Genomic DNA, 120,158 nt, shown 5'->3' on the forward strand with positions numbered 1-120,158 from the left:
ACAAAAACCTAAATTCCACCTCACTTCCCTCTCCACCACTCATCTCTCTCCACGTCACCTCTCTCTCCAACTCACCTCTCTCTCCAACTCACCTCTCTCTCTCTCTCCAAGTCAGCACTCTCATGAAGGTCGCCGACCGGAAAAAATTTCGGCCGCCGACCTTCAAACTTAAAAAAAAAAAAAAAAAAAAGTTTTTTTTTTCACTCATCTCTCTCTCTCTCTAAAAATTCCGGCGAAGGGGGTTTCCCTTCGCCGGAATCTGGTCTGTTCTTCAACAGACCGATTTGGTCTGTTCTTCAACAGACCAGATTCCGACGAAGGGAAACCCCCTTCGCCGGAATTTTTAGAGAGAGAGAGAGATGAGTGAAAAAAAAAATTTTAAAGTTTGAATTTTCTGGCAGGCGACCTTCATGAGAGTGCTGACTTGGAGAGAGAGAGAGAGAGAGAGATGAGTGAAAAAAAAAATTAAGTTTGAAGGTCGCCGGCGGGAAAATTTTCCAGTCGGCGACCTTCATGAGAGTGCTAACTTGGGGAGAAAGAGAGAGGTGACGTGGAGAGAGATGAGTGGTGGAGAGGGAAGTGAGGTGGAATTTAGGTTTTTGTTTTTAATTTTATTTTGAAAATATATTAATTGGAAGGGTAGTTATGACATTTTCATGAAAATAGGGGGCCATATTTGAATTTACAAAAATTTGAAGGCCATAAAGGAAGCTGGTCACAAAGTAGGGGGCCATATAGGAATTAACTCTAAAAGGTTTCCATGGAAAATTTCCCATGAAATCTATTTCCTAGAAATATATTTTGTTTGATTGTCATTTATAATTCCTTGGAAACACAAACTCTATTATTTGTTGGGTTATTTTCCTAATGGCCCCCAACTTTGTGACCAGCTTCCCGCCTGGCCCCCTACTTTACGAAAAATACCCATATGGGCCCCTTCCGTTATAACACCGTCACTCTCTCTCCTCCATCATGTTTTCTCTCTCTGCCAAGTCACGCCACATCATCTGTTACGCCACCTCATCATCTTCTCCGGCATGGGTCGCCGGCCGGCCAAATTTTCGGCCGGCGACCTTCAAATTTTTTTCTCTCTCTCTAAACTCCGGCGAAGGGGTTTCCCTTCGCCGGAGTTGAGAGAGAGAGATGAGAGAATAAAAAAAAAAAATTTTAGAGAGAGAAAAAAAAATTTGAAGGTCGCCGGCCGGAAATTTGGCCGGTCGGCGACCCATGCCGGAGAAGATGATGAGGTGGTGTAACAGATGATGTGGCGTGACTTGGCAGAGAGAGAAAACATGATGGAGGAGAGAGAGTGACGGTGTTATAACGGAAGGGGGCCATATGGTATTTTTCGTAAAGTAGGGGGCCAGGCGGGAAGCTGGTCACAAAGTTGGGGGCCGTTAGGGAAATAACCCTTATTTGTTTGACAACTAACTTCTACGAATATAATATTAAGTTAATTCCTATTTGGCCCCCTACTTTGTGACCATCTTCCTTTATTACCCCCTATTTTCCGTAAATTCAAACATGGCCCCCTTTTTTAATGTAAATGGCAGAACTACCCTTCTTATAAATATTTTTCAAAATAAAGTTAACTAAAAACCATGAATTTCCATCTCACTTCCACCTCACCTCTCTCTCCACCTCACCTCTCTCTCTCCACCTCACCTCTCTCTCTCTCTCTCTCCAAGTCACCTATCTCTTCTCCGATGAAAGTCGCCGACCGGAAAATCTTCCGGCCGGCGACCTTCAAACATTAAAAAAAAAATCTCTCATCTCTCTCTCTCTCTCTAAACACTCCGGCGAAGGGAAACCCCTTCGCCGTAAGTATGGTCTGTTGAGGAACAGACGATACTAAACAGATCTTTATGGAACTAAACAATTTAACACATAAAAGAGATAAAACCAGTGTTTTGAGTTTATATTATAAAATAGAAAGTTTAAGACTTGCCAGTTGAATTTTCGTCTTCTTCTTCAATATCCCAACTCAGATCTTCATCATCGTCGGCAGTGACATTTAATCGCTTGACTAAACCAGCTCTGTCATTTAATGAAGCTCTCTGCTTCAGCTCCATTTCGAATTTTTTGCTTCTCATGTTCCTCCTCTTCACTCAACCTCATCATCCCTCAAGTAAGAAAACCCTAATCCCCTATTCCATATCTTTTCCTAAATTTCTGACCTTTATCTTGTTTTGTTTTTGTGTTCTCTAGCAATCTTGCCATACCTAATTACGCCATCGAAGGAAGAAATTTGAGTTACTCAGTTACAATGAAACATGGAAAATTCATCCCAATTCTTCAAGATTGTTCGATTACTATACCTTCTGGGCAATTGTGGATGCTCCTTGGACCAAATGGTTGTGGAAAATTCATCCCAATTCTTCAAGATTGTTTGATTACTCAGTTACAACGACCCAGAGCTCTCGCTCTTCCCTTCCAATTTCAACACCCCTTTAACCTCATTAGATTGATCATCACTTAGGGTTTGGTCTGAAGTTACACCCTTGTTGTCAATTTCTCCATCCACACTATTCTCTTCGATCTCAGCAACATTTTCCGTCGCCTCCAAATTAGTCTCTTTATCTTTCGCTTCCTCGTCCTCTTTCTTTTCGTCTTCCTCATCATCGATATCCCAACTCAGATCTTCATCATCTTCGCCCGAAATTACTCTCTTTACAAGATTCAGAAGGTGGGTTATGATCTATTTGAAGATGAGATGATTCATGTTGATCATCATCATCATCATCTTTGTCAACAAAAAGAACAGATTTGAAGAAGTTCATATCGAGAATCAAATGAAAAAAATTAGGGTTAGATTATTAGAGAAATGGTTTAATCTTAATGATTCAGAAGAGATCGGCTAGAGAGAGAGAGAGAGTGAAGAATGGTGGGGTGAGAGAGTGAAGTGTTCACGGACAGACCTTGCTGGAGTTTCTAGAGAGAGATAAGAGTTACATTTTTTATTTTAAGGTCGCCGACCGGATAATTTTCCGGCCGGCGACTTCGTCGGAGAAGAGAAGAGCGACTTGGAGAGAGAGAGAAGTGAGTTGGAGAGAGAGAGAGGTGAGTTGGAAAGAGAAGTGAGATGGAGAGAGAAAGAGGTGACGTGGAGAGATATGTGTGGTGGAGAGAGAAGTGAGGTGGAATTCAAGTGTTTTTTTTTATGTTGAGAAAATATTTATAAGAAGGGTAGTTAGGACATTTACATAAAAAAAAAAGGGTCATATTTGAATTTACAGAAAATAGGGGGCCATATAGGAAGCTGGTCACAAAGTAGGGGGCCAAATAGGAATTAACTCTATAATATTCAATTAAGAGGTTTTATTTACTCTTTATGTAGTCAAAATGACATTTTTACCCTTATATTGCTAAAACTACATTTTAGCTCCTATGCTGCCCAAATTACACACTTGTGTCACTTTGTTAACTTTTACAAAACAATATAAGAATGTAACTTTGACAACGTATGGATCAAAAAGAGATTTTATTAATATAAAAGGGTAAAAATGTCATTTTAATATAAAAGTGTAGACAAATTACTTTTACAAGATGAACGTAAGGATGTATTTTAGACCACATAAGGGTAAAACTATCATTTTGGTATTATACAAAGGTACGAATGTCATTTTGACAACATAAATGTCAATTGGATATTATAAAAAGGTAAAAATGTAATTTTGACTACACGAAACCAAAATGTCATTTTGATAACTCTGTAAACATGTCATTTAGTAAGAAGGTCAAAAATAGCATTTGTCTAATGTATAAATAAAAGTGTGTTTTGCTAAATGTTTGAGTAAAAATGTCATTTTGAACATATATGGAGATAAATATTAGGTTTTCACTACCCCGAATATATTAAATATTTTTATTTTAATTTTTGACTTTCCACGAAAGCTAATTCAGAGGGGGAGCTAAGAATTAAAAGTAGACTATTTCACGGAAATAGATTCTCTAGGGAATTAAAGTCATGGATTAATACTTCGTATCAAACGTGGAAATACCTATTTCTACGGAAATTCTTTTTTTTTCATGGAAATAGGTGATATCAAACACACCATCAGAGATTCTACATCTCACCTCCCCGTTACATCAGATTCAACACTAGTTTCAATTTCTTTAAACCCCTTAATCTGGTTCTCTCTTAAAATTTTGTTTTTGTCTCTTCTACAGACCAAAAGGCACAACCCATCTCTCTCCATCATCTTCTTCATGTTGCTTCATCTTTAACCTTTACTTTATTTAGATCTCAGTTCCACCATTACCATTTCTTTATCTTCAAGCCGCCATTATTGATTGGTTCGTCTACAAAACGTCATGAACGATTGTTTTATCATCTACATTTTCAAGCTTCTTCATCTTCAAGTTCCATTAATGATTGGTAATGCCTATGAGGAGTTTTGGAAAATCTTGAAGCTTCATTTTCTTGCTTTCTTTGTGTTTTCATCTGTGTCGTTCCATTCTTCAACGTTATATTTCATCGTCTTCATTTTTTTTTTAGTTTCATCTTTGAACTTATGTTTCAGAATCTATACCATTTCACAAACTATGTTTTATTTCCTGATTTACGCAAGTTTTCATCACAAAACTTATTTCAGAATGAAAACAAAATGGGACCTAAATTGAAGCATCAAAATATCCAGGGCTGGAACCCAAAAGTTAGATTGGTGGCAACCAAAGGTCTGGCCAGCTGGGCCAGATTGCTGACCTGGCTACGTCATGTCAGCAGTCTGCTTAGGGTCTGCCCAGACCTTCGGTTTCCCTATCATTTTTTATTATTAATTGTGGTGGGTGAACCTAAACAACTACCTTTTTTTTTTTTTTGTTGAAAGTCCTAAATAAGTACCTGGTTGCAAAACCCCAATTCAGGTACATTCTTAGGCGGCCAATAAAATCAATTGTCAACATCCAAAGAAGACGTCCAAGACTAAAGATTTGGTGTTCAAGAAGAAATATACATTCTGTATAGGGAATTTATTGTTATGGCTCAACATAAATTATTTTGGTTCGCTGCAAAACATGTTTTATTTTTAAGCGGGCTTGTTCTATCATAGCAAATCATAATGTTTTGAAGCGGACGTGTTCTGTTTTGTTCGTGATAATATATCTTTTGCTTGGAATATATATAATTTTATAAGCACATACAAATTACAACTAAGGGTTATTTCTCTAATGGCCCCCTACTTTGTGACCAGCTTCCCGCCTGACCCCCTACTTTACGAGAAATACCCATATGGCCCCCTTCCGTTATAACACCGTTACTCTCTCTCCTCTATCTCATTTTCTCTCTCTGCCACATCATCTCACCTCGCCACGTCATCATCTTCCCCGGCAGAGTCTCCGGCCGGCATTTTTTCCGGCCGGCGACCTTCAAATAAAAAAAAATTTTCTCTCTCCTATCTCTCTCTCTCTAGAAATTTTTTTTTTTTTTTTAATTTCCTCACCTCTCTCTCTCTCAAACTCCGGCGAAGGGGGTTCCCTTCGCCGGAGCTAGGTCTGTTCGTTGAACAGACCTTGCAAGGTCTGTTCAACGAACAGACCTAGATCTGCTCACGAGCAGACCTTGAAGGTCTGTTCGTGAGCAGATCCGGTCTGTTCGTGAGCAGATCCGGTCTGCTCGTGTCCGGTCTGCTCACGAACAGACCTAGCTCCGGCGAAGGGAACTCCCTTCGCCGGAGTTTTAGAGAGAGAGAGGTGAGGAAATTTTTTTTTTTTTAAAAAATTTCTAGAGAGAGAGAGGAGAGAGAAATTTTTTTTGAAGGTCGCCGGCCGGAAAATTTTCCGACCGGCGACCCTGCCGGGAAGATGATGACGGGGCGAGGTGAGATGATGTGGCAGAGAGAGAAAATGAGATAGAGGAGAGAGAGTAACGGTGTTATAACGGAAGGGGGCCATATGGGTATTTCTCGTAAAGTAGGGGGCCAGGCGGGAAGCTGGTCACAAAGTACGGGGCCATTAGGGAAATAACCCTACAACTAATATGAAATGATGTTTGTTCTTGGCAATAGGTACTTTGCAGTTGTTGAATATGGTGGACAACCAAAATTTTTATATGGACAACTAAATTGGGTGTAGAAATAATTTTCCTCTTCATCATCTATACGGCTATATTTTTGTCTTTGTCCCCTTCATTGTTGTTTATCTCTCTACCTTCCCTCAATCTTCGAGCAACTAGAATGAGCTTTGATATCTCTAAATCATTAGGGTTTTTCTTAGATCTTCCATCAATCTAATGTTTTTCTCTCTACCTTCATCATCTATACGGCTTAACAGATTCAACATAAAATTGATTAGGATTTGTTTCTCAGATCTTTTAAATCGTTTATTCTAGTTTTGTAGGCTTCACGATTCGGAAATGGCGTACGAACAAGAGTTCCTGCAACAACAACAATACATAAAACTGCATTTATTTCTTCCTCTTTTGGCATTGAATCCATTAGGTTTCCATGAAATTGAGTATATGCTCGACTAATTTCTTTTGTTAAACCCTTAATCCTCTCATTCCTTTCAGTTTCAATTAATGATAATTCCCCATTATGAGATGGATTATACATCAATTGCTTTGTTTTTGGAGTATATTTCCATCAATGATGATGGATTATACATCAATTGCTTTGTTTTTGGAGTATATTTCCATCAATCTAATGTACTAGGAGTTAATTAGAAGTTCCATACCCATCAGTAATCCTATCAAGTTTCTCACTTTCTAGGGTTTCATTTCCCCCTTCTGTTAAATACTCAAATCTTTCTTTCCTTTTCATAATGTTGTCCACATAAGAATTTCGATTGTCCTTTGATCGATATTTTGTACACCCAATATCAGTTGTCCACATAAAAATTTTGGTTGTCTACGTATTGCTCACCTTTATTTTTGTCATTTCGTGTTTTGTCTAAGTAGCCAAATTAAATGTCGAAAATATAAATACAAATGTTATAGTGTTAGTGAATTTTGTAGCTACATTTCCAAATATGCATTATGATGATGGCATTATGTTCTTAACTTTTGTAACTGACTAAGCAACCAGATATTGTAAAGGCACCACGTTTGTATATAGGCACCACCATCATCTTCATTATTGAACCAACTGCCACATTATTCTTTTCTTTAATGATTCAGACCATGTTGATTCTGATTTAGCTGACTATTCTCTAATAGTAGTCAAGGCTGGCCCTTTTTATAGAAATGCCTCTCCACCCGATGACAATCCCGTTCCGGGTAGGTGGCCGAACACGATCTAGAAAGTGGAAGTGTTTTACTTTCTCTTTCTAGATCCTAACCAGCCACGTACCCTGGCAGGAATTCAACCGGGATTGTGGCAGGGGAGAGCATCACCTGTGAATTATTTCATTTGTACAAAAGCAGTATCAATGAGGACAAGGGTCACCCATAGCTCTTACAAGTTTCTCTGGTTCACAAATGAAGGATTGAATGGGACCCAATAAAACATGATACCCCAGCCATGTACTGATCTCTCTCTCTCTCTCACACACACAAACACGTCTTTAACCTATTTATTCTAGCTTTCCCAACTCCACTCTAGGAGGAAACCATTCATTTTGGAGATATAAAAATGAAAAACTTTTGCTTCATTTCCTTCTGTTTCGTTTTAATAGCTTCCTTCTTCTATCTGTCTTCTCTAACCATCACAGCAGATGCTTCTTCTTTCTCTTCTCAATCAACTTTTCTGAGCAAAGACAGCAAAAACATGAAGTCATTAACCTCAAATCACCATCCACATGAAGACCAAAAAATGAAGGTGAGTTGCTTTATAGAATTATAGCTCTTACCTTAATGCAATTTTCCCTAATTGATGATTCTTTTTTGTCTAGGTTATCAACAAACTTTCAAGAGCTTCGGCGGATAAAAGTAAGGGAGGTAATCATAATGAAGACGAACTAATCTACTATATCGATTATCATGGAGTATCCACACATCCAGCTCCTAATCCAAAACATCCTAAGCCATAGAAAAGCTATTGAACTTGTCTGTAATTTGTTAATGGTGTGGTTATATAGGACAGAGATTCATTCTTCCATCATGAATGTACCATATACAGTTTCTTTCTATTTGATGGAATAGTGTAGTGTTCCATATTGTCATGTAAGAGACTTTTTTTGTCGTATTGGTATCTATCGAGTAAGCTCGAACCATAAACACATTTGCACGCAAGTTGTGTTTCAATCATATTAATAAGTAACTTTCTACTCAAGTTTGTTTGCTAAAATGTGTTCATCTATAAGCAGAAATGGAGTTTCAATTAGATATTTTACCTGAAAAGGGCACTATTTAACGGAAGAAACTTTTACTTGCTCTGACATCTTTTCTGTTGGATCCTTCTGCTAGAAACAACAAGCTTCTACTTCTATATCCGAATCATCGGGAAAAAAGAAATTTCCAATCTACAAGAGGAAGAATAGTTCGCGAATTTAAGGAAAAAAAACGAAGGAAACAACAGTAGTTATAAAATCCATAACCGAGTTTGTAACACAACATAGGTACTGAAAACATTTAACACTTACACAGTAGTTTCACTTTCAGCTACAATGCAGTGAAAGCATCCCATTCATGTATTGCTTTCTGGTGTTTTTGTATTTTTGAAGTAATTCTTCGAAGTTCTGGCACACATTTTGAAAGTGGATTTCCTGACAGAAATTCAACTTAATGGTCATAAATGAAGCTTCAACATCAGTTTTTTCTTTTTTACCATTATATAACTGGAGAATGTTTTCGAACCCTTCTAACGGGTTATTCCAGTCAAATAATTTTTCTGTTTCTATTTCGTTGTAAAGGTGTCGGAGCCATCTCATTCGTTGAAACAGATCTTCATTCTTCTCTAGAATTGCATCTTCGACGAGCTTCATAGTTTCTAAGAAGCTCGCTTCTTTGTTAATACAATTCATTATATATGTGAAAGTGTTCCTCTGGCTGAGATCCAGAAATTCACTTCGCTTGGTTTTGTCATCATCTAATGGCGGTGAAAATGAGTTAACCAAGCATGCCTTCCGAAAAACAGGATCTAGGTAACCAATTAGCTGGATCGAAATGTGTAAGAGATTTACAGACATGACATTCAGAATTCCAAAGAGAGGATCAGTCAATATCTCGGGTTTTTCTTTCTGATTCCGGTACCACGAATAGAGAGCAACATGAGCAAACCCCTCCCATCTGTGATCAAATCCTATGAGTATGGGAAAGCAATATGAACTGACATTATAAAATACTTTATGAAGAATTGGAGTACATGTAATAAGGTAAGAGGTTATACGTAGCAGCTTTAGTATACTGCAAGATGTACCAACTTTTCTAACTACATATTAGCTGCCCACGCGAAGTGAATTTGAGTGGGATACTGGGATATACCACATCAGTCAACAATTGACACGTAAGTTTTAGCGACCGTGAATGTTATTCCGTTGAACTACTTGTTATGTCCATCTGAAAGGAGGTAGCTATATTAATATACTCCTATACTATTACTTATATGGTCAAATGCAGTTTCACCAGGAAAACAGGAAAAGGAAATAAAAAATATCTGACAATAGGTTAATGGAGGTACTTCTGATTCCATACTTGAGAGTTGTGAAATGAAAAACATGATTGGAACGTCTACGAAATTATATCACGTATATGTCAGCTGAAGTAACTAGGCTCGGAATGCGATTGAGCCTCGAGCTAGCTGAGTGACTCGAGAGTAATAACAGCAGAGCAATTATTAAAATTATTTTTGTGTATACATATATTGGCTCGGTCTTGGCCGCCGAAGCCGACTCACGAATCCAACCACTTAAATCTAGCATTCCTTGAAGCAAACTGGTCCTTCCACCGTGTTCGATAAACTAAATTCCATCCTTATCCTTTCAAGGATAACAATATACTAGTATCCACTGTGTTCTTATTATCCTTAAACTACAAAAATATTTTCACGATCTCAAATATTTAAGAAGCATTATCGACACAACACACAACTATCGAATATATGTTCCGCTATTATTATCCTTTACCAGACATGTCTTTAAGCTGATCTTCTCAGGGACATCGGGTCCCATCAATTCATGTCATATTCAACCACAGAGCACATGCCTTAAGGACATAAGTTGCAACAGAAATGCCAGTCCACATGCATTATGGGTCACAATTTGCAAAAGAAGAATTGCGACAATCAATTGAAAGATATTTTTAGGACCCAAATTATGTCACTGACTTATACATTGGGATTTGGGAAGGAAAATTGTTAAAGGGGTTTTTTTTCCTAACACGTTAAACGGATATTCTATTAGTAGAAATGGTTAAGAAACCCCATAAAACGCCACTATAAGAACATATATAACAGAAAATAATCTTGGTGATTATGAAGAACTAGTGAAAAACTTGGGAATTGAAAGAAGAAATGCTAATAAATAGTAGTTATTTCTCCCAGAGAGTAATCATAATGCATTTGCATATTACTTGTATAAAAAACATTAATGACACTACAAATAACATTTTATTTATAAACTGCAATAATGGAAACCTTAGTCTTACCATATGTCTTTTCAAACTCAGAATCTATTGGATCATTAATCTAATCTATGTACTGATTGTGCATATCATTCATAGGAAAGTAAACCACACCCACACTCTTACCTTGTTACGAACTTACGATAATAATATGAAATAAATCTAACAAACAGAAAACCGAGAAGTCCAAATTTCTCATGCAAGGTTCAACAAAAAGGTATCTTGTAAATTCTGATTGAGCACACAAACATATGTATGCAAGCAGTGGCAGATAGAAGGTGGAGCGGGCCCTCCACCCAATTTTTTTGCTATTAGTATTATATATAATATATATACTCCAAGTATGACTTAATAAAGGTCTACACATAATACACTATACTGTATATATATATATATATATATATATATTTGTTGGGTTAAATGATAGTTTACAAGATACCTTTTTGTTGGGTTAAATGTATATATATATATATATATATATATATATATATATATATATATATATATTTGTTGGGTTAAATGATAGTTTAGTTGCTTTATTCAAAAAAGATTTTTTTTTTTTTTTAAATTGACAAGGAGGCGGTTATGCATACATTTTAAAATATGAACAGTCGTAAAGGCCAATTGAGCTCATAATGATTAATACATCAATATAATGAATGAACATTTTTAGTATTTTGTATAATCGTGTTTGCATTTTTTCGTCATTTGGGTAATTTGATTTGGTACCACCTGACTCCAAATCCTGGATCCGCCACTGTATGCAAGCATCACATTTCACGTTGAGATGTGTATCAAGGGTTACGCGTAGCCTTTTTAAGACATTTCACGTACTCACTGATATACATACTCTAACCTAAGCAATACTCGAAGCAACATCCATTTCTTTTCAATGCCTAGACGGCTAGACGAACTAATGATTCTAGTAACTCAAACTAAGAAGGTTTGTGCCACTGCATCAAACAGACTGTTATAACTAGTGGGACTAAACTGAATCCAATATCCGTATACTTCAAAATAATGTTAATCTATTAAACTGGAGACAGAATAGGTTTCTCTTTTTCTACTTTTAAAACAAGTGTCGTGCCTTGTGAAGGACATGAACCCAAAGACCACTAAAATAATAAAACAGTCAGGTGGCTTATCAAATTGTTTCTCGTACTATAAGAAGCTTGCAGACTAACTCCTTGGGAATGTGACTCACAAATAATAAAGGGAACAAGTTTTTCACTATCGATGCATAAGAAATGCAAATAACACAAATGACAAACTAAACTAACCAAAAGGATCACTTAATAGTATCAAACTAAACAATAATGTCATGAGGCACTTACTCGAAGGGAGGCTCGACCTCAATTCCAAGTGTCAAGTGTAACGAAAAACCAGTAGATGCATCGTCCATCTCTAGCCCACCATCTCCCTTTGTAGTATATGCCTCATGAGGACAGCCTCTAGGAATATATAAAATATCACCTTCTCCGAGCACGAACTGTTGACACTCAGATGCACTAGTCCCATCCTCTGAACTCTGCAAATTCTGAAGAGGTTCATATAGTCGAGGTAGGAGTACAGTTGCTTTTGGTAGAACTGTCCATTTCTTTTTTCCAAGAAGCTGGCAAACAAACACACAATGGTCATCATAGTGCCGAGCCAAACCCTGAGACCTGGCTGGGGTCAAATATGCATTGGCACCTACTGATGGTTGACCAAATAGAACTGCTAACCCGTCTGCAATAGAAGCAACACTCTCTGAGCGGAACTCCATCCCTCGCAGAGCAAGTGTATAGCCCTTAAGAAATGCTTCTTCGCATTTTTGTACATTGACAAAATCAATAGCATTGGGATTATTAATACTCCTTGAATCGGTACGATCCTTGATAAAATGAACTTCGTTTTTTTTGTGCTGCTTACTTGCTTCCACTGTTTTCAGAATCCGGATGTCCTGCTCATAGATTATAGGGCAACCAAATCCATCTTTAGCCTCTTTCAGAAAACTAAGGATGTCTAGGTCGTCGGAAGGGAAAGGTGGACAAGAAACTACTCCCTCCAACAAGGAAGAAAGGGTGCGATCAAGTTTTCTTTTATGGTTAAAGGATTTAAAGTACAAACTGAAACTATCTTCGTTATCATTTGGAGGTTTCGAGAGCCTTCTAAAAAGAAAAGGTGAAATCTCCCAGTAGTTTAACATAAAGTGTTCAAATTCGGAATGATTGGGACCAAATATGTTTCTTTTGACTACCTCAGGGGAGCAAGTAATTGTACGATTACCATGGTGTATAGAAAGCCTAAAAATGCTTTCTGCCAAATGATGCTTCCTCACATTGTTAAGAGTATAGTATCTCTTTTTGCTGCATTCTGCAACATTCTTGGGCAGAGCTTCATCCCGGATATGTGTCCACCCTTCCTTCAGGTACTTCAAGAAGGTGAAGGACAGCTCCTTCGGGATCTCCTTTAGTTGTTTTAAATTGCAGTCATTGATGAGGGTGACTACGGCTTCAAGAGCTAATACTGGAAAGTCGTCAACTCTACAGCTTCCCTTTCCCCTAACAAATGGAGAAATAGATTTTGCGGGAGAAGTAGCATCCTGAAGAAACACAGCACTATTGGATGTCAGGTTAGATCATATAAAAACTCGATTCGAAAAGGAATAATGTATTGCCTCCATGAAAAATATAGCATTCATTGATCCAACAATCAATCAGAAAAACATGCTAGATGTTCCAGTGAATAAAACGAAACCCATATTAGTTACAGAAGTAGGAAACATGTAAAACAATCACTAGCTTCAGGTCCTATAAGTTCAGTTCCAATCTTCTGGACTTCCAGTCCCGTCGATTACCCATATTTTCCTTAGAAAACAAAGATAGTAATATATATTAACCACAGGAAGTTGCCCATATTTCAAAGCATCCAACTTTAAGATACATTGGTTTGTTCCCCAGTATTTCGATTAAATTATGTTCCATACTTTTAATCATAAAACCAAGGACAATTTAAATTAGTAACACAAAAAGTATGGAGCCTAGTTACTTGAACTATTTCTCCACTCTATGAATTCATGGTTTCAAATTTTAATGCTTCCATACTAGAATCAACTAAAGGATATTAATTTGAATCATTTCTAATATAATTAGGACATCAAATGGTATTAGTTTCGAAATTATATTATCAATTAACATTTAACCACATCAATCAAACAAAGCGAGAGGTCAAAATGTTTCAAAACATACAAATTATCCACATTAGCAATGAAACTAATTGAATTAGCAAACTTAAACTCCAAGTATATATCAAAACAAAATAAGAACTCACATAAGTTTCTCCACAGCAAATAATTCACAGAGCCTTTTCCTTCCTATCGAAGTTGTAGAAATATCCAGAATAGCATTAATAGCAGCAACCCTAACTTTCTTAGACTGATTTCTCAAGGTATTGATTAAAGCATTTAAGATTTCACCATCGGAAGCTATTCTCTCATTCGCGTCAAAAGACGAGAGAGAGAAAGAACCAATAATCTCAGCAGTGAGACGAGTAAGTGAAGGAAAATCTGTGGTTTTGATGAGTAGAGAAGGAAGTAGAGAGAGAAACAAGTTGTTGTTGTTGATTATTAGGGTTTTGTGTTTTAGAGAGAGAAAGTGAAGAAGTTTGCGTAAATGTTGTTTTAAGAGTAATTGAGCAGCAGAAGAGTGTAGATTAAGTAGCGATGCCAGAATTTCTGTGTATAGAGTGTGAAGGTTAGCTGTTAGTGGTGAGAAAGAAGAAGAAACTGAGTGGGAATCGTCGTTTTCTCTGATTCTTTTGTTATTTTTCTTCTTGCTCTCTGGTTCCATTTTTTTTCTTTTTTTTTCTCTTTGCAGACGAAATAGCCCAATTCCATGCGTAATTGGAAATGTAGGGGTTAATACTTTCAGAGCCGATACCAGGGGTGGCCCGGTGGGGATCGGGCGGGTATGGGCGCCCACGGGTAAAAACACTTCGGCCTCGGATTGGTCGGGTAGATCATCTCTTTGACTATTAGGGTAGTCGGGTAGATCGGGCGGGTAATTTTTTATTTTCTTCTGCCCAAAGCCCGCCCACACCTGCTAGAGGAGTCGGGTTGTCGGGCAACGGGCGGCTCGGGTATCGGACATAGTTCTTCATCCAAGTCTAAATCATTTTTTTATTTGTTTGTTTAGGGAATCAATTCATTTCTTCTTGCATATTTCAGTAGATTATTAATGTTATATATATATATATATATATATATATATATATATATATATATATATATATGCTTGTATTTGGTCTTAGTAATAGATCTTGTTTATAGATTTGTATTGGTCTTAGTTATAGATCTTGTATAGATAATCGGAAACGCATAAATGAATAAGATAGAGAGAGAGAAAGAAATAGAAGAAAGAGAAACACTAGCAGAGTACCAGAACGACAGAAAGAGAAGTGGAAAAGGCAGAAGTTTAGGAAGTATGTGGGGTATATATAACAGGGTAGTGGTGGAGTTATTAACCCTAGATCTAACAGATGAGCGGTATCTTAGAGACCCCTCATCTAACGGCATACGTTATCTCCACCTTGTTGAAGATTTGAAGTGGATTTCTTCTTGTAGGCTTCCTAATGGACCACAAATGGGCGGGTATATATAAGCACCAATCGGGCTTGCCCTATCGGACTCGGGTGTGGGCGGGAGGTCGGGCAAGAGGTTTTACCCGCGCCCGCCCACCAAATTTCATCGGGCCGGGCGGGATCTACCCGCAACGGGTAGCGGGTGCCCGTGGTCAGTCATGGGCTCAGTTACCCATAGGCGGTTTCGGGCTCGCGGGCAACATTCCCAACCCTAGCTGATACCGTGCTGGGGCTGAATCCCCGAGGGCGTACATGGCCGGCACAAATTTAGGTTAAGATTGTGTTTGAGATGTGGGAAATAATTTGAGAGAAATAAAAGAGTTTCATGAAAAGTTTATTATTTCGTGAAATTACGAACTCTTTTATTTGGTTGGCAGCTAACTTCTATTGAAATTTACGATTCTGAGTTCGGCTGTACCACTATCTAAAACCAACCTATTGAAAATTACGATTTTGATTCCGAATTATTCATGTTTTGATTATGTAATGTAAGAATCCAAAAGCAAAATGTGTAAAAACTATCTTGTCAAAACAGTTCTCTTTAATACTTATTATTTACCTTAATCATATTTACTACTAACTACGAAGTTGCCGTTCATCCAAAAAGTCGATTATTTTATTAAAAGCAAGGTGGTGGTTGTAGTGGCCATGGTCGACTTTTCGACTAAGGTTTTCGGATGAAATGATTTCCAAACAACCATTTCTCGATGAAAGTTTTGTGACTGATTTCTTTTGTATGCTTTGATTTCATTTTGATTTATGTACGATCTGTTTTGTGTTCAATATGCATTGGATGTTCGATTTGGTTATCATCTTTGCCTGTATCCATTTGGTTGGATCTAGTTTTTGGTGAAAAATCGTCATTGTTCAACTAGTTTTCGATCTTCATCATTAGATTCAACACTTGATTGTTGGATGCAATTGAGAGATAAGAATGAAATAAACTCAGTATCTAAAAGATTTTCTGTCGTGACACCTATAACACCAATAATACCAATGTTAATGAAGAAGATTTCCATTCTTTTTTTCTTTTTTCCCACTATTGGTTGTTGGTGGTTAAATTTGTGGTCACCCAACTCAAAATCAATTGGTAATTAGTGCAGATTACCTAGACATTGTATTCTTGGTTGCTAGATAGCCTCCCATGTGGGATTATTCTCACACGCCTCCTCACGTGTGTGTGGTTAGATTAATACGTGTGTTTTTTCGAGTGACGTGGAACACGTGTGATTTTTAAGTCTATCACGTGTGGCCTAGCTCTGATACCATGTTAAATTTGTGGTCATCCAACTCAAAACCAATTGGTAATGAGTGGAGAGGACCTAAATCTTATATTCTTGGTTGCTAGATAGTCCTTCTCTCATGTAGAACTATTCTCACACTGGTTATAGTAGTAGACGCATTGTTAGTCTAGCTAAATAGAATAGCTCTAGCATGCTAAACGACCTGGAAAAGAACTTGAATAGGTTTGTAAATATTATTTTTAGAGATATGCAAGAGTAAATGAAATTAAGTAGTTATCTTAATGATTCTCGGTCATCACACATACACCTAACACCAACACGGGTGCTAACATACATGATTTCCTTCTCTTTTTTTCTTCTTCCATTTGCGCTATACCCATTAAAATAGATATTACTTTGAATCTCTGATAATACGTTTTTTTTTTTTGCCGCAGCTTTGGGGAATAAAGAATAATATCCAGGAATAAATTCTTTAGTGAATTCATATTTTTTTGTACATTCTCGGGGAAATATTTATTTTGAACTCAAAAATTCGCTTGATCAAACATTGCCCCCTCATCTTCATCTTCTCTATCACCTTCACCACCACAACTTCCCGCCACAGTCATTTGACTACCATTGCCACCTCTTCACTCAGGTTTTTTTTTCTCTCTCTCTCTCTCACTATATAGTTGGGAATTTGAGATGATTCTGGTTATGCTTGTTACTTGGATGGTAAAACCAGCACAACATGAAGATAGAGAATAGTATAATGAGAGCATTGAGAGGAATAAGATGAACCCATTTTGTTTAGAAAAGTCGGATGATCTTGAGCGAGGAGAACCTTTCTTACTGTTTTCGCCACTAGAAGAGGATGAATCATAGAGGAGCAGTTCATCCGGTGTTACTGGTTTCTAGTTGTTTGGAGGGAAGCGTTTGACATAAATCTGTAGGATGTTAATGTATTCATTGGAGGTTCAAATCGAACTTGCTGATCTTTGCATCTTCAATAACAGATGAATCTAAAGAGAGTCGGTTATAAGTTTGAAAGAGATTTTGGGAAGGAGAGTGAGGTAGTTACAAGTTGCAGATCTAGATAGGAAGAGTATCACAACTCTAAAATTGAAAACCAATCTTAACCTGTTCTTTAACTTCACTTTAAATGCAAAAAAGCAAGATCTGCAGACTTGTACAAATTTGAGGAAAAAACTTCCATGAGTGATTGACAAAACTGAAAAAAAAAAGATAGAGAGATGTGTATAATCTTACTAAAGTTTGGTTTTGGAGTTTGTTACAATAAAAAGAAAAATAGTTCAATAATATTGACTTTGTGATTGAAAGAATATGAATTGTTTTATATATATAGTTGAGTTTTTTTCTCATAAGTATATGAGGATGAATCATTAGAACCTGGTTCAGAGACTTGTTTTGGAGTTTCGAATACAATCTACACTAACACTTACGAAAACTAGATAGAGTTAAAGTACCTCTCTTGTCTCTCTAGTTTCGAATACAATGTAAACTGGTTTTGAAGGCCTCACATTCGTAAGAGAGTGGGATATAGAAGATGAAGATTAGGCGGCAATCTTTGATCCATCTAATTTTTGGACTAAAATGAAAACATGTTCCTTAAATCGATATTTATTTCCTAAATCTTTATTCCCGGAGATTCTTTTTTATTCCCCAAAGCCACAACCATGAGTATGTGTCATAAATTTAATATATTGAACTTTGCATGCTTTAACCGATCTCGAAGACAAGCTGAGTTCACACATTATGATAAGTTGAACTTTAGTCAAACTGAGAGAACTCAGTAAGTCGAGTTTGTCGTTTATGCACGTAAATAATGAATCAAATAACAACTATTGGATGTAATCTAAAGATAGCAATGCGATAAAACTCACTATCTAGAAAGATATTATGTCTTGACATTAGTATTGTCTTGTTCCAATTGTGCACGAACAAGTTTTTTTTTTTTACTCTTTCCTGTTTTACTACATAACTAACTAGATATACATATACTACTTGCGAGACTCCGTAGTTTATGTATGCTCATTCATAACAAGTAAATATAATGACTAATTAATGAGAATAATGTAAGAGAATAAGAAAATCTAGTCAGACTTTGGGCACGGTAATAAAATCAAAATTAATTTCTTTCTTAGGGTGTGTCCAGCGTGATGGGGTTGGGGCTCCTAAATTCAAATTTGGGAGTCCTAGGCCCAACCATCCAACTCGGGAACCCTGGGGCTCGGCTCCCAGTGGGTTGGGACCCCACCGTCAATGCGGCGGGCTCCCAACTTCGATTTGACTGTTGTAATTGGGTGGATCTTTTAGACAGGAGATCTGTCCAATAGTTTTCAATTCTTTATTTTTTAATTTGTTTTAATTAATTTTTTTTTAAATTGTTAATTGTTTGAAATCATTTTTTTTCAATTCTTTCTCCAATTTTTTTTTTCTTATATATTTTCATAATTCTCTCTCTCTCTAGAATAATATTAAATTTTTATTTTATATTTGAAACTAATAATTCATAGTCGAAAATTGAAATTAAAATTTCGCACACGTACAACTCGCACGTACACAATTTGGATTTGGGAGTCTCTGTTGAGAGGTCGACATTGGAGTTGAAAAAATTCGAGGGGTCACAAAATTCAGGGGCTCCCACAATTATCATGTTCCTATGATTGTTTGCCCTATTTTTCTTTTTTCATAAAAAAAAGTTACCCAGTTGGTCCTCATTAAAGGTTTAGGGCTACAATATTAAGGCTTAAGCCCGTCAACCCTATCTGATTATACCGTTGTAAGCCAGGGTGGCGTAAAGAAGACGCGTTTGGTTTGGCGCGTGAAATGGGGCATCAGGCAGTGGGGAAACCGTCTTCTAGGGTTTCAGACCAGAAGCTATGCGATCGATCTGCCTGGCGTGGGTGTCATTCTAGGGTTTCAGAACTCACAATCTGCAATGTCATCGTCTAGGGTTACTACGTACTCATCGACATCAATCAGTTCATCTGCTTTTACTTCATCTTCTCCTCTTCTTTGTTTTCGTCCGATGAAAGTTCGGTTCACGTTTTCGAGGGTTTGATCGTACACATACTTCTACTAGGAAGTTATCATTAGGTTGTTTTCCCTCCTATTCTTCAATTTCCGAACCAATAAGAGGATCATGTAGGCAATAGAACTTCTGATGGAGATTATCGGACAGGTACGATTCTTGAAACGTTCTTTATTTGTATATTCATATAAATTTGGATGTTCATACATAAATCTTGGTTTTGCTCGTCTATAATTATTCATATATAGATCTTGGTTGTTCTTGAGGATGACTAAATTTTTCTAAGTTTTGATCATGTCCTATTGTCTTCATCATGTTCTTGTTGCTTTTTCACAGTTTAGATCTCTGACCTTCTTCATGGGTTTATGCCTTTGTTGCCAGTGGTTTGTTATTATCTCAATTAGTGTGCCCTAATGGGAAAGATCCCCAATCTATAATTTTACTGAAACTCACAATGGAAGGCATTGATTAATACATAGTAGTCGATATGACATTGAAATTGTTTTTGCTTATCTATATTCGAGATGGGATTATGTAATGCAATTTCCTGACACTCATAATGAGGGCATGAATGCATTTTAGAGTGTTCGAAAGCAATAATTTGCTCAAGTACCAGACTCTGACAAGGAAGTGATGGGAATACACTCAATCCTGAGTTTGTTATATAAATTTACTTGATAGCATAAGCAAAAGTCAATGGATGCTTTTCAACTCTAATTATAACCCGAAAGCAATCTCTCAAAACTGACCCCAAGTCGCCAAGTCGGCGATACATACATATGTTTGCTAGCATGAACAAAGTATTCGAAGTTTGCATTTTGCAACTGCTACTCTTATCAATCTGTTATGGTAAATAATGATGTCATTTGTGTTTTCCTACTGTTGCTTTTATAGATGTTTTTTTTTAGCTCTAATTAGAACCATAACACAAGGCTGAACCCCAAATGGCTGTATATACATACATATGTTTGCCAGTATGATACATAATAGAGTGTGGAGAGCAAAAAAATAAATAAATAGAAAACACAAGATGAAACAAATCGAGAAGGATAGTGGTCCTTTCATATTCCCTTACATGGTATATCATAATGTTCTCAAGTACCAGACTGTAACGGTCTTGAAAGGGAAGTGATGGGACTGGATTTATTGCGATATTTAGTTGGTAATACACGACTGAACCCAAGTCGGTGATATGTACATACATATGCTTGCTAGTACGAATACATAATAAAGTGGGAAAAAGAAGAAAAGAAAACACGAGATGGAACAATTCGAGAAGGATACTGGTCCTTTCAAATTCCCTTACATGGTACATTATAATTTTCTCAAGTACCAGACTGTAACAGTCTTGAAAGGGAAGTGATGGGACTGGATTTATTGCGATATCTAGTTGGTAATACACGACTGAACCCAAGTCGGCAATATATACATACATATGCTTGCTAGTACGAATACATAATAAAGTGGGAAAAAGAAGAAAAGAAAACACGAGATGGAACAATTCGAGAAGGATACTGGTCCTTTCATATTCCCTTACATGGTACATTATAATTTTCTCAAGTACCAGACTATCACAGTCTTGAAAGGGAAGTGATGGGACTGGATTTATTGCGATATCTAGTTGGTAATACATGACTGAACCCAAGTCGGAGATATATACATACACATATGCTCGCTAGTATAATACATAATAAAGTGGGAAAAACAAGAAAAAAAAACACGAGATGGAACGAATCGAGAAGGATTCTGGTCCTTTCATATTCCCTTACATGGTACATTATAATTTTCTCAAGTACCAGACTGTAAAAGTCTTGAAAGGGAAGTGATGGGACTGGATTTATTGCGATATCTAGTTGGTAATACACGACTGAACCCAAGTCGGAGATATATACATACACATATGCTTGCTAGTATGAATACATAATAAAGTGGGAAAAACAAGAAAAAAAAACACGAGATGGAACGAATCGAGAAGGATTCTGGTCCTTTCATATTCCCTTACATGGTACATTATAATTTTCTCAAGTACCAGACTGAAACAGTCTTGAAAGGGAAGTGATGGGACTGGATTTATTGCGATATCTAGTTGGTAATACACGACTAAACCCAAGTCGGCGATATATACATACATATGTTTGCTAGTACGAATACATAATACAGTGGGAAAAATAAGAAAAGAAAACTCGAGATGGAACAATTCGAGAAGGATACTGGTCCTTTCATATTCCCTTACATGGTACATTATAATTTTCTCAAGTACCAGACTGTAACAGTCTTGAAAGGGAAGTGATGGGACTGGATTTATTGCGATATCTAGTTGGTAATACACGACTGAACCCAAGTCGGAGATATATACATACACATATGCTTGCTAGTATGAATACATAATAAAGTGGGAAAAACAAGAAAAGAAAACACGAGATGGAACGAATCTAGAAGAATACTGGTCCTTTCACATTCCCTTACATGGTACATTATAATTTTCTCAAGTACCAGACTGTAACGGTCTTGAAGGGGAAGTGATGGGACTGAATTTATTGCGATATCTAGTTGGTAATACACGACTGAACCCAAGTCGGAGATATATACATACATATGCTTGCTAGTATGAATACATAATAAAGTGGGAAAAGCAAGAAAAGAAAACACGAGATGGAACGAATCAAGAAGGATTCTGGTCCTTTCATATTCCCTTACATTGGTACATCATAATTTTCTCAAGTACCAGACTGTGGCGATCTTGAAAGGGAAGTGATGGGACTGGATTTATTGCAATCTCTAGTTAGTAATACAAATTTATGCGAGCATGAACAAAAGTCAACATGAAAACACGACTGAACCGAAGTCGGTGATATAGACATACATATGCTTGCTAGTATGGATACATGATATAGTCGGAAAAGCAAAAAAAAAAAAGAACAAAAGATGGAACAAATCGAGAAGGATAGTGGTCTTTTCGTATTCCCTTAGGTACATCATAATTTTCTCAAGTACCAGACTGTAACGGTCTTAAAAGGGAAGTGATGGGACTGTAATCATAATGAGGGGATGAATCCATAATAGTGTGGAAATCAAACAAAAACACAAGATGGAACAAATCGAGAAGGATAGTATTCTGGCTTATTTCCTATCATGGTGGTACATCATAATTTGCTCAAGTACCAACATGTAACAAGGAAGTGACGGGATTACTCGCAATCCTGAGTTGGTTTTATAAATTTACTTGATGGCTTAAACAAAAGTTATTAGAGTATTCAAAGTTTGCATTTTGTAGTTATTACTCTCATCAACCTGATATAGTAATTAATGATGCCATTTTGCATTTGGAACTGTTGTTATAGATGCTCTTTAGCCTAATTAGAACCTTAAGGCACGACTGAACCGAAGTCAGCGATATATATGCTTGCTAATATGAATACATAATAGAGTAAGGAACGCAAAAAAGAAAACACAAGATGCAACAAGTCGTGAAAGATAGTGGTCCTTTCTTCCTTTACATGGTACATCATAATTTGCCCAAGTACCAAATTGTAATTGTCTCAAAAGTCAGTAAATGTTTCTTAGCTCTAACTAGTACCCGAAAGCACTGCCTCAAAACTGAAACCAAGTCGGGGATAAATACGTAATTAGATATACATACTTGCAAGAATTAACCAAGTATTCGAGTTCCATCCGGTTTGCATTTTGCAACGATTGTTCTTATTGATCTGATATCGTAAAAAATGATGCCCACTTACTTGAAACTCGAAATGAAGGTATTAATACATAATAGCCGATAGGGTGTTCAAATTTGCATAACACAGTGACACCGTAACTGTTCCTGCTTGTCTATACTCAAGATGTGATTCTATAATGTTATGTTCATACATAAATGTTGGTTTGCATATATAAAACTTGCTTGTTCATATATACATCTTGGTTGTTCTTGAGGATGCCTTGTGCCTGTTCATTTGGATAGAGTACTAAGTACCATTTTCACAGTTTTTGAATGATGAAATTTTTCCAAGTTTTCATATCTTCTTGCCTCCCATCATATTCTTGTTACGTTTTCAAAGTTTGGTCCTCTGACCTTCTTCATGGATATATTCCTTCGTTGTCATTGGTTTGTTATTATCCTATTATAATTTTACTGAAACTTACAATGGAAGGGGCATTATCTAATAAATAGTAGTCAATATGACACTGAAATTGTTCTTGCTTGTCTATACTCGAGATGGGATTATATAGTTCAATTTCCTGACGGATTGAGAAGGATAGTTGTCCTGTCGTACTTCCTTACATGGTACAACATAATTTGCTCAAGTACCAGACTGTAACGGTCTTGATTGGGAAGTGATGTGACTATAACTCATAACGAGACATAAATACATAATAGAGTAATGGAAAGGAAACAAAAACTCATATTTCCTTACATGGCGGTTCATCATAATTGGCTCAAGTACTGGACTGTAACAAGGAAATGATGGGGCTCGATAATTTGCAATTTCAAGTTGCTTATATAAATTTTTTTGCGAGCATGAACACAAGTTATTAGATGTTTTTCAGCTCTAATTAGAACCTGAGAGCATTATCTCGGAACTGAACCCAGGTCGGCGATATGTACGTACATATACTTGCTAGTATGAACAAACTATACGAGTTCAATCCAGTTTGCAGTTTGCAGCTATTGTTCTTATCGTTCTAATATATGCATATGTATACTAGCTAGCACGAACAAACTATACGAGTTTAATCTTGTTTACGTTTTGAAGCTATTGCTCTTATCATTCTGATATAGTAAACAATTAAGCCAGTTTGCATGTTGCAATTGTTGCTTTCGTAGATGTGTTTCAGTTCTAATTAGAATCTGAAAGCTCTACCTCGAAATTGAACCCTAAGTCGGTGATATAATGTATACATGTTTGTATTTATATACATGTGTTTGTCAGCATGAAGAAAGTATTGGAGCTCAATCCTGTTGGCATTTTCCGACTGTTGCTTTTATAGATGTTTTCCAGCTCTAATTAGCACCCGACTAAGTCATGATACATACATACACACATACATGATGTCTGCCAGCATTAACCAAGTATTTATGTTAATTCCTGTTTTGCATTTTGCAGCTGTTTTTCTTATGGATTTTTTTTTATCTTAATGATGCCCACTTTTCTAGTTTTGCCCTGAATGTATAACAAGATTCTAGTTTTTCAAAAGTTTTTCACTCTATAACAGTCTCGATTTGTCGGTCTTTGATTAATATATGGAAGGTGAGATTCCGCCAAAGAGACAAAGACAACATAATCCTGTATTTCTGTATTCCGAGGAGTACCTGTGAAGGTATCAACATGATTTGCTTCTCTGGTGCCACACAGGCTAGAAATCAAACATGGTAATCTTTTCAGTACAAACTTCAATAGGTGCATTTCGATGGGGAGTTCTCTTTTCAGAATTGTGAATGTATAAGATCAGCAACGCAACTGGTGTACTTGTGTTGACCTCAAAATGGGACTGTCACTTTGTGGGACTGTCATTAATTTCTAGAAGGTGGATATTACTAAGATAACTTCTCTTTGGTAGAGAAATAGAGGTTGAAAGTTTTGATTTACATAGTCCTGAAATTTTCGCCTTGTCAAAAGTCGAAACAAATTTCGAAATGAATGAATTTCGCTTTCTCTGGAGGAGTTAAATGGAGTGTTTTATACCCTCCAAGTTAGGATGAATGTGCATGAAGTTTGTTCAGAAGAGGGCAGAATCGCTAGTCTATCTTTATTGGCTCAACATGCATAAAGAGCTCAAGTCACTGTGCATAAATATTTGGACATTACTTACTGTATAAGTTTCTACTCAAATAGGAAAACATCAATGAATTATGGAGGTTGGGTAATCTGATAGTTGTCAAATCGTGAAGTTGACCGGCTTCTGAGGACAAACAAGGGTAATGGGTTATTGGAACAATCGACAGAAAAAATCTGTCTTTCTCACTTGTTGTCTTTTTTCACTTGCCGTCTATTTTCTTGTGCCTTTACTTAATGAGGCAGATGGAACATAGTTTGTCTGTGGATAGTACGGATGATTATATGCTTCTATAGTTCTATTTAGATTATCTAATTACTTGCTTATTCTATTTTAGATGATGATTCCATGGAACTGAGAGACTTGATGCCTTCCTTGGAGCTAAAATTAGAGATGAGATTTTTTTCAATTCTGCCTCCCTTATTGTTGTGGATATATTAACAGAAAGACTTAGGCCTGAAAATTTTTCAGGAAGGGATTACTTATGCTCACGATTTAATTATTAAGATCGGAATGACTGTTCTCTACTGAATTCATGTCAAGATCTTGAAGCTGACTATTGAGGACAAACAAACGTAGCAGGTTATAGAACCAAAACTTACTGAAATATAAATTCTTGTCAAAAACTATTTTAACTGTAGAAGGTGCATTTTTCCCTTCGGAGGGTGCATATATTTGACAAGTTTTTATTTGCTAGGAGTTGAGTTGGCGTTAAAATCTCCCCACTAGTGATCGCCTGGTAGATTGGACAATGGTGTTACATCTGAACATGCGATTGTGGAAGATAGCTGCTTATAATTAGATGATACAAACTTTTCTTCATCTGTTTACCGGTTTAGTGATGGAAAAGAGGGTGGAAAATTAAAATAGGTCATTCTGTCATTGAAAATGAGGTTTTGTTATAGTTTTTGCTAGAAGGACAAAGATAATACGAGAAAGATTACTAGGATGGCTGAAAATAACATACCGAACAACATGCGAGAAAAGTTAATTCATTGTCGAAAATCTTGTGTATGGCCTCAACTTTCAGTGATCCTGACATTTCCTTGCCTAAATGTGTTTATGTTATTTTACACATCACTATGCTTGAGTACCTAGAGTTCAATTCTTACGTTTAGGATCACAAAAATGATTATATGTCACAATATCTTAAATCTTATTGCTTTGTTTTATATTTTTATGTGTCTGCAATCAACACCTGATTTTATTGTCATGTTTAGGATGATAATGATAACTTCATGTAATTATGCAAGTTTTGCAGTATCATATTTCGTTTGTAAAAATGAGTTGTTGGTTTCTCGTCCTCAACCTGTGTGTTGCAAATTTCTGTGAAGGGGTTTGGTATTTGTGTTGTTCTATCGCTATTGGTCAGTCTTGAACATGAGATCGACCGTATATATAAATAAACTCCGCTCGCCGTCCAGACATATGATGTAATTCATATTCCACTCTTTATAAACCTATCTGAATGGCTCATTATAACAAGTATGTATATAATGTTATTGTTAGAGATATACTTTCATTTATAGTGTTTCCTTCACAAAAAAAGCTAACCTTTTATCAAAATTATTGTATGATTATGAAAAGCTTGAAAAAAAACCTAGCCTTCTATCATTTCGAGTTCCACTTTGAACTTCTGCAACTCACAACTCACAAAACATGTTAAGAAAGTGAAAGAAGATATTGTAACATTATATGGAGACGTGTAGTTATTCAGGATGGAGTAGAAAAAATATAGGAAATCGTTGAAGAGAATAATGTGAAAAGAAATTGTTGGATACATGAGTTAACAGCTTAACGCATTAATTTTTTAGGAACATGTCGGTTCAACTGTGCAGTGTAGAATTTAATAAAATTAGTTTTGGAAGGGTAAGTAGGATTCAACTACCAACATCACGAGTGAGCCTGGTTCTACATCATGTTAAATTTGTAGGAATCGAATTCAGAAACAATTGGCAACAAGTGGCATATAATATTATTCGTTACATGACTCCCTTGGTTCACGTGGAACAATTTTCACACTATTTTCTCAAGTACCAGTCTGTAACGGTCTTAATAGGGAAGTGATGGGACTGTAACTCATAATGAGGGATCAATACATAATAGTGTGGAAATCAAACAAAAACACAAAATGGAACAAATCGAGAACGATAGTATTCTTGCTTATTTCCTTACATGGTGGTACATCATAATTTGCTCAAGTACCAGCATGTGACAAGGAAGTGAAGGGATTACTCGCAATCCTGAGTTGGTTTTATAAATTTACTTGATAGCTAAAACAACAGTTATTAGAGTATTCGAAGTATGCATTTTGCAGTTATAATTGTCATCGACCTGATATAGTAATTAATGATGTCATTTTGCATTTTGCAATTGTTGCTTTTATAGATGCTTTTTAGCTCTAATTAGAACCCAAGTCAGCGATATATATGCTTGCTGATATGAATACATAGTAGAGTGAGGAAAGCAAAAAAGAAAACACAAGATGCAACAAATCGTGAAGGATAATGGTCCTTTATTCCCTTACATGGTATGTCATAATTTGCCCAAGTACCAAACTGTAAATGTCTTAAAAGTCAGTAGATGTTCTTAGCTCTAACTAGTACCGGAAAGCACTGTCTCAAAACTAAAACCAAGTCGGGAATACATACATAATTAGATATAAATACTTGCCAAAGTTAACCAAGTATTCGAGTTCAATTCAGTTTGCATTTTTCAACGGTTGTTCTTATTGTTCTGATATTGTAAATAATGGCGTCCACTTTCTTGAAACTCGAAATGAAGGTATTAATACATTAATACATAATATTTGATAGGGTGTTCAAATTTGCATAGCACAGTGACACCGTAACTGTTTCCTAGTTCTCTAGACTCAAGATGCAATTGCATAATGTTGTGTTCCTATATAACTGTTGGTTTGCATATATAAAACTTGCTTGTTCATATATAAATCTTAGTTGTTCTTGAGGATGCCTTATTCATGTTCATTTGCATAGAGTAAGTACCATTTTCACAGTTTATGAATGATGAAATTTTTCCAAGTTTTCATGTCTTCCATCATATTCTTGTTACGATTTCAAAGTTTGGTCCTCTGACCTTCTTCATGCATATATTCCTTCGTTGCCATTTGTTTGTTATTATCATATTATTATACCCTGTTGGGAAAGATCCAAAATTTATAATTTTACTGAAACTCACAATGGAAGGCATTATTTAATACATAGTAGTCAATATGACACTGAAATTGTTCTTGCTTGTCTATACTCGAGATGGGATTCGATCGTTTAATTTCCTGACAATTGAAAAGGATAGTTGTCCTTTCGTATTCCCGGGTACAACAACATAATTTGCTCAAGTACCAGACTGTAACGATCTTAAATGGGAAGTGGTGTGACTGTAACTCATAACAAGGGAATAAATACATAATAGAGTATGGAAAGCAAACAAAACTCATATTTCCTTACATTGTACATCATAATTGGCTCAAGTACTGGACTGTAACAAGGAAATGATGGGGCTCAATTACTTGCAATTCCGAGTTGCTTATATAAATTTTCTTGCGAGCATGAACACAAGTTATTAGATGATTTTCAGCTCTAATTAGAACCTGAGAGCATTATCTTGGAACTTAACCATGGTCGGCGATATATATATACATATACTTGCTACTTGCTAGTTGCTAGTATGAACAAACTATACGAGTTCAATTCAGTTTGCATTTTGCAGCTATTGCTCTTATCGTTCTGATATATGCATACGTATACTAGTGCGCTAGCACGAACAAACTATACGAGTTCAATCTTGTTTGCGTTTTGCAGTTATTGCTCTTATCATTCTGATATAGCAAACAATTATGCCATTTTGTTTGTAGGTGCGTTTCAGTTCTAATTAGAATCTGAAAGCTCTATCTCGAAATTGAACCCAAGTCGGGGACATAATGTATACATATTTGTATTTATACATGTGTTTTTCGGCATGAAGAAAGTATTGGAGTTCAATCTTGTTTGCATTTTGCAACTGTTCCTTTTATAGATGCTTTCCAGCCCTAATTAGAACCCGACTAAGTCGCGATACGTACAGACACACATACATGATGTCTGCTAGCATTAACCGAGTATTTATGTTAATTCCTGTTTTGCATTTTTGTAGCTGTTTTTCTTACTGATTCTTTTTTATCTTAATGATGCCCACTTTCTTGGTTTTGCTCTGAATGTATAACAAGATGCTAGTTTTTCATAAGTTTTTCACTCTATAACAGACTTGTTTTGTCGGTCTTTGATTAATATATGGAAGGTGAGATTCTGCCAAAGACGCAAAGACAACATAATCCTGTATTTCTGTATTCTGAGGAGTACTCGTGAAGGTATGAACATGACTTGCTTCGTGGTGCCACACAAGTTGGAAATCAAACATGGTAATCTTTTCAGTACAAACTTCGATGGGTGAATTTTGATGGGGGTGTTCTCTTTTTAGAATTGTGAATGTATAAGATGAGCAATGCAACTGGGGTACTTGTGATGACCTCAAAATGGGATTGTCACTTTGTGGGGTTGTCATTAATTTCTAGAAGGTGGATACCACTAAGATAACTTCTCTTGGTAGAGAAATAGAGGTTGAAAATTTTGATTTACATGTCCTGAAATTTTCGCCTTGTCAAAAGACGAAACAAATTTTGAAATGAATGAATTTCGCTTTCTCTGGATGAGTTAAATGGAGTGTTTTATGCCCCCCAAGTTGGGATGAATGTGTATGAAGTTTGTTTAGAAGAGGTCAGAATCACTAGTCTATCTTTATTGGCTCAACATGCATAGAGAGCTCAAGTCACAGTGCATAAATATTTGGACATTACTTACTGTATAAGTTTCTACTCAAATAGGAAAACATCAATGAATTATGGAGGTTGGGTAATCTTTTTAAGAAGATTGATTGCTAAAGACTTGCCTTTTCTAGCCCAGTCTTGAGTAACTTCGGAATTCCCCCTCCGGCCCTCCCCCCTTTAGTTGGAATGAAGATAGCCTCTATTGCTTGATTCAAGTTTCTTTCCTAATTCTGTCATCATGCAGACATTCTTGCAACTGTATATCATTCCATGAATCGTAACTCGTAAGCGATCTTTTCTGATAGTTGTCAAAATTTTGAAGTTGACTAGCTTTTGAGGACGAACAAGAGTAACGGGCTATTGGAACAATCAGCAGAAAAAAACCTGTTTTTCTCACTTGGTGTCTTTTCTCACTTGTGGTCTTTGTTCACTTTATGTCTTTTTGCCTGTGCATGTTTTTTTATCATCTTCATCTGGAATACCTTTATGCTTAAACCTCTCATGGAGCCGAGACTTGAAGTTCGAAAAAAGCTAGAAAAAGTCCAGATTTACTTGATGAGGCAGATGCAACATAGTTTGTCTGTCGATAGTACTGATGATTATATGCTTCTATAGTTCTATTTAGATTATCTAATTACTTGCTTATTCTATTTTAGATGACGATTCCATGGAACTGGGAGACTTGATGCCTTTCTCGGAGCTCAAATTAGAGATGAGATTTTCTTCAATTCTGCCTCCCTTATTGTTGTGGATATATTAACATAAACAGCTAGCCTGAAAATTTCCCAGGAAGGGATTACTTATGCTCACGATTTAATTGTTAAGACCGGAATGACTGTTCTCTACTGAGTTTTTGTCAAGATCTTGAAGTTGGCTATTGAGGACAAACAAAAGTAGCAGGTTATTGAACCAAACTTACTGGAAATATAAATTCTTGTCGAAAACTATTTTAACTGCAGGAGGTGCATTTGCCCGTCGGAGGGTGCATATATTTGACAAGTTTTTATTTGCTAGGTTAAAGAGTTGAGTCGGCGTTAAAATCTTCCCACTGGTGACCGTCTGGTAGATCTTCCATTTGAGAATGGTGTTATATCTTAACGCACAACTTTGAAGATAGCTGCTTATAATTAGATTCTACAAACTTTTCTTCATCTGTTTACCGGTTTAGTGATGGAAAAAAGGGTGGAAAGTTAAAATAGGTCATTCTGTCCTTGAAAATGAGGTTTTGTTATTTTCTTTTGCTAGAAGGACCAAAATGGTATGGGAAAGATTACTAGGATGGCTGAAAATAACATACCGAACAACATACAAGTATTGCCACATGCGAGAAAAGTTATTTCATTGTCGAAAATTTTGTGTATGGCCTCAACTCTCAGTGATCACCTGTCATTTCCTTGCCTAAATGTGCTTTTGTTATTTTACATATCATTATGCTTGAGCACCTAAAGTTTAATTCTTAGGTTTAGAATCACAAAAGTGATTATATATCACAATATCTTAAATCTTGTTGCTCTGTTTTACATTTTCATGTGTATATGCAATCAACACCTGATTTTATTGTCATGTTTTGGATGATAATGATAACTTCATTTAATCATGCAAGTTTTGCGGTACCATATTTCGTTTGTAAAAATGAGTTGTTGGTTTCTCGTCTTCAATCTGGGCGTTGCAAATTTTTGTGCTCTGTCCAGAAATATGATGGTATTTGTATTGTTCTAACTCTATTGGGCCAGTCTTGAACATGAGATCGACCACATATATAAATAATCTCTGCTTACTGTCCAGAAATATGATGTATTTCATATTCCACTCCTTATAAACCTATCTGAATGGCTCATTATAAGAAGTATGTATGTATATAATATTATTGTTAGAGATATACTTTCATTTATAGTGTTTCCTTTACAAGAAAACTAACCCTTTTATCACTAGCAATTTCCTAGAGCTACTTGAATACCCTTCACTAGGACGGTAATCTCTCTCTATATCTATATATACTAGGGTTACATAACCCTTGCCCTTGGTGCAGTGAAAGTCTCATTTCAGAATTATTGTATGATTATGTAAAGCTTGAAAAAAAAACCTAACCTTCTATCTTTTCGATTTTCACTTTGAAAAACTGCAAGTTACAAAACACGTTAAGACAATGAAAGAAGATATTGTAATATCATACGAAGACGTATAGTTATTGAGGATGGAGTAGAAAAAATATAGGAAAGAGAACAATGTGAAGAGGAATTGGTGGATATGTGAGTTAACGCATTAATTTTTTAGGAACACATCGGTTTAACTGTGAAGTGCAGAATTTTAATAAATTTAGTTTTGAATAGGTAGACATAAGATTCAGCTACCAACATCACGTGTGAGCTTAGTTCTACATCATATTAAGTTTGTAGGAATCAAATTGAGAAACAATTGGCAACGAGTGGCATATTATATTATTTGTTACATGACTCCCTTGGTTCATGTGGCACCATTTTCACACTAACAACTTATCCTCGCATCAGTTCTAATAAACAATCTTAACTTCTTTTCCTAATTAAACTACGGTATAGATAGAGAAGCAAAAATTAGAATACCCTTTTTCCAATAGAAAGACTGACTAACCTTGAGAAACAAAAACGGCATTTTCAACAAAAAAAAAAAGAAACAGTTTTGGTTCTATAAGGAGGTATAAAAAAACCTATTTATACCCGTATAGCATAAAAAAAGAAAACCTATTACATTCACCATGGTCATATTCCATTACTAGTAAATTGTAACTATGTCACTTTATATTTGTAATAATAATTACTCTCGTTTCTCACCTTAGATTGGATAAACCAGCTTCCAAACAAATTATGAAATCCAATACAAGATTAATATATATTTTTTCGTATAGAATGTTAGTATACTTCTCAAAGGTAAATCATATTAGAAGTAGAAGGGGACATAATTTTACCTACCATTAATATAAAATTAACTTAAAACAATGACAACCTTAATTAAAACCTATCATAATCGAATGTTTACGAACAATCACATAATTACTGCAAAAATGACCTTTTGTAAATAAGGTTTTGTATTCAAGTAAGAAATGAAATTTTGAATTCCTTCTCACAATTAAGGGGTCTGATCCAGTGTAAATGAAGAACTTGCTTCTCCTTCTCCTTTATAAAGAAACAGATATTAATAATATTTTGTCCCACTTCATAAAACTAAAGGTAGATGAAGTGAAAGAGGGATGAAAGATGAAGAAAAGGGGTTGCATAATACGAGTATTTGTCATTGTCATCGTTTTTTATGTGGTGCATTAATTTTAGGGTTTTTTGAGCTTACCCCCTCGTTACTAATTAGTAATTGTGTTTACCCCCCTCAATGATGTGTAATAAAGCTTACCCCCATCGAATTACTATTATTGACAAAAACAAAAAAGTTGTGTTTGGCGTACGTGAAATAATTGTGACTACCAAGAGTAATTGTACTTTAATGTGATTTCTAGAAGAGATTCTACCTTACTTTATTGTATGATTTTGTCACGAATATGAATAGTAAAAATTGTTTTTGTTTATATGTTATTTAAGTTATGATTTTATTATCATATGACAAACATGTCCTTAGTAGTTTTAACAAAAACTCTAAATTCAAGGGAGTAAGCTCAATTATCAAGTACTGAAGGGGGTAAACTCAATTACCAATTAGTTTTGAGGGGGTAAGCTCAAAAAACCCTTAATTTTATCTCAGTCAGTACAGAGCCGTTTTACTTCTGCTTTGTTATATAGATGTCATGCTTTCTATAACATAAAATAATATATATTTTTTAGTTTGAATTCATATTGAAAGAAAGAGGGGGTATACACTGGGGAAAAAAGAATAAACTAGAAAAATAGAGTAAAGAAGGACTATACAAAGTTACATTTAACTAATGATAGCCCCTCAACTCGAAACAAAGTATAAATAAGAACACGTCCTAGCCCATCCTAAGCTTCTAGTCCAAGAGTAGAGGACGTCGAGTACATCTTCTACCTCCACCCTAACCAACGAGCTTGAGTCCTTAAAAATACTGTCATTTCTCGCTTTCCAAATAGACCAGCAAATGGCGAAAGGAACCAGGTTCCATAAAACACGCTTCACTTTCTTAACTGGGACCTTTCGGGACCTTTCCCCACTGCTCCAGAATATGGGTAAAAGAATAAGGGAGGCAACCAGAGAAGTCACGAGAGCGAAGGAAGAAATACCAGAGCTTCGATGCCTCCTCACAATGCAAGAACAAATGATTGATAGTTTCCCCACTTTTCTTGTATCCGATACACCTGTTTGGGATCAGCATCCCTCGCTTACGAAGATTATCGACTGTGAGCAGCTTACCCAAGACCGTTGTCCAAAAAATAAAACTGGTTCTAGGAGGGATATAACTCGACCAAATAGACTTAAAGTCAAAATGCGATTCCATTCCAGCGTTTCCCTTGCTCAACCTAGAGTAACACTGTTTGACTGAAAGCACATCCTTGTCTTCTTTTCTCCACACCTTCGAGTCTTCCATCCCAGCCAGAGGCTTGAGGGGTCGAGAACACCAAGCAAGATGGAAAGGACAGGGATCTCTCAGTCATTCAACCCTCTCCGAACTCTGATATCTCACGACCCCAAAGCACAGCTGAAGTGGTTGTAAACAGACCCCTCTTTAGAAGTAGAAATGTGATAGATAGCTGGGAATCTGTCCTTTAGGGGGATCGAAAGGCACCAAGCATCCTCCCAAAAACTAATATGCTTCCCATCCCTTAGTTTCCACTGCATGATTCTCTCCAGCCCCTTAGCTCTAGTTGTTATCCCCTTCCACACTCCACATCCAAAAGAAGACTTGCTACAACTATGAGCCCAACCTCCTTTGTGACTCCCAAATTTTTCAGCTATAATGTTCCTCCAAAGAGAGGATTTTTCTTAGCAAATCTCCAATCCACTTTGAAAGAAGGGCGTCATTCATACATTTCAAATTCTTTATCCCCAAACCCTCTTCTTTTAGCTCCTTACAAATAGCCTCCCACGCAACCCAATGGATTCTTCTAGTCGACTCATTGTCATGCCACAAAAATTCGCACATCTTCTTATCAATCGCTTTTAAGACCGAAGAAGGAATGCTAAATAAAGAGAGATAATTCAATGAGATGGCTGAAAGGACTGATCTAATAAGGGTTAGCTTCCCGCCTTTGGATAATACTTTAGCTTTCCATGAAGAGAGCTTTCTATTCACCTTTTCCACCACATGATCCCATATAGCTTTGCTCTTATACAAGTACCCCAAAGGAAGACCAAGATAAATAGAAGGAAGAGATCCAATGACACACCCCAAACTTCCAATCCTAGCCCCAATAGGAATCTCCTGAATAGCCGGCAGTACCACTGATTTATTATAGTTAACCTTCAAGCCCGACACCAATTCAAACCAAATCAGTATATTTTTCAATTTGGTAATTTGAAATGTAGAATCCTCCAGAAAAAAAGCGTATCATCAGCAAACTGCAAGTGATTAACTGCCGTCCCATTAGCTCCAACCTTAAAACCTTTCACCCACTTATTCCTCTCTGTCATCCCCAACCAATGGCTGAGAGATTCTGCAACCAACAGGAACAACAAAGGGGACTAAGGATCCCCCTGCCTCAACCCTCTAGAACTCTGAAACGGACTCGAATGGACTCTGTTGAGAAGAATAGAAACCGAGGCAGAACTAACACAACAAAAAATCCACGATCTCCATTTATATCCAAAACCCATCTTTTCCATAATCTGAGATAAGAAATCCAATGCCACTCTACCGTATGCCTTCTCAAGATCCACTTTCACAACCAGACCTTGACAACCTTGCTTTCTTCTAGAGTCTATTAGCTTGTTAGCTATCAAAACACCATCCAAAATCTGCCTCCCTACCACAAAAGACCCTTGGAAGGGGGAGATCAGATCATTCAAACCACTTTGAGACGAGAAACCGAAACTTTGGAAATAGTCTTGTACGTCCCAGCGACAAGACTGATGGGTCCGAAATCCGATAGAGAAGAAGCATTTTCCTTTGTAGGAATAAGCACTATGAATGTGTGATTAAGTCTCCAATCCATACTAGCTGTAACCAAAAACTCCCTAACCATAAGCATGAAGTCCTCTTCTATAATTTCCCAAGCTTTAATGAAGAAGCTGATAGGGAATCCGTCTGGATCAGGAGCCTTGTCACTTGCTAGCTCCTTCAAAGCTCTCCTGCCCTCTTCTGCACTAACCTCTTCTTCCAACACCCTGTTCAAATCTGGCCTGATCTTAGGTAGATTCATGTTGTCAATAGAAGGCCTCCAGAACCTATTCTCTGAGTATAGGGCACTGAAGTGTTCTATAGCAGCCTCTTCCGAGTCCTCCTTCTCAATTCTAATCCCCTTATGCTCGAGAGAGCTGATCCTATTGCCTCTTGCTCTACAACTGATAATCTTAAGAAAGTAAGAAGAATTCCTGTCACCTGGCTTAAGCCACTGAACCCTAGATTTATGTCTAAGGCTTATCTCTTCCAAACTCAAAAGCTTACTAAGCTCCATCCTAGCCATCAATCTGTCTTCCATCTCCTAACTAGATAGATTGTGACCTTCTTCCATCTTGTCCCACCCTTCAATGTTATATCTTAGACTCTTCATCCTCTCATTCATCTTGCGGAATTTGTCTTTAGTCCACACTTTGAGCTTGTTCTTGATGAATTAAAGTTTGTTCCAAAGCACTATACTGGAAAGCCCACCTTCTTGAACCTCTGACCACCACTCTTTAATATTATTTAGGAAGTTTTCCTCCAATAGCCAGATGTCCTCAAGACGAAAAGGAGGAGGTCTGCTTTTGGAAACGTCTGTCCTCAACAGAATGGGGGAGTGATCTGAAACCATTCTCGAAAGAATGACCAACTCAACCAACGGAAAATAAGTCTCCCAATCCTGGTTCAAAAGAAATCTGTCTAAAAGGCTCATCGAAGGACTCTCTTGATTACTCGACCAAGTATACTCAGCCTATTGTTTGGGTAAATCTAGCAGACCATGATAAGAAATCCAATCCTCAAACCCTCTCATACTACTAGTGATCTTAACCCCATTTCTCTTCTCGTGAATGAACCTAACAACATTGAAGTCACCCCCCCCCCCAAACACCACAGCATACTCCATTTCGAAGCAACCATATCGAGTTCCTCCCAGAAACTCTGCCTCAGTTCTTTTTTACAAGGGCCATACACATCAGAAAATAACCATACAAAGCCATCCTTAACATTTTTAAGCACCAAATTAACAGAAAACACTTCAACAAACTGATCTAATAGAACGATATCATCAGAATTCCAAATACAGACTATACCCCCAGACGCACCACAAGAAGGCAAGGCAACCCAACTATGATTACCCCTACTCCACAAAGATCTAACCAAAAAAGGATTCATACAAGAGGTTTTAGTCTCCTGAATACACACAAAAGAAGCAAGAGACTCTGACAATTTTACGAACTGCTAAATGTTTCGCTGGGTTGCCAAGCCCTCTGAATAATATATATATTTTTACATACAAACATGTGATCGGAACAAACTTTCTATGGTAAAACAAGCAGATGTTTTTTTAGAAATGTAGATATATATTTGGAAAATAAATAAATAAATTATACAATAGAGAAAAATATGTGTGGGTGAAATATGTTCCCAAAAGAAAAAACTAAATAAATGTTCTCTGAAAGCACTTTCAAAAAACAAATGGTATAGTAAAAGCAAACCACTTAAGTAGCTAGACTTGTGTTTGTTTTACTAAACTAGAGTGCTCTGGTGGAATTTGAATGGATGTTCTCTGAAATGCAAGGTGTGCCACTACGGCAATTTAAACGCCAACAAGTGGTTCACGCGAATAGTAAATGATTGTTTAGGTCAAAAAATTATGTATAATGACTAAAAAAACAAGTATCCTTTTGTAATAGCTAAAAGTTGTGAAAATATTTTGCATTATAACACATAAAGTCTTAAATAATATTAGTAATTATTATTAAGGTCATTTCTTATTTTTTTTGTTTCCGGAAGTACCCTCACCTACTTAATTATTAGGGCTTTTGCTTGTTCTTCTGGGTTCATCTTCTTCTTCTTCGATTACATCCAAAGTTTAATATAGACGAAACCTACACCTTCGAAATCAGTGATACAAGTTATAAACTTCTTCTCTTCTCGGTTTGTATACTTCTCCATTTGATTCTCAATTTTTGTTAACCCTAGAATCTCATAAAAATAAATATGAAATCTGGGGAGAAGCTTTCCTATGGAAGATAACAATGCAAATTGAGCTCTCTCTCTCTCTAGACCCGAACCACTAGAAATAGAAAAGAGAAATTTTTAGGGGAAATTTTTAGGGGAAATTTATTTTCCTGAGTTTTGAGTTTTCACTGACTTTATGATCCCTTTGAGATATTCCTTTGTGTTAGAAGTGTGAAACTTTAATGATGTTCATGAAGAAGCTTTGATTAGATGATTAGAAATAATGGTGGTACTTGGTATATGCAGGTCAGATTTTCTTTTGTTTTTTTAGGTAACTCAAAACCATTCTAATTCTTCTTCATATTATTGTAACTTTCATAAGTTATCAAATAAGATTGATTGATTCTTAAAGATTTCAAATTGTAGAGGATGAGATTACTAAATGAAGACTCTCTCTTTATTTTGGTTCCCTTTCTAATGTCTCTCTATATATACGATTAGACTATAATGAAGAAAGGAGCATCTTTCTGTTTGTTGTTCACTGCTTGGGATGTACAAGGAAGACAATATGGAAGCAATTCGCGGTATTCTTTATCCAAGTTCTTCATTGTTATTGATCGTTTTCGGTGTTGTTTATCAAAATGGTTTTGTAGTTACACACTTCTTCTTCCTGTAGTTGCAGAATCAGATGAGGACTGACTGGTTGATCATTCCATCGTTAAAGCATTTGCATAAGGCGGCCGAACGTGCATAGCTTCGAGGGTTTATCCGAGAAAAGCTATATACGGAGCAACAAGAGTGTTCTTACTCAATAATGTTAGTGAAGGAACAGTAACCGCATCTCTTAAGATATATGAAATGAATTCTGCATTAGTTCGACCATATCATTTGCACGAGCAGCCCAAGAAATTCTGAGTAGGTTATATGGTCTTTTTGTCATGCTACCTATCATTCTCATTCCTTTAGTCATCTTTAGTTTTGTGTTCATTAAATCTAGCCATTCTTTGTTGAATTGATGCATTTTTTCTTGTAATTTTGCCTCGATTGCCATTCCAAAAACATTTACGTTTTATATGATGAATGATGAAATCAATTCCAAACTCAAGGTTTCATAGACACATACTCTATATATTCTCGATTTGCAAATTGAGTTTGCAAGATATGCAACTCAAGATGATATTCTGCAAAACTTGCAAATCATGTTTGCAATCTATATTTTGCAAACATAATTTGCAGTTTATATTATGCAAACACACGTATGCAGTTTACATTATGCAAACATATGTTTACAGATCAGATTGTTGCAAATACGTTTGCATACCAGATTGTTGCAAACACGTTTGCATAACAGATTGTTGCAAACACGTTTGCAGAAAAACGCAAAGAAAAAAAACGTCATTTTTTCTGAGTTTTTTTTTTTTTGAAAAAATGTATTAAAAGTGGATCTTGTTAGAAAGCTAATGAAAAATTATTTCTAAATATATAATTTTTATAGAAATCCGACATCTCAAACAAAAGTTATATCGATTTAAAGTTTAAAGAAAAATAAAAGAATTTAGTTACACAAAATGACAAAAAAGGGTATTTTAGTATTTGCACACTTTTTGACCTGAATAATAATTTTCAAATGTTGTATGCTTTTCTACTCATTTTCAATATTATTTTGACCTTTATACAAATTACCTCTCACGCGAAACCCCTCATCACTTCCTTGGTCACTACCCTAACAATGGGTAAGTGGTTCAATAAAAAGGGAAGTCTTATTCTTTTCATAACATGTCAGACTATTTTAAAGCCCCCTTGCTTGAGCTAGTACTACTAGTAATATTTTACACCAAACTTCGAAACAAATAATAGAAAGTAGAGGAAAGAAACAAAAAAAAAAAGTAACCTGGAGAAAATGAAAAAGCAAACCAGATTATTACAACTATCTAAAATTCTGAACTGATGTAATAATTATTGAAACAGTAACTTGAAGTACTTGCAGTAGTAATGCCCTAAAACAGAACCATCATCCACGATAAGGAACTTAGTTTTAGTTTTTACAGGTCCAAGTAAAGAAAAGGTTAATTATAAACGTAAATACAAGTTCCATACTATAGAGGCCGTTTTCCTGCCAGCACTTTAGTATAAGTGGGAACTAAAAAGATATTGTTTAACCAGAGCTGCTGTCATGAGCTTTGGAGGGTCGAGTTAGCGGCACACCACCTTGATTGCTGCTGGTGGGAGCTGCTGCTGAGAGCCGAGCTGATGACCCAACACCTTGACTACTGGTGTTGGCAGCTGCTGATGGATGAGTTAACTCCGTTCTACTTTGGCCTTGGTTGGCTGAACTACTTTGACCTTGGTTGGCTGAACTACCTTGACCTTGGCTGGTTGGACTACCTTGACCTTGGTTGGTCATGTCCAAGAAACGTACGACAACACAAGTAATGTTGTCAGCACTTCCCCTCTGATATGCTTCCTGCATTAGCTTCCTAGCAGCCTGCTCCGGATCCTCAATGAGTTTGATCATGGAAACCGCCTCCTATTATATATTTCAAACAAATGAAAATATATTTTGGAGTCTTGGATTCGGAAAAATCATTAACAAATATTTTTGCTCAGTTGGAACTCGACATTGATTTCATGGTCATTACAGGTTTTGGATAATGGGTTGGTTTAAGTTCAGTTATTGAACTATCTTACTAAACCAACTCTGCAACTCGATGGTTTTCTGGGGAACGAAAATAATCAGTTCACGAAATGAAGAAATAGAAAACTAGTTTTTTTTTGAAACTTTGAATGAATATATTGAAAAAAAGAAAGATGTACAAGGGGAAGGCTAGGATATCGGAGACCTCACGATATACACGCCTCCCAATTGTTTACTACATCAGAATAAGCAACATGTCGAAATGCTAGAAAACTAGTTTTTAACACCCTTATATGACCTGGTTATATCCCGAAATGCTACTTGGTTCTATCAATTCCTACCTCTGTCGTGGTTATATAACTAAAATACTTCGGTGTTTAAACCACTCATGATGAGTACGATACTATGATGTTCCATGATAAGTTATAATATATAGAATTTTAGAGGCAGCATGAAAAACAAATAAGAACATGATAAATTATCGGGAGAGCAGCACGAACCTCATTAGTAACAACATCCCAGAGTCCATCACTAGCCAAAATAAGGAACTCAAGAGAGCTATCGACTACTTCTTCCTACATTTTGCATCATGGTTTAAATCAGGATAAAGAAGCATCTTGAAGCTGCATAAACCTAAATAAAATATCCTTATTTTCCATAATAAGTGATTCATCTTCAGTAGAATTGGAGAAGGGTATCATTCAGGCTGATTACCTACTACAGCTACTATACACAAAACCTGCATTGGGTTGGGAGTTGCTAATATATAGATGTCGTTGACAGTTAGATGCTGACATCATAACCATCAAGATTGTCAACCAATTAAAAAATGCTTGTGTAATCTAATTACTATTGAAATAATACGTGTTGGATTGGCAATTCATGAACATATCCCACTCTGACTGAAGAAATACGTACATCGTAAGGTAAATGTTTTTAGTGGGTCGATTACTAACTACTAAACTGTTTTCAACCATTAACTACTAAGTTTCATGGCCTACTTTCAGTGGAACTACAATTATATAAGTTATATAAATGAGTGAAATAATTAGAGTTGAAACCTGGATCTCAGGATCTGCAACTACATATTGCTTCAAAAGTCTATCACCAAATGCACGGGATACAGCAAGCACACCACCCACTCTCCATGTGCCTGAGAAACAAATATCTAGGTTATATATGAGAGCGGTAAAATGAAGTGCAAACTACACATTGCAATTCTTAAGAGATGGTGTTCATACCAGCCCACATAACAAAACCTCCAGCATCCTCAATACGTTGTCGCTCGTCACTTTGGTCTGGCTTGTGATCTCGAGAAACAGCAAAAGCTGCATACGTAGCACAACGATTAATTAACTAGAGAAGCAGGTAAGCAATTAATTTTCACCAGAACACCACTAATATCCTCACAGAAACAGCAACTCAGATCTGCCATATATTAGCAACACAAATCCAGATATATTTTCTAGAAACTATTCTAGAATATTCTTAACCAACCCCTAAGATGCCGAACGAAGCTTCATTATCCAAAAGTGATATGAGAACTAGTAAATGTTTCATAAAAGAGATTACAGGAGACAGTCTGCAGCTGTATCAGCATGCCATTGAGATACTCATAGAGCATTCTTCTACCATATCCTGGAAGTGTTACAACTACTGTTATCTTGACACCAAAATAGTGCTGAACTCTTACTTGCGCCGAATTCTTTTTGTGGAGATATTTACATAAAGATCTCCTAATATCCGTGTATGAATTACTAACCACTCGCAAATCAAATCTATCACGCTTGCTTAGTTAAAGTTGACTTTGATCTCTTCGCGCGGCCTCTTCTAGTTGAGATTCAATTTCTTTCCATTGTTTAATGGATTTTGTTGAAGAACTAGAAGAATTTTACAAGTTTAAAAATCTTTCCGTCTACCTACGAGTTTACATCAAATTAGGATCGGACCAGGTAAATCCAGTGTAGGATTTACTAATATTTTATCGTATTTAAGCATAGTATCTGTCCTACATTTTCGAATATTTTATCGTATTTTATGAGATTATAAGCTGTTCTTGTGCATAGTACCTGTCCTACATTTTCTAATATTTATCGTATTTAAGCACTTACCCTAGTTTGAAATTGTTAGTTAGCTACTCCTAGACTTAGAAACGATATTTATAAGATACACTTACAATCTAAAATTAGCCTAATGTACGAGAGCATATAGGATTCAAGCATAAATCAAGAAACACAAAACTAAAACTATGGTCTATGCAATACCCAGAGAAACTACTGAAATGTTAAACCACGATTCACTCAGGATCGTGCGGAGTACATGGGAAATACCATCATAGCAGAATCAATAATCAAACACCAGTAAGGGCTTTGGAGACTAGAACCTAAATTTCTATTCATGAGATTAGAAGCATCTTCTTATGTCAATGTCGTAAATAAAAAAGGACGTGTGCATAAGCTTACCGCTTCCACCCCTGCAGATTACAGCTCTGGAATCTCCCACATTTGCAACGAGCAAGCGATCACCGACAAGGATGGCCGTAGAAGCTGTTGAGCCAGCATCTCTGTTCTGATTTTTCTCAGATTTCAGAAATTCCGAGTCTGTATGGTTGTAGGCATCAGCTGCGAAGACAACAACATATCAATAACCAGCACGGAAAGGAAGAACCAAACACTTCCAGATATGAGCAGAAGGACGAGAACCTATAGCTGATTTGGTATCAGAGATGAACTTTGGGTGACTGATCAAATTACTGAAGAGGTTTTGTTTGACATACTCTGCAGCTCGGGCACCACCATGACCTGATATAACCGCAAAATGGGAAAATTATATCAGATTACCAATTTCTGTTGTCCAAAGGGCACTGCCTAAGTTAAATAATGTGTTAGTCACTTGATGGATTTCAACAATATGGGATGGTCTTCAAGCGACTCACGAGTGTTAAAAGCTGAAAGACAAGAAAATATGATCATCCACCCAGCTCTGAGGTTATCAATACATTTAGCAGAATAACTTACCATCAAAGACTCCAAACAAACCGACTATCTCTCCCTCAACTCCATCGATTCTGGTCTCATAGAAATCTTCCATCGATGCCCTTTTCCCAGGGGAGCTTGCATATCCATAACTAAACTTCCCATTCTGACTGTGACAGGAAAAGATTCCTAATTAGGATTTTAAACATTGATGCAAACGAAGTCATGGATTCTTGATCAAGGAATGAAATTTCGGTAGGCATGGAAATTGAAATATTTCGAATTACAATTCCTTGGGCAGGCATTTTTTAAAGAAAGTTAAATTTCGGTTTCGGTGGAAATTTCGGTATGCATTAAAAAGGAAATATTTCGAAATTTGATTCCTTGTTCTTGATCCTTAACACGAAAATCAAAGGTTAGATTAAAAATAGGTAACATGAACATATCAATTACGAATGCCCGCAAGTAGTTCAAAAAAGAATTATAAAGAAATAGTGTGAATTATAAAGAAATATGAGAACATATAGAACTCAATCAAGCCATATTCCACCTTCTAATTGATTTCTTTACCACGCAACCTGCTGAAACTGAGCAGTACGTTTCCGTGAATCTATTAGTATTAAGCATCTTTAAGTCTCTAGATAGAAATATCCAAACAATTTTGTAGTTGCAAAAGGAAATATTTAAATTGAACATAGAGAGAAAGGTCCTCCAAAATAACTGAGAACCGAGTCAAGTAGATAATGATACATGGCCAGGACTTATTAGGTAAGTTAGACAGAATACACAAAGGTGCACATCTAACAGATTATCTCACTATAGTTGATAAGATGAAACTACTTCAAATTAAGGTCTAAATAATTTTTTGAAGAACTTGAGTTCTAAATAAAAGCTGAGGACCCTAAATTTATCTCTCTCTCAGAATCTCAGAAGTCTCTATTTTTTTTTTACCCTACTTGGTAAATGTGATAATTTCCATAGTGATAACGATCATCTCTCTTCTCCATCATTTTCTCTCTGTTTTCCACAGTCCATAATTGTCTTTCTATAATTCCCATGGTTAACACTTCAAATTTCCAGCACGCAGTCCCTCTACTATTTTCACTCTCAAAGGATTTATAACCGCATTATGAAGCACTGCAAACAAACAATGTAAGTGAAACGAACAACACACGTACGGCGAACGACACACTTGGTTTTATTTGGAACGATTGAACGTGTTAAGTTTGCAATTTTGAACTACTTTTGTAAGTCAACCAATATAATTGAATTGCTGATGGAAACATTAGACGTGATTAGTAAATGATATATGTTTTGTGACGAGCTCTATTTCATTATTTTTACTTCGTTTGGGGTTCACATGTGTCAAAAAACCTCGTTTGTGCGCAGAATGTTCGGATAAAGCGAGATGATAACTAAACGACGTGTTTTACGATAACTTTTGGGTATGGGATCAAATTATAAAGTTTCTTTTTTTTCGTTTGTTTAAGATCATGTGAAGAGCTTATCAATTCATATATTACAATTAGATGTGATCGAGTTCGATTATTATTACAAAACATACAAGGAAAGTTTATTGGAGACATGCAAGGCAACAATTCCTATTATGTAACTAATATAGATTAGTGCAAAAAGGTCAACGATCATGGTTAATTAATAACACATAAAACACCTAAACAGCAATAGAAAAGAATGATTATTCACCTGAGACCCCCACCGCTAACAGGGGCATCATCAACCTGAGTAGACAATGCGGAATTTAGAAAACCCATGATCTTGACTTGGATCTAATTTTTCACCCTAAAAACGAGATTAGTTTCTTATTCAACAGAAACTTCAAAACCAAAGAAGAAGAAGAAGAAAATAAAGGAAAAGAAAAGATCCGATTATTGCTCAATCATTTCCTTCATTACGAGATTTTAAGCTTATGAACCTGTCAAAATGAAAAACTAATTAGACGAAAATAACCGAATCTCAAATTTCAATAACAAAAAATAAAAACTTATCCAGTTGAATCAAAATAATTAGCATGTAAGACCTAAACTATGCCTCTAAATACCACAAAATTAACAAATCGAAACAGAAGCGTGAAGTAAGATCTAGAAATTCAAATTTCCTAAAACATGCATCAATTTAGAACATCAAAACTGAAATATCAGATGCAAATTTCAGATCAAAAGAGAATAAATACATACAAATAAATAAAGAGAGAGAGAGAGAGAGAGAGAGAAAGGAAAGAGAGTCAAACCAGGAAGAGAGAGATGCGCTTTAGAAATGCCATCAAAACTCAAAAGTGAGAAGTTATAGGGCGTACAGATGAAACAACACAATTTTAGAGAGGGAGTTTTAGAGAGAGAGAAGGAAGAAAAACAACGAGAGCGGTGTTTGGTTAGGTTTGGTGAAGAATGCAGGAGAAGGGTTAGAATTCTTTTTTTCTAGAGAGAGAAAGAGTTGCTTTAGACAGGGAAAGAGAGTTTTCTTTCTTGAGAGAGAGAGAGAGAGAGAGAGAGATTTTCTGTTTTCTTCGTACCAAAAAATGAGAGGTCGGTCATACACCCGATGCTTGCGTGAAAGAGGTTTCAATTTTCTCTTTTTTTTTTTTGAGATTGAAGAATCGGTCAAGTCAATTGTTTGACCGTAAAGTCAGTCTCTCTCGTGGGTCCCACGTTTTAACCACACTTTTTTACTTGTCCACAAACCGTAGGATCTTCCATCTTCGCACGCTTGGTCATCGTATCCAACAGTTCCTATCAACTCTGGTACTTTAAATAATAGACTTTGACCTTTGCCGCTAAAGACGATGAGGTGGCGATAAGATGAAGTGACAGAGAGAGGTGATGAGATGGAGGAGAGAAGGTGATGACTAGTTAACGGAGTTATAACGGTAACTGATAAGTGGGGTCATCTGAGTATCTTTGATAAAGTAAGGAGCTAGGCAGGAAGCTGGTCACAAAGTTGTGGGTCGGACTATTAAATTTATCCCGGAGTGAAGTAAGAAGAGATACGTCCGGTGAGAAAGAAATGTGAGTCGGACTATTGGATTTATCCCAGACAGTTAGCATACATCTCCTGTTTTATTATATAAATTAGGTCACTACATCATATTTCACTAGAAGGATTTATATTTGTCAGCACTTATTAAACTATCATAAACTTTAAAGACTACGTGTCTAAATTTTTTATTTTATTTTATTGAAACTTAAAAAGTGACTACATTTTCTCTTTTTTTTTTTTTTTTTTTTTTTTTTTTTTGAGAGAGAAAAAAAGTGACTACATGTTTTTTTTTTTTTTTGTCGAGAGAAAAAAAGTGACTACATCTATTTTGCTCAGGCTCAGCCTTGGTTCTCAAAATTTAAAAACACCAACCTATGCTTAAGCTAGATACATTTAACCAAGTTTCTTTGTTTTATCATTCAGACTTTACCTTCCCCCATTTAATGTTTGATGTTGGGATTATACTAGGCACCAAATGTTTTTTTTTCTTTTTTTCGTTGAAAACTAGGCACGAAATGTTGGTGTTTCTAGCCGTGATCGTCAACTACTCATAATGTAATTTCTTATGTATTCTTGAGTTGTTGGTGTCTTTCTGTATTGTGTAACAGATTACATGTTTTTATGTTTATGTCTACGATTGACTGTACAATCTAAAATGCAAAGACTACAAGCTCGACTCTATAAGCTACTTGTTTGAAATGGATGTTATAAAAGACATCACCACTATTCTGGGCACCATCTTCTTTTGTTAATGGTTGGTATTTCGAAGTTCTCCATAGCTTTTTTTTTATTAGGGTTATTAACACCAACTTGCCCGTCTCTTTTACTGCGATGATTAATAGTTATAACATTTATAATTTATTAAGACAGAAAACCATATAAATGTATAATATTTGACTATTTTATTTTTATTTTTTATTTTTGATCATCTATATAATAAGGGAGTAGAATATTTTTTTTCGCACCATCTATTCGATGACTATAAATACACTTCTCAATTTTATTTCTAAAGATTGAGATTGTATCTCTCAAACTTATCTCTCACTGTTGAGATTATACTTCTCAAACTTATCTTCAATGACTAAGATTACACTTCTCGAACTACCTTTACAATTGAGATTATAGAATTGTAATATGACTCGTAATATTCTATCTTCTGGGGCATAGGATGATTCTTTCGTCATCTGATGTATGTTCAGTAGACATGGGTTATAAGTTCGTTTTTATATAATCCATGAGAAAAGCTATAATAATACCACTTTGGATAAGACTCGAAGCATAAAACCCTAGAAGTCTCTCAAATGAACTCAGTAGCTAATGTCAAGGATAATATTCTCCCCTCCAATTTAATGCCTCAATCATGGCCAGAGACACTTATCCATAATTTATGACATAAATTAGAAATCAAAACTGAAATAGTTTTAGGTTCCAGAACAAACACGTACGAAGACTCCAGAAGATGACTGTCAAAATTGGAAACGAATAAGTTCTATGTTTGTTTATCTAATTGACTTAGATTTTAAATTGAGCCTCCTTGAATAATTTCAGATAACAAAAAGAACAGAGAGACCGTGACAGAAAGAAAAGGAGAAAATTTATTCGGTATAATAAGTTGATCGTTTCATTCATCACAAAAAATTAACAAATAGTTATTTTTTTTTTTATGAAGGAACAAATAGTTATTTGCTCGTACAGGGAGGAGTTTGTTGGGTTAAACATTTGTCTTTAAATATTTATTTTATACGGTCTTAGTAAAAGAGAATTTGGAATGAAAAGAATAACGATAATGTTATAAATATTAGATTTATGGTGGATGACCACCACCAATTGTAACTCCCACCACCATAGGTTTTCCACCATTACTTTGTATTCAAGCTCCATTATTGTGTGTCTATTGGATGTGTAACTCATCTAGCTAAATGCCTATATAAAGAGGTTACTTGCTAATGAAGAAGATGTAACAAACTAGTGTACCAATGTACCTAATATACCAATATATCAAAGTAGAGAAATCATCTACAAACATATGAATACAATTCTAGTTATACTTGTCTCTATATCTCTTGGTCTATATTTACATTATCTTTCTTCTTCCCTCCTTTATTTTTCACAACACGTTATCAGCACGATTTGCTCTATGCCAAAGGGACGAAGAAATTATGAACTCCTTGATCAAGGTACAAACAAATAAAATATGGGTAAGTTCGGTCAATTGTAATTGGTAAGTTAAAAGGTGTGTGGGTTCTCTTTGTTAAAGTTTCAAACTTATTATTTTTACTTATCTCTAACCATTGATTTTGTGATTGTTGAGGCATAGTGAATCATATCAAAAAAATATTAGAATTAAGTAGATGATAATGATGAAAGGGTTACAAACATGAATATCAACGCAATCTATTCAATGGTAAGGTCAAGGTAAGTTATTCCTCCAAATTAAATTGATATTACTCTCATAACTAATGAAAGGGTTACAAACATGAATATCATCTTAAGGATGATGGATTATCTCATATTTACCCATCAGATTTGGGCGTCAATCAAATTGAATCATCTTTATGTATAGGAGATTACCAAACCTGAAGTTTGGTGTATATACTTCTCCAAATCTAGACAATTCTAAAATAATTATTAGAGTGAAAAATCTCAAAGGATGAAAAGATACATCCCTTATAAGTTGGTAAATTGTCACAAAAAAGGATAAACCCTTGAGAAAACAAATTTATATGTGCATTCCTGAAGAATGACAAATGCTAATTTTTCAGTAGTGAAATTATTTTCCATTGATTATGCAAGGATTATAATTAGACGGTGATAAGAAAAATCCTACACCGACTTCAGATTGGAAATAGAGTGACAAAATTGAGAATCTCATTTTACTATACCAACATATAGTTTGATTAAATTTGACAAAGCTCTTCATCGTGGAATGTAACCAATTTTTGTGAAACTCATCATATATTAAGTCGAAACCCAAAATATCTATTCAGGTGATGATGATATTTTCTTACGTGTATGTAGACAGTGATGAGTTGTAAATTCCTGAGAATAAAATTGTTTGATTATCATATTTCATATTACACCTGAAGTTGTAATAACCAAAGAGAAAGTGATGATGGATTTAATCAATAAAATAAAATAAAATCACATGAAGATGATATATCTCACATGTAATTAATCACACCCGAAGTTGTGATATTATAACAAATTGCTCACACCTGAAGCTGTGATCAGATAGTAATTTTTGTCTAAAGGAAAATATGATATGAAAATAAAAATCAAATTTGCCTAAAGCAATTGATTTTTTCTTCGTCTTTGTCACATCCTTGAAGTATGTGCTCATAAATAAGACGGAAATCTATCGACATTAGGGGGAGGAAGTCATATATTCAATGTCGTAAAATACTTGAAAATGATCGAGTTTCTCTCATTTGGAATCAATATACGGAAAACTTGCTACCTCGAGATATTAATATTTTTCAGAGCTTAATATGCTTATATCCAGATAAAGGTAATGGAAAATTATCAGAGTTGATCAAACTGACATATACTCTTTGACACTGAAGGAATAATTTTTCCTCCTGAAGTGGCTATCAAATTAGAAATGAATGTGATTCATATTCCTAATAAAATCCCCTGAAGAGGATATGTGTAAAAAGAGACACCGACCTTTTACAAAGGTACATACATATATGAGATCACTGAACTATGGATGCTGTTAAAATTTGAAAAATCAAATAAATCATCTCAGACGATCGATGTATTTCTGAATATAGTAGCTACTGGGAGCATATTGATCCGGAATTACTCTAAGTAATATTGGTCAACTTTTGACGAGATACTTCATTACTTGTGGATTTTCTTACAAAATAATTAAGTCTTCTGACATGAAGTCGAAGCATCAATTAAGAATTACCCCGAAGGTAATAAAGTAGACATGTGTAAGAAATGTCCTTTAGTCTATAAAGGATTTGACGTCCACTTATAAAATTTCAATATGAATTACAAATCTTCGAATTATATTATGAAGTATTTATAAATCCTATTGTGACTCCTGAAGAGTTTATCAAAGTTTGACAGTAGAGTATTGAAAAAGATTATTCGAGTAAAGAAAATTTTGAAAATGAACATATTCTGAATTACTAAAAGGCTATAAGCTTCAAAGCAACTCATATTGTCTTAACTTATCATTGTCATGGAAATTCATGTCCCGAAGTACCTAATATAGTACAGACAATACATTATGTGTGTTGTAATGTGGTTTTAGAAAACAACCATCATTCATATATAAAATGTCAATCACGTTGTACTCTTTTTCCTTCGTTAAGGTTTTGTCCCATTGGGTTTTCCTTATCAAGGTTTTAACGAGGCAACTATGCGTATTGAAAATTATTTTAATTTGTTTAAAAGTTGTAGTCTTTTTTCCTTCGTTCAGGTTTTGTCCCGTTGGATTTTCCTGACAAGGTTTTGGCGAGACAACTCTATTTTAAGACAATAGTCATCGAATGATGAATTTAACACCTCTTATGCGTGTCAAGTGGATTGTACAACGAAATGTGATAAGTACATCAATTTCAAAAGATGTTATAGTTATCTTACTGATATACATGATACACAAATACGAATCACTGAATAGTGACTTCAATTGATATCCCGGTAGGATTTAACAAGCTTCAATTTAAAGTATACATGAACTTTGAGACATTATATAAATGCAACTTGAAATGTCAAATGCTACTCATTATATTTTGTCTATATATATACCAAAAGGAAGCTGACGATAAAAAGTTGAACAATGCCCTCAACCTTCGTGAGGGGGAGCAAGTTATTGAAAACACTGCATATTATATTTTCACACTGTACTCTTTTTCCTTCGTTAAGATTTTTTTTTCCACGGGGTTTTTCTTAACAAGGTTTTAATGAGGCAGATTATGTACATAAAAGATGTACATGAATAAAGAATTTGTACTCTTTTTCCTTCACTATGGTTTTGTCCCATTGGGTTTTCCTAGTAAGGTTTTAATGAGACAATTTCTGATGTGGTGGACATCCAGGGGGAGTGTTATAAATATTAGATTTATGGTGGATGACCACCACCAATTGTAACTCCCACCACCATAGGTTTTCCACCATTACTTTGTATTCAAGCTCCATTATTGTGTGCCTATTGGATGTGTAACTCATCTAGCTAAATGCCTATATAAAGAGGTTACTTGCTAATGAAGAAGATGTACCAAACTAGTGTACCAATGTACCTAATATACCAATATATCAAAGTAGAGAAATCATCTACAAACATATGAATACAAATCAAGTTCTTCTTATCTACTATCTCTTGGTTAATATGTTTCTATTATCTTTCTTCTCCCCTCTTTTATTTTTCACAACAGATAAAAACTTCTCAGACAAGAAAAGAAAGCAAAAATAACAGTAAAGAAAAACAATGAAACTAACAATAAAAAATTGGGTTATTTCTCATAGCCCCCAACTTTGTGACCGGTTTCCTGCCTAGCCCCCTCCTTTGTCAAAAACACCCAGATGGCCCCCTTTTAGAGTTACCATTATGACACCGTTAACCAGTCATCAGTTCTCTCTCCTCCATCTCATCATCTCTCTCTGCCACCTCATATTCTCGCCACCTCATCGTCTTCACAGGCGGAAGTCGTCGGTCGGAAAATTTTCCGGCCGACGATCTTCGAACATTAAAAAAAAGAGTTTTTTTTAATTTTCTCTCTCCTCTCTCTCTCTAAAAAAACATTTAAATTTCTCTCCTTTCTCTCTCTAAACAAAAAAATTCGACGAACAGACCTAGCTCCGGCGAAGGGAAATCCCTTCACCGGAACATTTAGTTTTTTTTAGAGAGAGAGAGGAGAGAGAAAATTTAAAAAAAACTTTCTTTTTTAAAGTTTGAAGGTCGCCGGCCAAAAAATTTTCCAGCCGGAGACATTCGCCGGTGAAGACGATGAGGTGGCGAGAATATGAGGTGGAAGAGAGAGATGATGATATGGAGGAGAGAGAATTGATGACTGGTTAACGGTGTCATAACAGTAACCAAAAAGGGGGTCGTCTGGGTATTTTAGACAAAATAGCGGGCTAGGCAGGAAACCTATCATAAAGTTGGGGACTATTTGCGAAATAACCCTAAAAAATTTTAAAAAGTAAAAAACCAGTGCAAAGTTTCAAAAAAATAAAATGATAATATAAATATAATATTTTTGATGGGGAACTTACCCTTAACATTAAAGGTCAATTTCGTTTTAGTTCCTAATTTGTGACCAACTCACCGTTTTAACTTCATGAATGTGCAGAGTTCGTTTTAGTTAGTTTTTGAGAACCAAAAAATTTCAACTCTTTCTAAAGGTAATGTTAGAGACGAAAAATAAATTAATTCTTACAAAACTTAAAAATAAATTAAAGTCACCTCATCTCTCCCTCTTTCCTTCATTTCATCACCGTTCTCCTCCACTTCGTCTCTCTCGCCACCTCACTTTGTCTCTCTCGCCTCATCATCATCTTTCTCTGATTTATTTTCCAACTAGCCAAATTCACCGACGACCTTCAAACATTAAAAACAAATTATCTTTTAAACATGTGTTTTGTGGAAATGGTCACAAATTGGGTACCAAAACAGAATTAGCCCTAAATCTATGTTCTTCAAGCTTTGAAGTTGAGCCATTTGGTCACAATAGTTAGGTTTTTAAAAAACCTGTTTTACCCAATTATTCATATCCTATGTTCTTCAAGCTTGGACTGCATACTAAAAAATTCCTGGACTCCCTGTGTACACCCATGCAATACTAGTGCGACTTTATGCACAGTGAGTCTGAACAAACCTCAACAAACCTGTGCAAATTTTACTAGAAAAGATCATTGCGTCCTTTTTGACAAAAGAAATTTAACCCAACGAATAAATTTGTTGCCTAGACAAACCCAAAGTTTAATATCTTGGATCAAGGCCGAAGCCAGTTTACCATATCCATGCCACCTTCCTATCTAGCTCTAACTCCCTCCCAACCCAACATCTCATTCCCTCATTAAATGCCGAACAATATTGTAAAACACGAACACAATATTTGTAGGCAATGTGTATTAACCACAGTTACGTGTTTACAAATCGCGCTTCTAATGAAATGCAATATATGTTTTTAACAGCCGTGTCTATAGAACTTTAATGCTTACATCCTCATTTACAGAAAGCAAAACATTTAAGTGCAGTCGAACCTGTTCTTGCTCAGGCACTACTGTCTATCTGTGCATCACCGAAGTCCGAAGGTAACAGTCTAACGAGCCACCACCATTGCACAATCACGGGGCACTGCACAAATCTCTTCTCGAACTCTTTAAAGAGAGAAAATTGCCAAAGAAATCCCTACACCTACAAGTACACCTAAAATTCCAGGAACAACAAGTAGATCACAACTCATCTGATTTATTGTTTTTCTCCCACTTGTGAAGGAACTTGGACAGACAAAGAACAAAGGCTTCTGGTAGTTCTTTACTAGAATGCTTGGCAAGAGCACAAATTACATCCGTTGTAAAACGATGAGTCTCTGGTTTTGATGCCATCCGTAGTAGCATGCCTGCCCACACGTCTGGAGCCAATTCTACTGCTCGACGGAATGATCCGAACCCATTTATCAGCCTGGTAACAGTTGGAGGTCCCTGCAGAAAATGAAGATGCAAGAAGTAAACAAATGATAGTTATTAAGGGGCCTAGCCATTAATAACCACTAGAGAGATGTATCAAGGTCCAAATAGATATTCAGTTTTGAATGTAGGATTTAAAACAGGAATGTTACAAAAAAAATCGATATATTCCAAGGAAAACATTGTGGAGGTGGCGATGAGGTGATGCTACTCGTTTTGTAATGGCGACATTGATAGTGGATGTAAGGTTGTGGTGTAGTGATCGTAGTGGTGGTGCTGGTGGTAGGATGAAGTTGTTTCAGTCTAACTATAATATATATATATATATATATATATATATATATACATATATATATATATATATATATATATATATGTATATATATATATATATATATATATATATACACATATATAAAATATATAGTTGAATTCGAAAATTGATCCTTACATAACTCATTGTTTGAGTTTCAATGAGAACACGAGTTTTACGCTAATCGATTGTGAGACTATCATATTCTTATCAAACTAATGATAACTGGTTGCATAATGGGAAAGAGCCATAATTAGAACTCTGTAAGCGAGAATTACCTCATCTTGTGTTCCTCTAACTTGTCGTTTCTCTTTCAAGATACCTGGCATAACCTCCTCCTGTAGAAAGAGATCAGCTGCTCTAATAATGTCTTGAACAAGAAAAACTCGCACTCTCAAGCCCTTCTCCGATAGAATGAAATGAAAAAGATCTTCTGTTGCGGCTACAACAGAATGCATGTCAAACGATTTCCATCCCAAAGCATTTCCTGAAGAATTACCAGAAGATTCCTCCGCCGATTCAGAGGATTGTTCAGAGATTGCTGCTACCTGAAAAGAAGTATAACATAGAAATCTAGAATATAATGGAAGAAAACTGAGGATGTTATCTAGAATCTTGCCATGATAGAAACACAGGATACATAGAGAGCCAATGGATAACCAATTTTTTGACCAAGTCAATATATAGTATAAATAAGCTGAAAATTCAGGAGGTGGTGTACATGATCCTAGACCTAATCAGAAAAAATCCCGAGGCTAGTCATAACTCACAAGTCACAGTGTAATGATCAACACCATCCAACTTAAAGTAAAGTCCGGAAAGGGAACATGACGCCATCCAAATGTTTTTTCTTAGAACAAAGGAGAAGGGAAGAGATAATCAGTAGTTTAGTTTTCTCAAGAGTCAAGGGTCTGTCCTTCAAAATAGCCAAAGTTCGGCTTGCAGAATCATGTTCCTTATATTATTCCGTCGTCAGATAAAATCGTCTTTTCCCAGTTAGACAGTACTAATATTCTTAGACATAACCAATGGATCCCATAAGAATGACCAAAGAAACAGCATAGGCGCCGTAAAGGACCACAAAATAAAAGAAGATGGTCTATAGAATCCGATGATTCTTGATCTCTGGATTTATAAAAATGATTTCTTGATTCTTCCTGGCCAATAGCCATTACAATGTGATCATTTAGAGATTTGCTACATCCGATGATTACATGAATTTGATAAGGTCGTGTGACTCCATATTACAGGGGGACTACAAATGCAAGGTGGTCCCTAACTGATGTGTTATGCACCTAGTCCAACATTGCTTAGGAAGCGCTTGCACACATGAGCTATAAAGTAGTATGTTTTCTTACAAAATTGCCTACGCGTTCCGGTCAGGTTTCAGGCCTAGTAAGGTGGAGAAGCCAGACGTCTAACACAGAAGTTCCCAGGAGAAAAACATGTACCATGTGCACCGGCTGAGTAGGCGGTGTCTAAGTTAGAAGCACCGTTCCTTGATAAAGGTTTACATCAGTAAGGAATATCACTTGGAAATGTGAGGGCCTTTGTAAGTACATCCGTTTTATCCACTCCATATCTTAATTGATATAGGGTCTTTTACGGCCCAGCTCTGATGTGGGTCAGTGACATATCATCATCAATTCCTCAAAACAATAGTTAATTAAATTGAAAACAAAATTCTAAGGAAGCATGAATATGATATGAGTTTTTGTCGCGCACATGGGTCACAACCCTAATTTTGGGACCCAACAAAGATCTGAGCCAATTAGGTAATTGAATAGCTCTGGAATCTACTATGCCCTATTAAGTATAATAAAGTACAACCTTAAAGTATATGCATTATTCCGCTCATTGTTATCATAATCAGACTTCTCTCAATTTGAATTAAAAAAATGGCTCATAAATCACCATAAACCACAGACAGGTTAAATGCAATAGCAAAATAACAGGGAAGAGATGATCTACCAGTCGTTCCAGCCGATTCCACCTGATGGAACCATCGTTACGAATAAGAAGTTGCTTCAGTATTTTTCTCATATCACGATGTGGATCTGCTAGGAGTCTCCCAATAACAAAAGGGTATGCACTCTCTACAACTTTGAAATCCGGATCCAACGCTTTAGCAGTTCCCTCCAATGATCCCAAAGCTCTTATAACCAATGCGTAATCTGGAGGGAGGGAGAAGTTGAATTCATACATGACATCATACAGTTGGTTCATTATTCCCTGAAATTATGCGGAAAGACGTATCAGTACTCTATTTTGTACCTCATCCTTCACATATATTGAAATGGCATTGCGTCTGAATTCTAGAAAGATATGAGTATCAATTCTTTTAGGCCCAACCCCTGCGCAAAGTGCTGATATGCTTCGCTAAGTAAATGTTGACTTTCTACATTTTTTCTTTTCCTTTATTTACATATCTCAAGGGGTCACCAAGAATGCCCCAAAACTCTTGGATAATAACTTGGACTGTTATTGGGTACAGGGCTCGTATAAATACTTTTTCAGGCCAGGCATATCTTTGTCATTCACATCAAATTCAGAAACTCATTTATTAATAAGACTTTTTTCATGTTATTCTAATCAGGGTGTAGGTGAGACAACCAAACTGAACTACCAACTAAAATTTGAGAGTCTCTAATTAAGGATGTTAGTAGAAGAACAGAAAAAAAAAACTAGCATTTTGTAAGGCTAAACAGATAATTAAGAATTAAATGAACCTGAAAATCTTGGGTTTGCCTAGTCCCATCGCCAAAGGATGCATGTAATGCATCTGAAACTGCCTGTAGATCAACCCCTTCTGGAATAAATCCGAGAGAATGGAAGTCATTTGCTAAGCCCATTGAATCGCGATTCACAAAGTGCACTAGCTGAAAGATACAAGCAGGAGATAGATCCATATAGACATTCTAAAAGGAAATTTGAAACTATAGAAAATCCAAAAAACAATTAAAGAGATATTGGTGCAACTTCAAGGTATCGGAATGAGATATAAACTCTTTATTGGAGGGTTCAAGAATTGTATAAGTAAGACCCCTAATAGATAGGGACCGATTCAGCTGAAGGCATTTAATTTGGAAAATACCAATCTATTATATTAAAACAGGTCAGTCGGTTATCAAGGGGATAAGTCTGACGGTCCACTTTATTTTAGAGATTTGGTTGGGAACACATCCGACGGATGACATAATTTATTTTTTATGTAAATAGACTACAAAAAGAAGGGTATCTATGTAAATCAACTAAATTTAGTTAGAGTAACTACTACCCATATATTTCTCTTTTTTTTTTCTATTGAGTAGAAAAACGTGGGAGGATGAGAAATTAGTGGGGAGAAAATCTCTCTTCCACATTCTTGATCGGTTTTTTTATGAAAAACTTCCCAAAGTCACTACTTCGAAAAATATATAAATAGGACTCATGCCAGCCTGATATCTTTTCACTGTAAGAAAAAAAACAATCTCTCACATCTATTTTATAATTCAGGCTTTAATGAAATATTATTTTTCTTTTTTAAATGTAATTCTCTTTTTTTAAATGTAAATAGCTTAGTATTTGATTGCTCCTCTTGGTTGTTTAATGTATAATTATTATTTTCTCTAAATGTAAAATGGCTATTCAACTGTTACAATATTCTTAACACGACGGCGCAGCCAAAAGGGATCTACCGTGTCCGTAGGACGCGGTGGGAACCTAGTTATATTTACTAGAACTCACTGTCTTTGGTAATTGTGATCACGTTTGTATTATATCAAGTTGGCCAAAACACAGTACACATGATTAAATGGACCACAAAAGTCGCTCCTGGCTCGCCCCTATGACAACCCCAAAGATGTGAAGAAAGAACTGAGTGTTCTGCTATAGATATCCCTCTTTGCCGAGGATAGTAAGTTCCAAGCCAGACATAACTGAAGGTGTATACTGATATCTAGTGACCGTCTTCTCAGATATGACATATTGTCCCTTTTGGCCAGGTGATTAGGCAACAGGTCCAAAAAAATGGTAAATATGGGAGAAGTCCGAGTCAGAAAAAGAATAAGCGGCAGGTCCAAAAAGTCAAGTTTGGACTGACAAACAAAAATGTGACCTCTGCGAACTTTTGCGCTAGAGAAAGTTGTTTGTTCTGGTACATCAAAAATTGTACATTAACATATTTTCCCTTCGGCATCACATAATGTACAGCATAAAGGGTCATATTTCTCTGATGCACAGTACATTTTCAAATGTCATTCCCTTTATCTGGTATCTCACGTAGTGCATAGATCCGTGTACAGTACATCTCCAAGTACATTTGGAAATGTCCTGTACACACTCTGATGTTTCTCGCCTAACATAACCCATGGTGCGTCTGACATAGCCCATAAGCACTTGACACAACCACTGTGCACCTGACATAACCCATATGAACCCGACATCAAAACCCATGTACAATACATGTAGTTTACATTTTTTTACCTTAAGAGGTGTGACATTATCACATCCGAACCTAACCCAAACCTGACATTTTGGACTAATGGACTGATTTCATATTTCTTTTGCTAATGTGGATGCTTTTATTAAAGGTTACTTTTTGGACCAATTGCTAATTTTCAGTTTTTAAACGGCAAAAAGTTTCGCCACTGTGTGTTTCTAATTTACACTATCCTACTGCAATACCTACAATATTCAAAATGTCCTACTTATACAGTACATGTTGGAGGCTACAAGGTTGCTCCTATAGATGCACGAAGGAGCTCATGTCAGAGGTGCATCCTAGGGTAAGTAAGAATCCTGGGATTGATATCCTGGTAATTTCTTTCAAGAGTATCCGTTATAGTCTTATTGTTTCTTTCTTTGGTATTGGATTACAAAGTATCACGGCACCACGAGCATACTTCTACGATAGCAACATCACAACTGATGTGTAGAAAATTGTAGGTAGAGATGAGGTGCATGAGATGCTTAATTGCTTACCACTTGTATAAGCCCTATTTGGTAATGGCGAGGAATGTCTCCCATCATTCCGAAGTCAAAGTATGCAAGACATCCATCCTCCGTGGCAACTAAATTTCCAGGATGAGGATCAGCATGGAAAAAACCAACTTCAAGCAATTGCCTTAACGAGCAATGAAGTCCCTGCCAGACCAAAAATAAGAGAAATAACTCAATGAGTGTAACAGATTGCCCTGGAGCAGTAAGTTTTTGGGTGACATTGACGGATACAAATCATACAACAAAATCAAATGTGAGTATGCAATTATCACATATGTGGTCCACAAGTATAGAAGTTACTTCAAAGCTCCTACCCGAAAAAGAAAACCAATATATAATAAAGAGAACTTTAGTTTAAGGGTACTGACACTCCATATTAGGTTCTACTATACTCCACGAGTTGGTTTGTGTTTTCCCTTGGTGAACTGTATGGAGGATCTCATAACACGTTTTAGGGGTCCATTTTAAAGTTTACTATAAAAGTCCCTTGGCCAATTTCATCATTAACTTATTAAGAAGCTGTGGAAGACATGAACTCCTACACCTTTTTCAGCTGTTTTTGCATTGTAGGATATATCTCACACTTGGACCATCGAGTGCGGTGCTTTGGTAGTCGAGTAGTTTGCACACGTGTAAGACACTTGTGTTGGATATTAGACATTGGTACATTGCTGTGCGAATTGTATGCCATTGCACAATTGTGCTATGCGGCCATAATAACCTATATGTTCAAAACAGTTTTTGTCCATTCTCCACCAGCCAAAATAGACACCTCGTACCAAGTCAGATATTGATTCTCTTATCGTTGTCCACATTATATAATAATCAAACATTCAATACCTGGTCAATGAGTTCCTTTCGATTCAAAGACGCCTTGCTCAAGCGGTCTGCATCTGTAAGCTTGATGCCATCTATCCATTCCATCGTAAGTACAGCCTTTCGTGTAAGCTTCCAATATATTTTGGGAACCTTGATAAAGGTTACCTTCTTGTTCCCTACGAAATATTGCTTTGATGTTTGACTGTTCTGATCACGACCTATGAATCAAAATCATGCTTTGAGAAAAACCATCAAGAAAAATACAAACGGGGATTTGCTCAAATCAACATACCAAATACATAATAACATGAACAAATTCGATGAGTTTTCAGCCTTTGCTCATTTCATTTTTCTTCTCCTTATCTGAATTAGTCACAAACAACTACAACTACTCACAGAAATGTTTATCCTATTAGCATCCCTTGCTTTTATAGCAAACTGGGATGTGATCCTCAGATGATGATATTACCCTAGTACATGAGGGATATATTATTACCGACTCACATATGCCGTATCGGAAGGCTAATGCCTCATAATTGTTGTAATTGTTTTGGTCAATTGTCCTAATACTGTTCTGCGAATTCCAAACCGAAAAAAAATAATCTTTATCACCCGATCACATCTGCTATTTTAATGAATACACACGATGCCATGTTAACAATGCTCGTCATGTCAAGACTTATTGGCTATTGGATATAGACTCATAATATTGATGACGCACTAACGGAACCATTTTGCAGTTAATATAACACAAGGAAATGAATGTGCATATGCAAGTTCGGAATAAAATTATCACAAGTACAACTGCGGGAAAATAATGTTTATTTGATCCTGAAAGAAACACAGTTCTATGAATGAGCTTTAAGAAGTTACCTGGAAAGGTACCATAGAGAGAAGCAAAGCGCTCAGCATTTTGTCCCTCTAGGATGTAATCAATTTCATCAAACATATGCCTGACCTGCCCATTCAGGTAAAACCTGTATATATGATAAGCATGTCGTTTGACAGTAATCACACAAAACAAAAGGTAAATAAAATAAAAGGAACCGTTACTACTTTCATTCAGAAACATAAATATAGGATATCTCACCATTTCATTGACCGCTACCAAAAGATCCTTACGAGCCTTGGCAAATCTTTTCAACTGGCCTCCAATCATGTGAAATAGCAGGGCATCAAGCGTCAACGACAAAGACATACCAGGCCTCTGTACTTTAACAGCCACAAGCTCCCCGGAGTGCAAATGAGCTACAATATTTTAACAAGGAAAGCAAAAATTAGAACATATACATCAATGGATCTGCACATGCATCCTTGAAAAAACTTCTGAACATGAACATGTCAGAGAGACAAGTACAATGTAATAAAGAGAGACATGTCGCTCGGCCATAATGAAATTTGTCTAACCTTTATAGACCTGGCCCAAGGATGCTGCTGCAATAGGTTCAGGGCTTATATCAGCAAATATTTCAGAAACTGGAGCACCCAATTGAGTCTCAATGGACTTGATTGCAACATGAGTAGGAAATGGGGGTATTTGATCCTAGCAGTGAGATGCAAGAATTTCAATTACAAGTATACGCAATTATAATCAAAGTTGAACCTGATTACCAGTTTAAGTAAAGATCATCCATTTAAGGTCGCAAAACAGAACTACAAAGTTAATGTACCTGTAACTTGGCAAGTTCTTGACAGTAAGCAGAAGGTAATATATCCGGCCTAGTACTGAGAGCCTGCCCAAGCTGTAAATCCGATGCAAGGGGTCTGATTATACAACAAATAGACTAAGATACTAATTTGAACTTAACATTGCGTCAAGACTCACTCAAGAGTATATATATATATATATATATATATATATATATATCAGGATTTAGAAAAACTGTAAACAGGGCATGCTATTATAATAAGCCTTGATACCTCAAAATTACAAAAACTCTAACTGGAAAGTTCTGAATAACTGAACCTCAGACTTGAGGTGTGAGTAACCTCAAACTAATGCCAAAATTCCACGCTTCTACGAACCATAAAAGGTACAGGTAGGGTTGTTTGGAATCATTGGTTGCTATCTTATCGTAAACTATTTAACAATTAATGTTATTACTATCATGTTTGCATTGTCATACCATGTCCCTATACCCTACCGTTTCATAGTCAAAGACCAAAGGACTACAAGTTTCACTTCAACTGTTTTAGCTTGTTACGCAAAATCAGTTTTATGTTCCTGTTCAAAAGTTCAAGGCTTCAAGCACTATCAAAAGCAAATAAACATTCATATCCAAGCTACAACCTTCTTACATAAAGCTTATGCAAATGGAATAACAATAGAAGTTCCAAAAAATAGCTATACCTAACCATACAAAAGAACATACAGAAAGTCGAAAACCTCGTTACAACTATAACTAGAAATACCCCTAAGCAGGTTGGAAGGAATAGTGCATGTCATTAACTGCTTATTAAGTCTTTTTCAGAATCTAGGGAGGAAGAGACAGAAGTTGACTTGCCTTCACATAGAAAGGCCCCAAACGAATTAGAGTCTCTCTGAACTGCAAAGAACAAAACCCAGTTAGAACTAAGAATAAGAAATAGACTATCAAATAATACATGCCGAGTGTCGAGCTGCTGTAAAAGACGGTCTGGTATCACTGACTCATTCTCTCTGTTTTCTACAATTTTGTGTTGAACTTAGGTTGCAAGTAGAACAATTTTAACAGACTAGCAAATTTTCTTCATATGCTGGGGTCGGCGTCGACTTACAGATAACCAAGTGATGATGTTCCAAAAACAGTTTGAAAACTTTGAATAGATGTGTCATTTCTCTTCGAGAAAATGAAATAACCTACCTTTACATTGAGGAATTTGCTTAAGACGATACCCTTTCTTCTTCTAAAAACAATAAATCACAAATATGAGGATATATCCTCACAAAGAAGCAACATCCTGGCCTAGCCTTCCAGTGTCACGAATAAATAAGCAAAGGTAACTGCCCCTCATGAATCATCCATATAGTGTGACTAGTACAAATACCTCAAATATTTTGAGAATGCTAGCAGCTCAAACTCTTGTGATAATTTTGCAGGTTTAGGCAACGGGAGGAAGACTCAAACTTCACCAATGGAATGTCAAAGTCATTGTTGACATGGTCACCTATTACTTCTCTTGGATTCTTATTCAAACATAGCATTAAACAGTGCCTATAAGCACCACAAAAGAGTGACAATGAGTGTAGTGCAAATTACTACCTTAACAGCACGGCTCTTTATGTCTTTAAGAAAGAGGTGCCACACAGTTAACTTTGCCACCTGAAATGAGATAATGGCGGCCCTGTACAGAGCCAAGAATGGCCCAAACCGGTAATAAGCTGAAAGACTACTGGAGCTGTAAGTTCCAAGTGCATGCCCAAACTCACTCTCCAATGATTCCTTCCTTAACTTCGCATATTCTGCAGATGGCCTCTCACCGTGCACGCTAGTGAAACTAGTTGAGAAACTGCACAAAGACCTTAAGGCATGGTCAAAGCTGATCAAAAGAAAATATAATACTTCATCGTTCAGAGTTATCAGACTAGTTAAGAAACCAAAGAAATGACCGTAGCTGGGTTTAGACTCCAGACCAAGGTTGTGATACCAAATATCACTTAACATAATGAAAGTCAATCAACTATATTCATATCACCACCTAAAAATTTACATCACAGCCTCTTCTCTTAAGGCTGTCTATGGTTTGGTAATTTGCATAGTGTTGCTGCACAGTGTGCCCTCTAAAAGTACATCCTCGTGGCTACCAAATTTGCTGGATACCACATTTTCTTGGAATAATAAGATGTGCAAGTGCTCACACCCGTATTTACACACCAAACACCAAAGAAAAAATGAGAAAAACAACAAAAATTACTAATATTCTAGTCTACCTTAAACAAGATATTACAGTGAGACAGAAGGAGGGAGAAAGACTCTGCTTACAAGTGAGATTGTAAATACGAAAAAAACCATTCAGAACTTTTTTGTCTTCCAAGCTCAACATTTATTGAACCAATCACGACCGTATTCTTCCATAAAACTGCATTTGTTGTATTACCATGGAGCAGGGCTGCGAAAGAAAAAATAATACACAAAAAGACAAAAACTTGATTAAGAAAGTGTGGAAGGTACAAGTAAATAGCCGAAGAGGTGAAAAACGAACATATAAATTAATTTTGTTTCCACATAAGACAGCAACTAAAATAGATAGTTTGTCGAGAAGCTTAATTTGACCCCAGAGTCCCCTTGTGTTGATCCATCCATATGTTGTATAAAGCGACCAAAGCCTATTCACAGTTACAGTATATTTTGGTGCAGAAGAAAAAATTTCTGCACATAACGGTGCTTAAAGAGAGGAACACGAAACTACTTTTCTAGTTATAGTAAAAATTATAGTTATAAACTTAATACGCATTCCCAAATCATTCTAGTAATCCCTTCTGATCTCCCAGCGAGATATTCGTTAAGAATCTGTCGCATTTATGGTGCAAATTGTATTTGCATTCATAAACATTGTAAGAATACTTTTGAAGGGAAATATGCACGCATACAGCTTTCGTGCTATGATGACATGATACATAAACAAAGTTTCAAAAATCATAAGAGCAAGCCTCGAGACAATTTGATAGGTTTCTGCCTTACTCCGTACATATCAAAGGGAGTAGACGAAGGGCGTGAAGTGTATATGAGAGCTGCATAGCTCTCAACTTCACTCCCCAAGGCATACGAATCGTACAACTCAAATTTTTATTTGGTAAACACTTAAGACTTGGTATTATTCTAGCAAAGTAGAAAATTATGACATGTTTTTTTCTGTATAGATACAAGGTTGTTTTTGCTTTCCATGCTTAGACAAACCTTTTACCATCTTGAGAGTTGGGACGATGAGTTTCAAAGCAAACCAGTTTGAGGTGGAAAATGTTTTTCCAAATCATTGCAGGCAAGTGATTACCGAAAGCTCGAAAAAACACCTTGAGGTGATGTTTATCTAGTTATACGAACCACTTTCTAATTAGCACGTGTTAATTTGGTACAAATAGAGGGTGAACCACTTTCGCCAAATTCATGTGAGCTAGTTCATGCGATAGCAATTAAATGAAAACCAGAAAAGCATAAATGGGGTGTCAACATTTGCAAAGATCCTATTAGATACCACGCGAGAAACCAATAATTTAAAACAATAAGGAAATTTTGATAAAAGGAACAACGAGAAATTCAGGCGGCGAATCGAGGCAATGCTTGCATTTTCTCTTATTTGAAGCATCAAATGTGTTCATTTTTCAAATTGGCTTTCAGGGCAGTTTCTACTTCTACCCTAAAGTTTCATTTTTCATATACTGGGCAAACTAGGATCTTGAAATTGGGCATCATATATGTATGTAACACTAGAATTTTACCCTATTAAATTATACCATTTGATTCAAAGTGACAAGAAAATGAAAAATGATATCAAAATTAGTTTAACTGTTAAAATCAGATGATAAAATTATTTGTTTGAATTTATACTAACCTGGTGAGAGAATACCAGAATGGCGACGGGTAAGAGAAACCATATACTGTTTGTAAAGGATCGCGGAGACATTCTTCTTCATAGAGACTCTCACTACCTTCTTTTACTTTCCGATTTGCCTTCTCAATTTTGACGCTGATCTTATGCTCTGTTTTTAGTGTTTCCGAAGTGTTTGAATAAATGTCTCAATGAAGCTGCGTTTTGTGGCTGATTTTTTCGATTAAAGCCTTGAACCGTTAGAGAGAGAAAGTAGAGAGAGAGGTATTCGGTTTCTGTTTTCTGATTTTCCGACTTGGCCGGTTAGAGAGAGGAAGTGGATTATTAGAGAGAAGACAAGCGAGCCAGAGAGAGAGAGAAAGAGAGCGACGCGTTGTGAGAACATTGGAAATATTGCGCCACGAACACACTGAAAAGAATTGCGTGTCTTTGGTCTTCGATTGGAGTCATTGGACCCACCAATTGTTAGGGTTAATTTCTTTGGGTCCCTAATTTGTGTCCAACTGATATTTTGCCCCATAATTGTGTTGTGGCTTCCGTTTCGGCCTGCAATTCTTGTCCCACTTTACAATTTTGCCCTTCCTGTGTTTCTATTTTTTTTGTTTGTTTTCTCTCTCATTTTTCTCTCTTCTTCACTTCATTTCTCTTTATCCAACTCATCCCTCCCTTCGTTTGTATCGTCGTCGCCAAAAAGTCACCGGTCATCGCCACTTTGTCGGGTGACTTATTTTCTTCTCTTTTTTTTTCTTTTTTACTCAACTCTCACTACCACCTCTAGAAAGGAATAGGCGAAAATGACTGGTTTCCAAAGCAAGTGTGGAGAAGAAGAGAATAATGAATGTTAAATAAATGAAAGTGGTGAATGTGAAGAGAGACATTTTCTGGAATACTCAAACATAAAGTGTAACCCACTCATTAATTATTAAGTTAGTAATAAGAGAATGATAATGTGTTTTGCGTGGAGCGATACAAACCATATGGCACGGCCCATTGGATGTTAGGGCGCACTTTGCACTTCATTTTGGGCCTTATTGTGTTTCTAAATCTGCATCTCCAACGATGGATCGATCCAACGAATTAGTTAACCGGGTCAAAGTCCATACACACCGCCGCCGAGGTGCCTCCACCATATTTAACAAAAAAAGAACTCACCCAATCAATAATACCCATTGAATTAAGGAGTATTCATTAAATTCATTCTTTTCAGCATCGGTTGGACGTCCCTCTTAAACCTATGAAGTCATGGGACCGAGTCTCGGTAGAAGCAGTTTGCCATCGAGATTTATCCCATGTAATTTAGGCAACACATATAGTAAACAATATAATAAATTTGTCAGGCTTTAGGCCTCTTTCATGTTGTCGAGCTTTAGGCTCTTTCATGTTGTCGGGCCTTAAGCCTCTTTCATTATGGTTTAGATTAGACAGTCATCGTGCTCATCACATCTTCCTGATGTCGACTAACGTAGATCGCAGTCGATTTCTAAAAAAAAACATTTTTTTTCTTTTCTTTATACTATGAACTACAGAAACATTCTAAGTGTGTCTGGAATACAAGTTTGAATTCAGAATTAATCAGTAACACATTGTAGTGTTTCTAGAATTTAAAGAAGCCTTTTATAGTGTCTATACTCTATAGTGTCTACAAGCCAATAGCATACTATATATCTAAGAAGAAGTCAAAAGCAGTTTGTTCCAGTTAGAAGTCCATAATACATCTGAAGGTTTAAACGCTTTCAATATTGTGAAATGTCATCACAACTCTAAAAAGAAGTCGTTCAATCCTGGTCCTCCTGGAGGACGTACGCTCCATAGAGAATTATTGTTGCCTCGACTTATTCTTTGTGTCTAAGTCTAACTCAGTTATAAATCATCTCCTCTTCAAACAAAATGAAAGCGACTTATCTTGGAGGACATATACTCCCGTTCGAACTATTAGGAAAGTGTGAAAGATCTTAAGGAGAGAGAATTGTTGTTGCCTCTACTTATTCTCTTTGTGTCTAACTCTTTTTTTTTTTTTGTTAAGAGGTGTCTAACTCAGTTATATCCCAAAAAACATTTATCGCTTGAGTAATAATTTTGAAACAAACAAAATTTGTAAGGAACCCCTTTAACACATATAGGGGGCACAAAACCATCTAAAACCAAATCTCATCTATTAATTCATTATCAAGGACAACCACAAAAATCCTTCTCACCAAAAGTTACAGAAAGAGAGTACTCAATCCCTAATCCCCAAACCCTCAAAACCTTAACTTTTTCTCTGGCATTTCTTCCAACTTCATCTTTACCTAATCCTCTTGCTCCTGGTTTAGATACCTCCACGTTTTCAATTATGATGATTCACCTTCGAAAACCCTAACCCTCCTCTTCGACAATTCTTCCCTTTACTACCACCACCACCGTTGCCACCATTACTACCCGCCGCCGACGCTGGCCCTGTTACATCCATTATTTCCGGTTCAACAAATGTAGCCGACGACATTTCCATTTGAGAAATTCTTACAGCACCTAATAATTTCTCAGGTAATTCATCTTCAGTTTGTGATTCAATCAAAAATCCCATATCAACTGTAACAGACGTCACATAACCTAATGCTAAATGCAAAATAGCACTAGCTAAAGTTGAACTTCCAATATCAACATCAATTTCCAAATAATTCTCACCTCTATAGTAATTACAAGTTAATGCTTTACCTAATAAACAAGCTGAATAATTTCCAACTGTTGTTTTAACGATCCATGGTCCTTTAACGATCCGATTCACGATCTTGAATCTTTGATTACGAAACGAATCATCTTCTTCGTTTATAAATCTATATAACAGTGAACCGATTTGAATCGGATCATCAGTTGAAAAATAAAATATACAACTGTGAGTTTCTTTACCTGGAATTTGAAGATTTACAGCGAAAATGAATGATTTGAGTGATGATTTGTTAAGTGATTGAAATTTCTTCAGTGAGTTCATGACTCGGTTGTCCGATCTATTGAGTACGTTATCGAGTTTTGATGTTGATCTAAGCCAATCAACTCCGGCTGGTTTAAGAATCCAATTACCTGAAGGTGATTTTTGTTTCGTTGTGAAGAAATTTTTGCTTCGTAAAATGAATAGATCTCCTGGCGGTGAAGACCAACCGTTTGATCCTTTATGAAGATCGACTCGTTTTAATGATCCACCGTTGATTGCTTCTTCTCTCCAATCTTCTTGTTCTTCACGAGATTTTGAGTAGGTTTCTGCAACTTCGTTGCCGGATCTTTGTTGATTCTTCTTCGTTGAATACATTTTCCGGTAATGTATTCCGAACAAGAAAACAAATTCCGGCGAAATAGTTTTTCGAGATTCTAACTGAAGCTTCAGAAATTCCTATCTTCACTGATTCTGCCTGGTATAAAAACAAATTAGGTTGAGAAATAAAAACCCCTGTTTTTTGTTGGAACTACGATAATGCCCTAAAAAGGCCAAGCCTCCCTATTGTCTGAGATCTATAAGATTATGTTCCAAAAAAAAAAAAAAAATCTATAAGATTTTTGTAATACCGAATTTACCCTTGGTTTCGATCTTTCTTCACGAGTAAGGCTGGATGTGGTCCTAGAGAGAGAAGCTAGAGAATACAAACGCTATTAGAGAGAAAAAATGTTTTCAATTTTTTTAGTAGTCGTTAGAAAGCATTGATGCATCTTTAAGATATAATAAGTACGATAACTGTCTACGTTAAATCAATAATTAAAGAAGTCTAAAGTTCGACAACAAAAAGTCTAAAACCCAACAACATCTACTTTATCTAGTGTCTAGATACATGACATAAATTTTTGGTGATAAACTACTTCCACCGAGACTCGATTCCAAGACCTCATGGGCTTAAAGAGGGATGTGCTACCACTATACAAAAGCGTGGTGGACAAATATTTTCAAAATTAGAGTATAAAAGTTCTTGGAATTTTCTCTTGTTCATCAAATGACAATTCATCTAGCTTGTTGTATTTGCATTTAAGTAGGGGTCAGGAAGTCTCTATAATTCAATCTGATTTGGGTTAAGAGAAATAAAAATACAGATGCGGACGGAGGCATTTCGAATGAGAGTTTAATAACTCAGTTTTTCTTTCCTGCTATTTGGTCTCTCCCACCGAATGCGGTGAAACCTAACTAACTTGAGCATATTTTATCTCCGTGTGATGATTCCGATGTGGTGAAGACTAAAAATTGGTACACTCTTAAGTCCCAAAACTTTCATGAGTCCGCATAGATCAACAATCGGGCAATACACCTTCAAGAACCAAATAATTTATCAACAAAATGTAACCAAGCTAAACCTCATACAATTCTTTTTACAGTTAACTAGATCTTGATTGATTTGCATATTTATGAGGTCTCGATAAAGATACTGGTACTGCTACGTTCTTGTAACTTCTGCGCAAAATCATAAAATGTAGCAATTCTTTTATATTTTCTCTCGATATGGGTAAAGTGAAAGTGTATACCCAGATTTTGTGGTAAACTAAGAGTCCGGTGACCTTAAAACAATTCAAAGGGGCAAAATCTTCACGTCAGACATGTGAAAGAATTTTTTTTTTTTTTTTTATGAAAAGACATGTGAAAGAATATATGAACTCAAGTTTCAAAAAAGAAAAAAAAGTCTCAAAGAGTGTTGGAAGGTCAAGAGCAGCCAGGTCTTGTAATATTTTTCATTTTGGGGTCACCCTAACTTTTAGGGAACGAAATGGCTACCTTGATTTCCTACCTGGGGGTTCTAGCTCTAAGCCACTAAAGCTTACTACTAGAACCAGTGATAAAGGTGTCAACCTACCTGGGGGTTCTAGCTCTAAGCCACTAAGAGCATGTCCAATGGGGGGGGGGGGGGGGGGGGGGGGGGGCTGGGGCTCCCAAATTCAAAATTTGGGAGCCCCAGCCCTCCAACCCGGGAGCCCCGGGGTTGGACTCCCGGTGGGGCTGGGAGCCCCATGCTCCCGGGCTCCCAGCCCCAAAATCTATCCGTTGGGAGTCCCCAACGGCTAGTTGGGGACTCCCAACAGTTGAATTGGGGTGGGTCCCCCCACCCCATGTTTAATATTTTTTTTTGTTTTTTTTTTTTAATTATTTTGTTTAATCTTTTTTTTATTTAATTTTTTTTGTGTAATTTTTAAATGTAAATCATTTTTTATTCTATTTTTTTTAAATAGAATTTCTTTGATTTTTTCTTAACACACTTCATTGATTGAAAACAAAATATTAGAGCCAAAATTTAATGGGTGAAAGTTAAAACACAAACCTCACGCACTTACACCACACATGTACAAAATTTAGATTTGAGAGCCCAACATTGGAGTTGCTCTAAGCCCCAGGGCTCCCAAAATTCAGGGGCTCCCAAAATTGGGAGCCCGAGCCCCACATTGGAGTTGCCCTAAAGCTTACTACTAGAACCAGTGATAAAGGTGAAGCAAAAGATATATTGTTTGGTGTCCGCTGGGCAGGCAAAAGACAACCAATATATTGTTATAGAAAGTGACAATTAAAGTTTGATCCCACACAATCCGAAAAAATTATACACTCGAATCGACAAAATATATATCTCATCCCGCAATTCAATTGCATTACGTTCCCATACGTAAATATAGGGGCGGGATTTTGGTGTGTGGCCCGGTACCCGCCCGCGTCCGCCGCATCCGAAGGGTCTGTGGACTCCCAATGACTGAACCGGGCAAAACCCGTCTGATCGATATATGTTAAGTAGATGGACGCGGACAACTGAACCGGGCAAAACCCGTCTGATCGATATATGTTTAATAGATGGAAGCGGACAATGAGGCCTAACCGGTGTACTGCCCGAGTCCGCCCGTGTAGGTTGTCTGTTTACCCGCCTGCTCACAATAAATATGAACCATTAAATTTTTCGTGTAAGATGGTAGTGTTAGATTAAATTAAACTATGACATATGACCCTCCAAATCAGAAGAAGTCCAACCCTTTTCTTTCCTCTTCTCTTCGACTCTCTTCCGCTCATGTCTCTTCTAGTTCTGAATGTCGAAATCCTAACACTTAATCATAATCGATATTTTCCTCTCTTTTGATTTTCTCTGAGAAACTTCTTTCTAATTGACGATCCTTTATCTCAGTATTTTTAATTTTGTTGTAATTGTTCGCTAAGTTAATGAACTTGGTGACTTTTATTTTTTGACAAATTACAATGTATAACTTGTGCACGCCCAACTGGTGGTTGACATGTCCAGTTAAAAAAACGGGTACGGACAAGACAGTCTTACAGAGAAAAATCGAAATGACTATATGTTCTGTCCAGTTACCCAAACAGACAAATTTGAGTTGCGTCCGTTCCGCCTGGACCGAATAGATAATTATCCGTACACTTCATTGAAAGGCACCAAGACATGTCATCTCTACATCAATTCAATAGAACTCAAGATAACCCAGCAGACAAGCTAGCAAAATAGATCAGAAAACCACAAGGCAATTGGTTCTAGTAATACATTTCTAATTTCATTTCAATTTTGTATTGTAATCATACTCTTCGATGTTAATAGTATTTTCCTTTCACCAAAAATAAAATAAAATAGGCTTACAAATTATAAAAGAATGAGGAAAAATATTTGTTGTTTCTTTTTGTCCACCGTGTTCATCAACCTGGCCTAATTCTTATTACATCACTAATCGTTAAAAGTACCATGTTCGTTTTGAGACAACCGAGTCTTAATCAAGATTATTTTATGTCTTGCTTGAGCAAATTCAAATTTTAGATCCAACTTCAACAACAAAAGATAACAAATACAACCAATATATATCCTCCAAATAAGTTGAAATTTCAAGTCATTACAAAAAGACTGAAAACCCCATTTGATAAATCCTTTACTTTCTCATATATGTAGAAGGCAACTCTATTGCTTTTTGTTTGTATAGATTAGGACATATGGACGACAACAAACGGTAGCTAATGATATGCCAGAGACCAAGTCATTGTTCTAATCTGATTGAAGTGAAGACAACATTGAAATTTCCTAAAATGAGTTTACGCCACACTCCAAGTCATTGTTCTAATCTGATTGAAGTAAAGACAACATTGAAATTTACTCAAAAGTTTGCACCACACTATCGAAAAGAGGCCCATATTTGTTTTGTCGTCAAAGAGCATGATAATTCTCAAAAAATATAGAAAACCAACTAAATGGAAGGAGAAACATGATATTTAATCGATTTCGAGAAATGAAGCTTGTATCCCCACAGTTTACTGTTAAAATAATATGAAAAACGAAATGCGATAAGTTTACGAGCTAGAGATATGAGCAGAACCACCCAAAAAGTTCAACAATACTAGATGTTGGTCCTGAGGATTAAACAGAAAGTTATCAAACATGTGATTTTGTGCATATGAACCCAAATAGTAACCTTGAAAGGAACCTGCATAGCTAAGAGACAAACTGTGATGTAGATGAAATGTACCAGTTCAGAAGTCTGTGGCATTACAATAACTGCAGTCAATTTCCCTAGAAAGGCACATACTCATACCATACTCATAATTTTCTATCTAAAATGCACAAAAAGTGAGATTGTAAATGAATGATGACCTTAAGCTCTTACATCATTCTGTCAACTAGTATGAGACATGCTTGTCGACATGAGCAACAGGGCTCATTTGCACATCATTTAGTCCATTACTACTTAGGAAGACGTTCTAGGCCTGATAATAATGTAGTACCTTGTCTTACATATCTGCCGGCCTTGCGTGTGAACTTGGAATTTTTGCTCATCAGCTGTTGAAGCCTCGGTTAGTCTAGGCTAGGCCCGTGCCTTGGAAACAAACTATGTATCGGCGTGAGTGGTCCTAGGCAGTGCTTAAATCAGGGACAATATGGTTCGTACTGAGTCAAGTGTTTCAAGTTTTATTCAAAATACTAGCACATAGACGTTGTTACTGCAAAGTCCATATTACAGTTTTCAATTGAAACAATTTCCCCAAAAGTACACATTGAACCTTTCAACCTTCATTTGTTCATCTATAGACATTTATTTTTTTTTTGTACATTCACCATTTTGTAGCCAGCCACTAATAGAACACAATGCATTCCAAGCTTGTTAACAAATGTTTTCAGTGACCAATAAGATAGTGCTACCTGACTCTTTTGAGCTAGAAAGAGACGCAACCATAAGATATCATGGTTCACGACCTGTTTCAAAGAAACCCACATAGACTATGATTATACAAAGTTACTCTACCAATCTGTGAAATTTGTTCAACTACGTGAATATTTATGGGCTAATGATCATGTTATATGATTGGCCATGATCTACAATCAAGTGAGACTGTCTCTTCTATAGAAACTTCGAAAGAGGGAAAGAAAAGAATTTTAAGACTATTATCTAGTACTAGACATGGAACGAAGTACCTGTCTACAGTAACTACTTTACTCGTCAATATCTATGCTAAATTCGTATTACTCTTAAGCTTTCTTGCATACTTCACGGACTAGATGTCAATATCTTACATAACTTACGAAACAAGTATTAAGTTTGTGGGCTTCCCCAACTCAAAACCAATTGGCACGATTGGTGTGACTTTAGAGTCTTATACTCGGTTAGCAAGCTATCAATTTGTCAGTGTGGGACTATCCTCATAAATTACACCCCCCCATCCCCCTCCCTCATGTACGCCATTTTGCGTTTCGTGTTTTTTTCTGTTACATGAAGCACATGTAGACGGCTAGTAACTAACCCTATCAGATGTGGGCCTCCTCTGAAATCATATTGTGATTTTGGGTGTCTAACACAAAATCGATTAACAGTTAGCCATGACTCAATGAGTAGACCAGCTTCAAAATCTCAAATACTAAGCTTAACGATATGCAGTGCTAGTTTAGGCCATAGCAATCAATAGACATCAATAGAAAATCACCATATGACCTAGGTAAAAGTAGCTCAATGTCAAGAACACCTCAAACACCCAATATTTATGCTAAAGTAGTGATCACACTTGAGAAAACAACCAAATAACATAGAACATGAAGTTTCCCCGCATAACGGAAAAAAAACCCTAGCAATCAAAACACAACATACACCAGTATGTATACATATGTACAAGTGATGATTACTATATTGCAAGCAAAATTACAACAAAACAAACCCTTGATTATGTTAATTTGTCACCATAATTTGAACATATACTATTAAGAAAACTGAAATTTGAAGAAAACGAAAAAAAAAAGATTACTATAAAAGAGAGATGTTTACAGAATAGGTAAGCAAGCACCACTGATCTAGACGGGTGGTATGTTAGAGAAAGAAAACCCTTTATATCCTTTGTAAGCATAATATGCAATCCTCGTGTAATAGAAGCCTGGTATGAAAAGAACCGATCCCAACACAGAGAAGAAAAGCCCTAATTTAAAACAAACAAAAAAAAAACCCAAATCAATTGAAAACCCTAATTAGTTACGGTTAGGTTAAAAAATTAGGTAAAGATAATTGATTAAGTGTTGTTCTTATACTTACCATGAGCTCTATCACCACCAATTCTGTTAGCAGCCATGAAAATCCCGATAGCGATACCTAGGGTTCCAAAAACAAGTAAAGAAATAGCAAGAGCTATTTCTTTAATTGGAGGTCGATTGTGTACTATGTATGAAGATTCAATCATGATATCTTCATCTGATATTGAGAACGCATGATCTACGTACGCCATTTGATCTTTGAATTTTGATTTGAATCAAGAACTAATAAAAGTCGATTCTTTTTTGTTTTCCTAAAAGAAGAACTCGAATTAGGGTTTATAAGATTTGGATTAACAAGAACGAAGAAGAAAACGGGGGGGATTGAAGTTTTATACTCGTGTTCCTGAAGTCGTGTCAAAGGGAGATCCTTTATACGGGAAAACTTGGAGGTAATCTAAAGGACTGAAGAGGGTGAACGATACCCATCCATACTGAGTCTTTTTTTTTAGGTTAAATATGACGGGAAGATGGAGGATTTGCTAACCTAATCACTTTCTACCTACGTGTGAAAGTTTGACCAAACACCATGTCCAAATGTCAAAATTAAAGGGTTGTTAAATGAGCACTTTGTACTAATTTAGACCTTATATAAGGGATAAAGAAATGGGTAATGTTAGAGAACACATATAATACTAAAATACTAATCTAAGTAATTCATAACACCAACATGGTCAAGTGGTTGCTCCAAGTTTAATGGTACATTTAATTTAATATTGATGCTTTATTCACAAATATTAACAGTGGTTTTGTTGTTAATTTAATTATTCATGACCATCAGACTAATTTTATTGCAAGTAAGAGCATCTCCAGTACAACACTTAACAAACCTCAACCAATCTAATGTCTTAAATATGAATTGAGAATATTTTTCATAGTTGACGCTATTGAGATCCTTAATTTAAAATATTTATACAATGCAATACTGAAAAAACTCAACATTCATTTTAGATTTACTCTTACTTTTTTGTTTTAATATATAGAAAGATGATGTAAGACAACTGAAATACAACAAGAATTGTTGAGATACTCAAAAGAAAACTCAACTATCTCAACAATTGAGTTCTCTTGAGATAGTTGAGTTTTCTTTTAAGTATCTCAACATTTATTGTTGTCACAACATAATGAGATTAAGTTGAATGTTGCATTGGAGAGTATTTTTTGTTGAAATGATGACGATAAGTGATACTATAGAACTCCTCATCTGCTTCCTTGTTGAATAGGACTTAATTGTAGATTTTCACTTAAAAAAAGAAATTAGAGGGAGAGTTTTTAGAAAAAAGAAAAAATGAATTTTATTTAAAAAGAGAGTTTAGAGAAAAGATAGATAACAAAATATGTCAGAGAATTAAATGAAGAATAATTTTGAGAGAGAAACTATAAAGTAATGATTTATTAAAGTTAACGGTAAAAAGAATGTCATCTGGATATTTTCGATAAAGACAATGTTACTCAGACTCCCAAAGTACAGAAGAAGTCAAGAAAGTAGACACTTTGAGAGTCTGGGTTTTATTCAACTTTACCAAATTAAAAGTGATCTACAAATTTTGAATACTTTAGTGCCTACTTTCTTGACTTCTTCTGTACTTTGGGAGTCTGAGTAACATTATCCTTTCGATAAACTAGAAAGCTACGCGAGAAACTGGTCGTAAACTAGGAGGCCATATAAAATTAACCCTTAATATTTTTGTTGTACAAATAGAGATTTTCATACGAAATATTTAACCAGGACCATGAAGCTCGGAGTAAAGTTTGTAAAAGGGGAGGTTTCTTAAAATTAGTTCATTGGAGGTTGAAATATCATGGCGATGTCAACAACTCTCTAAAATAGTTATCAAGTTAGATTCAACTATCGGGTTCGACAAAGAACTAATATATTATCTTATAAAAAGTATATATTATCAATGCCTTGTAATGACTGACGTAGATAGTAGTTGGAGTCTTACAAAAAAAATTTACTGTATAGATACATATTATTGGGCACAAAAACTGATTTTTTATATTGCATGATGCTCACATCACATGAATTCATATAATATTCAAGGCTAACAATTACATATGCATGATTATCCGGGAGATATTTTTGTCGACATCTCTATGTCACATTACGGACATTAAGTCTATATTCGAAAAATTCGACTAATAGTGCGTTCCGAGTTTATCTTTTATGATTTCTAAAATCAAATTCAAGAAAAACTCCATTTAAGCTTTTGAAGAGCCCGGGTCAATTTCGAAAAAATATGGTTTGACATTTAATGATTACCAAAATCAATTTTAAGAAAAACCTGTTTCGGGCCTTCGGGTGGCCCAAAACAATTTCGGTAATATTTAGGCGGGACCCGGAGACAAATTGGACTTTCGTCGAAAAACTCTCACTCGGGTAAGACCCGTAAAATATCGTCCCATGTACCTAACTCAAACTTGGAATGGCCATGGACAACCATGGGTCGAGGCCCAAAACCCTAAGGTCAAGGCTTAGGTGGTGCATAGGACCGGCCCACGCACATTTCGACTCAGGGCGAGTGCATGGACCGTGGCTTAGCACGGTCTGGCTTAAGGCCGATCCTTTGGGATGTCGCGGACAAAGTCGGAGACTCCCTAGGCCGTCCCAGGCGCATCCTAGATGCATCTAGCCCTTGGGCGAAGCTTCTAGGCCATTTCGGTCCTAGACCGAGATGCTTACAGCATCCCAGACGCATCCTTATGCGACTGGTGGAAGCGTCCAGGTGTCTCAGACCGAGTCTAAGACACAGCGGCTTCTGATCGCTTGTTTGTCGTCTCGGTTGACCTAGTCGCGTCCCAGACGCGACTAGGAACTGCGTTTGCACGTTCCAGACTCTTAGTCTGGAACGGTCTCGACCATGAAAGTCGAGAGCACGCGATTGGTCGGACGCATCCTAGACTTGATTTCAATTTTTTCCTCTTGCTTCCAAAGTTGTTGCCCCATGTATTTAGAAATTTCTAAAAAAAAATCCAAAACTTGATTTCAAACGATTTTTAAAAATCAATGAAGAACAGTTCTCTTGAGAACACTTTTCAATATCGAAATCAATCAAAATCGAATCTTTTGAAACTCTTTTCAATCATCAACTTTGAAAATCAATTTGAAAACTTTTTAATCACTTTCAAAATTATCAAATTGAAACCTAAAACACTTTTAGACATAACTATCTATCTAATCAATAATGGATTAGTCCGAAACTTAGCAAAAATTAGTTATAAGCAAGAGGATCTGACGTCACTATTGGGTTGTGGTGTCTTCTAGTGTTCTCAGTAGAACCTCAAACATCTAATGTCTAACACTAGTAGTCCCAAGATCATCATGCATAAGCTAGTAATTAACTAAGAGTTTTAGGATTACCTTTATCGTTAAATTTTCCATCAAACCTTTCCACTCGAATGCGAAGACCAAGAGCACCAAGTGTTGTTCCTTTACTCAATACACCCGAATGATCAATTTGATCTCCCACCTTGTTGCTAGTTAGTTTTCCAATGGTGGTTTGATATGAAGAACACCTTCTTTTTTATTAGTTAGATAGCTTGGGAATTTTCTCTGTTTCTTTCTCTACTTGATGTTGTTGAGCTTGAAAGCTTCTTGAGAAATTCCACACCTGATTCAAGTCCCTAAGATACCTTATATAAAGTCATAAGTTAGAATCCCACCCTAATTAGGTGTCCTAAAATTCTCTTTTAAATAAGATTAAGGAAATTGTTGAAAATAAAAAGTAGCTTTTATTTTCCCTTTTCCATTACTTGTAGACGCAACATAAATTCTAACTGGGCAGATCTGACCGGCCCCATTAGGGCAACCGTCCAGCCAAGGCCGACCCCAATCCAGGCCTTAAACCTCCACTTTTATGGCCCGTCCCAAAATACCTTTTTTCGGGTCTTTTGTGTTATCTTTGCCTAAACTTCTTTTAGGCCAATGAGACATGTTTATGGGGTTCTTCCATGTTTATATATCTCATCCCACTAGTCGTATCATCCGATCTAATAGACATTCTTTTGTGTAACACGATGTAGGATCCGGTTGAAGTTATCGATCATAGTTAGTTTTTAACTAAACACTACGACCACTAAATCATCCGGACTTGATGATCTTTTCCTATTCGGAAAATTGCTCGCATTGCATCCTTGGTCGAAGGACATCTCCTTCAACCTTATGATCTGGTTAAGGGTTAATGGGGCTGCTCTCGTGTTGTGGATCAAAGGTCGCCCAAGAATCATGTTGTAGGTATAAGGACTATCAAGTACCAAGAAAGTTGTGCTTAAGTTGATTCCTCTTGCAAAAATAGGTAAAGAGAGTTCGTCGAGCGTGTACTTTTGCTCGCCACTGAAGCCAATGAGAATGGTAGGTCGGTGACTTATACTCGTCTCTTGCAGTCCCATTCCTCGCAATGCATGTAAAAGCAACATGTTAGTACATAAACCGTTATCAACAAGTATTTTTTTAACAATAACATTAAAAATAGTAAATGAGATGAAGAAAGCGTCATGATGAGGGTTGACGAGCCCGGATGCTTCATTGTCTGGGAAGCTAAGTGAACGTCTCGATTGGCAGCTATACGTACACTTCTTTTGGCGGCTGAGTGGCTGCCACCGCTTACTTCATATCCCCATGTGATAACTAAATATGTCTTAGTTAGAATCAGTTCCTCGGGTTCTTTCTGATAGACATCTCGTTGGGTCATAGTCTTCTTCCCTTTATCTGTCAGTTTGCCGGCAAGGTGACCTCTCTTCAATAGTTTCGCTACTTTTAATCGAAGACTTGTGCAGTCAGCGGTTGTGTGTCCATGACCAGCGTGGAATTCACACCACAGACACGAACAAACCCGTGAAGGCTCGGGGGACACCGGGATGATGCCTGCCAAGGGGCGTCTGACGGTCAAGTAAGCAAAGTATTACGATGAACAATAAATGAAATGCCGAGGGTATAACCGTTAATGTGTAATCGATAAATAGCTAGGCTCGTAAAATGGTCGGAGCTCGAGTCTACGGGAGTGAAATGATCAGAAGTATCAATGTTAGATGTTACCGAAGTTTTGATCTCCTTGAGGGTCTCTGGAAGCGTCGAGCCAGAATATAACGTTAACACCTTTACGAACGTCTACTACTGCCAACGACCAGAACAAGATGAACGTGTCAAGTCAAGGAGATAAAGCATTCAGAGATCAGGTAACTCGTATGCAAACGTCTCAAGAACAGTCGAAGTATAAAGAACGAGTCGAGAAGAAGAAGTAGGAGTTGCTTTACTCTGCTTTCGATGTCTTGAAAAATGGAAGTGCTTCTCTTTATCTAGGTATGAGGAGTGATCCGTTGGGAGGAGTAAAGGCTGACCGTTACAGAGTAAATGCATGGCATGATATCTGAGATAGTGTGACGTGTACACTAGTTGTACATGCACAACGGTTGTGCATGTTATCTGGTAATTACTCTAGGTGTGCATGTACATGATCTCATATTTAGACGTTACCATGTTATAAATGTCATTAGTGAGGGCAATACTTGTCTCTGGAGTTATGTTGACCAAGTCTGAGATCTTTGTCATTATGGGTATATTTGACATGTAGGGAATCTCTTCATTAAGTGATCTCTTACACGTGGTGCGTGGAGATCCTTACGTGTCAAACACTAGACGTGTGGAGATTTGGACGTGTGGAATTTTGTGCACATGAAAACTCTTTGCACGTGATTGAGCTTTGACAAGAGCTTTGAGGGTCTAGTCGACGAGCGCCCATTAAGAGACTTTTGGGTTGGGCCCGAGTGTGTTGCGATGGGTTTGACGTCTTAATGGGCACTCTAACGCTGAGGGCCCTGGTGTGGTTTTGGTGAACACACTATCTATTTCTTTCACCTTCTTTTCTTTTGTTTTTCAACTTCAACTTGTCTGTTTTTTTATTTATGGTTGAAATTCCAGGTATTAAATTAATCAAAAACAAGCCTTTCACTCTGCGCTTCTCCGGATTGAAAAAGAGGCTCTGTATTTCAAGGGTATTTACTATTTTCATATCTTGAGAATATACTTTGCGTTGATGACGAATTTTGTTAATTTCGATTAACAACTTGTTTTTATATTTTGTCATTTTGGACATGCAACACTTGTAGATGGGTCTCCTTTGGTATCACCAATTAGGAATTATGTGTTATCATCAGTTTGGAATTATGTTCGCATTGTTAGAGGAAACCAAAAATCTATTGTCTTATGTTCATTTTCCGGTGACACAAAACTTCGGTGCCGGTTGAAGTTAGAGTTAGAGGAGACTCAAGATGTTATCTTTACTCTTCAAGGCACTGGAACTAGTCACCTAACTGGTTACTACATATATATATATATAAATTTATTTTGTTTGTCTTAGTTTTGTTGATGGCTGAATTATATGTTTTTTTTGTATTTATAACTGAACAGAGATATATTTGAAGGAGATACCAAGATAACGGTTGGAGGCGTACCGATTGACAATACACATATGGATATATTTGTGAAAGGTCTGGTGGAAAAATTCATTGAGCAATCTGACTTTCTTAATAAGATGTGAAATAATGATCTTTTTTGTTTTCTGTGAATTAACAAGGTGAATGTTGTCTTTTTAAGTTGATTACTTCTTTCTGTGATTATCTTTTGCAGTCACTATTGAAGAACCTGATAATGCTAATGCACCGAGTAGAGATCATGCATGAATGTTCAATGGAACAGCGATAAGTTGACAATGTAAAGGTGTCAATAGCAAGGAGTATAAAGAAAGTTTGGGAGAGAAAGAGTGAGTTTCTTTTGTAATGTTTACAAAACTAATATTAAGTGATATGTTTGCGCTTTTATATGTTTGTTGTGTAATCTCACATACGTAGCATAACTCATGATGATGAAATGAAAAGTGTCATGGAAGTTGGATTATGAAATACAATAACCTTTCAAATACTTTTTGTTATATCTCACATCGATATATCAATGATCTGGTTTTGTTTGACTGTAATAATGGTATAGGTGACGGTGGTGTTACAAAGGTTACACAGAAGAGGAAGAATCGTAAAGCTAAGAAAGATGAAGAAATTGATGAGGCGAAGGCAAAGTACTATTTTACCTTTCATTTCTTGATTTTGCTTGCTATTGTTGGATAAACAATTTTTTTTGATTTGTAATCTTTCTTTATTTTTTAACGAAGGAACAAGGATTTGGGAGAAAAGATACCGATTATACATACAACAATGCAAATGAATGCGAAATCTGCCCCTGACTCGAATAAAATTAATGATAAAAAGTCGGAACGGTATTTATTAACAATCTTTGGTTTGGATTCACCAAGTTCACCACTATTTTGTTTTATTATTTCTTTTACTATATAGTGTCTGTAATATCAGTGTGCCCACTGAGGGTAGCAGTAGAGAGAAAGTGACATTCACAAAGCAATGGGAGGTTAAAAATAATCGAGGTTTTAAAGAAGGTCGAGAAAGGGTTGACAACGATAATGAAATCAAAGAAAGGACCAGTTTCAAGATAGCAGATTAATAATCTTGTTAATAAATTTCTACGAATGTGTTTGTTATCAATCAGTGGATCTTTAATTGTATTTGTTTATCAAGCAGTGAATAATCTTCATCTTAAGAAAGACGATGAAAAATTTGAAGCAGGAAATGTGAAGTAATATGTTACATATTATTCCATTGTTTAATAATAATACTAGAGTATAGCCCGTGCCTCCAGCACGGACAGTGAAAATTTGGCTATCCTTCATATCTTATCTTTTCTCCCTTTAAACATTATGATCAATTTCATTAATTGGGAATTTTATACCAGTCAGTTGAGTTTCTTAATTGAAAAGACTCATCAGTTCAATGAAGATGTTACATTCAAATCAATATTTACAAACACCATTAAAGATGCAAACATCTATTTTATCAAAAGAAAGTTACACTAAAAACTAATAAGTTAACACAACATAAAATTACTGATAATCTTCTCATCCCGAAACTTGTTCAAATAACAATTTTGCTTTTCATATCTTGAGAATTTACGTTGATGATGAAATTTGTAAGTTTCAATTAACAATTGGTTTCTATATTTTGTCATTTTGGACAGGCAACACTTGTAGATGGGTCTCCCTTGGTATCACGAATGAGGACTTTTCTGTTATCACTAATTAGGAATTATGTTCGCATTGTTGTGGGAAACCATACACCTATTGTCTTATGTTCACTTTCCCGTGACACAAAACTCTGGTGCCGGTTGAAGTTAGAGTTAGCGGAGACTCAAGATGTTATCTTTACTCTTTAAGGCATTGGAACTATTCACCTAACTAGTTACTACATCACGTAGGTACTTGTTATCAATATATATATTTATATATATATATAACTTTATATTGTTTGTCTTGGTTTTGTTGATGGTTGAATTATATGTTTTTCTTGTATTTAAAATTGAATAGAGATATATTTGAAGGAGATGTCAAGATAAGGGTCAGAGGCGTACGGATTGACAATACACCCATGGATACATTTGTGAAAGGTATGTTGGAAAGATTTATCGAGCAATCGGCAAAAGGCAAGTATACTAATATCTGTTTAATCTGACTACCTACCAATTCAACTTTTCACTTTGTTCTTGTTACTTTTTTTATTTAATTTGTAAGAAAAACAATGACGAAAGACAATAGAAAGAATAGTCTAATATCTTTCTTTGTTGATGATAAAGGAGCAACATCGTAAGTTAAATACTTCGAAGAGTGGAAATTTTGTGCAACATAAAACATGAAATGAAATTTATTCTACCCTATTTTTCTGTTTATCTCTGATTATCTTTAATGTTCTCTTTTAGTAAACTTTGTGGAGAAATGGTGATTGGAAGCACCAACGGTAGTTTTCATGGTCGCCAATTATCTTTTGACGGGCAACAACTAATTGGTGGTAAGTTTAAGTAGTATGTCTGAATTAATATGTTTTATGTTATTGAACCTCAAAGTTGTGAAAGCTGAAAGGTACTTACTTAGATGTGTTTGTCGCTTTTCGTATTATTGTATGCAGATGACTAAATATTTTTGACGAAAGTGGAACACATAGTATGTTTTCTTATGCACATGATTATATTGTATATAATCTGAAATCATGATATTTTTTGTTTTCTGTGAATTAACAAGGTGAATGTTGTCTTTTTAAGTTGAATACTTCTTTCTGCTATGATTGTCTTTTGCAATCATCATTGAAGAACCTGATAATGCTAATGCACCGGGTAGAGATCATGAAAGAATGTGCAATGGAACAACGAGAAGTTGTCAATGTAAAGGTGTCAATATCGATGAGTATAAACAAAGTTTGGAAGTGAATGAGTGAGTTTCTTCTCTAATGATTACAAAACTAATATTAAGTGATATGTTTGCGTTTTTATATGTTTGTTGCGTAATCTAACATATGTAGCATAACTCATGGTGATGAAATGGAAAGTATCGTGGAAGTTGGACATATGAAATACAATAACCTTTCAAATACTTTTTGTTACATCTCACATCGATATATCAATGATCTGGTTTGTTTGACTGTAATGGTGGTGTTACAAAAGTTATTTGGAAGAGGAAGTGTCGTAAAGCTAAGAAAGATGAAGAAGTTGATGAGGCGAAGGCAAAGTACTATTTTACCTTTCATTTCTTAATTTTGCTTGTTATTGTTGGATAAACAATTTTTTTTATTTTTAATATTTCTTTATTTTTTGACGAAGGAACAAAGATTTGGGAGAAAAGACACCGATTATACATACAATAAAACAAATGAATGAGAAATCTGCCTCTGACTCGAATAAGATTAATGATAAAAAGTCAGAACGGTATGTACTAACATTTTTTGATTTGGATTCACCAAGTTCACCACTATTTCGTTTTTTTATTTGTTTTACTATATCGTTTCTGTAATATTAGTGTGCCCACTGAGAGTAAGTAGAGAGAAAGTAACATTCGCAAAGCAATGGGGGGTTAAAGATAATCGGGGTTTTAAAGAAGGTCAATAAAGGTATGACAACAATAATGAAATCAAAGAAAGTCGCAGTTTCAAGATTAACATATTAATAATCTTGTTAATAAATTGCTACGAATGTGTTTGTTATCAATCATTGAATCTTTAAATGTGTTTGTTTATCAAGCAATGAATAATCTTAAGAAAGACAATGAAAAATTTGAAGCAGAAAATGTGAAGTAATATGTTACATACCATTCCATTATTTTATAATATACTAGCGTAAGCTCGTGCCTCCAGCACGTAGAGTGAAAATTTGTCAATCCTTCATATATTATCTTTTCTCCATTTAAACATTCTGATCAATTTCATTAATTGCGAATTTTATACCAGTCAGTTGAGTTCCTTAAAAAAAAAAAGACTCCTCAATTCAATGAAGACGATACATTGAAATCAATATTTACACACACATGGTAGACATATAATTTGGTAGTCGGACAAAATAGTAATTCATATATTGGTTTATAAGATTTCTTCTTCGATCAAATTGAGATTGCAATAGTTAACATTTCCAAATCGGGTGATACAACTATCACAACAGTAAGAAGCTAAAAGTAACAAGTATTGTACTATAGATATTTTCCTATCCCTATCATGTTGATTTCTTTTTTACTATAGAAGGGTAATTGTCATTATCATGTGTGTTACTGAACTTTAACATTGAATTTCATTTCAAAAGGCAAAATTTCTTGCATATAATTTGGTAGGCGTAAAATAATTTTACCAAGAAAACATTTGCAGGTATCATATTATATACCTAGAGAAAAACATATATAGAATTTGGTACGCATTGATATCATTCGACCACGTTTCTATTTAATTCAGAAACAATGAAACTTACTTGAGCCAAAAATGGAGAATAACTCGTGAATTGTAGGAATAAATCTAAATTCAAAAGAGGCAAAAATCAGTAAATCCAAAAAAGAAGAGAATGAAATAAAGGTATTGAATTCAAATGAGCCAAAAATCAGTAATCTACAAGAAAGAAAACGGAATTAAGAAAATGAAGAATACATGTAAACCAAGACAAGTATCCCGATCATGACAATTGAAGCTACAATAGGTATTGTAAGTAATATGAAATATGAATGTATGTGAATGCACAATCAAATGGCACAAAGATCCAATTTAATCTTACATTCTTGGTAAAGAAAACCTCTATCTCACTTTTTGGGAACCATAAGTATCAGGCCACATCTCTGAACTGCCTATTGTAAACCTTCATATAAAATGATAAAAAACTATGGAACGTAATACAATTTTCTTTCTTAAATGTGTTATTTTATCATGTCATGGGAGCATAAAATTCACAGTTCTCACAGTAAAAAGACACTCCAGCTTAGAAAAACTAACGAAAATGTCTTAATTACGAAGTATACAACTCTTATTCTGTATGGATCAGGAGATCTGAACACATGAGTCACAAAGCTACCCTTCATTTCTATGTCTCTCTTGTGGTTCAATGAAGTCACCTATTAGTAGAAATATTGGCAAATTGTAAAGAAACTGGAACGACAAAGATATGGTCGAATCAACAAAAAACATTATTCGAGATTTTTACCAAATAAAGGTATATTTTTAACCAAAGAACAATATATTTAGCCAATGAACATAAAAGTGAAGATGTCAAAATTAGGTAAGAAGTGATTATGTAGGGCATCAAAAGTGTCGCAATGAAATTCAATCAATAAAAAATATAAAATGGCTAATATCGGATTGAAAGGAAGATCGAACTAACCTTTTGAAGGTAGTATGAAGTGTCTGGCCAACTAATTGGTGGGGCATAGAATAGAATAATTCTTGCTCGACTCTTGTATTAAGGCCGTGTCGTAATTCGTTAAATATAATGACCACATCCTTAAGGATGCAACAACCAAGGAAGATTTTATCAAGGTCGGGGACTATGAGTGTAACAACATAACAAACATACGATGGGCATATGTCCAAAATTTTAACAATGCATATCAACGGATTCTATTTGATGATTTAATATGAATATAATTGAATTTTACTTCACCTTCTTATCAGGATGTCATTTCATCAAAGGCATCTCTATTCAATCTTTTGCATTCTATTCACCTTAAAATGTTATAACAATCAACACCCATATTCAGTCTTGTAAGAATCTAACCCATAAAATAGATAAAATTAATACCTTAATTGAAACTCCTCAAAAGAAAGGAAAACGAAGATGAAGTCATGAAGATGAATATTGTTCTTCCCAATTTGATCATGCATACGACCAATATTCAGAAATCAAAGTGTTAGAGATGAATAAACAAATATGAAAGACTCTGAACAAACCTTGATCTAATAAACACATATCAAAATGTTGATGAATAAAAAACAAAAACAAAAATTAAATAGGTTAGAGATGGGAGAGAGAGATTATCATGAGGGCACGATCGATTCTTCACTTGCTTGTTCTGATCAAACAATTCTAGAAGATCAAACTCCATTATCCCAATCAAATGAATAAGAATGTTGAAAACTTCCAAAGAGAAAGAGAAATAAATATGATGTAATGGACTTCCAATAAATTTTACATGGTTAGGTGCACTGTTCATGAAGTATGTATGATACTTGACTACAGCTGAAAATCTATTTTTATCAAGTAATCTATTGCGACCCAATTCGAACATAAAAGGTTAGTAGTCCTAAAAAATTTAATGATCTAAAATCTAAAATCGGCTAAAACGATGGGAGCAAACCTAAATCCATTGGAAATTTAAATATAGATTGTAATCTAAAATCGATTTCGATTTAAACATCAAACAACTCTATAATACATGTCGTTACCTTGATTCAACTGTACCCAGGAATCAAAAGCACGGATAGTGAGACTGTTACTTGAATCAGAACCCTAAATCGATTTAAACATCAAATAAACTTCAATACATGTGGTCACCTTGATTCAAAACTTGATGTCAATCCAAAATCTAGAATCTACTGAAAGACTGGGAGCAAATCCAAATTCATTGAAAACCCGGATTTAGTATTTAGATTGTAATGTAAAATCGATTTCGATTAAACATCAAATAAACCTGAACCTATAATACATTTTGCATATAACTGAACTCTAAAATCAGTAGCATGGAGAAAGAGATTGTGAATCATAAATCGATTTAAACATCAAATAATCCTCAACACAAATGTACCCGGAAATCAGAAGCATGAAGAGAGAGATTGTTACTAACGTTTAATCAGAAGGGACAAAGAGAAGAAACTGAGAAGAAGTGAAAGGGAACAATAACAGCAAGAAGATTGTTACAAATGCTGAGGTGGATCAGACGACTGGATTTATCCAAAGATTTGTCCCAGTCATCACCCGTACACCTATTTTAATATATAGAATTATTGGGGTCTATGACCTCCATTAGCATTAGCTTTTAACACTTGGGCCCAGGTTCACCTATGGCTTCTAACTTGGGTTGGGCTTAGTCGAGGGTCCAATATGTCGGTCAAATTTGTCCAAATAATATCAGCAAACCTAAGCCGCCGACTTAAAGGTACTATGGACGGTTGAGATTAATCACTTTGATCTGACGGTCCAGTTGACCTCCTTAAACCCTTCTCCTCGCCCCTCTTTCTCTGTCGACCTTCACATTTACTCTCTCTCTCTCCTAGAGACCACCGTCACCACAGCAGAGCAGGTAAGCAAATTGAAACCCTTCATCTCTTTATCTCTTGCACATGATGAGATTCATCTAGGGTTTGAGTTATTGTTCTTCTATCGAGATTCAGCCTTTTCTTTCAGTAATTTTTTTTTCTTGTTTACGTCCTTACATATATGAATCAAAAGGTAGTAATTAGAGAAGCTAACAAATTTATTGTGGGTTCAGAATTCGATTTAATGGATCAATAACATGGTATTTCTGTTGTTATTACCAATTATTAGATGGGTTTTGTGTTACTTCTAATTAACCTTACTTTAGGGTTTGCTCTATTTTGTTAAAGATACTGTTTCACCATATATATAATTATATATATATATATATATATATATATATATATATATATATATATATCGGGAAGGCATCGGACGGCCGAGACTTGGCATGGTACGGCCTGGGACGCCACGAGCTGTTGGCTTGGGACGCCCTTGCCATGTGCTGGGACGCCCGAGTCGTGTCACGGGACGCACCAAAGCCGCGGCAAGGGAAGCCCCAAGGCCGTGGCACGGGACGGTCGTGCCGTGGCATGGGACGCCCAAACCGAGCTTCAATCCGCACGAAATCTCATCGTTTTCCAACATATTAGAAACTTATATATATATATATATATATATATATATATATATATGTAGGATGTTTTAGTCTCTCATATGATCAACTTGCTGCCATATTGATTGAAATTTGAAATTCAATGGGGGTTCCCTTTTCTAGGTGATTAACCTTCTTGTATTTCTTATGACCTATAATCTTCAGAAATGGCCGAAGAAGCAGGTATGTTTCGGATCCACCAGACTGTTGGAAGTGTTTTATGTTGCAAATGTGGTATTCCAATGGCTCCAAATGCCGCAAATATGTGCGTGAAGTGTTTACGATCAGAAGTCGACATTACTGAAGGTCTTCAAAAGCATGTCATCATTATGTACTGCCCAGATTGTAATAGTTATTTGCAGCCACCAAGAACATGGATTAAATGCCAGTTAGAATCAAAGGAGCTCTTAACCTTCTGTGTCAAGAGATTGAAAAATTTGAACAAAGTTAGGCTAGTTCACGCTGAATTTATATGGACAGAACCTCATTCAAAGAGGATAAAGGTGAAAGTGCGAGTCCAGAAAGAAGTTCTTAATGGGGTGATTCTAGAACAAGCCTATACTGTCGAGTACGTTCAGCAGGACCATATGTGTGAAACCTGTTCTAGGGTTGCGGCCAATCCTGACCAGTGGGTTGCTTCCGTTCAGCTAAGGCAACATGTCTCTCACAGAAGGACTTTCTTTTATCTCGAGCAGCTTATTCTGAAGCATGATGCTGCAGTTCGCGCGATCAAAATTATGCAGTTGGATCAGGGTATTGATTTCTTCTTTTCTAATCGAAGTCATGCTATAAAATTTGTTGACTTTGTTGGCAAAGTTACTCCAATCAAGAGCCGTAGTGATAAGCAACTTGTATCCCATGATATCAAAAGCGCCACTTATAACTATAAGTACACATTCTCTGTTGAGATTTGCCCGATTTGTCGTGAGGATCTTATCTGCCTTCCTCCTAAAGTTGCACTTAGTTTGGGAAATCTTGGCCCTCTGGTTTTGTGCACAAAAGTAAGTGATAGTATTGCGTTGCTCGATCCTTTTACTTTGAGGATCGCTTTCTTGGATGCGGACCAATACTGGAGGACGCCTTTTAAGGCCTTGCTTTCTAGTAGGCAACTTGTGGAATATATAGTATTGGACGTGGAATCAATGATCTCCGAAGTCAATGTTGGGGGTTCAACCTATGCATTAGCTGATGTTCAGGTGGCACGTGTTTCTGATTTTGGTAAAAATGACCAGATCTTCACTATAAGAACACATATTGGTCATCTTTTGAATCCCGGTGATAATGCTCTCGGGTATGATCTATTTGGAGCGAACAGTAATGATATAGAAATGGACAAGTATAAGAACCTTATCCTGCCCGATGTTATTTTAATAAAGAAAAGCTATGAAGAGAGGCGTCAGAGAAAGCGTGGTAAGCAGCGTCCTTGGAAGCTTAGATCTTTAAATGTGGATGTGGAACCCACAAACAGAAAACACGACGAGAATAAGATGGGTGAAGAGTATGAAAACTTTATGAGAGATTTGGAGGATAACCCAGAACTGACATTTAACATATCATTGTACCGCAATAAAGAATATCAGCCATCAGAGATGACAGATGGAGAGGGTGACCCATTACCCCTGGACGAGATGCTTGCGAGTCTTGAGTTACGTGACGAAGAAGAGGATGACCACAATGAAGAAGAAGATAATGACGAGAGCATGAACCGTTGATCTTTTCCATTTGATGCCGAGTTTGTCTTCTGTTTACAGGTTTGTCTTTTCTGATATTTTACACTGAACATTGTGCAGACCAATTCGTTTCATACCTAATATTTCAAGAAATATTTCATGAGATTCATGTACTTGCCATTAGTTCTATTTCTTAATGTACTCGTATCTCTCTCTGTGATCCTTTTCACTCTACTTTGTTGTTAAATGAATCACTTCTATCTTTACATGAATACATTTACTTCTGTTATGGTAGAGGGTACAAATACAAAATTCCTTTTGGATGTTCGAAGTGAAAACCTAAAAAAGTTTTTTTTTATTTTTTTTGCATTTTGATGCTCAGCCTTCACGGTTAACAAAAAATTGTATGCCTTATATGACAGTTGTGGATATTTTGATTTTAGAAATTCGACAATAGCCTTTGCATGCTCCGCACAAGTGAAAATTGAGAAACCATGTAGAACAAGTCACTTGTTTTTCACCCATTTTGTTTAGATGTAATATGAATATATGATTGTTATTATGATTCTGTACAGCGACTTGAAATTATTTGCTTGATTAGTCTTGTGATGATTGTGTTTTCTCTACGATCTCTAATAGTTATTATCTTCTGTTTTGTAGGAGGAGATTCGATCCTGGAAAGTTCGTGACAGGTGACATTTGGATGGACTGGTGTGTCACTGGCAGGTAGAAATAGCTTACAGTTATTTCTGTATCTCGAGTGATTTGCAATTTTGGCATTGTGAAAAGGAAAAAAAAAAGCAGAATAAGAGCGTATGTGTGTGTTAAAAGTCGAAACAGTAACGACTTTATATTCGTTTTGAACTGGTATTTATTATGGAGTTCTTTTGATATTAGGATTTGATTATTTATATTCATCTCAATGGGTGTGATCTTTGATTTTGCTAAGCACTATTTAATTATGATTTATTTGTAATCACTATATTGATTACGCAATTTCGTGCCTTGGGAATCATTTACACCTTGGATATGTTAAAATCATTGCTGCCTTTGTGGATTGGTTTCAGTCGGATTAGTAAGTTATGGCAGTTACCAATAGTGTCCCTGATTTTAGCTTCACAACCTCTAGCAGTCACTAAGCTTGATCTCTCTCCTGTGCTCCATCCTGAGTAGTCTTGGCTCCAGATTCTCCCTAAAATTACCTGCTTGAATATGAACATATATAGGTGTGCACTATCGGCAAAAGTTTTTTTTTTGTTGAAATTGTATTCTTGTGGGCAATATCGACTGAAGTTGGCTAGACTGTACTTTTGTGGAAAGGACGATTGGTAGATCAAATTTTACAGAAGACACATTGTCTTCTGTAAATGAAAGCACTATTTTTCCCTCTTTGTAGAAGCGATGGGAAGATAAAACTGAGAGCCAGAGTGATGAAGACTGAAGAGAAAGAACATGAACATGAGAGATAAGATATGAGTATGAAAGAGAAGAAGATGGAGTCGGGCGGTAAAATGTCAAGTGGACGGATTATTATAGGAAGAGAAAAAAAAAATGAAAAAGATGTATCCCTAATTTATAAATGGAAGAGGTAGATGACATTCTAGGACAGGTCCGTCATAAAAGACCACAAGTATGATGAAACCCTCTTCCTATTCTAGTTTACAAAATTATCGTTGATGCGAGTTTCAGAAACACGAAGGAGAATGCTGGAATAGGACTAGTTGTACATGGCCACAAAATTGAATCCAAAATGGTTCATACGAGAGCACGTAATAGTGAACGATCTTCAAACGAACACGATAGGCAAAGGTCCCTGAATTTCAATCAGATAATCATTGAAAGTTCATTATGTAAGCACTAAGGATATAGTCCAAAATATTGTGGGGATAACCCTAACTTCCAAGAAAGAGAATTGGGGAGATGACTTTAGGACTTTCCAGTATCCATGAAAGAATGACAACTTCTCTCAATCTTTCCAACTTTCAGTAAACAGTAGGGACGGTTCAACAGACGTGAATGTGAAGAAATTCCTTTCTTTCATCAGTTTCTTTCTCAACTTCGACCCACCAATCAAGTTATTCGGTAACTAAAATATTTTATTTGGGTTTTCTTTAAAGATTATTTAACTAAGATGTCAATAGTAACAACCAATCGATAGCACGATTCGAATAAGAATTTAGGGGTTTTTGCAAAATTTCAGTCATCATCCTTCAACATAATAATGGACAAACTATAATTGTTAGCTTTGACTTCACAATTTTTATATTCTTTCTATATTTTTCATAGAAAATGTTCATTGTTCTTATATCAAATAAATAAATTCAATTTCCTATGTCCTCAAATAACTTCCTTCATACGAGAGCAATGAAGTTAAACCAATAGACAATCCCAAATGACAAGGTTATGGATTGAACAATATATTAATTATACTCGGGATATTATTTTAATCTTTCAAAAGAAAAGTATTATTTTAATAAAAAATAGCGACATTTCATTGAGCGTAGGTATCTAAAACTAAATGGTCCATATGATGCTTGTTGTTTCTTCAAAGATCATCAAATTATTCATACGGGTGATGTAATCAAAACATAAACCGGAACAAAAATTTATGTCACGAAATATGTTTTTACATTTTTAACAGTGGTAAATTAGATATAATAATAACAAAATATAAGTAGCAACACTCAATATCTAACTCAAAACATCATAAAATTTGTAAGTAGAGCGCAAGCATTAGGCTAGAAGAACATGATTTATCCATGAGACTTTGTTGTTACATTCAAAATAACCATATTCCTTTTTAACAATACAAAATTGTTTTCCTCAAGACAAATGCTAAATGAAGCTGCATAATTGCTTCATAAAGCTATTTGCTAGACACAACCATTTATTTTTTATTAAATTGCTAAATAACACTAGAGATCGATTTATTGGTTTTATCTAGCAAATAATTTTTTGAATCTTAGATTGCAAAATACAACTACGTTAACTTCCCAAAATTATTTAATAGACACAATTTTTTCCTTTATTAAATTATTAAACAAAAATAAAATTGGTTGTATTAGTATTATCTTAAAAAAAATAGTGTTATAGGTTTTAAAAAAATATACATTATTTTTATGTAACATGATTTTGTGAAATATACATTATTAAGGCTTAAACTAAACTTAAAAAATATATATAGTGATTTTATGTAGTATGATTTTATGAATATCCCATGGGATTTTTTTTGTGTTGAAAATATATCTGTTGGATTTTTTTTTTTGAAAATATATATTTGTTTTTTTTGTTATTTGTTAATATTTGGTTAACTTCTTAGATTAATGTTCGAATAAATTTTATGTATGAATAATTAATTATGGTAATAGAAATTTGAATTTTGAGAAAAAATTCGATTATATTTGATTTTTTTCTTTTAGTGTTGGGTTTATCAATTTAAGACGAAATTCAATTAATTTTATTTAGTTATTTTGTTTAATAATTTTTTTAGAGTTGTGTATGGAATGGAGGAGAAATTCGGTTATACTTGATTTTTGGTGTTGGTGTTGTTTAGCAATTTAGGACAATATTTTTGTTAGTTTTATTTAGTTATTTTTGTCTAATAGTTGTCCTTAGCAAAACTGAAGTTGCATATAGTAGCATCCTTCCTCAACTAGCTCCTCCATGTTAGCCGGAGGAGGAATCTCTAATTTGGGTCCCACTAGTTCCTTTTTTTTTTTGTTAAAAGGTCCCACTAGTTCCTTACTTGTTGCTACAAGTTTCCTCGGTAAATACTCTTCCATCTTTATGTGGTTAGGGTGCTTCTAAAGGCACCTGACCAAACAGCTGTTAGCATCCATCTCTGTTGGCACCACGCCCAACCGCTCTATTCTCTGTTGGCACCACTCAAGTATGTAGGCACCGGTCCATTATCTGTTGACCCTAACCCCTCCATCCATCTCTGTTAGCTACTAACCAAGCTATGTACTAGCCATCCTCAATTAGACCTAACTCACCACTGATCAAGAAGAAAAGATGATTATCCACCTTCAAGCTCTTTTGGGTAACAGGTAAATATACTCATTACTTCTTTGTCTAGAACTAGATGATATGTCTTGTTGGATTTGTGTTTGATCTATTATTTTGTTCTTTTGTATAGATGGGCTGCCATAGCTTCTTATCTTCCTCAAAGAACAGACAATGATATAAAGAATTACTGGAATACCCATATGAAAAAGAAGCTCAAAAAGATTGAATTAGGTTTTAGTGATCATTTCACAGAAGGGTTTTCAAGTTTAGAACCAATAGCTAAAGGCCAATGGGAAAGAAGACTTCAAACTGATATGCAAACAGCTAAAAAAGCCCTAACTGAGGCTTTATCTATTGAGAATTATAAACCCATTTCTGTATCTGAATTAAGTTCTTCATCCATTTGTTCTGATTCACTTATGTGTACACAAAACCCTCAACCAACAACAAGTACATATGCATCAAGTACTGATAACATTTCAAGATTGCTTCAAGGATGGATGAAGAACTCACCTCCTCCTAAGTTTTCTCAAACATCAACTTCAGGAACTACTACTACACAAAGTTCAAGTGATCATGAAGGAACCCTAAGTGTTGTTACAAAATCAGATGGATGTTTTCAATCTCTATTAGGGTTTGATCATTCACTCTATTTGGTTTTGCTCATGGAGTATTATTCAGTCTCCAACATGATTCATCCAGTTGTGACAGAACCCTAACTCACCACGGTCAATGTCCTGCAACACTGGTTTCAATCTTTCAATGCTTTCATAGACGCTGACTTCAAACATTTGAGCTTGAAAACAGAGAACCCCAAGATTAGTGTTCGGATGGTATCATATTTCTTTCTTTTTCCCTCCATTGTTGATCCTTGTACACCAATAGGAATTGAGTCTAATTTGTTGTTAGCTTTGAACCTTTCCCTTCAAAGTTGTGGATAAATTTATTAATCCACAAAGGTGAACGTGTCACCCACATTAAAAACGAAGAATGTTGCACTCTTTTCTAGGGTTTTGTTTTGGAAGAAGAATTGATTAGGATTCCTTTTTTGTTGGAAGAAGAAGATGGAAGAAGTAAACGAAGGTGAACGTCACCCACATTAAAAACTGGTGCTTATAGAGACCTCGAGTCAAAAATCATTGACTTGAGTCAACAATATTTTTGGATGCTAACAGCTGTTTGGTCAGGTGCCTTTAGAAGCACCCATGTGGTTATATGGTGATGCATCTCCTACTGTATCATACACATATGACCTTATCCCATCATTTGAGCAACATAAACATGTGACCAAACCTCCTAAATTTAGGCACTTGCTGTCAATAAGCCAACAACTATATCCCGAGAACTTAGCAAGCTGCTAAAGGCACCTGGTCTTGGTGGTATTGGCACTCGGGCTACTTTCTTAATAATCTATAAGCATTTTGTTTTTCTAACAAGCATCTGATAGCGAAGTTGTAAAACCATTTTTCTAATAAGCACCACATAACACGGGGAACGTTTATATGCTTCAATGGAGATTTTTCCTTGTTTTAAAATTGGTTAGAAAGAAATCTCATTGATTATTTCTAAATTTTAAGAAAAAGAGGATAGAAGAAAAATGTAGGTAAACACAAGTCACTTAAAATCTAGGTGCTTACTTTCCCAAAGTAAAATTTGAATCTGAGTGCTTAGAATGTTTGGGTCTATTCATTGACCATAGTCAAATTGATAAGTCCACTCCTTATAGCACAAAAATCAGGTGCTTTTAGTGGCACCCAATAACTTATGTACAATATGGTAGTTTGACTTTCAATCCTAGTTACTTATTTGTAGATTTATAGATATTACTACAACTTTTAACTCAAACATCACAATTTGAGAATAAGTTAATTCTACATTACTATCTTCATAATATTAATTATATATGTGAACAATATGTTATGAAGATTATGGAACAATGCAGATATAATTTGAAATTAGCATCCGTAAAAATGTCTCATATTCTTTTATTGTGTAGAGAGGTACCTATTAACGGTAGTGCATAAGGTTAGAGCTTTGAACAATAATGGAGTAATATTTACGTATTTAGTCAATTATTTTGGTAAGTTTAAATAACACTGTAAGTATTTACTTGCTAAAACTACATGATACATGTTCGTGTTGTTATAAAATTTATCCGACAAAATTTGATTTAGTTTGAACCTAGGATCAAGTCATGTGTTCCATATGTCAATAAAATACTTTCCTTCCATTTATTCTCAATAATTTTCTCAAAATTTCTACAACTTGACCTAGGATCAAGTCATGTTCCGGAATGTTTATTGACATTTTCAAAGTGTAGAAAGAAAATAGGGGATTAGTCCCAAAATAGCCTTACTATAAAAAAGTAGGCCACCAATAACCATATATGTTGACAAGTCATTAGTTGCATGTGAATCCCTAAATTATTTCACATGAACAACTTTTCTCTTGTTTTTTTTTCATTTGAAATATTTATAATTTCCATCATAGAAATAATACTTATAATTCTCTAAATATGGGAGTATATTAGTGATTTGAAATCGAAATCCCCTTGACCAATAAAATTGAAAAATAAACAAAAAAGAAAAAGAAAAAAAATATAAGAGAAACTAGTTTGCTTCAATTGCACAACTGAATTATTAGCTTTTCTTCATTTGGGATTTGAATCGAATAAAAAAGGTAAATAAATGATCAAAATTAAAGAAAATGAATTTGCCAACAAGAACACAAATTTCCATTTCAATTCTCTGTTTCAATGCAACAATTCTATACATCCAATTGTATCTAATTCAACAAACTAGAGAGAGAGAGAAGAGATACCCAAAGATGATTCTGTCAATTATCATATAAATAATCAAATAAAAAGGGCAAATAAATGATCAAAAAGAAGATGAATTTGACAACAAGAACTCAAATTTCCATTTCGATTCTCTGTTTTTGTTTCAAGGCAACATTTCTATACATCCACCAATTGCATCAAATTGAACAAACTAGAGAGAGAGAGAAGAGAGACCCAAAGATGATTCTATCGATTATATATAAAACTAAATATGATTCAAACGTGGAATTATCATATAAAGTGAGTAAAATAAAATCACCCCCCGAGAAAGACCATTAAACTGTTAATTTCATCTTCTTGCAGACAGAGGGAATTGGGAAGAAAAGAGAATTTAAATCATTTGGAACTTGAAAATACCCAATTGAGGATGAAGATGAAGAAAACCCATGTTTCCTTTTAGTTCTTCTAAGTTTCCTTGGAGCTGGTGGGCAAATTAATGGTGTCTTCAATAAATTATCTTCAGATTTTGGTGTTCTACATTCATCTTTTTCTTCTTCTTCTTCTTCTTGTTCTTCAGCTCTTAATTCCTTGAAATTCTTCTTATCAAGATCAGGCAATTTGAATTTCTTGTTTTCATTGTTGGTAGAATTATGATTTCTTGTAGTGGGAATTGTTCGAATTGGCGTAATTGGCCAAAACTCTTGTGGGATTTCTAAACCCATTTCGAAAATTTACAGATACAAATTCGTGGAATGAAATTTCTTCTAGGGTAATTTAGCAAAACATTTAGAGAGAGAAAGTAAAATATACAGAAAAGGAGAGAGGAAGGGAGGATGGAAAGAGAAGAATCGTTTTGAGATGAGGTCAGGAACAGAGGAGACTAGAGAGAGGTAGAAATAAGTAAATAATACGTAGAGAGAAAATATTTAGAGAGAGAAAATATTGAGAGAGAGAGGGGGTGAAATTAAACCGAAAGTGTAAGAAAGGGAAAAATGACAATTAAAGAATAAAATATTAAAGAGATAGAGGCAGGCCTTAACTGCGGCTGGCTATGGGGGGGTTATAATAAAGTGGTCACGCAAAAGTTGGGTGAGAGTGAAGATGAAGAGGTGAATAGTCATGTATCATATTAGCAAATAGGACCCACTATTTTATTTTACTTTTTGTTTTTTCCTTTGTTATTATTTTTTTTTTTTGTAATTTTCTTAATTCACAAAATTCAGCATTTTATCATTTGCCCCTATGTAAAATACAAACGAAATTGTGACAAATCCCTTTCTTTTCATGTATATATATATATATAAAATAAAATAAAATTTGAAACCACATGTATGTAAGCCATTGTGAAATGGTAACTATAAAAAACTTTTACTTTAAATAAAAAGAAAAAAACTATAAAAAAACTTTCAGTTATTTTATTACGAAATGAAAACGAGAATACCTATAACACATTGCAAGCTCAGGATTATATATAATGACATATGTCAATAAATTTACTTAGGAATATTATTCTTTAAAGAAAATCCTAATTTAACACAAAATTTTGTTTCGGCACACCGGTAGAAATATTTGAATAGAATTAATAGTGCATTGGGAGAGCAAGCTATCTCTAAAATTCTTACTTTCCAAAGTAAAAAAGAAAAAGAAATCAATTGGTGACTTTGATTTCTAAGTAAAAGACTAATAATGCTATGTTTTGCCATAATTTTGGTTGGTTATCATCAGTTGGATAAGAAATAGAGTAACAAATAGTATTTGTTTTTTTTGTTGAACAACAAATAGTACCTGTTATAATAACTTTCGGTTCGTCATGACCAATTTTTTTTTTTTTTGAGGATGATAAATTTTCGTTGTGGCGAAAATGCATTGATGGTAAAAATGTCCTATCAGTTATAGTAATTGATTCTATCACGAGGCTTATATTCAACAATACGTAGAACTAAAGCGATGAGATTGCGAGATGAGATTGCAATTTGTACTAGTAAGTATCTGGTATAAATAGAACAATTTTCCTAAATGAGTAATATCTACTAATGAAAAAGGTAAAATATCACAATTAAAGATAAATCTTGATATTGAAGTAACAATCGAGAATTGTCCAGGTTGTTTGGTAAGAGTTGGAAACATACTCATTAAGCCATGTCTATATTAAAAAAATTCCATTAATTTATCATACTATAACTCTTATTTAGGAAAGAGATAAAGGGAGCATCTACACTAAAATGAGAAGATTTGAAACTCCTTTTGTAGCTTATCAAAATATTGAATGAGGATAAACCGTAATTTCTTTTTAATAAATTTCAAAAGAAAAATGACAGTTATGGTCGAAATTTAGTTTAATGGCAAACAGAAAAACTATCAGAACATCACACTGTGGCGGAAAAATACCAAAATAATTATTCTAATGGTAATTTCAATCTTAATTTTTCTTCACCCACGTAGGTGAAGTTCAAATTTTTTCTAATAAGGAAAAAACTACGGTTCTGTACAAAGACTTGTTTGTTGTCTTCAAATTACTATATGTTCTTGAAAATCAGATTTATTTTGAGTTATGATGAGGCTTTTGATCTGTTCTGAATTTTAATGAAACTTAAAATTTTCATATTTATTTTGATCTATGTTTGATGAATACTTTTTAAATATGTGTTTGATCAGTTTTAATATATATTGATGTTTTTTATTTATGTTTCGGGTGCTTTGTAGATTAGATCTATGTTTCAAACAATTGTTTGTTCAATATAAATTGTTGGCCTAATGAAACACACAAGTTACATGGAAAGAGATGAAAAGGGAGAATAAAACAAAAATAACAAACAAACATCAGTTTGTTGAAGACAAACATCCGTTTTGAAGACAAATTCTAGTTCGGTAGATAAAAAGTGTTTGTATCTGCCAAACAGGTAGAAAATAAATTATTTTTTGACAAACGAAAAAAATACTTTGAAAAACGATGATTTTCAAGTTGAAAAACGTTATGGGCAAAAAAAATTTTGAAAAATGTATGAGAATACGTTAGAAGCAACAAACATTAAGAAAACAATATTTCTAACAACAAGTCTTCGAAAAAACGATAAAAAAGAACCAGTGAAAAACGTAAAACATATTGTAAAAAATTGGTCAAAAAAATATTAAGAAAAAGACAGTGAAATGACGGTAAAAAAAGTAATAAAAAAATGGAAAATAAACATTTTAGAGGACCAAACAAACATTTTTTACAATGTGTGTAGCCAAACACTTAATATGGTGTGAAGAGGAGAAAGACTAGGGATATGAACGTATGTCTTTGCTTTGTGTTTGTCCTTTTAGTAATTTTACACTAAGCGGTCTAAACAACCATCAAGAAAAGATAATGGTTTTTTGTTACTTCCAATCTTTTTAGAATTTTTTTCCTTTCAACGATTTCGCCGATCTCTATATTAGTGGCTCGCATCGGGTCCGAAGCAGGTAAAGCGACCTCTTTGGACCCCTACACATCAAAGACTTCGTGTTTGAATTTTGTATGTGACTTTGTAAATAGTACGTATATTTTAAATTTATATTTTGATTTAAGTTGTATCTGAGTGGTTAAGTATTTGGGTGGAGTTTAAAAACACTATTACAAAATTCATTTTTACATGCATTATATAAGAGTAAGACCTTAATCTTTAACTCTGTTTGGGGCTCTAAAACATCTAGGTCAGTCTTGCTCCAAAACAACACTATAAAATTGGGATTAACTTTCTAACTTTTGTGTTAAATACGTCTTACACATAAGAAAAGGTCACTCAGGGGCATTAGTATAAATAATAAAAGGCATAAAGATATAACGGCTTATGGTTGAATCAGATCTGATTGGTTTTCTACTTTGCTTTCATGGGTAGAAGAGGTATCTGGTAAACAAAGAGTAAGAAGCAAGAAAGGCAAAGTAGTTTGTCGGAGGGTTGTCACACTAATTATTAAAAATACAGAATTATTACAAAAAGGTCCCTCCAAAATTGAAAAGTGAAAACTAGCTATCATGTGGATGGCAAGTTGGCAACTATACATTCCAAATCCTCATGAAACTGAGTGTTTACCTTTTTCTTGAACTCTTTATCATATATAGTAAGTATATACTAGTAGTCAAACATCAACACTTTTTTTACTTTCTTAGATCCAATCTGAGACAAAAGAATCAAATATTTCTAATATATACTTATAGGTGTCCCAAAAGCTCAACTAGGGAGGGAGGACATAATCTACTCATTGTTGACAGCCTTAGGAGAGTCCACACTTCAACCCTTCTAGGGAGAGTGAGGTTTGAGCTGCATTTTCTATCAAGTTCTCACTTAATATGTGAGAAGACAACGTCTGTCGCCGTAAAGAATGTGTAGTCCTATCTCTGACTATTTGGATACTGTAATTTTGCGACTTTAAAATTTATGGAATTCGCGGTTAGTAGAATCATAAGACTTCTTTATGTTTAAATGACATGTGACATAACTCTCATCTGACTCTAAGCATAGTTGTGGGTTGTTGACTACATGTCGGGTGGTGGCAGGTGCCACCATCAACGACGAATTTAAGGGAGTGCGGCCGCACCAATGGATCCGCCCAAATAATTTTAGTAGTCACTACAAAACTGAAGGACTTTTGTTATGACATTTGCAGCAAATGAATAAAATTCGTAGCAAATGAGCTTTAGATATGACAAATAGTTGTAACAAATAATAGCGTTACAAATGACTTTTAATTAGAAACTTTCGTCTACGGGTAATTCTTAATGAAAAATAAGCTATCTGATTATGACTTTGGTCTTAGCAATAGGCCATATATTCATATAAATATTGTTGTACCCATTTCATTGAATTTCAAAATAACTACGTTGCATGTATAATTTTGCTAGTTATAACTGCTTGCCTAAAAAGAACTTTTTAACTATAAAGTTAGTCAAGATACGCTTAAGAAACAGAATGAGTGATCCGTGGTTGAATAATAGTTTAGTAATCTTTATTGAGAAAGAACTTTTTAGTGAAATTGACAATGAGCCGATTAAGCTAACATTTCATAACTTGAACTCTCGTAACGGTCAATTGCATTTGTAATCCCTAATGTATTGAGATAATTAATATATATATATATATATATATATATATATATATTTTGTTAATTTCAGTGTTCGCAAAATTGGGTATATAATTTCACACCCTCTCATTCGAAATCCTGGATCCGTCCCTGACCACCATGGTAGTCGTTGAACGTTTGGAGGACCATTAAAAGCAAGATGAAGAGGTTCAAGGAGTACATCTTGGAGCATATTTTCAGAGAAGTAAATCAACTTGCTGATTTACTGTCTGGAGCCAGGAGGACTAAAGGTGTCGATATTTTGTTGGCGACTTAAACAATGAAATGCAATAGATCGCTCTAGAGGCTAGATTGGAAACCATTAGAGTGCGGCTCAAGTGAGGTTGATTTGTACTAGATAACATATTTTTGTTTCTTTTCTATGGTTGTTATTTATTTGTGAGATCGTATGTTCATGATTTGTTGTTTTTGATGGTGTGTCCTTAGAGGGTGCTCGTTGCCTTGCACGACTTTTATTTCCATGTGTTGTATTGGTCCCATCAAACACTTTAAAACTTGATTTTCTTTCTCATCAGAAAATTTTGGTTTTCACATCCAAATACTTCCCCAACCCCGCGTATTAAACGGACCCCAAACTGTTTTTCAAATTATCAACAAAAAAGGAGTTGTTCAACAAAAAAAAAAAAACAAAAAAGGAGTTGTTTTTCAATTATTTTTGAAGTTCTAATTTCACATCTCGTTTCACTTGAGCAAAAGATATCTTGGATGTGTATACAACTAAAATGGTTTCTACCAAGATCATTGAAAAAATTTTTGCAGAACTTTAGAGCTTCTCTCTCTAACTTTAGAGAGAGAAAGTAGATCCAAATAGTTTCTACCAAGATCATTGAGAAAACCTTGTATTGATCCTTCTAGGGTCTGATCCTTATCATTTCTTAAGATTTCGGTACAGATCTATCATGTTAAAAACCCTTTCTATTAACATTTTTTTTTCATTTTCTAGAGAGAGAAACCAGATCTACCTTCAACTCCTTCTCATCCTAATCTTTCTCGCATAAATCATGGATCTTGGCTGGAAACAGTCGGAGATAAGGGTACCCCTGAACCCAATCTGCAGAGAGAAGATTTTATCTTATGTATTAGGTTTTAGTTTTAGTTTCAGCCTTAGTTTCATTAATTAGGTTTTGTTTAGTACTTTCTCTTTTGATCTAGATTAGATATTTTGTATCAGTTTTTCTTGTTTGTTTTTAAGTGTTTGTAACCCTTAAGAGAGTTCTAGGATTAGTCTTTCTTAGCTTTCTTCTCTGGAGACTTGTTGCCCTCAAATGGAACAATCATACTTCATTTACCTATTTGATTTTCTTTACCATGGCTTGATGGTGTCCGAGCTCTCCTCCGACGTCGGCAACAACAATAGTTTGGGGGAAGAAGATAGTGCACATGTCACTTGCACGGCAATGGTTAACCCGAGGAGTTACACGTGTGGCGTATGTGTACATTCTAGTTCAGTACATGGGTCGTACCCCATAGTGGGCCTTGGGATAGCTTGGTGGCCCAAAATCATATTTTATTGTTGGACTTGTTTATTCCACTATTTGGGCCAGTTGTTTGATCTAGGAATGATATAAAGGGTTTGGGTACTCTATATGTTCGGTCAGCCTTTTGACCCAGGTAAACGGACAAGGTTTAGTTCTGAAACTCCTTTGGGACTACCAGCTTTCTCTGAAGCTACAATCTATATCTGTTTATCTCCGCACTTGTTATGGTACCGGGCTCCTCCCATCTTGGTTAGCACTACAACGGTGTCCTCAATTTTGACCATATTTCTCGCCAGCTATGGTTCTCTACTTCACCTTTCACCCTTTGCAACTTGTTTGCACGATTCTGCTAACTTCGTTGAGTCTTTCAACTCATACATAGTTAGCGACCTTATTTACCAGGTGTTCGCTCGCGATCTATTCGGATTGCGATGGGACATGACTTCTCTATCGAGAGAATACTGGGGGGTAATCTTGGAATATTTTGATTCTGCCCTTAAGAAATTGTGTGACTTTTTTGAAGCTATAAATTTCTTTTTCCATTTGGTTCTTTGGGTGAGGTATGAACTCAAAAAGCCTAGACGACCCTCCTTAGAAACCATTGGTTAGACCGTTTATGCCACATGGCATAAAACTCCAAAAGACCCTCACATGGGCAGACAAAAGAGAAAGTTAGAGAGAGAAAATGAAATTTTCTCTCTCTAACGTGGACAAATAAATTGGGATGTCTGTTTGATTACGGCGTGAGAGACTTTACCGGATCCTTTACCTTTCAATCTTGGCCTTTAATATTTTAAGGGCTGAGATTGAAATACTCAAAAGCAAATTAAATCCAATTTCTTCAATCAACAGTCATCCTTTTCAACTACTTGAAGAACAAAAACGAACCCTAGCTTTGGAGTTAACCATTTTTCATCATCGTCATCCACCAACCGAGTTCTAGCTCGAAGACCACTGTTGTTGTTTCTCTACTCATCTCCTTCTTCCAAAGTAAGGTAATTTTAGTCATCTTTGCATCACCATTTTTTGGTTAAAGTGCACATACTAACATAGTTCAAAGTGATTTCTTATTTCAATGTAATTTTAGTCATCTTTGCATCACCATTTTAGGTTAATGTGCACATACTAACATAGTTCAAAGTGATTTCTTATTTCAAGGTAATTTTAGTCATCTTTGCATCCCCATTTTAGGTTAATGTGCACATACTAAGTTCAAAGTGATTTCTTATTTCTCTCTAACTTTCTGATCTTGGTACATAAAGTATTCTTGTTTGGTTGTTTTATTCAAGGCATCTATGGAAGGAATACCTATAGACTATAATGTAGATTATAGGGATGGTATTGGTGATGAGAATTTTGGGGAAGGAGATGATAGTGGACCCGAAGATGATAGTGAACCCGAAGATGATTGTGGACCCGAAGATGATTGTGGACCCGAAGAAGAATGTGTAGAGAGTGAAAAAAAATTGATTGTTCGAAATACAGTAAATTGGAACTATTGGATTTACTAAAGATTGGAAGAATACACGATAATCTTGAGTTTGTTTTTGAACTTTTTAAGAAATATGCGTTTTTGTCTGGATTTCCTGCGAAGAAAAGAACTAGTAAAAGAGATTATAGTGGTTTGCTTCGATGGGTTACTTTTTCGTGTGCTAGAGAAGGAAAACCTAGAATTACTTCTTCGAATTGCTTAAACCCAAAACCCTCATCCAAGACAGGTTGTTTAGTTAAGATTAGAATAACGCTTGAAGGAGATGAAAGATGGAAAATAACGTCAACCTATCTTGATCACAATCATCCTCTAAGTCCTAGCAAGTCAAGATTTTATAAATGCAATAGAAACATCAAACCATCCTTAAAAAGGGCTTTAGAATTGCATGATAGAGCAGGAATTCGAGTATGTAAGAATTTTGGTACCATTGTTGAAGATGCACATGGTTATGAAAACTTGACTGTGAACAAAAAAGACTGTCAGAATTACCTAGCAAAAGTTAGGCGATTGCGCCTTGGTGAAGGCGATGTAGTTGCAGTTCAACGTTATTTCATGAAGATGCAATCTCAAAATAAAGATTTTTTCTATTGTATGGACCACGATGGAGAAGGTAGACTGAAAAATGTATTTTGGGCCGATGGAAAGAGTAGAAAATCTTATAAAGAATTTGGCGATGTGATTGCATTTGATACAACTTACTTGACTAACAAATACGAAATGCCATTTGCTCCGTTTGTCGGAGTAAATCATCATGGACATACAATCTTGCTCGGGTGTGGTCTTATTTCAAATGAAGACACGGATACATTTGTTTGGTTGTTTCAAGCATGGCTCGCTTGCATGGATAAATTACAGATCAATGTAAGGCAATGCAGAATGCCATTGAGATAGTCTTTCCTCACAGTAGGCATAGATGGTGTTTATGGCATATTTTGAAGAAGTTTCCTGTAAAATTTGGTAGCAATAAACAAAAAGATCAAATCAGCTCGACATTGAACCATTTAGTATATGATTCACAAGATCCCGGAGAGTTTGAAGAAGGTTGGTTAAACATGCTTAACAAATATGATTTACATCAACATAAATGGTTAACTAAACTATACACAGATAGGTATCGTTGGGTTCCAATTTAACTTAACAATAGTTTTTGGGCTGGCATGTCAAGTACACAACGAAGTGAAAGTGTGAATGCTTTTTTTGATGGTTATGTTAATTCGAAAACAACTTTAAAACAATTTGTTGAACAATATGGTCGTGCATTGAGAGATAAAGCCCAAAAGGAGGCAGAGGCGGACTTTAGGTCATATGCACACAAGATACCATGTGTAACTAGATTTGAGATGGAGAAACAAGCTCAACAAGTGTACACCACAGAGAAATTCAAAGTATTTCAGACTGAGTTGGTTGAATTGTTATATTGCAAAGAAATAAATGGGTACCAAAATGACATGTTAACCATACATGACGTACGGGCTGATATTGTCATTGGAGAGGGAATGAAGAAAAGGATGGTTTATAAAGTTTATTGTGACCATACGAGTAGTAGTATACATTGTAGTTGTTTTATGTTTGAGTCTAAGGGATTATTGTGTAGACATGCTATAGTGGTGTTGCTTGAATTTGGTATTGACTTTATTCCAGAGAAATACATTCTTCGTAGATGGAGAAATGATGTCACGAGAGCACACACAAAGTTGTCAATTGGATATGATGATTGGGCATTAAGTGAGAATCTTCATACCTATGATCGGTTATGTCGTGCATTTACGGAACTTGCAGACTTGTCATGTGACGATGATGGTCGTTGTGAACGTTATATTGAGTGGGTTGAGAATGAGAAAAAAAACTATACCCTTGTTTAAAGCGAGTGTTAATGGAACTCCGATCTCAAGAACTAAGGTAGGTAGTAGTTCCAACGGTAATGATAATGAAGAAATATTGCTTGACCCATATTGTGTGAAGCGTAAGGGGCGACCTCGTACAAAAAGATTAGAGTCTACACTTTTCGCCAAATCGAAGAAAAAAGAAGTGTCAAGTAACAAAAGAAACAAAGTTAGTTATTCTGTATTCATGATTGTTTTTCTTTGTTTAAATATTTGTAAAAAAATACAAGTATAATGAAGTCTTTTATTTTTCAGGAACATGATCATCTAAAAGATGTGAGATTCAATGTTACTCAAGAAAGTGATTATTGCGATCCACAATATGCAACATTCAATGCTACTCAAAAAAGTCATCAAAATGTGTGTATTTTTTCTCATTTTTTAATTTTAATCTTATATTTACTTTGTCATGGTATAATCTAAAAGTCTCTATATAAATTGTTACAGGACAGAGACAGACCGAGATAGAAGTTGTTGAGAACCAAAACGTTAGAAGGATCACCATGAGTGGACTGAAATAGGAGTTGTTGAGAACCAAAGCGTTAGAAGGATCACCATGAGCTAAGAGTTGTTGTCGAAGGATTCTTTTTTTTTTTTTTTGTTGAAATAGTCAAAGGATTCTTCTTTCTCGTCATATAGTATGATGTCTAAATTTTTTGTTTGAGGTACAGAAAGTTATTAAACTAAACACACCATGACATTTGAGACACAATGACATATTAACTAAATTTTTGGTTTGGAAATCCTTTGATTGGTTTTTGTCCATATTTCTTCCAAGATTAGAAATTAGAAGGTGGACATTCATCCTTCCAAATATGAGACTATATCATCCAACAATAATCGTGATGAAAAAAAAACTAAAATAACTTTACTTTGAAAGAAGGAGATGAGTAAAGAAACAACAACAATGGTCTTCGAGCTAGAACTCGGTTGGTGGATGACGATGATGAAAAATGGTTAACTCCAAAACTAGGGTTCGTTTTTGTTCTTCAAGTGGTTGAAAATGATGACTGTTGATTGAAGAAATTGGGTTTAATTTGCTTTTGAGTATTTCAATCTCAGCCCTTAAAATATTAAAGGCCAAGATTGGAAGGTAAAGGATCCAGTAAAGTCTCTCACGCCGTAATCAAACGGACATCCCAATTTATTTGTCCACGTTAGAGAGAGAAAATTTAATTTTCTCTCTCTAACTTTTCGCTTTTGGCTGCCCATGTGAGGGCTTTTTGGAGTTTTATGCCATGTGGCATAAACGGTTTAACCAACGGTTCCTGGGGAGGGTCGTCTAGGCTTTTTGTTGTGCATGTAAATAGTAAGTTCAACAGTAAACCTCATAACCTTGCTGTTAACTCTAGGAAGAACAACACAACTGTCGCTACTTGTTTTCCTAACTGCACTCTATCTCACCGTAACATCAATGTATCTCTTTTAATTATCAATCAATAGATGCTATGTTTTCTCGAAAAAAAAAAAAAAAACTATAATGGTGAAGGCATTTACAATTTCCCTTAAAATAAGTGCCCTTGAAAGGGAACCTCAAGGCAACACCTTAATTGTGAGCCCAACAATCCCCAGTTTAGGTTGCTTTATCTATCGGGGCCTCCTCGTATGCTTCGGCTTCCTTCTTCTTATCTTCACTCTCTTTCTCACTTTTCCTTAACCCACACAACTCCTCAGTTCCTATTATACTTTTATACAGTTCAGTTAATGGGTCGGACCTAGCAAGGTGTGATCGAAGCCTCAGAAGAGCCCATAGAAAATGAAATTTTTTTACTCATCCTTAATCAACAAAAATAAAGGCCCAAGCAGCAATTACAAAATTAAAAAAAAAACTATTTATTTCCATCATAATAATATTAACAGACGATGATTTCAATGTATATTTAGTTATTTACACCTCGCACGATAAATGTTTGATACCAAATTATACCCTGTGACTCTGTGAGTATATAATCCTAATCCTCATCACAGCTCATTCATAACCATCATATCTAAGAAATACATCATAATAAAAAAAAATTACATTAATAAAGCTTAAATAGGAGTGAAGAACAAGACTTTGATTACCTCCTAAACCAGATTGTGGAAGCTTAGGAATGAGAATGTTCTTCTAAATAAGTGATTATTAACATGTGTGGTTTCTCTTTTGATCTTTCCACTTTTTTCTTTGCTGGACAATCTTTAAACCCACTACATCTATAATAACTCCTGTTTATTTGCAACAAATAATAAAGTCAACTCAAAATGTCATGATCTTGATCCTCCTTGCAATATCATGGGAAAATGATAAGAGTAATGATAGAGAAAAGAAAAATTAGGTAAATTCTAGGCAGAAAGCTTATGTGACTTGCCCTTGTTTACCGGATAAAAGAATGAATCGCGACAAATCGACAATCCATATAAGGTTTCTGCCTAGATTTTCCTTTTCCCTAACATAATTCAAACGATAGAAGATTTCTTATTTCTTTTCCAAATCTAAATTGCAATTGTCAAATGAACTAAAGTCAACTCAAATTACTAATTCAAAAAACTAAAGTCGATCCAAAGCAAGCATTTAATAGAGTTTGACTACACTAATTTTAGAGTATACAGGACTTGGTCAACCTTCATTTTCTTTGACCACCACCTCTACGTTTGGTCGTTACCACCACCTCCGCCTCTCTCTCTCCATGATCCTTCTCTTCGTTGAAACAAAGAGAGAGACACATAAAAGACAAAAGGAGGTGAAAATTGTGGTTGTGGCGATTGAAGTAGAGGTGGTGACAAAGATGAAGTTGACCAAGTTTTAGAAAAAGATAGTAACATTTCTCAAAGCGACCGTTTGAAACCAAACACCGCGAAATTTGACTTGAGAAAATAGTCACCAACTTGAGGTGAGAAAAGATAGGAAAGTATTTGTAAATCGTGTCTGAAAATAGCCGGTGATAACGTGGTATGCTCATTCTTAGACATGAATTTCAAACCAAATATCATCTTCTTTTGTGGATTTACCTTGGGTAAGGTGATCTTTTAATGGATTTTTGACCATACTTTCTCCATGAGAAGTTGTCATTTGGAATTCTGGACTCCCCCAAACTTAAAGCAGGCACTGTAATTGCTTTCTTCACTTTGGATTTCCTACAAATAAATATCATACAAAAGTTAGATATTTAAATTAAGATACAACATTAAAAACCTTATTTTCCAAACTTAGATACTGTTTTTCTCCTCGAAATAATTCTTTTTGGCCATATACAATTATTATCTATGTGAGAAAAAGCTATTATAACGGTAAAATAATGGAAATAATAGTGTACATACGCTTTTTTGCAGGCACAAATCTCCCGTGGAATACCAGAGCGGTCATGTTTTATGCACATTTCATGACTAGCCGGTGCCAGTGGAACGAAGAGTTTTCCATTTGAAACACTACAGTCTCCGTTAGCAGGGAAAAAGTTTCCTCCTGACACGCTTCCATCTCCGGTTGAAAAAGTGAAAAGATTCCCGTTAGAGATAGCCGGTACCGGTGGAGCAAAGAGTTTTCCGTTTGAAACACTGCAGTCTCCTGTGGCAGGGAAGAAATTTCCGTTTGACACACTTCCATCTCCGGTGGAAAAAGTGAAAAGATTACAGTTAGAGATAGCCGGTGCCGATGGAGCAAAGAATTTTCCATTTGAAACAGTCCAGTCTCCCGTGGCAGGGAAGAAACTTCCGTCTGACATAGCGGGAACTGGTGGAGCAAAGAGTTTTCCGTTTGAAACACTACCTTCTCCGGTGACAGGGAAGAACTTTCCCCTTGCAACGCTACCATTTCCGGTGACAGGGAATTTTTTTCCGTTTGATACACTTCCTTCCCCGGTGATAGGGAAGAGCTTTCCGTTAGAAAAATTGCCATCTCCGGTGGCCGGGACATATTTCCCGGTTAAACCAATTCCTTCTCCGGGGACAAAAAGTTTTCCGTTTGAAACACTTTCATCTCCTGTGCCAAGAAAGAGTTTCCCGTTTGAAACACTACCATCTCCGGTAGTGATTGTAGACATGAAATATGAAGTACCAGTAGTTGAAACCGAAGGTGAAATACTGAAAGTATCTCCTTTAATGGATTTAGGGTCAGGGTTCACTAAATTAGGTTTTCCGAAATCAAAAGGTACTGATTTAGGTTGTTGTTGTTGTTGATTTTGAGATTGAGCAAGACCTGTATGTGTAACCTCTGTTGAGGGATTTAGGGTTTGATTTTCAAGGAAACTAGATAATGATAATGATAATGAAGAAATAGCAGAAGAATTAGGGCCTCTACGAAATCGAGCATGACCAGTTCGATTCAAGATAGAATTTGCCTTTTCGAATTTAGAAAGTGTAAAATTAATGATTTCTTGACAATCTAACTCTCTGTTTTTTGAGTGCTGGTTTTGATTAGATAAGATACTAATCAAACTATTCATACTTCTTAAGCCAGTTGTTATTGCTTCTTGAATTGCTGTCTCTTCATCATTCCCTGAAAACCCTTTAAACGCCATTCGCGATGACTGAAGATTGCTAGTTATAGTAGTTAAGAGAGAGTTTTTTTTTTTTTTTTTTTTTTTTTTTTTTGAGAAGAGAGAGAGAGAGTTATATGATTCGATTTCAGGATTACGGGGAAGTTTTAATGTTTATTATGTTTTATAGGCAATGTCAAAAGTTTGTTAAAGGTAACATGATTTTCACCCAAGACTTCCTCAAAACAAATTAACCTAATTGGTGGCAGTGCCCATCTTTATTTTTCTCTACACAAAATCATCGGCTAGCAACTTTTGACTGACGATGTTAACTAAAAAAATATGAGTTGTCAGTCGACGAACTCATGTTGGTCGACGACCTTTTGCTTGGAAAAAGGAAGATGAGAATTGCTTCACAACTAAATTGCCTCCGAATATTTTTTTGGATGATCATTTCTGAGAATGTTTTTGGTAAGATTGCCTTCAACAACTTTGACTATTCCTTATAAAACTTCTCTGGTTAGAGCATCTCTACTGCAAAACTCAAGAAAAAACTTTAATTAGTTTATGTGTCAACTCTCAATTGAGATTCTCTTTCTTATGTGGCATACTTGAGTGTCTCTAATTTCATTCTCCAATGCAACACTATAAAAAAACCCTAATAGTTACACATGTCGCACATACATTTAATAGGAAAAAGTAGTTGAGAAATAAACACTTTCTATTGGTCCTAAAATAAATTTGATGACTTGAAAACTTAACTCTCAAAAGAGATCTCAAAAATAGAGATTCTAATTGAGACATCTTAAAATTAATTGCTTCCACATCATCTTAAGATCTCACTTGAATTTTGCATTGGGGAGATTTTTTCTTAAAAAACTCTAAAATCCTAAGTGTCACTTAAGATTTTAAGATTGAGTTTTGCATTGGAGATGATGCAACACTCAACTAGAGTCTCAATATGATGTGGCAACATTAAATATTGAGATACTCAAAAGAAAACTCAATTGTTGAGTTTTCTTTTGAGTATCTCAACATTTATTGTTGTATCTCAATTGGTCACATCAACATTTTATATATTAAAATAAGAACCAAAAGTAAATCTAAAGTAAATGTTGAGTTTTTTTTAGTGTTGCATTGGAGATGAATTTTGAATTAAATGTCTCAATAGTGCAACCTAGGAAATAGAAACTCAACTCATACTTGACACATTGTATTAATTGAGTTTTTGTTGAGTGTTGCATTGGAGATGCTCTTAGTTTATTAGACCGATCAATAAGTCTTAAGAGAAATTACATGATATTTTAATCTAATTACTCATTACTTTAATAGGAAATAGAAAAATGAGATAGACTCTAAATAAATCTTTTTTTTCTACTCAGTACCGAACACTCGTGTCTTTTTATCTTTGGCTACCGTTTCAGGGAAACAAGAAAATTTCACGAAGTACAAAATTTAGAGTAAATTCTTTTTGACGTTTTTTTTGTTTTCTTAACACCCACCACCTTTCCTTCTCCACTACCGTAATGGTTGCCACCAAACGATTATTGCCCGCAATATTTTTTTTAATCTTTTTTACTTCACTTTCGACCACCACCATCATTTTTCTTTCCCCCATCTCTCAACATATTCCAGCGAAAATGATAGTCCACGTTGTCAGAATCCATGTCTGATTTGGGGGTCCTCCCAAAACTAGTAAACATACTGGTTCCTGACAAAAGGAACCCCTCCCTTCGTAGGAATATTTGGAGAGAGAAAGAGGAAGGATTAAAGAGATGGAGGCAGATAGAAAAGGTATGTGACAATGGGAGGAGGGAGCAGAAAGGAAGAATAGGAAAAGATAGAAGAGTGATATAGCGGTGGTGGTGGTCAGAAGTGACGGTCGAAGATGAGGAAGTATAAAATTTTGTACCCCAGAAAAATCGGAGGCGTGTTTGAGAGGTGCTCCTCCCCAAACCGCAAAACTTTTTTAAGGATTTCGGACCCTTAAATACCAAAATCAATTTGGTAATTTTTTTAATTTAAGTTGTATCAATAAGAAAAGTGTAGCGTAGTTTTTCTTTTTGAAAGAAGGTGTAGCATAGTCCGCAAGCATTTTCTATCACAACAACGGAGTCACTGAGTTTAATACCCTTTGTCATCAAATTTTAGTTTATTTTTCCAATTCATTATTATCTTAGACTATAGTATCAATAATATAGATAATTATCTAAAATTAATTTAGTTTGTATCATTCTGGACATATTGTTGATCATAAAGGTCGATGTGTACGGATTTTGCTTACATATACTTGGAGCAAAGAATCCGCAAACCCTTATTGATTCAAAGGACACCTTAAAACAAAGATGAACATATCTACAATAAAATCTAGTCATCGGATGAAGATTTTGAGAAGTACTGGAGGAGAGATCATTCAAAGGAAGTATATCTCAATTGTGAAAATTTGAGAAGAGGGAATGATCGGGTTGAGGATTTTTGAGGGTCTAGATATCCTCTATCTCTTATAGGAGGGGCAAATGTGGTAACAAAAAAGAAATAAGGACATAACAACAATACACGAAAATGAAAGGTCATTTTTCCAAAATGTATCCTCATGATACATAAAATGGTCACCTGTTGACTATCGTCAATAAGTCAAGAAAAGACAAAAAGGCCAACGAGTCAATCCGTCTCAAAGCAACAGGACCACTGAGCCCAAAGAGGTCTATCACCTAAGTCCAGAATCAGGAGGTCGGCAAGATCATCTTAGGAGATCCAGCCTTGCCCTGCCTCAAATACAACCATGTCTGCCCTAAGATTCGCGAGAAGAGTAGGGGTCCACGTAAGTAACGTCGATGTCTTAAGCCCTGAACATGGGAAGGTAAAAGCACGCCACACACTTACCGACTTAATCCCGAATCTTCCCAAAGATCTCAGTTGGCTAAGATCTTAAGTACTTAAGTAACTTAGGCTTTAGAGTTTTAAAAAGAGGAAACATCTCCTAGAAAATCTATCAACTCGGCATGATATCTAACAAGGATCCTTGAACATAGGGACATCTAAATATCCAAAATACGATAAAAAAAAAAATCCTAAATCTCTCAACTACCGAAGAGTAGTCTAAATTCCGAAAGATGGATTTCAACCGCTTCAATCTCACCGTCTATCAATAGTCGGTCCAAAGCATCCTATAAAAGGACACTTAATCACTTCGAAGAAGGTACGCTCCACAAAGATCATTCAATACTCGTTCTTTAACTGCAAAGGACAATCTGACTGTTTTGAGCGTCAAAGAAGTATCCGGACTCTTCCAGATTTCCCACCCATATTTTAAGGAGCAAGAGCTATATTCAAAGAAGCATAATCACTCATTCAGACCAAATCCAATATCATAATAAAGTAAAACATCTAGTAAAGTAAAACATGTGGTCATGCATAGTAAAACATCTGACTCAAGTAATGTGCGACCACTTATGGATTCATAATAAAGTTGACAATTGTGAATGAGGTTAAGCAGAGAGATGAGGTTTCTTTTCATTTGTTTAATTACAATTGACTTTTTATTTTGCAAGTTACGGTTGACTTTGTTCATTTCTCCAAAAAAAAACTGACCTTATTCATTTATTCTAAACAAAATTGTCAGATTGACTCTGTTCATTTATTCTAAACAAAATTGTGAGATTGACTTTGTTCATTTATTCTAGAATAAAAGAGTGAGGGCCACTTTGTTCATTTATTCTAAAAAAATAGGATGATCGATGTCAACAGAGATTGGTTGACCTATGCAGACAAAAATGTGAGCAATGTATCATCCTTTTGTCCACCTAAATAGGTCCATTTACCGACGCTATCATTCTCAACTCTAGTGGAGAAAAGCTTAACAGACAATTTAACCAACGACTGCACACGTCGTATGGCATGGCTTCGTATGGTTCTCGAATCGTATGTCGAGACACAGTTTCATAATTTGGATAGATGTGAAACGGGCACTGAAGACAAAGAGCAAAACTTTGATATTCTCTAGTATTATGCCATTTTCTATGAATATTCACAGTTTATATCTTATTTTTGCCGATTTTATGGTTAAGTTGCAAACGATGTAACCCAAATTAACAGTCAAACAACACACTGGTGTATTCATACTAAATTTCTCCTCCAAAACTAGTCATACGAATCAATTTTTCTTTCCTGCCTAATGTAAAGTCATAGCTCTCGCCATTGGTTTAATATACATTCATATTACTTTGCACTTTATAACGTGTTTGTGTTGATAATTTTTCTATTGTTCGTTAAAATTCATAATATTTTAAATATCTTCCTATCTTGAAAATCATTCATCATATGTTTTTTTTTATTGGTCCTTAAACTTGTTTCTAATGTCCAACAACAGTTTGACCAGTAGTGTGCATATACTCCTAATATTCATAGGTCACACTCGACCGAGGAAGTGAAAGCCATTACTTATTGACCTGTGTTAAAAGGTTAGTATAATTAAAGGTTGAAATGACTTTCACACCCTAAGATAGTTTTAAAGGTCTTTTTATAGCCTTTAGGACCTAAAATGTCTTTATATAGTAGCATTATATGAAGTTATGTTTCCAAAAAAAGTACATAGAGCTTATTTAATTATAACGTGGTTTCATACTGTTCATGATGTGTCAAAGTCATATATTGAATCTAGATGATCTTGGAATCCACGTAAAAATAAGAAATAGATCCTAGTAAAAAAATAGTTTTTATTTCAGAGTTAGACAAATTACGATGATAAACGATTGAGAGAAACAAAATATTTAGAAGTAAACAGGCGGACATAAATATTAAGAAAAGTAAGAGATTTAAACAAAGCAAATAAGAAAAAAAAAAATTCTCTTTTCACCCTATTTTGTATGTGAAAATTAACCTAAATAAACATAGCAATGGAGTAAACATCATTGCACATTAAACAGAGTTTAAAATTCTCCATGTAAAACAAATCAAGATAATGTATGTTTCGTAATTTCATAATCCTACAATGTAATTATTGTATATCAATAGATTGTTTGTTGAACAAGGGAATCCTGTAACCAAGATAGGTTCAGAACAGAATCATGAAATTGGAGTGTTGACGTATCTTGTCGGGCGAGGGGATAGGAAATAAATTATAAGTTCCATATTTTCTTTTCTCAAAGACAACCCTTTCCCTATTCATATTCAACTGTTAGATTTTAGAAATTCGGGCCAATCAATTGGATTTAGTAGAAGTAAATCATAGTATTTTTTATGGATTCAAATGTTCAAATAAAGGTTGTCCCTTGAAGAAATAACTAAATTATAGTTATACCTTAAAAAAATACGATGGGTCTTTTTTTTGCAAATGGAGAAAAATATTAAGAAATGACATTTCTATCCTATATCAGAGGGATGGAAATAGTCCTTGTTGCTTCTATTGTTGTTGCTTCAATATTCTTATTTTCAAATCAGATAAACCATTTGATTTATCATTCACTGGAATAAAACAAGACACAAAAATGGTCTGCCTAGGCGTGCACTGACCAGGCCAGGTCGGAAGCAAAGAGATTCGGACGAAACCAAAGAGATATATTGTTTTTTAATTTCTATTGAAAATAGACCCCTTATAGAATAAATTCGAATTGGATTGCAAATACAATTTCTTTCTATCTATAAAAGTGAAGAAAGAATAAAGGAATATTTTTTTTTTAAATTGGGAGAGATGGCTGAGTGGACTAAAGCGGCAGATTGCTAATCCGTTGTACGAGTTGTTTGTACTGAGGGTTCGAATCCCTCTCTTTCTGATTCTTCTGATGACTTTCTGTTTTTCCTTCGAATTCAAAATAATACCGAGACTCTTTCATTTTCTCTGATTTTGTCATAGTTAAATGTCTGGAATCAAAGGAATCATAAGAAAATGAAGAAATCAACAAGCAAGGAAAAAGAAAAAACTTTTATTTTTTTATCCCTCACGTCCAAGATTACGTCCTGGCTCATTAGATAGGAATCCGAAGATGAAGAGAGAAACAAAGAGTATCACTACAAAGTAAACGAAGAGTTGATAGTAAGCATTACAAAATCTCCAAGACCTTTTTTGAAAAAGGGGAATAGGTTATCCACTTTTATACCACATATCATATTTTGACACCAAAAGATGAAGTGGTTTCTACAAAAGAAACAAATTTTTAGAAATTTATGTGTAATGTAATAAGATTCTTTCGTTACCAAAATTATCTTTCATGACCTAATTCGATATTTTGATTATGGGGGACCCTAGATTTAATAGGTCCTTGTTAAATGGAAGTAGAAGATCACAATGAAGAAATGAGGTGAAACGAGAAATATTTGTTTCTAGTAGCATTAATGGAAAATGAGAGAAGCGTAGGGGAGTCGTCGTTCCCCTCGCGTCCTAAATCGGCTGATGACTCTGCCTTCAATTGCATGAGTTTTCTGCTACAACCCAAGTCTAAATTTATGAAGAATAATTGTTTAAATATCTAATTTTACTAGAGAAATAAACAGATTAAAACCCAGTATTATTCAAGTTAATGCACATTACAAAACTCAGAACTTCTGTTCAGGTCTATTGAAAAAAAAAACATAACCTAATCCGGAAGACTTTGAGCAATAATGGTTTGCATCATTACATGCACATCTTATCCATGTTTGAAGCTGAAATATTAAACCTATTGGCTATTTGTTATAATTGTCATATGGGAGATTTTAAAAGGCCTCCCCGTTTTTGTTAAAAGGCCTCCCCATAGTTTCGTTGACTTAGTAAAAAACCTTTGACTTAGCTTGGTTAAAGGGCCCCCCTCTTTGAATGGGTGAAAAAACCCCCTTTAAAGGTGTATTTCACCCACATCATTTGACCACGCCACATCATCATCTTCTCTGGCAGGGTCGCCGGCCGGCCAAACTTCCGGCCGGCGACCTTCAAATTTTTTTTTTTTTTATTCTCTCTCTAGATCTGTAGAGAGAGAGAGAGAGAATAAAAAAATAAAATAAAATTTTGAAGGTCGCCGGTCGGAAGTTTGGCCGGCCGGCGACCCTGCCGGAGAAGATGATGATGTGGCGTGGTCAACATCACCGGTCTCGGGTTAAGTTTGACCTAACGGCGTTAACTTTGCCGTTAGGTCAAATATTGATGAAGGAAGTGCTCTTTTGTAGAGGGGGCCCTATAACCAAATGGGTTATAATGAGGGGCGCTTTTAGCGGGGAGGCCTTTTAACAAAAACGGGAGCCTTTTAAAATTTCCCTTGTCATATACAGGATGTTGAATTGTTAAACTATTAAGTAAATTTATAACTGTTAGCAGTAAATAGCAGTTTTACATTGGCTAAACCATTACTAACAAAATGTCAAATTTAAATAAATAAAAGAAAATATAGGATGTTGAGTTTTGGTTTGAATATAACTGGTAAAATAAAATATAATTTTTCTAATTCATTCAACCCATGAAACTCTAACTACACCATCATCCATGGAGTAGATTAGTG

The 120,158-nt window shown here is 35.5% G+C and overlaps 7 protein-coding genes, 3 long non-coding RNA genes and 2 pseudogenes across 15 annotated transcripts; 6 read left to right on the top strand and 6 right to left on the bottom strand.

Moving 5' to 3' along the window:
• Window positions 1–7,366: 7,366 nt before the first annotated feature.
• On the bottom strand, window positions 7,367–14,382 carry LOC147564356 (uncharacterized). 2 transcript variants are annotated; one of them, XM_086645279.1, is made up of 5 exons: window positions 13,808–14,382; window positions 11,830–13,095; window positions 8,518–9,163; window positions 8,269–8,397; window positions 7,367–7,677 (listed from the first exon to the last, which is right to left on the bottom strand). In XM_086645279.1, exons 1-3 carry the CDS (start codon window positions 14,323–14,325, stop codon window positions 8,533–8,535), a joined length of 2,415 nt encoding a protein of 804 aa, XP_086501405.1. In that variant the 5' UTR covers window positions 14,326–14,382; the 3' UTR covers window positions 7,367–7,677; window positions 8,269–8,397; window positions 8,518–8,532. The 2 variants fall into 2 exon arrangements, with proteins under 2 accessions (XP_086501405.1, XP_086501397.1); XM_086645271.1 differs by having other exon boundaries at window positions 7,367–7,682.
• LOC147564357 (uncharacterized) lies at window positions 7,616–8,222 on the top strand. The gene is made up of 2 exons (XR_015227194.1): window positions 7,616–7,754; window positions 7,828–8,222. It is a non-coding gene; the product is annotated as an uncharacterized LOC147564357 (long non-coding RNA).
• Window positions 14,383–19,151: 4,769 nt separating the features above from the next.
• LOC147564358 (uncharacterized) lies at window positions 19,152–31,600 on the top strand. 2 transcript variants are annotated; one of them, XR_015227196.1, is made up of 3 exons: window positions 19,152–19,543; window positions 29,424–29,579; window positions 30,641–31,600. It is a non-coding gene; the product is annotated as an uncharacterized LOC147564358 (long non-coding RNA). The 2 variants fall into 2 exon arrangements; XR_015227198.1 differs by having other exon boundaries at window positions 29,459–29,579.
• A 6,450-nt stretch (window positions 31,601–38,050) lies between these two features.
• On the top strand, window positions 38,051–39,301 carry LOC147564359 (uncharacterized). 2 transcript variants are annotated; one of them, XR_015236843.1, is made up of 3 exons: window positions 38,051–38,175; window positions 38,701–38,783; window positions 38,876–39,301. It is a non-coding gene; the product is annotated as an uncharacterized LOC147564359 (long non-coding RNA). The 2 variants fall into 2 exon arrangements; XR_015236841.1 differs by having other exon boundaries at window positions 38,069–38,505.
• Window positions 39,302–40,131: 830 nt separating this feature from the next.
• On the bottom strand, window positions 40,132–46,271 carry LOC147564360 (putative protein phosphatase 2C 59). Its single transcript, XM_086645308.1, has 9 exons — window positions 46,058–46,271; window positions 45,514–45,742; window positions 43,852–43,979; window positions 43,537–43,635; window positions 43,297–43,455; window positions 42,076–42,162; window positions 41,896–41,987; window positions 41,335–41,409; window positions 40,132–40,726 (listed from the first exon to the last, which is right to left on the bottom strand). The coding sequence occupies exons 2-9, from the start codon at window positions 45,579–45,581 to the stop codon at window positions 40,355–40,357; spliced, it is 1,080 nt and encodes a 359-aa protein (XP_086501434.1). The 5' UTR covers window positions 45,582–45,742; window positions 46,058–46,271; the 3' UTR covers window positions 40,132–40,354.
• Window positions 46,272–53,694: 7,423 nt separating this feature from the next.
• LOC147564361 (Protein kinase superfamily protein) lies at window positions 53,695–66,903 on the bottom strand. 2 transcript variants are annotated; one of them, XM_086645319.1, is made up of 14 exons: window positions 66,089–66,903; window positions 64,522–64,648; window positions 63,802–64,048; window positions 63,064–63,105; window positions 62,230–62,301; window positions 61,967–62,102; window positions 61,650–61,807; window positions 61,433–61,517; window positions 60,581–60,777; window positions 59,723–59,884; window positions 57,490–57,639; window positions 56,732–56,992; window positions 55,039–55,308; window positions 53,695–54,462 (listed from the first exon to the last, which is right to left on the bottom strand). In XM_086645319.1, the coding sequence occupies exons 1-14, from the start codon at window positions 66,168–66,170 to the stop codon at window positions 54,214–54,216; spliced, it is 2,238 nt and encodes a 745-aa protein (XP_086501445.1). In that variant the 5' UTR covers window positions 66,171–66,903; the 3' UTR covers window positions 53,695–54,213. The 2 variants fall into 2 exon arrangements, with proteins under 2 accessions (XP_086501445.1, XP_086501453.1); XM_086645327.1 differs by lacking the exon at window positions 66,089–66,903 and adding an exon at window positions 65,437–65,926.
• Window positions 66,904–68,221: 1,318 nt separating this feature from the next.
• LOC147564362 (protein ENHANCED DISEASE RESISTANCE 2-like) lies at window positions 68,222–70,712 on the bottom strand. Its single transcript, XM_086645340.1, has one exon. It carries the CDS (start codon window positions 69,366–69,368, stop codon window positions 68,412–68,414), a length of 957 nt encoding a protein of 318 aa, XP_086501466.1. The 5' UTR covers window positions 69,369–70,712; the 3' UTR covers window positions 68,222–68,411.
• A 3,236-nt stretch (window positions 70,713–73,948) lies between these two features.
• On the bottom strand, window positions 73,949–75,931 carry LOC147564363 (uncharacterized). Its single transcript, XM_086645352.1, has 3 exons — window positions 75,578–75,931; window positions 75,317–75,464; window positions 73,949–74,256 (listed from the first exon to the last, which is right to left on the bottom strand). The coding sequence occupies exons 1-2, from the start codon at window positions 75,765–75,767 to the stop codon at window positions 75,343–75,345; spliced, it is 312 nt and encodes a 103-aa protein (XP_086501478.1). The 5' UTR covers window positions 75,768–75,931; the 3' UTR covers window positions 73,949–74,256; window positions 75,317–75,342.
• Window positions 75,932–89,096: 13,165 nt separating this feature from the next.
• On the top strand, window positions 89,097–92,421 carry NMD3 (nonsense-mediated mRNA decay NMD3 family protein). The gene is made up of 3 exons (XM_086645363.1): window positions 89,097–89,219; window positions 89,994–91,579; window positions 92,159–92,421. The coding sequence occupies exon 2, from the start codon at window positions 89,996–89,998 to the stop codon at window positions 91,538–91,540; it is 1,545 nt and encodes a 514-aa protein (XP_086501489.1). The 5' UTR covers window positions 89,097–89,219; window positions 89,994–89,995; the 3' UTR covers window positions 91,541–91,579; window positions 92,159–92,421.
• Window positions 92,422–95,499: 3,078 nt separating this feature from the next.
• LOC147564365 (transcription factor MYB30 pseudogene) lies at window positions 95,500–96,225 on the top strand (annotated as a pseudogene).
• A 9,936-nt stretch (window positions 96,226–106,161) lies between these two features.
• Window positions 106,162–108,220, top strand: LOC147564366 (protein FAR-RED IMPAIRED RESPONSE 1-like; annotated as a pseudogene).
• A 1,833-nt stretch (window positions 108,221–110,053) lies between these two features.
• LOC147564367 (putative WRKY transcription factor 11) lies at window positions 110,054–112,852 on the bottom strand. 2 transcript variants are annotated; one of them, XM_086665782.1, is made up of 4 exons: window positions 112,026–112,852; window positions 111,539–111,986; window positions 111,230–111,355; window positions 110,054–110,446 (listed from the first exon to the last, which is right to left on the bottom strand). In XM_086665782.1, exons 1-4 carry the CDS (start codon window positions 112,732–112,734, stop codon window positions 110,329–110,331), a joined length of 1,401 nt encoding a protein of 466 aa, XP_086521908.1. In that variant the 5' UTR covers window positions 112,735–112,852; the 3' UTR covers window positions 110,054–110,328. The 2 variants fall into 2 exon arrangements, with proteins under 2 accessions (XP_086521908.1, XP_086521900.1); XM_086665774.1 differs by having other exon boundaries at window positions 111,539–112,844.
• Window positions 112,853–120,158: the final 7,306 nt, after the last annotated feature.

Source organism: Eschscholzia californica, unplaced genomic scaffold (assembly GCF_041429995.1).
Source record: "Eschscholzia californica isolate CP2 unplaced genomic scaffold, dmEscCali1.0.p SCAF_1, whole genome shotgun sequence".
NCBI classification, from domain to species: domain Eukaryota; kingdom Viridiplantae; phylum Streptophyta; class Magnoliopsida; order Ranunculales; family Papaveraceae; genus Eschscholzia; species Eschscholzia californica.

Coding starts and splice junctions, on each gene's coding strand:
- LOC147564356 (XM_086645279.1), bottom strand. CDS start 14,325: ATGGAACCAGAGAGCAAGAAGAAAAATAACAAAAGAATCAGAGAAAAC. Junction 13,096..13,807: donor TTTGCTGTGGAGAAACTTAT/GTGAGTTCTTAT, acceptor GACATCCAATAG/TGCTGTGTTTCTTCAGGATG. Junction 9,164..11,829: donor GAGGTCGAGCCTCCCTTCGA/GTAAGTGCCTCA, acceptor ATTTGATCACAG/ATGGGAGGGGTTTGCTCATG.
- LOC147564360 (XM_086645308.1), bottom strand. CDS start 45,581: ATGGGTTTTCTAAATTCCGCATTGTCTACTCAGGTTGATGATGCCCCT. Junction 43,636..43,851: donor TTTGTTTGGAGTCTTTGATG/GTAAGTTATTCT, acceptor CGGTTATATCAG/GTCATGGTGGTGCCCGAGCT. Junction 40,727..41,334: donor GGGATGTTGTTACTAATGAG/GTTCGTGCTGCT, acceptor AATATATAATAG/GAGGCGGTTTCCATGATCAA.
- LOC147564361 (XM_086645319.1), bottom strand. CDS start 66,170: ATGAAGAAGAATGTCTCCGCGATCCTTTACAAACAGTATATGGTTTCT. Junction 64,649..66,088: donor TTCTGGTATTCTCTCACCAG/GTTAGTATAAAT, acceptor TTTCTTTCGCAG/CCCTGCTCCATGGTAATACA. Junction 64,049..64,521: donor TCGTATTTACAATCTCACTT/GTAAGCAGAGTC, acceptor GTCTTTGTGCAG/TTTCTCAACTAGTTTCACTA.
- LOC147564362 (XM_086645340.1), bottom strand. CDS start 69,368: ATGTATTCAACGAAGAAGAATCAACAAAGATCCGGCAACGAAGTTGCA.
- LOC147564363 (XM_086645352.1), bottom strand. CDS start 75,767: ATGGCGTACGTAGATCATGCGTTCTCAATATCAGATGAAGATATCATG. Junction 75,465..75,577: donor TGGTGGTGATAGAGCTCATG/GTAAGTATAAGA, acceptor GTTTTAAATTAG/GGCTTTTCTTCTCTGTGTTG.
- NMD3 (XM_086645363.1), top strand. CDS start 89,996: ATGGCCGAAGAAGCAGGTATGTTTCGGATCCACCAGACTGTTGGAAGT.
- LOC147564367 (XM_086665774.1), bottom strand. CDS start 112,734: ATGGCGTTTAAAGGGTTTTCAGGGAATGATGAAGAGACAGCAATTCAA. Junction 111,356..111,538: donor ATTTGTGCCTGCAAAAAAGC/GTATGTACACTA, acceptor ATTTATTTGTAG/GAAATCCAAAGTGAAGAAAG. Junction 110,447..111,229: donor AAAAGATCACCTTACCCAAG/GTAAATCCACAA, acceptor GCAAATAAACAG/GAGTTATTATAGATGTAGTG.